The sequence below is a fragment of the Phoenix dactylifera genome, chromosome 2, assembly GCF_009389715.1.
Source record: "Phoenix dactylifera cultivar Barhee BC4 chromosome 2, palm_55x_up_171113_PBpolish2nd_filt_p, whole genome shotgun sequence".
Lineage (NCBI taxonomy): Eukaryota > Viridiplantae > Streptophyta > Magnoliopsida > Arecales > Arecaceae > Phoenix > Phoenix dactylifera.
The window spans coordinates 907,197-1,050,736 of record NC_052393.1 but is presented as its reverse complement, the minus strand read 5'-3'; the positions used below and the strand labels follow the sequence as shown (position 1 = coordinate 1,050,736).

Genomic DNA, 143,540 nt, shown 5'->3' with positions numbered 1-143,540 from the left:
ACGATCATGCTAGTAGATAATAGTACTTGGCATATGATCCTGCCAGCGGGTAATAGTACTTAGCATATAACCCTACCAACAGATAATTGTAGTTGGTGTTTGTCGATTACAGCGCCATCATGAGTATAATAATGAACTTAGCATTTAGTATGAGAGCAGTAATTTGATCAATGATAAATGATTTATGATTTTAGTTATGCTATACACCAGAAACCATGTTTTATGAATGATTTATGTATGCATGATTGGCTTTATGAATTATTTTAATATATTATATTATGAAATGCTTTATTTTGTAATATTTGTTATTTTCTTTAAATGATGCATTGACATGTAAAAACTTATGCTTGATTCGGTAAGATAGTGAAAGGTTTACTTATTGAGTTGCGTCGCTCAATACCTCTATGTTTTTTCTCTCTCTCCAGATAAATAGGATCAATAGGAATGAAGGATGGTCTAGGCTTAGAGTTTGCGTTAGCGAGCTTGGCGATTTATATAAATAAGCAAAACTTTAGTTCTTCAGTTGATTATGAATTTATAGTTAGTGATTTTTTGAATAATAAGGATTATGGGTTTGATATTTATGTTTGGATTCAGATGCTCTGAACCAGTATTGATTTTATTTAATGAATAAAAAAAATAAATTTTTATTTTTTTTTATTATATGTGTGATGGATTTGAAAGTTAAATGTAATATAGGCCGGGCAAGTGCTGTTGTTGGGGGTTGCCTTCTGGTCATCGACTATGAGGATGGGTGGGTGAAGGCATACGAAGCTAAGAGTGTCGCATAGTGGGGGGGGGGGGGGATAGGGAGCGGGGCAGAGGAGGGATCAACATGGTAGGGAGAGAGAGAGAGCTGGAAGTCGAGGTTGGGATGGTGGTGGAGGAGGAGGAGGATGGGGGGGGGGGGGGGGGGGGGGGGCAGAGGAGGGATCAACATGGTAGGGAGAGAGAGAGCTGGAAGTCGAGGTTGGGATGGTGGTGGAGGAGGAGGAGGATGAGGAGGGGGGAAGGATGATCGACACTAAAGGATGGGGAGCGGGCTGCTGGCCCTCTAGCAGTTGGCCACCGGGCATAACCTATCCACCGTGACTAAGATTATGTGCGAGGAGATCGTCACCTCCTTGCCATTGCTGTCTGCAAGAAGCTCATCTTTGACCTCCTGTGCTCTACTTGCCTCACACCTGACCTCTGTGACATCATCCTGTCTGGCACCTGCTCCAACCTTGACTTCCTTGACCTTAACATCGTTGCCACCCTCTCCATCTTCTCCGCCATGCCCCCCCCACTCCCTCACTTCCCTTGCCCACAGACCACAATGCCTACTGCGGGACCGCCGCCTGCTTCAACTCCCCCGTTGACTCTTTTCACTTCGCCGCCATGGACGCCCTCGGCTGCATTCTAGCTCGCGACAACCACGTTCTCCTCTGCTAAGCCTCTCCCTCTTACCTCGACTATGTCTCTGTTTGGTGGCATTGCATCACTGCCATGTCCTGGACCGCTTTGATGCCACCACCTTCGACTTCCTCACCTGCCTATTTGAGGAGTTCGAGTCCTAGCATTTATCTCATCTTACCGGTGACAAGCTCATCGGCAGGGCATCAGGGTTGAGGGCGGAGATGGGGCTGCCGAACTTCAAAATATTTGCTAGCTACTGGTTAGGATTGTAATCGAATTGCATACGGATCGGATATATCCATATTTATATTTATTTTATTTGACGAATACAGATACGGATATGGATGTTACTCGGCTGCAAAAATTTATATATGTATTTATTTTAAATGGATACGGATATAAATTGAAAACCGAGAGTATGATATAAATACATATATAAATTAGATAACTCAACTTTATGACTGCAGAATCAGAGATATTATTAAGTGGATAATAAATCAAGTTAATAGCATATTAATATGGTCATTTATTTTACTTAAAAGTTCATGAGTGTTATATAAAAGTAAATAGGGTTACAAATGAATCAGATATTCGGATACGAATCAAATAGTTGTCTCTCCATATCTATATTCATTTTTTTTGATGGATATAGATAAAGATACAGATAATAATCAAATACTCAAATTTCTGTTTATGTTCGGATATATTCCAAAAATAGATTCGGGTAGATATTATCTAATCTATTTTCGCCCCTACCATCGGTCATTATTTTTTATTCCAAAATATATTTGAAGTTCAAAGTTTTTACCGTACCAACCATGCATATAACCAGCTACAACTGATTGCCGGTTTGGTAAATAAATGCTCTTCAAGATGGCTTGAAAAAAGGCATCGATAAAATAACTTGAATCCCGTTGGACTACCGTAGCACAAGCTTTTATTTTTTTTGGAAGAAGTTCGTTGGCCGACCAGGTTTGGAGTTCACATCTTACAAAGGATCAAATGAAAAATTCATGTTTCATCTAATACTAGTTAATTCTGTCCTGATACAGAAAATCATGGATTATTTTCAATGAAGAATCCTTCAAATTACAAATCCATGAATCATTTTATCCAATAATTGAGAGAATCAGCTCTGTAGACTACGCACGACACGGCACAACTTCTTTAATGATTACATAAGTATTATTATGGGTATCTTAGTTAATCGAAACACATCTTGATTCAATCCGTTTTTCGACTTATAAAGTCATCTAGATCAGAGATCACTAGCTAACACAATATCAACCACAGTAAATGATCCGGTTAAGAGCTAGATATAAGATAAATCTTCTCAGCTTCCAGCAGAACATTCTTCTCAACTTCACGCTCGCTACTATCGTTTTCAGATATGTTAGCAGATTAACAACAAGAGAGTCCATTCCAGAGGAAGAGATGCATGAGAAGTTAAGAACACAATATATGTGAGTAAATCCAGTCCAAAAGCTCCAACTTGCTACTATATATAGACATCATTGGACGTTCCCCACATAATAGGAGAAAGATTTCACCCACAAAAATTTCTTATCTATTTTCGGATCTTTCTAAGTAAAAGCTAATTTTTTATCAAACTCATCCCACCACGAGATCAACAGCTCTTTTCACAGTGACAAAGATTAAAAAAAATATTATGTAAACTAATATCTCGATCGAGCTGTTGGCCGATGTACACATCACCATTCCCTGCACGCGCGTGTTGTTTTTACTATTTTAGTCATATATTTTTTCATTTCTAAAGTTGGTTTTGTGCTACAGGCATTTCTCCTGCTCCTCCTGCTCATTCTCTTGGACGTATTCTCTCTCTTTCCTCCCGACAAGACACTCTAAAACTATTTGTGGCAGCCAGTGGCCTCATGAGGTTGGTAAAGTTATTTCATAAAATAGAAAGAACAAAGCTCCATAGCATCAGACCAGGATAAGATTGCTTTGGAGCTGGCCATGGAAACATTCAACGACCGGTCGTACGAGATTCCCGCGCCATCGGTCCACCCCCGGACGATGGACTCCCACTTATTCTTTTTCTTTCTATTATAGAATAATAAAATAATAATTTATGGGGTGCATTTTCAGAAAAGGGGGAGTGCATGTATCTAGGCGGAGTGATTGATTTGATTTGATTGGACCCTGAGCTGGGCCCAGCCGGTCGTGCGGTCTCACGTGGCTCCCTGTCCTCCTTGTCGGCGTGGCTCCCGGAGCCAGTGGAATGGATCCACGTGGCGGATCCGACAGCACCGTACGACGTTAAGGGGGAGGCGGTGGTGGGCCCAGGTGGCGAACCTAACCTGACATGTCCGGCGTCTGCACGCATGGCGCGTGCGCGCGCGCGTTTGGTGCCGGGAGACGGGGCCCACGGAAAATGACACTTTTCGATGGACCTAATTTGTCTTAAAAATAATCCGAATGCGCGGGAATTTTCAGGGTATTTTCCTTTTTAGTTTCCCCAATTAATATTTATCCGCATGAAGCGATATTTTTATATTCAAATATTTCTCTGATCTGTAAAATAATTTTATATGTGATGCAAGGATTCAAAGTCACTGGTTTCCACAATTGGACATATAACCACTCCTTGATTTCATTGTAATAAAAACTACAATTTTGATGATGAGTTCATTCTAGGCAGCCGCCACTGGTGATATTAAACTTTTGTTTCATGAAAAAACTCTTCAACAACTAAAATAAATTATTTAGGATATGATAATTTGTCAAGCTAATAGAGTTCATGATAATTGATAAATTTCATCTTGAGCTTGGTTCAAAGGTTAGAGATATTCGGAGGAAGGCTATCATTATTATATGGCTTGTTACTTATGGTTTTTTTAATCAAATAAACAAACAAATAAATAAACTATTTATATGAGTTGAATATTTTTTTTATAAAATCAAGAAAAATTACATGGTATGAAGCTCTATATTATGGCATCTTATATTGATATATAACCTTGTGGCATGAGCTCGGTTTCATCACTCCACTTTGCAAGTAGTTGAAGGAGACCTAGCTCCGATCACAAAAACGATGTCCTATTTACTATCCATGTGTATATCTATTATGTCATAAACATTTAAGAGTATAATTTTCAAACAGATTGTAGCTTGGAATACGAATCTTACTATGGCTACTTCTATTTTAGTAATTTGGACCTCGGCATAGAGTTCTTCTATACTAAGCTGCCTCGACTAGCTCAGGATGATGCTTAATTTAGAGGCATTTTTTTTTGTTCCAGCTGATTTTTTGTTTACTATTGATAAAAAAGGAAAAGGAAAAAAAAAAAAAAAAAAAAGGAGGAGAAGAAGAAGGAGAAGAAGTGATATTAGGGTTTAAAGATAGACCGTGCCTCAGTCGCTCCTATTTTATTGTAATTGTTTCATCCTAATCCTGCACTATGTTTAGATTAGGAGACAAAAGCCTCCCCTATAACCAGTCAACCTTTCACACTACCTACGTCAATCGGGAACCCGTATGCACTGCACGAATATCAAGCAAGAGAAAAAGTTTATAAATATTGTAAACGGAAGGATGGAATCTCTTCCACAGTGTCTTTTCCTCTATAAAGCCATCAATTGGTTCACAAAGAAGCAAAGGTCATCTCTAGGTTGCAGTACCTTTTTTTTGTGGGGGGTAAGTATCGCAGTGCAAGTTTCCAGTCACATAAATAGCGAATTTATTTTGTGACAGAGACAAGTTTGCAGACATTTCATCTCTTGCCCTCTCCCATTAACAAAAATATCCCCGTATTCAATAGACTACCATTCTAGCTCAAAATAAAGGTCTATAACACGTACTTATTCCAGGGACACGTACGTTTATCGTATTGATATATAGCTTGGTAGAAGATTTGGATTCAAGTTTCTTGATTTTGGAGGGTGTCGAGTATTTAGAGAGCGCTTTCTATTGTTGTGTAGACCATTAACTATTGTTTTTTTTTTAAAAAAAGGATTTGAATACAACTCTGACTATAGGAATAAGTACAGAAAATATTGCCACTAATATTCTTACAAAAATAAAATTTACCAAATATCCAAACCTTCAAGCAACCTTGCCACCTTGATGTCTCCAATCCTTTTTCATATCCACATTCTAGCCTGCTTGCTACTATATTTTTTGTCTGAGACAGTGCAGTTTAAGGAGAAGTCCTTCGAAATATTCAAAAACATTTGGTAAGTGATGCACTGATTCATATTATATCAGGTTAGGAGTTGGCAACTCTTTTGCTCAAAAAAAATTGATAAAAAATGTACATGGGTCGACGAACAGCATTGGTGAGTTATTTCACAGCTGAATGTTGAAGAAAATGTTGGCAAACAGGCTCGGTTTCTTTTATTCTCCTTTGCTTCTATTTACTTCGGGTTCTCTCCACTTCTGGGACCCATTCCAACTTTAGGAACCAATCCCTGGCTTTGACCTTTCCGTACGATGAGCCTTCTTAATTATACTATTTATGCCAATGCCCCCACTTTAAAATGGAAAATAATGAATTGGTACCCTTCGTGGTGGACTCCACCACTTCGGGATGCATTGTGTGGCCACTAGTACAAGAAGTCTTATCAGCTCAGTTGAGCTTGGTCATGCTGATGAGACATATGACCGCATTAAATTTGATGGTAGTTTGAGACAAGCATTAAAACTTCAAACAACGGCACCGATTTTTTTTTCCTTTTTCCAGAATTCTGCACCACATATTATAAATCCATTTTCTTGTCTGCTTGTAACACTAACCATTAGGAATGGGTAGGGAGGAAAAGATTTATAAAACTGACCGAGATAGTTGATAGAACACTTGATAATTATGCTTATGGTGATTAAATTAACAGCCCTTATTTTGTCTTGGAGGTTATTATAGGATGGAAATAAAAGGCCATCATTTGACAATATTACTCAAACATGCACTTTGTTATCATTACTGTTTTCTTATTTATAATTGATAATACCAATTTTTTTTAGAACATATTTGCCTCGAAGAAGTTAGACACTAAAAGTGGAAATACATTTATTTGGAGAAAGTTTTATTTTCATTCCCTGATTGTCCATAATCTAATCCATATTCTCTCCTGATATTCAAATTCTATTTCAATTCTGTGCCAAATAAGATAGACAATATAGTCATTCTATTTTCTATTTCAATCCATTCTGATTTTCATTTCAATCCTGATTCTGATCGCAAACAAAATATACACTTAATGTTAAAAATTATTTTACAAATAAATTGAGGGAACAAAAGCCATTATGTCCGTAATGGTGATAAACAACAATTTATTGGGGATTTTATTTGGGCATGCCAACATTATTGTAATATTAATATGAACAAATGTTGCCCATATTAACTCCACATGAGGGGAACATGGCCTCTTATAATCCTATCTAACTATAGATTTTCAAGACTGCTGGCTTTTGCTGGTGCACCTCTTTGCTCTGTCTTGATCCTAAATGAGTTTTAATAAAACTGAGTATCTGTTTATGACGGAGGCATGATGAGTGAATTTATATAATAGAAAAAAAAACTTCTTTTGATCATTACCGACACTGATTACACCCAGTTTTTTGTTTATAACTAAAAACATGATGAGACGAAATTAATATCAAAATGATAAATCCATATCTCCCAACATTAAAAACTATCATAAATTAATTTCAAAACACAACCCATTAACGTAAAATAGCTCTCAGCCCCAATGATAGTAAAAAGATCACTAAAAGAATAGCTATAAATTGAATTAAAATTTAAATAACTAATCTAAATTATATGGTATTTTATGCAAGGGCTTCTTTCGAGGTGTGCCAGGATTCAATAGCCAAGGTACAATAAGCTCCACCTAGCTTCGCTTGGGCTCGTAACATGTGGCATTGAGTGAGGATTGATTCAAGCTCTTCATGGAAATAGCAATTATATTGATAACACAAAGATGTTCTAACATATTTTCACCCTCCAATCCTTCAAATATATTGTCAGTTTTAGCAGAAATAAGTAAGGCATGAATAAATAAATAAATAAATTCTTCGCATTGCAAATAGTATCACATAAGTGAATAAATATTATGAGATGGGACCATCTTGGCTATTAAGTATTACGAGTTGGGTGGGTAGATATCTCGTCCTATCTTAGTCTATTTTCCGACTCATTCCATCCTGATGATGCCAGAGATAGTAAGTCATACTATTATCCTATTGGTATTTAAAACATTGTTACATACATATTGTCCGCATATGATTACGATAAGCGAGACAATTGTCAATTTTTGTTCTCTTGGTACAACCGTTTTTTATTTCTTCAATTTATTTAAGAGTTATAAATAAAAAATCCAAATGTATAAAACTTCTTATACATAACCTTGAGAATGAGATTTATAACTATAACTAGGTTGATAGGGTAAATAAATATATGATTCAAGCCTCACAATGGCCACATCATCAAGCTGCTAAACTATACATGGGGGGAAAAAACCAAATTTCAGCAGGAAATTTATAATTTATAAGTATGGCATGTCACTAAGTTACAAAGATCCGTGTTATCTAAATATGTTCATGGTAGATATTTTAGCTTGACCAATGGATGGTCGGGAACCATCTTAGTCATTTATAGTTGGACCCATAGGTGAATTTAGTCAGACGATATGCCATGTACCCCACAAAATCATCAATAAAACATGAACACCAATAAGAACAGGCATTAATTTGGAGAAATTTAAGTTAAGGGCCTCTGAAATAGACAAGAAGGCTCAATAATTATTTATACTGAATTATAGTTACATCAAATGTTTGAGAAAGAAGAATGACAAATTCTTGCACCTTTTCATTGACTGCATCTATGAGATCAGAAAAAATAACAATAAGTTGATGACTGAGTCTCATTTTGTGATACCATCAGTTGATAATTCTTGAACAGCTTGCTGAAAGGGGGACGACAATTTAAGAATCAAAGTCGTGTAGGAAATCAACTTGAAGTGTGAAAGTATAATAGAATAGATTGGTTGTGGGATTACCTTCATACATGCCAGTACATAGCGGATGTCACTCTCTAAAATTTGGTGATGGACGACAAGCCTGACACTGAAAGAAATGAAAATCAATGTGTTAAGAATATCTCAAAATTTAAATGTGTTGCTAAATATTCTTATCTATCAATACTAGTCATTTGGGCGTAAGACTGTAAAGGTAGACTGTCATCTCTTAAGAGAATGCAAGAAGAAATAACGATTATAATATCAACCAAGCAATACATCACTCTACAGACAACATGCCTAACCCTGAAAGAAATGAAAATCCAAGTCATAAGTAATAATATTTCAGAATTTAATTGCATCACTGCATGTTTTTACTTATCAATCAGTCATTTGGGCTTTAGACTGGAAGAGTAGACTGTCATATATTAAGAGACTGCTATGAGAAATGATGATTATAATATCGACCAAGCAACACATAAGCAAACCTACAGAAATGGTAATCAAATTTTTCATAACCAATCTATTCCAATTTCAGGAGGTCAATAGATTTGTTACCCTGAGTGATACCATCAGAAAAAAAGAAAAATTAGCTATATTAGGTCCATTATAGCATGTGGTGGTGGAAAATGTATTTGCTGCAAAGCTTACTAAAAACCATGATAAAAATTTTGACCAAAAAGATCTATAGGGAGAATGGCCGTGCATTTTGAGGTATCATACTAAAACAATAGCTAGTCCTCACATTTTTTTGAGAAAAATACGAGTTCCCACATAACTAATCATTCTCCAAGTTTCATTGCAAAGCTAGAAAATCAAATGCAGACACCTAGTGACATAAAAAACGAACCTAAAATACATGTTTTCTAATGCCAAATATCATGTTCAGGGTTCTGAACACAGAAATTGCACCATGGCCCTTCATCACAAAGGCATCATACTGAGGTAACTATAAGCTCTAAAATGTTCAAAAATCATGATTCCTAGGTAAATAATCAAACAAATGACTAAAATTATTTATATTGCAAAAAATAGATGCCGTCTGTATGAAATTAATATATATTTTTTTCTATATGTAAAAGATCTTTGATTTCTCCGATATATCTACAGTTGCCACAAATTTGACTTGCAAAATAGGAACTATTGATACAAAGAAAGTCAATGCTCGAGCTTACAAGAGGAATTAACCTTTGATAAGAGCTTAATATAGATACAGCCATGACTTTTGCATGAGAGGAAACTTGATGTTCACGTTTTGCATGAGGCCTTATTTGGTAGAAACTGGCTTACCTGTCCTTAAAGGGTTGGGTGTGTGCCCTAGAAGAAATTAAACTACAATTAAATAATGAGGAATATAATCTATCGTTCTGGTTATGTGAATTCACTTCTATTGATATGCTGTATTTCACGTAGTTGGCATATGAAGTTCATTGGCTGTCTTTAGGAATTGACAATTCAGCTTTGATCTGTCTACTAGTGACACGATCTTCCAGACACATTGTCACTTGCTTCATTGTGATTTCTTACTTGAAACATTTCCAAGAGACCCACATCCCCACCCATACACCTGCTCTGTGTACAGGTAAATAAGGGGCCAAACAAATTAACATACAGCAGATCAAGCCTCCCAGTTAGTGAATTAACTATTGGTGCAGAAAATTATATAACGACAGCAGAAAGAATGGAAATATCCTGTATAAGTAACACCCTAATCTTAAGCCCTGTCTTACAAACCCGAGTATATTATCATGCCAAAGACAACTTGGTTATGAAATTACTCTCTTTCATCTCTTTGGGAGCAACACTGAGCTTTTTCCTTTTATTTTGATCAATTATTTTGTTCATCGCTTTAGATCTGCTTGTTAGTTTCTACATGAACTCAAAAACAGTTATTTAATCATAGAACCTAGTTTCTTCATTTATTAATGTTAATTTTCCAAATTTCTCCATTACTTTAGTTGTCAAGCAACCAGAAACCCAAAGAATTTAATAACCAAATCATAAATTCATTATTTCTTCCTCAAACTAAGCCCTAAACTTTCAATCCATCATGTATCTTTCTAAATTCCAACCTAAATATTTTAGTGAATAAACTCAATTAAATCAGTCCAAATCCTACTCCTGTGTCAACCATTGTCAGCATAGGATGCTTCAGCAGGAAGTTGGGAACAGTTGCCCTGATCCAACTAGGTTACAGAACCATAAATATACCAAGGAATGAATTCATTAAAGACAACTGCTACATTGAATATGAATGCAGAAAGTTAAGAATCAAAGAAATTCTAATGCTGTTTAACCAAACTGACTATGCAAATCTTTCAGCTCTGTGAAGGAGCAGAAAGCAACAAAACAGAACAACTTGGAGGCAACAGCTCGGGATTGCACCTTGTGGAGCTTGCTGGCATTGCAAGTACACCATGCTCTTCCAGGACTTGACAGAGCCTTTCAGGTGATATATGCGAACTCTCTACAATATCCAAAAATACCTATCCACAAAGAAGACAAAATGGAAGAATTAACTTTTCCCAAGTCCTAAATGTCTTCCACAGAAAATTTGCTAGTATCTTGTATATTGATTTCATAAAATAAAGCTAATTATGACCAATGTACTAACCATATTTGTCTCCACTGAAGATGTATCAACAGTTAGTTCTTTGATTTGTTTCAATCCATCTGAAAAAAAAAAATCAGAATGACATTGACAAAAGAGTAAATGCTTCTGAACAATTGAACAGTATGTAAAATGTAAACATGGTCTGTCGTACCGGTCGGTACGGGTCGGTACCGGCCGGTACATACTGGTACCGGATCCTACCGGTACGGTATAGCTACATATTTCGGTACCGAACCGTACCGACCGGTACCGGCATGCCCCGACCGGTACCGGCGCGTACCGACCCCGTACCGACCCCGTACCGACCCGGTACCGAACAGTCCGTACCGGCTCTAAATTTTTTTTGGCTTTTAGCCCCATCGGTACAGTACCGGTTCGGCTCGATTTGGTTTGGTACTGTACCGGTACCGATGCCCACCGGTACGTCGGTACATTGTTCCTTATTGTGAAGATAAGCCACTAAAAACAGCAAAACAATTACTTTGAATATATGTGTGGAAGGAGAAAAAACCTTTCACTAAACAGACTAGACATGAGAACAAAGCCAGCTGAAAGTCAAACGATGAAAATATATTTATAACCTGCAAACAGTTTGGCCTTTTTGTGATCATCCTCAAGCTTTCCCACATTATCTCGCAAAGCAACATAAGCCGCTGCACAAAGGACTCCAACCTGTCTCATCCCACCACCTAAGGTTTTCCTAAGCCTTCTAGCCTGAAATAAGTTAATTTCTGGATTCATAAGAATTCTGTGGAGAGATATATTAGTAACTATATATATGCCAATACCTTAGTAATAAACTCGCTTGAGCCTACAATAACAGATCCAATTGGAGCACCCAATCCTTTTGACATGCACACCTGAATTGTCCATTGCACAATAAATAAAGAATCAGCCTGTTTCACAGCCTAAATTCTGAAAAGCAACACATAACAGAAGAGTTCGTTCTTCTGTTGATAAATAGAAAGAAAATATACCCACAATGAACAATTAAACAAAGGTTAATGAAGAAAAATAGGAGAAACACAACTCATCATACCGAAACCGAGTCAGCAGCTTGCACCAGCCTATGAACAGGAACCCCCAGTGCCTAGCATATTAAATGGGTATAGTTAGATACCCAAATTCTATGAAGGCAAACAAGCATAGGTATTGAAAAAAAAATGTTGTGTACAAGTTCATGTTCTTGTTTCTCAAACATACCAAAATTATGGATATATACAGATCAAACTGATTCTGATAGCACATACATTACATAAGTAAAATAGAAAGTCATAGACTATAATAACAAATGTGAATCCTTCATATACTGAAGATTAAAGTTCTGCTATCATACCTATGACATTAAAAAAGAAAAAACCTAACATGTTCATAATCAATGAAACTTATCTAGTTTCCTTTTTTTTTTGTTTTGTTTTTGGTGAATATCTAGTTTCTGTTAAATGATGCTCTTTCAACTACAAAACATCAAAATGCTAAGCCTTTTAGATACCATCAATTTTTTTTTTCTAGGAAACTGCATGACAAACTTTTGGGATATAAGGAATAGATGAAAGAAATAAAGGCGTTGGACAGCTAACTTAAACTGCACCCACAGTGAACAGAAACCTGCAGTTCAGATTTTAAAAAAAAATAAAATTGATTAACTTTATATTTAAAGGTGTTAAATACTTACAACTGAAGCATTAAAGATGCGTGCTCCATCAATATGAAGCTTTAAACCATGCTTTTTAGCTATCTCTCCTACCCTGTCTGTATATTCTGAAGAAATGCATCTTCCCCCACAACTGCAGCGGCAATTAGGAAGCTATTAAATAACATCAATTTGCAGAAACCGTGCTACCAGTAATTTTAATATAACATGCGAACTGGGCAGTAGACAATCACACCCCTCCTATGTTTGGAGGAGGTTCCAGCTTCAAAACTTGGGAGGTGTTTCAAATATTTGTACACAACTTATCTCTATAAAAGATGAGTTTGGCTATCCTAGACCCAAACTCTAACAGTGCATAAGTTAAAGGGAATGGCTGACGTTTCCCCCCAAAAAAAAGCACACTATTGCATGTGCACTAAAGGGGTAACAGGTTCCATTTCATCAAAATTATTTTTATTTGCTTTTACATTACTCATCAGTCATAAGTTAAAACTAAAAAGAAGCAAATAACTGACAACAACCTAACATATTATATTGGTAAGAGAACAAACAGATGCATGAAGTATTATTCTGATCTTATATCCTACAAAAGCTACTTTCAAGTCCTCAGGATAACTGATAGCTAACAGATATGTAAAAGGAAATATCATTTACTAAATATGTTTTTCTTTATCTACAAATTGAATGAGATTGTTGAAAGAAAGATGACATGCACCTGTATATGAGCTGGTACAAAAATGAGAATTTTATATAGAAAATTAATTAAAATACGTGAAATAATTGTGGGCGAAATTAGGATACTCCAATAAATATTTGGTATGATAGGAAAATATATCGTCAAAAGTAAGAAGAAAGTTCAATGAGATGGCATTGGCTTGCACACCAAAGATCTAAGAAAGCCCTGGTAAGAAGTGTGAGTTGAGTTTGTATCAAATTTTGCAGAATAAATGTCCATAATTTGTTGGCAAGGAATAAGAAAATCCAAGCTCAGGGCGCGCACACGCACACACACACACACACATACATACATATACATGTACACACACACACACACTCACACACATTATAGATACATATATATATTACATTTATCTATTATATGTGGATACACATATCTATATATCTATACATACATACACATATCTATATATCTATACATACATGCACATATCTATGTATCTATACACGCATACATATATCTATGTATCTATACACACATACCTATATCTATGTATCTATACACACATACCTATATCTATACATACATACATACATAAATCTATATATTGCATATATATCAATATATATTAATGAAGTAACATGGTTCAATTTGATAAGATTAATTGATCTGATTCACGGGAATTGCTATGAACAAATTCATTCATATCAAACCATTCTAAGTTTCTAACAGTTGTTTCTGCAACTACAGGGGCCAATCATGTATTAATTTGGACAAAAAAATTTGAAAATGGACTTGAAAAAGCTGAGAGGAATAAAAGATATAGCTTCCAATAACAAGGAACAAGAATAAGTGGTTGGTTGAACATATATGAGTAGACTCAAGCTTGATTGTCATGATTGTGGTTAATAAAACACAAAAGATAAATCATGATATCAAAAGATGCCATCCAACTAGCGGATCAATCATCAAAAAGTCCGATAAAAGAAGTGCAGATTCCAGCTTGAGTACCACCTCAGACGAGGTTATATAAATATTTATTTCGTTAACAACTCATCTAAAGACCCATACCTATCCACCAAATAGATTGCTACAAAAATTTCTTTATCAAAAGCAAATGTAAACCTCTTCCAGAATTTGTTTCACAAAAAGTAAACTATGCTTTATGGAAAAAAATGCTTGGAAAGTCACTAAGGAATAAAACAAATGAGAAAAGAATTTAATATAAAATAGTTAAAGGAATATCTCACCCTCCAAATAAACAACCCTCTCGAAACTCAATTAGCGTCTAAAAATATGAAGTTTGTACACATATAGTTTTGTTCAGAAAGTAGGGTTTCAACAGAACTGCAGGATACACCAGATTATTGAAAGCTTAGAAATAACGAAGGGGGTGTATCTCAAGTACATATAGCGTAACAGGAATGAAACAGAATGATCAGAAGAAAGGTCAGTGTTTTTTTATTTTTTCTTAGAGTATTCAATGTCATCCTTTAAATATGCTTATGAATTTCTAGGATCGTTCTATTTGTTAGTATTCACCATATGAAATATATTTGAAAAATTTCAACCAAAGTTCAATCAAAGACCAGCTGATATCAAATGCCACAATGTTACATGTGAAACAGTGGCATTTGTCACAAACGAACATAAGAAAAGTTTCAGGTGAGCAGGTAGTTGGTCCTATCAATCTAGGAGCATCCAAGTAAAAGAGCTTATAATAGTGGCAACAAAATTCCATGCCATGCAATTAAGAAAGCTGTAGGAAGATAATTTAATTTCATTCTCTGTAAAGGAGGCCTATAAAACTAAAAGAAACTGCTGTCAGCAGGTAAACCACTGATAGATAGATTTCCAGTCATTTCCTGATGGTTTCATCAATATCCTTCTGTAAGTTGGTCTTAAACTGAAGACGTTTTTTACTACGTCATGTCCCATAACTGCATCAATGGTTCATACGAGCAATAACCTTCGCCATAAGGACTGCATCACAACCCTGTCTCCTTAAGGTATTAAGACACATAGATCTCATCATTGAAAAAAAAATGAAAGCCCTCTTCTTGGAACTAGGTCCACACAAAGTTAGGCAAGTATAAAAAATAGGCATCAGGTGGTAAGTCACTAAACATTGGAAAGGGACAGAAGAAATAATAGAAAAGTAAGAGAGGAATACTCACACTTTTCACAAGCAACAGAACCCCACAACCCCACCATTCCTAGAAAAGTTTGAAACTTGTGTCCTACTAAATGTTGGGCAAGTAGACAGCTGAATGGACCCTAGTTATGCTGACACAGTGAGGATTCAGCAGAATTAAGAGAAGAGTTTACCAAGGTCGTATATGGTCCAAAGGCAGGGCATGAAAAATAATCAGGAATGAACATGAGTTAACCTCGGCTACTGCAAGATGGATTCTCAAACAGCAAAAGGTTGGTCTTAAATATTAGCCACTGGTGAATTCTTAAAAAGAACATTTTTAATGGCACAGACTCTAAAAGATTCCCACAAGTCAATAGCCAAATATATTAAGGAGCTTTCTCGGGGAAAAAAAAAAAACTAAGGAGAGTGGACAGAGAATGACACTCACTTAGCATGCGTATTCTCCAAGCAAATTAACCTAGTAGTTGGGTAGTAGAGTGCTCCCTCGGGATGCCTAATAGCTGCTTCGATCTGATCGAGATCCATGGTGCCGTCGGGATTGTTCTTCACGGTCCTCGGGTGCACGCCTCCAATGGTCGATATGCCTCCATTTTCGTAGACATGTATGTGGGAATTGTCCCCAAGGATGACCTCGCTGCCCCTGACCTCACAATGGACAAGCACCGATATGAGATTTCCCATGGTGCCCGAGGGCACGAAGAGAGCGGCTTCCTTCCCCATGACCCTCGCCATCTCGGATTCGAAGCGGTGGGCGGTGGGGTCGGAGCCCAAAACGTCGTCGTCCACATCGGCGCTCGCCATGGCAGCTCGCATCGCCTCCGTGGGTTTCGTGACCGTGTCAGATCGGAGGTCTACAATTCTCATCACCATTGTCTGGCGTTGTTCCTACACTTCAGAATTTTATCTAGCAAAAACAACGAACAGCAGAGCATTTCATCAAAATACACTCAGAAATTCAAACAAAATTCCTAAATTATCTAGCAAATTTACCAAATAAACTCTATTGTACGAGGCAGAGAGCCCGATTCAGCATCAGCAGCCGATCTCAGGCGTGCAACCAATGGGCTCTAGACCTAACATTGATAAAATCTTCACCAATGGTCTGGAGAGGAAAGCCCGACAATCCAATGGTTCCAAAACCACAGATTGGCAAGATTTTCCCGTCAAATTCGATACGAATTTCCGCGATTAATAAGTAGATAAAAAACTAGAAGTCTCCTTCTAAAACTCCGATAAAGATAAAATTGATAAAAATCTTCTTTATTTCTTCAATGAAAAATCTTACCTTTGGTCTTAAACCCAGCTTCAATGAAAACTTTGTACACTTGCCTCCTCCTTCCGAGAGAAGGCCAATTCGTTCGCGAAAAGAATCCCAAAATCCCAGAATTCCACCGAATGCTCCTCCAAATATCCCACCTTTCGTCGAGGCAAGGTGGGGGAGCCTCTCCGCCACTCCTTGCCTTTAAACCCTAACCCTAAGAGACTTCATGGAGTCCTCGTTGCATGTTCTTCTAAATTCTGGAATCCTGTTCATTACTTTCCATTTAGCTTCCTCCATCGCTATCCGTTGGCGTGAATTGAACACGTCGCGTCGAAATAAGAAGGCCCGATATTTTTTGGTCCGGACGTCCAAAGTAGCGGGCGGCCATGGTATCAATGGCTTGCGCCGACGTCTTCAATTAACGGACCCCGTTTTACCGGAAAAAATAATGATATTGCTCCTCAATACGTCGTTCTTCATCAAGTATTTTACTTCTTTATCGTTTCCATAAGCATTAAGAACTTACATTATATTATTTCATGGGGGAATGTAACGGGAGGTACTCAAAATTTTGCTGGAGGAGCCATAGCAATGTTACGTTCATTGTTATTAATACTTATTAATACTTTCCCACACTATCCTATTTTCCACTCCAGTTTCCATTGTGCCGTGATTGATAGGATATATACACCCAACTCCCTGTGACTCTCGTGTACTTGTCACCTGCATGACTCGTGTACTTCACCAATTTCAATTGTGATGCTCTCGGTGATGCATAGAGTGATTTTGGAGAAGGATTTAGTTAGAAACGCCTAGATTCTTGCCTTTCTGAGTAGCAACAAAGCATCGAATTGACCGATAAAATAATCAACAATTATAGTGGGGACCCAAAGGTAACATCTTGTGGGGAATGTGCTTTAGGCTCCTACATCTGACATTGACATTTGAATGTCATGTTTCCTTCTCATTGCTCGGCACATCTTCTAAAAATTGTGGTCATATTCGAATGAATGGCGACAATTAGGCGGCTTCTAAGAAAGTAAAATACAAATTTGCTACTATCATCACCATACTGAAGTCTTACATGTTGAGTCACATATCTCTAACTACTATAAATTGCCAAGGAAATTAGACAACAAGAACAGAGGGCGGCAACTAAGGGACTCTTTGAAAAAACAAAAGGATATATCTTTGTCATCACTGCACCCAAGTCTTCCATGTTGAGTCATATATCTTTGAATACCAGCCAAGTATATGCATGCACTGAATACCAGCCATCTTTAGATCAATCAATTGGCATCCTTCATACTAGTAGAGTCCTTACTGTATTTTTCTCCAATAAAAGGGAAAGAAAAAAGAAACACGTAAACTTAATGGTGGTCATTTTGATAACCATCTTCACCATGTCTGCTGATGAACGAACACCTTTGAATTGCCATTTCCTTTTTCAGGTAATAAAATAAGAGTTCATCGATCTGATGCTTTGCACCTGTTCGAAACACAAATAGCACCGTTCTTTTGGATGGGCCCGATCATTTCCTCTCTTTGGTAGAAAGGCACACAAGTAATGCCTACACAAGCAGCTCAAGTAACTAACAATGTAAATTCAAACATTCCACTCTGACCGGCGGATGACGGAGAATTTCTTGATGGAACCCTACCATTGAAATCATTTGATGCTTCTTTGAACTCTTATCTGTCAAAAAAAAATCTGATGAGGAAAAATGATTGAAACCGTATGCCGGGCCTGCATGTCATGATGGGCAGAAGGGATTTCGTCAGCACAGTCAAATATGATATCATTACCAAGGTACAGTATTTAGAAGACCCTATCAGTTATCTTCGGATTCTGCAGTGGGGAGAACTGTGATTTGAACCGATCTTTCAGCGAATCAGAATATTGTTGTCTCCACTAGATTCAACAAATTATTTCACCTTCCACAACATTGCAACAACAATTGACTGCAGAGTTGGACCTCAAACAAGTGTCATCTCTCTTTGAAGTATGATCTTCCACTACTACTTAATAACTCCCTGTCCTTAATATCTCTCTGCAGCATGATCTTCCATTGGTAAACTAGGGATGACCACAGTCGCCATACATATTCCCAACAGGCCACAAAGTGTGATTCCAGTTCTCTTTATTTGTGAACTTCTCTGATGAACCACAGAATCTGCATTCCCAACAGAAAAAAGGCCAGAGTCTGTATGAAGCTGCCAATTATTCCTGCTTCTGTAAAAAGCATAAAATCATCCAAGTTCTGTTGCAACACTAGTTATTTTCCTGAGGGCAGCCTGTATATCTGAACATATTATTCCAGTCCTTGAATGACAAATAAGGATCAAAGCACCATGTAAGCTTCTTAAGATGATAATAGCAACAATAATAATGATGAGAATCAATAGATAATATGCCAAAGCGACAACCACAAAAGACATTATAAGTATGTATGCATGTATCAATAGATAATATGCCAAAGAGAACCACAAAAGACACGTATGTAGTTACTTTTGATGTATTGTATATATGCACAAGTAATTGGTCAAAATGATTTTGGTAAAACAACTACATAGAATAACAGAATATTTGCCCTTGGGAAAAGTATTCTCCTAATATCTAATCAAACCTTTAGATCATGATATGCTGTACCGGTCCGAACCGGGCGGTATGGGACAACCGTACCGTACCGATTCAGTACCAGCTCTCGGTATAGGTAGCATACCGACACTCGGTATATTAAAAAAATTCCATACCATACCGTACTGATACTGTGCTAGCATAGCATCAGTATGGGGTTCGATACCAAAATGGCAAACCTTGCTTCAGACAAAATGATGATGGCAAATTTTGGCTATGGCTGGATAGTGTGCATATCATATCCTTGAAAACCAATGTAAGAGATTCATTACTGAAAGGATCAAAATGCAAAAGTGAAATATCCACATAAGTAGATATATCTCACAAGGTGCAACTTCAATAAGTACATTCTGATATTGTTTTCTTAGATGAACTGGAACTCAGATGAATTTCATTATAATAAAATTCTCATGCAAGAAAACCTTCCTAGTTCCTACTTTCTGTTCAGGTCAATATATGCATATATTTGCATACTATCCTCAAAAGACTATGGCTTCTGCAATGATGCCCCAATGCAATTATCCTAACCTCGGCTTTGGCTGAATTCTCAGCAGCACTCATGGTACATATAGTCATCAGTCCTTTCCATTCACGCAGCAAGGACACAACAGGTCTGGCATTGACCATAATTTCGTAGTGATGCTTAGGTTTTTCACCCAACCCAATTGCAGCTTTTAAAAATAAGACCCTCACTGCCACAGCAAATATTCCTTCATACCACATCTCGCTCTCCTCCATCAAGTATTCCTCACCCTTTAAGTCAACAACAATTTATTTAACAAGTTCACCAAAAATGCTCCCTGTTGCTTTCAACGTCCAAATATAATCACTACTTTCAAGGTTCTTCAAGGTGCTCTTGATCCACTCCATTATGTCCTTCAAAGCAAGTTGCTCAAACTATTGACAGCCACCTCCCATCACAAATAAGTTTACCGACCACCATCAACTTCCTAGGATCCTCGGGATCAAGAATATAAAGCAAGGTAGGATTAAAAGCACGTTTTTAAGTTTCACTTAGAAATCTAAAATCAAAACCAAAATGTTTCCCTTTCAGCCAAAACCAATCCAAAATCAGGGCTGGCTCTGGATTGTTCTGCTTTAAGTGACAAATGAAGCCATATAAAGTGCTTGCACAAGCTATAATGCTCATCTTTTTATCAGTTTCTATAGTTTTTAGATGCTAAGAAGCATGTTTGATAGACTAAAAATTAGATTTTGCAACTTTTAAAAATATTCAAAAGTATAAAGATTTTATGGGAAAGCAATTTTTTAAGCATGAGTTTGTCTCTCCTAAACTCAAATCTCATAAGGAGGGTGCCAACTGACTTGGTAAAGTCATTGGGCATTGGATACCTAACCTGGGTTCAACTCTTGCCCTCACCCCAATTTCAAATGGCTTCCTCCTACCTTCATTCTCAAAAAAAAAAATAATAATAATAAAAAAATCTCATAAGGCATTGGAATCCCATATGTTGAATTGACTAATACACTGAATGATATAATACATTGTAAACCAGATTTTGTAATTGTATTTTTAGAAATAATTTTTATTATTTCAATCTGGAACCCAAATTCCTGGGACAATAATAAATTTAAAAACAATGTCTATTTTATTTTCTTGACTTACTTTATATTTCTTTCTTTATTAATCTTTCCTATTTTAGCTGATATTTTATAATTTTTGACCACAAATGCCGAAACCAAAACTTATTTTTTCCAGCTGAAACTGAATTTTCAGAATCTTGGTTCAGAATATTATCTAAATATCAATCATCTAGTAAATGATCATGCATATCTCCAATGGTCCACAAAATTCCACTTCTGAACAACTGCAGTCTGAAGCAGCTGCCACATGGGAGCATTCTTTGTTCTTTCTTATGTCCTCAACATGTGAACCCACAGAGTAGTTCTATCGAGATTCAAATGTCCCAACAAATATCTGTGCATTCCCCTGGATTAGTTCCTTTGTCATTACGAGGATCAGCAAATAGCCTTTACTTCTACAAATTTGGCTATTATTCTCTTCAAGTTCAATTATATCGTATGAAACAAACACATAATGTATCCTAGTAATATTTTATTAGATCTATGAATATGCTCATGACCACATCCAAACATGCTGGGCACCAAACATCATCCAGATTTCAATATTTTATCACCACTCATTGGATCCAATTTTACAATGCATCTGTTGAAGCGTGCTGAAGCATACCAAATAATAAGTTAGAACTAGGCTTGGTGGTCACTCACTTCAAACCATATCCACTATATAACCTATTTCTAATTCCCAAAACCTGAGATCCATGACTAAGTTAGCCTTATTGATACCAGAGCATACAAGATGAGCTTTGTGGAGCTTTTCTTGGGCTCATAGCCTCTAGAGTGAGCAGGGCATGGTTTGGGTTTATCATGGGATTGGGATTAGATATGATAAAGCCAGGTGTAACAAATATAACCATCAACATAAATGGCATATACTGGCGTTCACCTTCAGCAGAAACTTCAGAAATCTAGTCATCATAATGCTCTAACTCAGACGGAGTGGATAAAACAATGTGACTAGCATTATAAAGGGATGGTTGTTTGCTTAGTTTATAGCTGTTTCCTTTAGTTTCACTTTCTGCACTTGAAGCTACAGTTTTGCTGCAAGTCCGACTACCGACAGCCTTGGCTAGGAACTCTGCTCCAAGGCCCATAACAGCATGTGCAACAAGCAGTGACACTTGAATAGTGGTGCCCATCAACTTTCTAAAGCAGGGACCCTATCATTGAGTTGAGTGCTTGCAATCCCAACCAAGGCAATAAGCCTAGCTTATTTGATCATACACCATAATTTGATCATGCTCTCTCTTTCTTTGACATCCTGGAGTATCTTGCATCAGTTTTCTTGCATTGAATGTTTGATATTGGCTCTCGATGTGTTTTACCACCAATAATGTTGGGGGAGATGATTTGGAGTTAGAGGGATCCTTTGATTATCAAGTATGATAATCACAACTAGTATAAAACTTTTTGCAAATATTGTAGGCCTTAGGTCACATTTTGTGGACTTCCATACCAGGAAGAAAATGATTATTCCACCATTGCAGTCACTACAGTTACAAGATCCTATGTATGAATATGTTATTGCAACATATTTTGGACAATCTTGATCAGCCTAAGAAGCTCATTTTTGCTACCAAGGTCTACTGCACTATGCCATATCAACTTCTTCAACCTCTAGTACATCTGCTCTTGCTAAAATGATACTTCTAAATCTAATTAAATAGTTGATTATGGAGCCTCTTCAAATGATTGTCGTACTGGCTATATAACTGTCGATGCCTCCATTCTGTCTCATTCATCACCACTTCAAAGCCCTTTTCAAATATCATCTGATGATGACTCTCCTTTACTGGTTACACCCTAGGGTATTCTTGCTCGCGGTATGACATCACTGGCTAACTTTCAGTATTTCATGTTTTACATGTTCCCAAACTTGCCAAGGATATTTTCACTGTTAACTTTCCAATCACCATTGAACTAACATTTAACTCTTCAACTTGTTCAGTGCTAGATTGTCACTCCATGCCATATTAGGTATCAAACAACAATCTAACATGCTTTATTCATTTACATTTCATTTAAATTCCAAATACTCATTAAGTGATAGCACAAACAAACTTCAGCATCACCCATCCTTACAACATACACATCCACTAACAGCAACTAGCATTAATATGGATATAACAACATAAGCAGGTCCATAAAGAAGATGAACATGTAGATTTAAACATAACCACGACCATCAAGCCATGTATAAATTATTCTAGGTCAGATGGGTATGTTGAATAATAAGCAAATCAAATGTTTGAGGAAGGGATCAATACAAATTTTTGCAACTTTCATCAAAGGCACTGGTGAAATCAGAAAGAAGAAAATTATTAAATTGATGGCTCCCGCCTCATTCTGCAGTACCATTAGTCACTATCTGTTGAACAACTTGCTGGGGAAAAAAAGTTTCAAATATCAATGTCATATAAGAAATCATCTGCTTGAAGTGTAAGAGAAGAATAGATCAGTCGTTGGTTTACCTTAATACATGTTAATGCATAGTATACATCATTCTCAGAAATTTGGTAATGGAGGACAAGCCTGACACTGAAACATGTGAAAAACAATGCAGTCACAATACCTCCAGTTCAAATGTAGTGCAGCATTTTTATCCTTATTAATAAAAAATATTAGTATTTAGAAACAAGTTTTGAGACTTAGGCAAGTAGACTGTCATCTAAAGAGAGATTGTTAAATTTTCATAATGACTATAATATCAATAAAGCAACAAGCAAAAGCGATGCTAATCAAATTTCCCACAACCAATGTACTTTGATGTTAGGAGGTAATCTCCTAACCTGATCTTCATCAACAGATCAAATATACACTAGCTATTTTGTTTTCATTAAACATACAGTTGTAGGAAAGAATGTGCAGCCAGGCTAACTAAAATTTGTGTAGGAGTCTAAATAAATAGAGCTCTGGGCATTATTGCTGCTCCCTATGAAGTAATACACCAAAGCTATAGCTATTAGTTCCTAGGTAACTGATCATTTTCAAAACTCCTATCCCCAGGGTAGAAAATCAAATACAGATACACAATGACATGGAAAATAAACCTACAACAATGTATCTCTAATCTCATGTTCAGAGTTCTTCACACAAAAAACTGCAAGGACTTGGTCATGCATCATAAAGATGTATTACCAAAGTAAAGGTCAGGTCTAGGAAAAAAAATCTCAAATGTGCCTAGTCCTATGAAAATAATCAAACACAGAACTAAAACTAGATTACTATTGTGACAATTATTTTTGAAGGATTTTCTAATCCAACAAAGTTTTTCATTTTTATTTTTCATTTTATAAATGCCACAAATTTGACATTGCAAATAGAAATTTCTGTCTAAACATTTATTTCTTCGCCAAGTTTTTGAAATAGTGGGGACAAACTATTTCAAGTTTTCAACTAAAAAACTCAAGAATTGTTAGAAAATTGTTTTAACATTTAAAAAGACACACAAGATAAAGTTCTTTTTGTTAGGTGTGGAATCCAATCATGAAGGTGATAAGCCTCTAAGTGATAACTGATGCTGGTAGTCACACTCTAGAATGGACAAATCCAAGTTAGATCAGATATGCATCAATTAAGCAATCACTCGCATGCATCGGCATGCAAAACCATGAATTCTTGAATCGAGACATAGATTTATTAAAGCATAAGAATATAACTCATCATGCAAAAGACAAAAAGATAAGTTACATGCAAAAGTTCATTCATAATCTATATATACGAAACAAAGTTCACAAAATTTAACTCATTTTATAATAGTATGGATGGCCGAGCTTTCCTTTATCTGATCTTTTTTTTCCTTTATAAAATTGTCCCATTATGTGATATGAGGCTTAGGAATATAAGTTCTAACAATCTTCTATACGAAGTTGGACCAGGCATATGTAATGCTAGGCAATTCCACTACCTGTTTCTTTGCTAAAACACTCCCTGTCTAATTTCGTTCCTCTCTTCTCCATTCTTTCCCCTTTTCTTCACCATTTTTTTTGCCATCACCTATTTCCCCCCTAGCTCGTGTCCCTCTTCCTCTGTTACCTTCCCTGGTTCGCTTGTCTCTTCTCTATTGACCCTATGTTGTTTCCCAACTAGTAATAGTAGTAGAGCACAGATTTTGCTCTCCTAAAATTTGGCTGGAGGACTTTTTTCTCCTTCATTTTACGTCTTTGTGTAGAAGGGGCCAACATAAATCAATGAATCCAAAAACAACCCTCCTAGTGCAAATAATCATGTCTTCTGCAGAAGATTAAATAAAAAAACAGAAATATTCTGTATAACTAACATCCTAATCCTAAGTTCCGTCATAAAAATCTAGATATATCATGATACATAGGACCAAGGTGTTAAATTCCATGGGACGGGGGTGTCCCGGTTTCTCCATAGAATGGGATGTCCTATTATCCTGCCCCACCCCAGTGGCAGTCCTAATCGAGAGTCCCATAGGTACCCTCCATTTCTTTCGTCTTCTTCTTTCCTTTCCTTTCATTTTATCTTTTCTTTTTTCTTTCTTTCTTTCTTTTGCTTCTTTCCTTTCTTCCTTCTTTTCTTCCTTCTTCCTTACTTTTCTTTCTTTCCTTTGTCTTCTTTCTTTTTCTTACCTCATCCTTTGCGTCTTTCTTTCCTTTTTCTTCTTTTTTCTCTTTCCTTCCTTCTTTTCTTCCCTTCATTCTTTTTCTTCTTAATTTCTTTGTTTCTTTCTTTTCACTTTTTCCTTTTTTTCATATTTCCTTCCTTTCTTTCTTTTCTTTTTTTCTTCTTTCTTTGCATGGATAGGTTCCAGAGTCCCGACCTAGACCCAGTCCCGTTTTCTCACAAGAATTGGACGCGATGGCCGGGATGCCCCCCATCCCTCGGGGACTTAAAGCCTTGCCTAGGACATATTGGTAGTGAGATCTCCACTGATACATTCCTAGGAGGAGAAAAGACACCAAGCATTTTGATTTTCTTTATTTCAAGTAATTTTTTCTTCACTTGCTCCATGCATTAGTTTCTTCATAATAACATAATTCACTAATTGTAAACCCAATATCCTTTAGTATTTGTGCTAATTCTTCTAATTTGTTACTCAACTACTTTATTTGTCCAGTAACCAGAAACACCAAGAATTTCGTATTGAGATCAGGATTTCCATATTATACCTTAGACTAAGCCTTAAACATTCAATCCATTGTGAACATTTTTCCCCTGTGATCCAAGACATAATTTTTAACAAATAAGCAGCAATTAAGGCAAGTCACAAGCTTAATTCTGTATAAACTATCCCTATACCTGATTTTTAGAAGATTCCCACGTCAGATACTTCTAGACACTTGGACACTTGACACTTGTGTCATGCATCAATGTTGGAGAATATCCTAAACTATACAAAATGAATATAATACAGACAACTTCCATTCTAATATAGGTGAATATCCACCCAAAAACAAAGAAATCATTAATATCCTAACTCTATTTTGACTAGAAGGAATATGCAAAACTTCCTTTTCGAAAAAGAAAATGCAGAAGTTCCAATTCTATGGCAGACAAGTAAGCAATAAAACAGAATAGCCTAGTGGACAGCTGCCTGGGTCAAACCTGGTTGAGCTTGCCGGCATTGCAAGTACGCCACGTTCTTCCAAGACTTGGCAGAGCCTTTTAGGTGACATGAGTGAACTATCTACAATGCTAAAAAAAATCTGTCCACAATAAAGAGGAAATGAAAGAGTTAAATACCCATGATTATTACGTAGGTCTCCCACAGGTAAAAACTGATGAGCATAGACTTCAAAAGCATATGTTATGACTGGTAGGTTATACTAACCATATTAGTCTCCACTGAGGTTGCATCAATACTCAATTCTTTGATTTGTTTCAGCCCATCTGAAAAAAATAAATATTGAGAACAGAGTAAATGCTTCTGAACAATTTAACAATATGGAACTCAATGCTAACTCGATTCTTGTGGAGATAGCTACTAAGCCCAGCCAAAGGAAGTACTTAGAATATATCATCAGAAGTCAGAAGGTAGGAATGCTTTCCAATAAATGACTAGACATAAAGTAAATTTAGTTGTAAGTTAAAAAGAGAAATATATAGGACCTGCAAAAATTTTGGCTTTTCTATGATCATCCTCAAGCTTCCGGATGTTTTCTTGCAGAGCAACATAAGCTGCTGCACAAAGGACTCCAACCTGTCTCATGCCACCACCTAAGGTTTTCCTAAGCCTTTTAGCCTGAGAGAAGTTAAATATCATAATTACAAGTAATGTGGATAAATATACTAGTAACTTCATATGTAGACCACTACCTTAGCAATAAAGGCTTTTGAGCCTACAATGACAGATCCAACTGGAGCACCCAACCCTTTTGACAAGCAGAGCTGAATAATCATTGGATAACAAATAAAAAACAATCAATCTTTATTTATTTATTTTTCCTTTTTTTAGAGACAGAGCCAGTATATTTCACGGCCAAATGCATAATAAGCAATGAAGAAGAAAAGAGAGTTCATTCTTGGGTTGATAAACAATAAAAACAAACATTCAGAATGGACAATTGAACAAACATGAATGAAAGATAAAAGGATGCGAACAAGCTAAATCATACCAAAGCTGAGTCAGCAGCTTGTAGAAGCCTATGAACAGGAACCTTCAGTGCCTGGCATATTGATTGGATACATTCAGATACACATTGCATGAGAGCATATAAACTTAAATATGCAAATTCATGCTATAAATAAGTTCATATTCTTGTTTCTCGAATGCAGTAATGCCAAATAATATGTACAGATGAACACAAATCAAAGTGATTATTTTTTTTTGTGCGTGTGTGGGGTTGGGGGGTCGTAAATTAAAGTGATGTTGACCATGTACATACATGTATGGTTAAGATAGAAGCAATATAGATAACACTAACCTATAAGACATTAACTAGTCAAGTTAAAATCATATTACCATTATCACCAGTTGGTTCATTTCTACAACGAACAAAAATTTACTATTTTCGAACCAAGGACTTTTTTCTTTGGGAAGTTCTACCCAGAGAAATTTATACAGAATTTATTGAAAACTGTTCAATCAACATAAGCTCCAAAAGACAGTTTCTTTAAGCCTTTAACTATAACTATTCATTAAATTAAAAAATGACAAGTCAAAATTCAACACATACACAAATATATGAATTACATTAAAGGTAAATAAACCAGCAACGAGATCTTACTGATACTTACTACAGAAGCATTGAAGATGCGTGCTCCATCAATATGAAGCTTCAGGCCATGCTTTTTAGCTATCTTTCCTACCATGTCTGTATATTCTGCAGAAAGGCATCTCCCCCCAGAACTGCCACAACAGCCAAGAAAGCTATCAAACAAGGCAATGTGAACTTGTGAAGAAATTATGCATTCCATGACTTTAGTATTACAATGACCACAAGAAATCCTGCTATGCATTTTTCACAAAGCCTAGAATTTAGAACTATAACATGAAGTTAGAGGAAATGGTTGGCATTTCAAGAATACAGCCCATAAAAATTTCTGAAAAGAAAAGAATCATCTTCCATATTCCCATGCATAATTGTTATTCTTCTTACGTTAATCATCGGCCATAGGTTAAAACTGAAAGAAAGAGTCTAATTGGATGATGACAAAATAGTGATGATGTCAGTATGAGACCAAACAGATGCATGATTGTTTTTTCAAACTTTTCCTATAACAAAAAGCTACCTGCAAAACCTTGGAATAACAATGTTACAAAAACTAACAAATTTGTAATATCAGATGTCCTATATTAAATATTTTCCAGAATATCCATGAACATAATCTTTCCTTTGTCTACAGAATGTGAAAGATAGCCTAATGGAAGATCGCTTGAAATCATATAAAACCTAAAAAATTAGGAACATGATTTTTATGTAGGTGAATCATAAAACGCAGTTACTAAGATGGTTGTATTAATTTTAAAAAAGACCAGAGAAAGAGAGAGACTCACTTAGCATGTGTGTTCTCCAAGCAAATTAACCTTGTAGTTGGGAAAAAGAGCTCTCCATCAGGAGATCTAATAGCTGCTTCGATCTTATCAATGTCCATGGTGCCATCAGGATTGTTCTTCACGGTCTTTGGGTGCACGCCTCCAATGGTCGAGATGCCTCCATTTTCTAAAACATGTATGTGAGAAGTGTCCCCAATGATGACCTCGCTGCCCCTTACATCGCAATGGACAAGCACAGATATGAGGTTTCCCATGGTGCCTGAAGGCACAAAGAGTGCAGCTTCCTTGCCTGTAATCTTTGCCATCTCGGATTCAAGGTGGTAGGCAGTGGGGTCTGACCCCAAGACGTCGTCATCAACCTCAGCTCTTGCCATGGCAGCCCGCATTGCCTCGGTGGGCTTCGTGACAGTGTCCGATCGGAGATCCACTGTTCTTCTCACCATTCTCAGATGTTGTTTAGATACTACCAGCCCTCACTCCTTTCCTCAAAAGGTATCAGAATTAAGTTGTAACTTCTTAACCTTGTAGTCCAAGACACATACATAACAACAAGAAGACAAATAAGAAGAATCTTGAGATGAAGACTGCATGCAATTTTGCATGCTGTTGTTCTTAGAAAATCAGATTATGGGTAATAATACATAAAGGGAAATTCAAAAATCCAAGAAATATTTTTTTCTTCTTTTTTGTATAAAATAGGGGTACGAGGTTGAGATATGCAAACATATAAAGAAACAATACAAGAAAAGTAGAAAATTAACAAACTTACGTTGTTCTTTTTTCAACAAATTATCGAAGATCTTCGTCAACTTGGTAAAGAAATTCAATAAGAAATTTGGCATCTATTAAGATGCTGGTAATTTGACATCTATTAAGAATGTAAAGAAACTACAAAATTTTGATTATCAAGAAACGTCGTAATTAAAAGAAAATGAGAAACTAGCAAAGTTCCTAAGGACTCCTAGCAGATAATTTAACAATAAAATATAAAGAAACGTAGCGAATAATAACAATAAAAAAGAAACCAGCAACTAGCATCAAGCCGCATCAACCGTCCCTGACGAGGACCAAATTAGAAAAGATGCAATCTTTTTTTTTGTTTGTTTCTTTGACCCAAACAACTACGTTTTTCTGTAACAACGATAGCTCTACTTCTTGTAAAGAAGATTAGATAATAAAAGAATAATCTTGTTTCTTTGAGGGGAAACAAAATATAACAACCTCACCTTCGTTCGTTCGCTCGCAAACCCAACCTCGTAATTGAAAAGATGAAATCTTTCCCCTTGTACTCGACGTCCAAGAAACCAAACACAGGCTAATGCCAAGAACCCTACTCCCAAAAGTCCCACCTTTGGCTCAAATTCGAGACCAAACACGAGAATGGGAAACAGAGAGTAGGCCAGAGTCCTCACAGAATCCACTCAACGCATCGACAATGTTCTATTTATAGCCCTAAAGAAACCCAGGTTCCACCCCAGGAATCCCAGCACCGTACCTTAGCCCTATTTTCCCCGCCTCTGCTATCCTCTCTCGTTGTCTCTTCACCTCTTGATTAATACCATGGAAACGTCTCTCTGAGACCGAGACTGGGACTGGGTTTCTCAGCCCATCGGATGTTTCTCTCGGTCTCAGACACGCGGAGAAGACAAGGAACGACAGGCGTCGGTATCTGCGGGAAGAACATCGTCACGTAGAGAAGGAACGGAGGCAAAACCATACATTCGGCTCCGCGCATGCTGAATGCACGCAGCGGGGAACGGCACGTCGGGCAGTCGGGTTTTGACCTGGTTCCGACCGGTTAGGCCGGGTTTGAATTCAACCTTTCATCACCGTTACCTGATTTTGATCCCACTTAACTTGTGGTCGTTCTAAATATTCCACTTTTCTCTATGATTAGTAAATAAATATGTATATAAGTAAATATATATAACTCAAAATTTCATTCAAAAAAACTAGCCATGATTAGCTCAGGGGCTTGTATTGCAGTGTTCACTAATCTGTATAGATGACGGACCGGATACACTCTGATATCATTTATCACGATCCAAAATTTCACTAAAAAAGATTAGCCAGAAGGTATTATTCAAGTTTTTTAATCCTATATAAGTATCCAAAATTTTTTTAATGTGATGTAGAACTAAACATACGCTCATGCAGATTCTCACAAATTATTTTTATAATACCTAAGGGTTAAAACCAGAACTTACCTTTCACATACACAATGAGCATGATTGAAAGGACCTTCTATTTGTAGCAAAAAAAAAAAAAAGGGCCTCGTACAGTGGCAACGCATATATGTCATAATTGAGAATTTAGATCTCTAGTTTGATGGTGAAGTGATGAGGATCCTGTCTCTTTATTGGCTTGTTGGGTAATTGGATCAATTGAGGTTGGCCCTTTAAAAGTTAAAGCCAATTTTGGATATTGATTTATTGTAGATTGTAGAACATGGTGGCCTGTAGATCAAATCTAATAGTCCATCAAAAATCATGTCCATGTCTTCTTATTCAAGCTTATCGATTTATTATAAATTGCGGAACATAATGGCCCATGGATTCTTATTCAAGATTATATATTAATCAAGCTAGGAGCAATTCACAAAAAGTTGTTGGATTCCCATCATAGAGGTCGTTGGTCTACTCCATGTTTTGCATGAACCTTGGGCTAGTGATACCAAAGAGTATAAGCTTTTGGTGCCTCATATTCCTTATAGAATCTTTTGATTTCTTATGTTTGATTGAGTCTCTTTTATTTTTCTAAATATTAATATCAATGCAAAAAATTATTTTTTTTCATAAATCTGTCTGTATATATGTGATGCATAGATTTTTTTTTTTATAGGATCTGAGATGCATAATTTTTTTTTACAGCTCTGCCTAGTAAATTTATCTATTTCCTAAGATATTTGATTAGAATTCTTTGAGTTCAAATTCCTTGGAGTTGTGCCCGTGCTTTGGATGTTGGATTCATCCTTGTTTTCTTTTAAAATGGGGAGCCGTATATATGCAAGCTAGCTATATAATCCTCGAGAGTAATAAGCCACCAGACTAGTGCCTTAATTCAATCTACGCATATGTCATGTCTCTGTAAGATATATAAAGCAATCAAAATATTATTTCCTTACCCAATATGAAATGGTTTTTCTTCCATTTCTTTTTTTGTTGAGATTTTTTTTTCCTTCTTCTTTAACAATAGAATAGCAAGAAACCTACATATCTAAGGGGGGAATATTAAATGGAAGAAATATTTAGAAAAAATTATAGCTTCCATTTGCAGTAACAGAATAGATGGTGGAATCTACAATACAAGTCCATCGAGAAGTTAAGGAACTAAAAAAGATTAAAAACATTTTTTTTCTCTTTTCTAGGTCAACAATAAAACCTTTATCTTTGACGAGCTGATGATGATTTTGCATCACGAAATGGTGATTTGTTTAGCTGCTTTATTTATTTGAATACAACTACTATATGAATCACTATATTTGCTTATATTCTTAATTTATGAGAGCCAAGAATATATAAAAAATCCTCTTGGTATATATCAAGGATGTTTTTGGTATAATATAACTAGTGATCTTAGATTTCTATGGTATACCAAATAGGTTATTTGTGAATGCTTAGGAATTTTTAATTACTGGCCTATCATAAAAATCATCAGTGATCTTATATCACCACAATGATCCCATTTGGATTGCCAAATGCCCCCTAAGGATATTAGACAAATTGAACAAGCTTGACCCGGGCTGAACTCAGCTTGAGAAAAGCTTTAATCAAGCTCAATTTGGAGCTAAAAAAAATAATCTTGACCTAGAAAACAAGCTCATTATTAATTTCAAGTTGAGCCAAAAAGCTTGACCATGCTTAGATATTCCCAAGTTAGGCAAGAGTCATGGGGATTCAATTCTGGTTGGAGTGGCCCCTTGAGGGATGGGTTAGATTAAGATAGAAAGGTAGAGATTGGCCTATCCTAATCCCCAAAATCTTTTTATTCTTTGGATCAATTAAAAGTTAATTTATGCCTATATCAGACTTCCAACTAAGCTTTATGAAATCAGGAGTTGGTTTAATTTGAAGGTGATTTCAGCTCGACTTAAATATGGGTGAAAATGTTAAGCTAATTCTCTAATTGAAAAAGAGAAGGCCATTAACTGTCACAACTATACCATCAATTATCAGAACCATCTGACTATTTAAATTTCTGGATGATGCCATTTTTATACATAAAATATTAAGTAAAAGAACAAAAGGCTTGTTTCTTTCAAAATAGCACAATGCAGGCCATGAGTCGACCCGTTTGCTTCTTCTGAATGTGAGCTCTAGCCAGTTCGAACTCCACCGGGCTAAACCGACTTCGGATCGGCCTTTAGGCTTGGCCCAAAAGAGTTTAAACTGAGCTTGGGCAAAAATATAGAGCCCATTTAGTTTTTGGGTCGAGCATTTTTTTTTATTATTCAAGTTATAGTGATAGATACTCTCTTAAATTGACTGCTTGTGATTCTATTATTCTTTGTTGTAAAGAGAGATGGATGGTAATGTTCACATTTAGTAGAGAAATTGCAAATTGTTGTTTATCTAAGACGAGGGGCAGACCCCTAAATCACAAAGATTTGAACACACCCAAGAATAATTTAGTAATAAGTAACGAGTGAACAATTGCAAATGCTTAGAGGTCAATGCATTTTAACTCTGCATTTACCACAAAAAGAATATATAAAATAAAATAAAACAAAACGGAACAAAGTGCGTGCGATGTAAATTATGTAGGTAATTATTTGATTGACAGCATGTTACATGGGGCAGAATCGAGCATCAAAGAAGCTATTATCTACTTTTGCAGTTGGCTACCCGGCTAAACAAGATTGCTTTGCAACTAAACTGGGATAATACAAGCATGTCTTACATAAAAAAAAAAAGGAAATTCTTATTCACTGATAGAAATTCTTGGATCAGACAACTAGAATAAAAAATATTTGCTGAACAGGAAGTAATAATAAAACTATAGAGATGACCTACAAAATTAAAGATGCATTCTAGGTCTAATATTGCACAAAACTTCTCACCTTTTGGCTCCAGAATGTAGCACACCGATTTCCAATACATCTCATCTATCACTTTAGAGCAAAGGTGGGGCAGACATGCAATACAAATTGATTTTTTGGAACAATAAGACAGAATGTTTTCCACAATAACAGCATTACAGATTCTACATACAACATTGCCCTACTTTGGATACCTGAATGTGGGAAATAAACACAATCCTCTTGCCGATAGCATCCATAGTATATACAAATTATATTACTGTATTTTGACCTTCACTGGAATTCCAGAGCAACCCGTAGGCGTCATTGACTTAATTGTAGGGTCAAAATATTTTGTACATCATGATAAAATATCCAAGATCTGTCATCCTCATGATGTAGCTAACTATATACAGACTGTTCGGATCCAGATTGACCACTCAAACAGCATAGAGCTTTATGACCTGATCTACATTGGCACGGCAAACAGGGCAACCCCAATTCTTCGCTTTGATCTCCTTCAAGCAAGGCATACATCCAATCATGTGACCACATGGAATGCATGCCCCGTCCACTGGGGCATCCAAACAGATAACACAAGACCCAGAAGTACTACTACTGCCTTCTTTAACTTCATCATTCCCAGGTTTGGAAAATCTTGGAGTACTAGCAGTATCTTCTTTAACTTCATTAGTCACAGGTTTTATCTCGATAGCAGGCATGCTTATATCAACAGGACTGGAATCTATTGATGGATAGTGAATTGGTCCATCATAAAATGTCTCATCAGTGACTGGTGGAGCAGAAGGAACCAAAACTGTGGGATGTGCATCCTGAGATGGAATATCGAATGGCGTGTCAGATTGACTCGTGGCTGGCTGCGATGCACTATTATTTGGCCCAACTTCAGGAGCAGCCCATCCATTGTATACACTGGTATTTGACTCGTTCAGATGTGCTTGGGCATTCAATGTTGATGGTGGAGCAGTATCTGGTGGTCCCCAGCCATTATTAGTAGAATTACTAGATGAGCTGCCCCAGCCATTAGTATTGCTGGTGCGGGTGACTGGTTGGACATTAGGCACTCCCTCTACTATAGCTGACTGAATGGAGGCGTTAATGGCCATGGCTAATTCTGTGTCTTCCTGGTTGGATGTATGTGTGACAGTTGATGTTGCTGATGCATATGAGTTGATTTGTGAAGGGGGAGGCACGGGTCCACCTGCTGGTGTTACTGGAATGTTATTAATCACCTGCAAGAGGGAGAAATTTTGTTGAACACCAAAGTTAGTTGTGGATAGCAATGCTACTAAAATGTAACAGAATAAGAATAAACCTCTTTAAGACCTTATCATGGAAGCAATAGATCAGCATTGAGTAAAGAAACTTCAAAACAACCCCTACTAACCCTATTTGCAGCATATTTTCTGGATCTAAGGATGAAATTTCAAGATTAAATTCTTAGTCCCCATCTATTCTCTCTATTCTTGCAAGCTTAGTTCCTTGCATGATGGATTTACACTATGTGCCACACTTTAAATGGAGATAAAGCATACAGTAATATTAGTTCTTGGTTTATACAGGAATTACTCTCCTGAAATTCCTATGAGATTCTTACACTAACATTCACTTGCATGCTCTGCAGTACAGCAATCATTAAATGTACTCACTAATTACCTGGGGAATTCCTCGGCATGCATTATAGAACCACTGCAGTTGTTGCTTGTCACCTTCATTTGCTGATAAAAACTTGTATCTCGTTCCTGCGAAGATGGACCAAATTAAGGTTGAGTACTAGCAGAAGAGATGAAAGGTCACTAAAATGCAGAAAACTTTAACCAGAATAATATACATTTCAGAATTAAAGTTAAATACCAGTAAAATAAAGGTCCTCTTGGCTATTTATCGTCTTATTCAGATGTTAAAATGGTATTATCAAAGAAATCACAACTAATGACTGTTAGTAAATACGCTTATATTTGCAAAGGAAGGGTTTAGCCAACCTCAAGTTTAATAGTCCGGTGTTTCTGCAAAGATGGAAGTTTATGAAATAAAAAAAAAAACTCTAAAATAAGTTGCATATGCAATGAGAGCAAGATAAGTGCTGACTCTTTAAAAGTGACATTTTGAATTTGACATAATTGAAACCAGCAGGTAAGCACTAAATAGGACATGCCGTCATAAGGACAATTGGGATACCTAGTGTTACACTACATCCGAGTCAAGAAGACTAAAAATATATACCATGCTAGTTAGGGACGGAACGTTTTGAACAATTACAATTTGTTGCAACAGAATGCTTGCTAACTAACAGGCTCACTGTCCGGAAGGGTACAATAAGCAGGACTAGACTCTTTATTCAACTTCACAAATACGTCCAACTACCTTCTCTAAGATTTATTAATAAATTCATTTTACAGCTTACCATCAAGAACTTGATGAAAACCCTATTACAACTACCTGCACAATAAGTGCTTCTATATCAAAAGATTTCCATCATTGGTGACATAAATGAATGCAAAAACCACTTTAGTACAAAATGTGCTGCACAAAACAGAGAGGGATAAGTTGTGGCCCTGAATAAGTAGAAAGATCGCCAAGATAGGAAGAAGGGAATGGACAGAGGTGTTCTTTCCCCCCATTTTTCCGGGGTGTAAGTGTCTGAGTGCAGGAATGTGTGCGTATGCATGTACGCACATGCACACATGTTCATCTCGCATGCAACTAAAGAGGCAGCATAATTTGCAAGCGCCACTTTAAGTACTTGAGAGACCAGTATCAGCAGCCAGGAGAGTAGAAGGATCAATGAAAACAAGAAAGGGGAAGAGTGTGTCTCATGCAAATAGTGTTTATTTTTTTAAAAAAAAAGTGGTTTCACAAACATGAAATCATGAATTGACGCATACTAGACAAACTTTTCAACATTGATGATAAGATCTCTGAAATCAAACTAGAATGCACTTGATAATTAATGCAGCAGCAAGATATCAGAGTAATTAAGTGGCCCTCTCAAAAAATTACGCAGTATCTACATAAAAGATACTAAAAAAAAAAACTTGAACTCCACTTAATGGGCAGTCACAATTTCTACTTTATGCAATGAGACAAAAAAGTATAATGCATAAAGACTTCAAGAGTGATGAAACCATAACTAGGAACATTGTGGCATTCGAATCAAAACCGCCCTTGTAGTGAGTGTTAGAGCCTTAGAGGTATTTGATATCAGTCAAAGAAGATGTAGAAGTGTCAGCACACAGGTGTGGGAGAATGATGAAGGTACAAGTGTGTGAGAAACCTCAACTAGCAGGTTTTGGCGATAAAGATCGATAAACCTAACGTTGTTCTCTTGAAGTGACATAAGAGGACCTAACATTTTAAATGTGTTGTACCCAACCTTCCATTACTCTAAGCAATCCTATAATCATATAGATTTTTCATCAGAAACTATATAACAGATGGTCTGATATCATTTCTCTGCTTACACATAAATATATGATCAGCACAAAGAAACAAAATATGATCTTATGCAGCCTTCAGGTTCAAAAAATATAAAACATATTATGGGAATAAAAAAGGAAAGCAAGTTTATGATCTTCTCTTACTACATTTTTCGTATTCATACAATGCAAAAAGGTGACCAAACATAATATCCACACCAGATTAATCATAATACCAAAACAAAAAAGGAATACGATATATAATACCATTTGAAGACCATGGATAGAGGTGCTAGCCATGTCGACCAGGACAAGCTGGCATATGCCATGGCAACACTGGCCCACGCTGACTGCCTCATGCATGCCAGGTGTGTGATGGCCTGTGCCACTGCACATACCACGCCGATTTGTGTCTGACAAAGGCCTATGCTGCAGCTTTAAAGTTTTTGTTAAAGACCAATTATTGTTACAGGCATTACATTCTAGTTGAGCAACCTAGAGTTAAGCATCGAGTATGTAAAGCATGTAATTCTATTAATTCAAGCTTTTGTTGAGCCTAGAAAAGAGCCAAAGTCAAAAAATAATAACCAAAATGAAGCAAGCATAGAAAAAAAAAGGGTTTGTTCTAGTTTATCTACTAGAAGCAATATATCACATGATACCTATAACTTACAGGATGACAGCTAAATTAGATATATCTGTCTCAAAAGCCACCCGGGGAAAACCTCTAATCAAGTGTTCAACAATGGATAATGTTTTCAAGTTATCATACATCACCAGGCTGACAAAATGCTTAAATGGTCCTCAGCTCTGGCCCCTGTTAATGCCTAGGTAGCCAGGCAAGCATCGCCAGTTTAAAAATCATTAAAAAAAATATTAGAAGTAATACCATACCCTGTATAACCAAATTATCTCAAGATAACTAGTTCATAGAAAACACATGAAAAAAACTTCATATTCATAAATGATAGGTTGTTTACTACTAAAGCGATTCATAATATGATCTAGCATCGATTGATATCTTCGAGAACATGTTATAAACACCAAAATAGTTAAAAAGGGGCAGATTGATGGAAGGCTGTCCTGGGATGGATGAGGGAACGCCAAATATGAATGGCAAGGATCTAGAAAAGTAGCTTTTAAAGTACTGGAAAATACACAACTCAACTTACTAGATAGTAAATAAAATTTATAACATATATGATGAAAGATAGCTGGAATTTAAAGTGATTAGTATTATATCATAAATAGGTACCCCTTGTAAAGAAGCAGCCTGTAGGAGGTGAAGTGGCTGTCCAGATGCCAACCTAGGTGCCCAGACTGCCACATCACCTAGCAGCCTAGAAAGCACCAGGCATCTAGGCAATGGGGTTGCCCAAGTGACTAGGCTGCAGCCTATGACAACCTTGGTACATCATTTAACAAACTTTAAGGAAAAAAAAAAAGCTTTAATGCAGAAACATACTTGTGGCCTTGTCCATAATAACCAAAGCTGGATCTGGCTGGTTGAACTTTGGTTCCTCAATATGAGCTTTCCAAAGTGAAATAATGATGCGAGGCTTCGCAACCTGTTTGTCAGTAAAAACTGCTTAGCAAATTGAACAATAAAAATTTAAGTCATCGCATATCCTGTCCTAGATGTAGAAAAACAATTAGTATGAACAAACAAAAGAAAATAGTCATTTGTGGAAAAAGAGATGCACATGAACTCATGCAAAGTAAACTACAAGTGAAAGTTTTTGTGATCTATAATTGGACTCGTATCACGCAAAATTGAGTTATATAACAATTTATGAACAGTTGCTCTGGAGGCATCCACTCTGTTCTTAGTCATCCTATGTCAGCATCTTCTCATGATTGAACCACAAACAGTTAGTAATACTAAAGAATTACACATTTTTTTGGGAAAAAAATGCAGCCTAACCCACAAGCTTACTGAGAGACCAGTGCAGAAAAGGTTTTGAGAAAAATCCTGAACTCAGACAATTAGCTAATGCTAATAAACCAACGATGACAGGGCAACTCATAATGACATAGTTTAGTGCCAATTTCATTATACATATCTTAGTTCAGCAGACAAACAACACTTAAGATTTGGAAAAGACAATTTTGTTACATAGTGCTTAGACATTTTGCCTTATGGCAACCCTGCTCTCCAACAGATTGCAGATAAGTGGCAAATAACATACACTATGTATTCTTTAAAGGAAAAGTTAATATTAGCACCATGTGATGGCCTATTTTCAAGATTCCTTCTAGGAATACCTAAAGCTTTACCTGATGATAGAAAGTAGAATGAACTCTTAATTCTCTTCTGTCATTTTCTGCAACCCTAGGTAGCTGTAGTCTTTTGTCTAAGGTCCTGCACTTGCTTTGAAATCTCCCTGGGATCTTGTTATTGCAGTTGCTCCCTAGGTGCTTTCTTACTCGAACTCTTTTTGGAAGCCTTGCTCCCCTCCAGTCCGACAGCTGAATCCGCTCCTGCACATGTACTCAATTTAGGTAACTAAGCTACAAACAGGTGAAAGGGTGTCAAATTTAGGTCCCAAACTGTCAGAAAATTGGCTGCCAGTGGTAACATAATGTTCAATAAGAGGGAACTAGCTAGTGAACAATTTGTGACAGGCCCCAACCAGCACAAGATGGAGATCCAAACCCATGCTATCCTTAAGCATTCTCATATCTTTCTTGCCAAATGCATAAAAATCAACAGAATGCCTCACATAGTAGCAGAATTAAATATCATGAATCTCAATTTTATGCTGACATTAATAATGATGGCTAAAGCAAGATCTTCTTGCATTGCATAAAGGCTGAGAAGAACTGTTGCCTTGCAGACTGATAAAGACGAATGTATCGGAGGAAGGCCTTCCATTTTTACAAAGTTGAAGAATTTCATTTTGGCCAGACACTGGATGACCAATGAAGGTCTCAAGATGCATTCGCATGCCAATCAGCTGTTCTATTTCAAGCCCCATTCAGCAAATATTTTTAAGTACATCATCAGTAGAAGCCTTTTCCTTTGTTAAAGTAATCTCAGAAGATAGGGCAAATGGATGATGCTAAGGAAAAGCTTACAAAAGCACTCAAAAGGTTTAGATTTGCAATAATGAGGCTGCATTTCTGGTCCACTAAACCTCTAAATTCTGTTTGCATGCCCAAACAGATACTCTTGGGCTTGCCATCCTCTAAAAGAGACCATTAGGCTTATACGAGGATATGTAATTAAGTAATTCATTGAAGACTAATGCACTGGTTAAACCACCGCAAGGGCATAGTACGTTTAAAATAAAGGAGCAAAACAGACATATTTAAAGAAGAGAAATTCATTATGCATGCAATCATCCTAGTATTTCTGCAGTTTGCATCAATGAAAATTCTCATTAATATTTGATGTTATTGCACTGCAGAAATGGTGCTCGCTACTCAAAAAGACATTTTTCGGCAACATCTGACATAGAGGGATACTGCCATTGACAATAATGCAAAGTATATCGCAGCTCACATTACAGGTGATTATGTAAAATGCATGGCAACTGATTTGGTTGGCCATTTGAAAAGTAGGAAAAATTTTGAGATGTAGTTACTCAACTAATTAAGAGTGGTCTGGTAGATAATTCAAAAGCTAAATCACCATGCCAACCCCACCCCTGCAGGCATGCCCGAAAAAAGCAACTTTAGGAAGTGCTCAACAAACCACACACAACAGCAATCCACCTTGAAGAGACACGTGATGCATGAGAGGTTGAAAAGGCCTAACCATTGTATGGGAACTTCTAGTGTGCCTGTCTGAAGCATGCTAACCAAGAACTCCAACCATGATGAGGAAGCTACAGCAGCATGGCGATATAAAAATAAATCTCTCTCTACTATTTAAATGGGAAAAGCCTTTTTTGGCTGGACTCTCCCTGTGCAGCAGGACTCTAGCTTTGTAGCTGGACATTTTTTGGTTGAGAGAGCATGCTCATGCCTTTATTAGATTCCCAATGCCATGAGAAGAGAGAGGAAAAGGAGAGAGGGAAAAACCTCCACAATTTGGAGACCTGATACTTCCATTCCTGTAAAGCAAAACATTGGAGACCTAGTGTTTCTCTCAGCTTGAAACAAAGTGGGGCCCTTATGTCTACAAGATCAGAGCAAACCTTTGATTCCTTTCTTACTGTTGCATATCATAGCCATGGCTGTCAATGCCCTGCATGTGCATTGCAGGGAGTACTAGTAAATAATATAAAGCAAAAAGGGGGAGAAGCAACCTAGCTCACAAGATCTTCATAGCAGCATGCTGAAGTGCCTATTGAAAACTTTCTCAGGAAAGATATTCATCTAGTTTGTTATCCAGGTTCCTATTATTTTACAATCTTGATACATGACAAGCTACTGCCAATGGGACCCATAAAGAGGATCCTAAAACCTTTGGATATGTCTCATTTGTACATCCGAAATGCTTGCATCCGCAAAGGTTAATTTACCTATCAGTATAAGTGTAAATTTGATGTATGCGAAGCATATGTTGATCTCTGCTTCCAGATTCAATATAGAAGATAGGAATTCAATTAAGCAAAAAATAGAATGGCAATCCAAGTTACCTTCAAGATGTTGATATTAAAAAAAAGAAAAGAATATCCAAATGAGATTCCAACAATCGCATCTCCCCAAGAGATGAGTTTGCACATATCCTTTGTCAGCAAGTCCAACAAACTATTTGCATTTCAAGCACACTGCTGAAACTTTTCCCCTATTCAAGAAGCAATATCCTAGATCTCCTTCCTCCTCATCGCACTTCCAATCCACATTTTCATTTCCTGATAAAGTTTGATCCCCGTTCCCCCATTAGCATGCACTAAGGAATTAAGTAGTCTTATGACATTCTTCGACATAGAATGTCCAGCTTATAGCAAACCTCATTGTGTTTTCATATTCCTGTATCAGATTCAAAATTCCCATCTAATCCTTTTTTTTTCATTTTAACATCATAGGGACTCCTCTCTCTCTCTCTCTCTCTGGTTTACAACTCCAATGTTTTGACAATTCCAATATTTAATTTCAACTAAGTTTTCAGATTAAGTTCTAAGTATTGATTAACACAGTCATGATTCATCTTAGTCAGTGACCAAGAACAAATGACACCTTGAAAAATGCTGCAATAAGTCATCATGAACCAACTTTCAGGTCCTATAAGAGGATGGTTACATGATTTGAAAAACGCTAAAAAAAGAGACAAAACAAGACAATGCTTTCCTACCCTTGTAAGAGACAAAGCAAGAAGCATAAGCAGAGGATCTATATCCTAAGCTTCATGGAAAGAATTTGTGTGAATAAAGCAGCATAATTTAGAGACTTCGCACACTCCAACTGTGCAAAATGCCTAAATTTAATGATAGAATTTTCTGCATTATCTAAACTTTGGGACTAATTTTGCAAAAACACCAAAAAAAATAACAAAAGAACAGCTGCTTCTTCTCTAACAAAGATTATCTTATCCTGCTTTTCTTTAATTCCTCTCTCTTTCCCTCTGTTTGTGGAAGAAATAGAAAATACATTAAAAATGTCGGGCAGAAAGGAACCACTTTTTCCATGACCAGAAAAATTTAAAATGATGTCCTCTTTTATGTCAATAAAGGTGTAAAATTTCCAGTTCTCCACATGTTTAACCAAAACCACAAAGAAAGAAATTTCTAGGGACTGATGCTGTTAAGCTATTGTCTCCTCATCATAGCGGCATCCATGCCAATGACATCTGTATTTAGCATTGACCTTTTTCATCTTCTCATGTACTTATAGTTGCTGGGTGTAAAAATGAGAAGATACCATTACTAGAATATCAGGTTGAAGAAATTGTGAATACATTAACTTTGATACGGCATCACGTACTAGAAATGCTTCAGCTATGATTTCACAATATTTTAGGTAAAGCATGGGTATAGCCGTATAGCTTTAGTTAAACATTAGAACTGATGGTGAGGAATCATTCTGATCATTTATTGGATCATACTGATAGATCATGCATGAACTATAAGTTAAAATTTGTTTAGGCATAAACCCCGTTATATGCATGTTCTTTTGCACATATTGCAGTAGGAAGATCCTTCTCTAATAATAAAACAAAACCAAAACAAGTTCTAGTTCAATCAAACATGTTTTAGGGACAATATTTTAAATCCCGGTGGGACGGCGGGGCATCCATCCCACCGTCTTTTGTGTCGAGATGGGATGATTGAAGAAATGGACCTGGATGGAACAGAATATCCACAGCCCTAAATGTTGGTACGTGGGGCATCTAGATCCACAGAAAAAACGGAATGGCTCCATTCCATAGTATTTAAAATCCTACTTAAAAAAGCAAACAACTACCACCAAATTTTGGTAGGGGTACCCACTAAAACTTACAAACAAGGCTAGCAAGGTTCACCACAAAAATGAGTGAGAAACTACCCTTCTCTCTGACATTAAGTAATCCAAGGAACAAAATAATATACTTTTTATTCCATATTGAACAATAATATCAGGTACATACATTATAATTACAAAATGTAGGTTCTCATGGAGATATGCAGTTCAATAAGATAGATGGAAAGTTCTCATTTCGAAATTTATGTTCACAAAATAAGTTTCGACTAAGGATACATTTGCTTTCTTTTTTTTTCATGCACATCTTGGATCAAACCTAAAATTGTGAGGTATTATTTGCTAATTTTCAAGCAATGAGAAGCTACCCCTAGATAGTAAAATCATGTGTACTTTTAAATAGAAGGAAATTCATTGGACAAAGAAAGAAGAAAATTATTTATAGGATTAAATGATTGAAGAATAAATCATTAGCTGATGCTTCTTTACTATACCTGCCGCTCAGGATATATAGCTAACTCAAACTTCAGAGGCTTTGTTGGATTATGGGAATCACAAGGTAAAACCACAGCCCAACTGTAAAAAAATAGTACGATGATGATCAGAATGTATGTTGAACCTTTCAACAGGTACAAAAAATTCAAATACAATGTAATCTGTAACTTAAAATAGTCCAAAATCTACATAGCTGTCTACATAGGAAAAAAGATCACATTCAGAAAAGGAAACTTAAACTATGTAACTGAAACCTGTACAGACATTTTTCTTGACATCAATTTTGGAGCAAATGCTTCCAAAAAGCTCGGTCCGTAATGCTCTCGCAGCCAGCCAGAAAAAAGGCATATTTGACTCTGAACAATAGTTAATTAAAACACATTCTTACCATGTGCAATGTATAAACAACAAACAACAATGAATCATCTAATACACCTGGATTAAAATTCAAAAAGCTTCTGGTAGCATCAAGCATACCTCAATGGCACGGACAACATTGTAGTGCCCCTTTTCTCTAGCCAAATCAAGTGCACTGTGACAATCATCATTCATGATGAACGGATTTGCTGGAAAAAGTTCAGCAAGGATTCAGTATTCACGAAAGCCCAGCAGATAAGGCAAATTTGTAATAGAAAAAAAAAAAATCAAACATAATTTTTGACAAGATGTACCTCCATGAGAGAGAAGTAGATGAACGGTTTGCTCAAGGCCTTTTTTCGCAGCATGATGCAGTGGAGTTCCTGCATGACCACCTGCAGTGCAAAAAAGAAGCACAGAACTTTTACAGCCAAGCCCAATAATGATCAACTGTGAAATAACTAAATAATCATTCATAAATAAAAAGCTGTGCTGATATAGCACCACTATATACACTCTCAAAAAGTAAATGTATCAATCTCAGAACCTATCTGTTAGCAGGCAGGCGTAATGCCCTAACATCCAAAGTTCCTATAAAATATTCCACGAAGTAGATCTCTTAGCTTTCCTATAGAGTCAATAGACTGCATCTGTGGCATCAATGCTTTCATATAGTTAAAGCATAGACCCCATATAGAGTAAGCACCTAAGTATCTAAATAAACCTTACGCAAAGTTATATTGAACCCCCAGGTTCGGCATGGAACAAATAGGACAAAAGGAGAGAGATAAAGCATAGACAAAAAGAATCTAAAATAATTCCTTTCCAGCTATGTTTATTTCCATCACGGCCAACCAAGGCCTTTCCACTCAAACAACAACCAGCTGTGCATTTTTTCTGAATTCATCTAAAGCACTTTGCATATTTCATCCCCTATATTTCTTAACTTTCCTGATATTAAACACAGTCCCAAAATTCATAAGATATTAAGCTTTAACTAGACAACTAAACTCCAACCAAAACACCTTAGGTATTCCACACTACACTCCAACATCCTCCTTTAAGTCAGATGACCAATTCCACCATGCACTAATACTGAGAGTGCTATTTTTGTCGCATAATACTGCACCAGCGATTGTTTCATGAACGAATCTGTGCCATCCATGCTTCCAAAATTTCAGAACTTCTTTGATGAGCTGTACACCATCACAATAAATGAACATTGTGTAATCAAAATTTTGACTTGATCTAGTGTCTTGTTCCCCAGCTCATCATGATCATGTACACTAAATCTTCGTGTTTTTCATGTTGAAACCACTTTGGATGCATGCATCTTGATTTGAAGAGCTTTTCAATCAAAACGCACCCACCTTCTGCAATAGGCTCCTTGATCTTATTGATCTAGCTGTTCTTCATTGTCTATATCACCCATTCCCAGTCTTAGTGCATGCATTATATATAGAATCAAATTAATCATCAACAAGAAAAGTGTGAGAATAAGATGCATTTTCTCATAATCATGAGATGGTTCACAGGAATAACTGCAGTGGTCACCATTCTCATGAGCCAATCTGGTTTCTCATTTTCCTCCCTAGATTTTGTCATTCATCTTCTCCAGATATTTGCAGTCTTTTTTGCTGTTTTCCCACTTGAGATCTTGTAGATGACCTCATCCAGCACTTGGTAGATTTAAAAGTAGGCTACTTTGTTCTTCTTCCAGTTTTATTACAGTGCCTACTATGCTCGAGAGAGCATTTAGCACTCCATCTCATTGACCATCTGGGCATGGACATTCTTCGAATGTCCATTAACTCCTTAGAGCCAAACAGGCATAACATCTTGATGCTTCAATGTGCAATCTTTTTTTCAGTTGAACCCAAGCAGTTGCCCCCAAGTCATCCAATCCATCATGTTGATCTGCCTTTTGATCTCCAGTTTGCACATTTGATGTCACTCAATTTATCAGGTGCTGCTCACTCAATCTATCATCATAGTTATGCTGGCTGGCCCCTAGAGTATGATATCAGTTGTTGAACCTGCAATTTAATTATGCATGGACAAAATAGGTGCCGAAGAGATAAAGTGCACACTTAAAAAAATCATTTGTTTTCCCTCTAGCAATGTTTGGTTCTATCAGTAAATATGTATATATAACAGTCACTCCTTAACACAGCAGGACAAGGCATTCCCACTCGAACTTGAACACTATCCAGCAAGCACCTTGTACTCATCTAGAACCCTTCACATATTAAATCCATATCTTTCTTTAACTTTCGTTAGTATTAACAAAATCCTAGGACTCATAAAACATTAAACTTTATCCCAACAACCAAACGACAACCCAAACACCATACGTAGATCTTGTTTCCAACTCATCTACTTGCATGTGCTACATTAGTTGAGCAATTCAAATGTTTTTCATTTTCCTCAAGCATTGAAAGTCATGCGGACATACTAGACACCAAGCACACTTACTAGAAAAATAGTTCCATTTCTCATTTTACAATCACTAGGTATGATGATAGAATACGAATCGCTTTCAATGTTGTAGTTGCAGAGCTAAACTAATGCAGCATGGCTTCCATCTCTAATTAACCATCAATGAGTTTACCAAAAGTTGTAAGAATCAAACAACATGTTAAACACCTCATATCGACGCCAGACCCCGACAAATGGGTCCAAGGTTAATCCATTCACAGACATTCAACAATTTTTCTATATAACAATAACCTACAGATCATGGTTCACAATCTTGGACCGTACCATCAGGTTGGGCACCAGTACGGGGTCCAGCACTTAAATTGCAATACCTTGCCACGGATCTTTCAGTAACCCAACTTGTTCAAGTAGTCAATTCATATACATGGCAATATAATCATAAACTGGGCAGGAGAAAAAGCTTCTTACCATGTCGGTAGGCATTCACATTCGCACCCATCTCAATCAGAGCTTTTGCAACATGCAAGAGATCAAGCCTCATGCATGCAAGGATCAACGGGGTCTTCCCTTTCTTGTCCATCCACTGCCAAAAAATGCCATCCATCCAATCCAGCATTATATCCACCCATAATTCCAAAAAATACTAAAGAATCCAACAATAGAAGACACGCAGAGGCTTACCTCCAATCCGGCACCTTGGTGGCGAAGAGCCCTGATCCCTTCAATGTTGCCGTGATTAACCTGCTGGTAGAGCAACTCATCCTTGGATTGCTGTGCCCCCATCAGTAGTCTACCTCCGAAACGCTAATTACGCCCCAAAACAAAAGAGAATCCCAGGAGTGGTCACTCCCAAGATTTCAAGCAGCAAAAGAACAGCACCAAAATCCCTAATTTGGATTGCGCCCAAAATTCTGCAGCTTGGACCGTCCGCTAGGGTTTATGTAAGGATTCAGAAGCCAAAAATTCCTCCAAAGTTCAAAAGATTCGAACTTTCCTCTCCGCTTCCAAGCGAGCGACATAGTCACAAAATTGGGACATCTTTCCGCCCTCCGCCAGCGATTCGGAAAGAACCCGAATCCGAAGATTCCGAAAAGCTTCGAAAGTTTTGAACTTTGTTGGAAACCAAACGGACTTTATATTTGAGCAGCGGAGGAAACTGGGGAGGAAAGAGCGGAGATTTTAACCCTTCAAGATAAAGAGCTGGGTCTCCTACCCGGAAGCGAGTTCAACGGTGCAATTAATCTACTCTACTTTTATGATTTTCTTTTGTTTTTCTCGCTGAGATTATTCAAAAAAATATTATTTATTTATTGTTGGTGGTACAGGTAACTGCCAACTACTTTACTATTCAGCGTAAACGGAACGCGTTTCTTGTGGTGTGTTATAGAGACTCGCCGCGTTGATTTAATGAGGCAGTTGGACTCGGGATTTAGGTAGGCCCGATCCATTAAAATTAAATTAGATTTTATTCTAAAGGTCAATATAAGAGTTTTTGGTTTCGGAGGGTCAGTGATTACGAAACTCCAAGCAAGCGAGTTTAGCCTCTCTCACAATTCATATTTAACCCCCCAAGAAGGGAAAGAGAGAACTACTGTGGAATTTGCAAAGAGATGATCACTGATTTACTAAATTTTATAACATCCAATCTAGTAGTGACATGTGGCATATTAAGACGGAATTTTTTATTCCCTTTTTTGTTGGGGGGCAGAATTTGTGTTAATTGTATTCCAAATCACAAGATGCATGCAAATAGACAAGCGCGCATGTAGACAATATATTATTTTTCGTTGCTTGGATTTGTGCAACATTTTCAATATAAATGCACTATTTGCAGAAAAGAAACCAAAAAAAAAAATATAAATATAATGCATAAGATTCAAGCCAACAGGGGATCTTGGGCCTGGAAGTGCCGTCAGGAGGATGTGACAGCTTCATGATATCCGTCGACTGTTCGGCGAATGTATCGTCTTTTGGACTACCCATGTCTTCAGAGAGGCTAGTAGCACTGCAGATTAGGCGGCATCCTATGCGGCTCATCATTCCAGAGATTTTATCTGGAAGACCCACGACTCTATTTTGCTTCCCTTACATTCTCTTCAATTGTCTGACTCTTTGGATTGTGCTCACACCGGGTATGGGTGAGCTGCCGATATACCAAAAAAAAAAAAAGGCGAGAGGTAGAGAATCACAGACCCTAGTCAGTTGTAGGGAAGCAATTACAAAGAATTGCACCTTGAGTCACGAGGTAATTGAATTCAAGGCAATCTTCAGTTGACAAGCATAAGTGATCAGTATTTCCTGTACATGGCGACAAGAACAGCAGAATTTTTTTAAAAAAAAGAGGAAGAAGAAGAAAATACAATGGAATAAAGAACAGAAGTTTGACAATTACACTGCTAGCTTTTTTATGGATCATCACCTATTCCACAAATTATTATAGCCTGTGAAAAAAATGCCTTCAACTTCAACCTTTTGAAAAGAAAGTCTTTCTTCCATCAATATTTCTATACGATAATATATGGACATGGTATCCTTCCCTTCTAGAAATTGGACTTGGTGAGTCTCCTCATCAATGGTATTGTAGTTTAAGATCTCAGCAAAGCTAGGCCTCAGATGATGCGACCTGTTCCTCCGCAGCAGGTGGCGCACTCATAGATTGTGAGGAAGCAGTATGAGCTGGATGATTATATTTTTTTAACACCCTTTCTTGATTTTCCTTCCACCACTCCTCAGCCTGTTGCTCAGCAAATCTTCGTTTGCTGCTCCAACAGTAACAAATGAACTTTTTTAGAAAAAAAACCACAAAGAGCAGAACCTTTTACGCATACTTATCTAATGCACATAAATTGCTATCTTAATATATATTGCAACTATATTCTGAGTATGGATAAATAAGTTTTAAATTTTCATATGCTGAATAAAGGCAGCTGCATGTGAAAATAGAGAATATTTGAATAGATGATTGCAAAAGAGAATACATGTTCCCTAAAAGACAAGTGAGAGGGCATCTGTCTCCATGACCTTTGAATGTGAGTGAATTGTGTTTAAGCAGGAGTATACCTGAACCGGACCTGCTTGAAAACTTTAGTACCATCTTGGAGCTGAACAAGAGTCACATATACACCAGGCTCGAATTGCTCAATCAGTTGTGCTTCTCCATGGCTACTGTGCCTCGGTGTAGAATTACCAGATGATCTTGAGCTAGTCTCAACACCCTGGGAAGGTGTAGCCTCCCTGGTGACAGCTAATATATGTGGAGCATTCGTATCAGTAGAATTTTGCAATAATTCTAATTCATCACCATGATTTTCCATCCTTGGGTCATGGACATCAACAACTCCTTCAATGGCAAGGTTTGATCGATCATGTTCCGGAGAATCCATTGCCAAGGATGCAGAAAATTGTGATCCACAGCTTCTGTTACTTCTTAACAATGCTTCTGCTTCAATTTGCAAGGCTTGTAAGCTGTCTTCAACCTCAGGAGGCAGTTTTCCTTCCATATCCTTCAGCTTCATAGTAAAAGAAGCAGATGAGCGACATAATAGTAGAAACCAATTCTTCTAAAGCATAAAGAATATAAGGAACCCTCAGGTCATTTGGTGTTGCTTCATTTGTTCAAAATAAAGAAAGAATCAGCCCACAAATAACATTTCCAAGTGAAATTTGAAAGTGACAAGAGTGAAAGTATTGTAGATGAAGGTTATATTCTCAAGACTAAAAAGAAGGATCTGAATAAATCCTTACGTGAACCCTGTACCTGTCTTGAGAGCCGTTTTCTTACTGGGTATCAGAATCTGGATGTAGAACCAGGTTTGAATTCTGATTCCTTGACATTTCTCAGAGGTGGCTTTGAACCATAATGAGTCCAGAGTTGACTAATACAAAGGCTAGTTTGATTCAAATCTGTCACATAAACTGACTCATTTTACATTTCTAGCACCAAGTGCCTATTAGAAAGAGCAATAAGAGTTTAACATTACCAAATTTACTATGATCAAGACATCCTACTCCATACCTTTCTAAATTTATTCTAGTTAAAATGCTTCATTTTCTATTTGGCGTACACCAAGCTTACCAGAAGTAGTTGGAGAAGAGGTCAGAAATTAGATTAGAGTCAAACATTATCCCCTTTGTTCGATGTTCCCGAGATGAGAAATGAAAGAACTCAAATTACTTAATTCACACAAACATGAATGCTAATCAGGTTATGTTTGCAATTGCTAACCACAATTGAGTTCTAAAATTAAGCTTAAGGGCATATCGGTAGGCTGAAGGGTGGGTTTATGGGGCATGGGGAGATCAGCAGTCAGTAACTGTAGGGAGAGATTGATATGACAGAAATTGGTTGCACCAGGAAGTGAACCAGCTGCACTAGCCAGTCTAGAGCAGTTTAGACTGCTACCAGTGGTATGAGTGCTTTTAAGTCAAAAGACATAATAAAAGCATGTATTCTCATTTCTATACAATATTCAGGCTCTCAAAAAAATCACTCTACTGGGAATGTTTGAATTTCTGAGTTTCAAAAAGCATGCACAAAATTGGTTATAATTAACATGTAAAATTCCTTTTGCATTTTGCTTCAATCATGTGGTAAATCATGAGCAGTTCTAATGGAGTTTAGTTTGTCATTCTGTGCTTTAGTTTAAAGTAGCCAGCCTATTCTTCAGTTTTGCTAAAAGAAATATATAATCATATGAAAGGTATTAATTCTAAAAGTTAAAAATTTAAACTATTCTTTTACTTTATTTATAAATCAACGCATGCATGTCAGATGTATGTATGCTTCAATTCGCAACCTATTTTTATTTTCTTTAACCTTCTTTGTTAAGGGTGCTAGAGTTGTAATATGGAAAAAAATTCTAGACTTGCTACTTGCTAGATATGTCATCAAAAAACTGGAATAAGCTTTATATTTTATAGTACCGTATTTTTCATATTTTTCACTTCTAATATTATTTCCTGAACACTCAGATCCAAGTTTATGGCTTATCACCAGGTACTGACCTGGACTAAATTTTCAATCACATTCAGTATGCCACCAAGTGCAGGTATTTATACCCTTGAGTTGTTTGTTTCCATGTGGCTTACACTTGTACTGAATTTCCCAGATGGAACTTTGTTAAACACTCCAATAAATCTCTTCAATTTGGTCAAACAGTAGGAATAAACATGACAATGGTTCTGGAATAAAAATTAAGGAAGATATTGGACAATGATAATGATAAGATCTGTATCAATTATGCGACAATAGAATCGATATCAATGATGCTTCTGAATTTTCAGACTATGGTAGTCACATTTTTGAAATATATAATCTAAAAATTATTAAAGATAAAAGCATGGTTTCAAATCCTCGTGGGACATCCTGTAGGATGCCAGGATGGGGTACCATCTCAAGTGTGACACATCCCGCCACAGTCCCAAAGTCCTGGTCGGTGCATCCTAACATCCTCTGTCCCAAGTGTCACGACAGGGCAGGATGGCAGCACATCCCATCCTACAGAAAACATAGAGATGGCCCCATCCTATGGGATTTAAGAGCTTGGATAAAATTGTATAAATATTAGTACATAAAAAAATCTTAATATTCTAGAACATGAGTTTTAAGTAAGAAAGATAATTAGTTTTTGGTATCCAAAAAAAAATCATCAGAAACCAGAACAAAGCAGATAGTTTGAGAAAATAAAGTGCAGGATACCTGCAATTGAAGAGACTTAATAAACACCATTGCAGCATTACACTTGGCAGACTCTTCTGCAGCCAGAGAATTAGCTCCTTTAGCCTTTTTTTCTGATTTCTGCAGTGCTGCATCTTGAATTTCACATTTATGTTTCAAATTATTGACCTACAGAAGGGGCATGTGTCGATCAAAGTCTCTTATCATTTAACAAGGGAAAGAATGGCAAAACAGCACAGAATCAAAAATTAATAATGAAATAATTCTAATGCATACCTGTGCTTGCAACTTTAAGACTTCCTGGTCCAATAGTTCATTAGTCTTCTTTAGGCTATCAATGATACTTCTAGAGAACAGTGGAGTTGCAGAACGTGGAGGACTTGGCTTTCGTGAGCATGGAGATGCAGGTATGACATTGACAGCAGGTGTAGGTGTTGATGTAGCAATTGGTCTTAAAGCACTCTGAAGTGCACTCAGGGAGCTAGGAAAAGAAATATCCTTCAGCTGTAACAATGATGGAACTGGGGAAGCTCGTATTAGAGATGGAGTATCTGACTTCATTTCATTCTTGACTGATTTAACGTCAACACATCTAACAGGTTCTGTAGTTGGTGACAAGAGAAGCCTTGAAGCTCTGACCTCTCCCCTGTCTAGCCTCTCCCTACTATCAATGGAGCCACGAGAAATTATGTTCCTCTTCTTAACTGTAGATGCATTACTAGCTTCTGATGCTTTGAGCTTCGTATAGCATGAATCACATACACGATGAGGTTTGCCTGGTGTTGGTGCCAGTGCAGCTTTCAGCACTTTTTTAGAACTACAAGCATGGCAATGTACCAGACCACAATTATAACAATTGTGCCTCTTTCTAGTAAACCCAAATGCTTGTCGGCACCCTGAGCAGACAGACTGATCTGCACCAGATACCCACTTGTGAATGCAAATGCATGCTGTGAAATTTGAACCACAAGAAATATTTTTCACATGCCTATCTTTCAGTGCTTCAACAAGGGTAGGAGTTTCCCTGTCTTCAACATCTCCATGTCCCAATCTTCCATTAGCACCTCTTCCCCATGTATACACTTCACTTCGTGAAGTCAGCACAGCAACATGATAAGCTCCACATGAAATCTCTTCAACTAACTCACCAACCAATCTACCCTGCACCAAGCAAGGCAGTTTTCCATCAGATTGCAGATTCCCCAGCTGGCCATAATTAGTACTACCCATTGTAAAAACGTGTCCAGATGTAGCAAGGCCAACAGTAATAGTATGTCCACAGGCCAGCTGATGGAAGTTGTAGTCAAAAAGTGATGAGACACAGGTGGGGATCAACCGTGCCTCTTTGTCGCCATGACCCAAACGATTTTTATCTCCATCACCCCAGGTAAATAGCTTTCTAGAAATAACATTTACACCTGTCTGTCCCATTACCTCAACAATGGCTGCGGTATGCCATATTCCACATGCAACCTTGATAGTTCTCAGTCCACCCAAAGATTCAACTGACTTAGGGTATGCAATGCTCTTTCGATCACCATGGCCCAAAACACCGAATGTTCCATCACCAAATGTAAATAATTTTCCATCTGAAGTAGCCAGTGCTGAATGCCATGAGCCACATGCAACCGACAAGACTTGAAATCCTTCTAGAGGGCCAGAAACTCTTTTAGGGATCCAGTGGCTGACATCAGTGCCTTGGCCAAGAAGTCCCGCATTAAAGGCACCATCCCCCCATGTAAACAAGTCACCAGAAGTAGATATAGAACAAGTATGAAACTCACCGCATGCAACATAGTCCACATTTGACACTGCCAAAGTTTCAACTAAACGAGGTTGACACACATCGGTGTCAGTTCCATGTCCTAGCCGTCCACCAAATTCCTCACCCCAAGTAAATACCTCCCCTTGCCTTGTAACAAGAGCAGCATGTCTGAAACCACAAGCAATCTGATGAACGTCTAAAACAACATTCGACTCTAAAGGTTTTGGAAGTAAGACATCTGTTCTTTGACAGAAGGAACTTGCACGGCCATCTGATAAGGTCCCATCACTCCATATTTCTCCCCAGACATAAACATCACCTAAGGATTCAATATCATCTGGTCCAGAACCTTGACTAGAGCAACTTGGTGCACTGGAAATACTAAGTCGACTGCCATCTACCGTATTTGTTCTTATATGCATTTTTGCACCGTCTGATCCCACATCTGATCTTGCCGAATTAAAATAAGGCGCAAAACTACAGGAGGCAACCTCTATTGTTGCACCAAAAGAATGAGCATTTCGAACAGAATCTCCTCCATCCTAAAAATAAAAGATATATGAAGTTATTTATGAACAATAAGATGAGTACAATTTCAAACCGTAATAAGTTAATAGCCAACACACACAAGGTTATAAACACACAGATACAAATATATGCGCATATAAAATACATGTACTTCTTTTCTTGCTTGCTCAAAATAAATTGATAAGAAAAATGTCCAAGGCACGGCAAGTTAAGCATAAAAGTAAGACAATATAATCAATGGGAAGTGAGATCTGGAGTTCTTAAGTATTTGGTTTAAAATTTGATAGTTATGGGCATGTTGAGAAGAAAACAGAGTATTGATATGTGTCTGACCCAATTTAAAAAGCCGATAAGAAAATCCACAAAATATAGCTGTTTTGCATTGGGAATTCCAAATTAATCGCCTAGAATATACATGAAGCATGTTCGCAGCATGTGGTAGAAAAAGACATGCTTCAAAGGTAACCGTGAGACAAATCCAAGAATACACCATGCTTCATATTCATGTTGGTCCGTCTTAAACAGACTGCATCATACAATGCCAACTATGGAAATAAACAGACGACTGCATTTGTAATTAGTAAAGTTACCGTTTAAAAAGTTTTATTTATTGAATTATTTGGTTTGGATGACGATGACAAAAGATATTCTTTGAAAGCACTTTAAAACCAATCTTTCAGAATTCAGCCAAAAAATATAATAGCTTGACAATGAATAACCCTATAAATATAAATGACATAACTTCATTGGAATACATAGAATTGAAAAACCACCAAAAAGTTTAAATTGAAGATAAGAAGGCAAAATGGAAAACTATTAAAGTTTACAAACCAGTATTACATATTAAAAGGATATCAAGTTATCAACACCCCTTATTTTGGAGGACTATAATGTATCGATGATTAAGCTAGAACTCATTTTCCTTCACATCATAAATCAAGTTTAATATGTCCAAGATGACAAATTATATTTGCAAAGCATTAAAAAGAGAAAAAATAGCAAAGACTTGATTATAAATCCTAGAATGTACTAAGTGCCTAGGTTTCTATGGATTGAACACCATGAAAACTTGGTATGCGGTGCATGGTTTTAACTTGGTTGTGGGGTGATCAAAGCACAATGCATAATATTTTGAACCTTGCTGCTAATAAGAGGGGTGCTTGAAGGTTATTACAACCCTTTATAACCACAAGGCCACAATATCTATTTGTTGCTACGAATTCAAAATAGCAACGCACCATCTGCATTTGAAGAACCATGTTGTGTAGCTAGAAAAAAGAATGACATAGGAAGATTATGAATTTTTCTAGCTGATAGAAACAGTGATCTCATCAGATATTTTTGATGTCTAATATTATTCTAATAATTTTTTCCAAAATATCAAATTACTCTCCACATATAAACAAAAGATCGAGGGTCTAATTAGTACAACCAGTCATTATTTGAAATGAAAATTACCATCCAAAACAAAACATACGAATTATGTAACTGTAAAATGGATTAGATATAACTAAGACTTTAGGAAAGCATACATCAGAAAATGAAAATCCATCACTAGGTACATCAGTCCTAGTACGTCTGTGTTGGCCCCCCTTAGAGATCAAAGCTTTGAGGCCTGTAAACCAGAGCTCGACTTCAGCTTGGTCTTTGCAAATCTGTAGACAAGGAAAATCTAAAAGTAAACATAATTCAAACATGGATTTTAATTTCATGAGAAATAATTAGCATATATAACCTATAAGGATTGAAGACTTTTTTTACTAACCAAATCTAGGGACCGTTCACCATTCTTGTAAATAAGAGAAAACGACAAATAATCTTTCTCGGGCCGTGCAAATCTCTTGAAAACAGCCTATAGAAAAGAAAACCAAGGAATAAACTTCCATCTATAACTGTAACTTGAATTTAGAATTATTAGATTATGCAGATTTGACTGCATTTTTTCAGAAATAGATTCAAATTAAAAATATTATTCAGTTCTTGACATGCTGGAACTTACAGTTCTCTGTCCAGGAATGAGTTTCAAGATGGAAGCTAACTTAACACTCTTTTCCTTTTTATGTGAAAACCAAATTAGTGTTGTTCCATCCTGTGATAGTATCAAGAAAACCAATGAATATAAACTACTTAATGGAATCTAAATATGTATCCACTAATAATACTTGTAATTTACATATTAGAGAAATAATTCTGAAGTGGTATGTCTTCTAATAGCTTGTTAATCACAATACGAGGACCAAAATTTTGAACATCGTGCGAGATGGAAAATAATTTTGGAAAGTTCAAAACAAATTCCTAGCAATTGTATCTTTAAAACACAATGCTGCCTTACAGCTTAAAAAGAAATATAGCATTGGGAGGATGCAAATAAAGCATATAGTACAGCAAACTTACCTTCATGGCTCTTCATGTCAATTTCTCATAAGTACTCATGAAAAGAATAAACAGAGCTCACCCAGAGAAACCATTTTAACATGCAGAGAAACTGTTGGCTCTAAGTTCCCAGAAATTGTAAAAATGGTGTCATACTTTTCTTCCTGTTTCTTTAAATATTAACAAGCCATCCTAGAATAAACATCAGTGAAGACTAACAACAATTAAAAAAAATTAAAGTTGCTGAAGACTAGCCAATCCTCAATGCTTGAACTCATTAATCTAAAAGGGACAGAAAAACTTCTTCCTACATGAGGACGTAATAACAGACTATGATGCTCATCCAGTTGACAAACTTCACAATCTAAATGTGTCACTGGCTCTAGCAAAGGAATCAAAAGTTTAAGATTCCCAAAGAAGATGTCTGAATCTTGTATGCCGTTAATATGGAGAGAGACTTGACCACCATGCTACACCTACATAAACATTACAATCTATAACTGGGATAATATAATCCATTCACCTCACAGCAACCACCAAGCTTCTTTATGTCTTTAGATCCCAGAATACAAAAAAGGATGGGTGCAAGGTTGAACATACTGGTTGATATCAAAGTCATGGAAATTTCAGGATATCAGGAACAGAAGGCAGTGTAAAAGGAAAGATTAGGGGGGAAACAGGATCCCTCCTCAGGGATGCTTAATTCATGAGGTCACATTAGCAAATTAACAGAGAAAGTAGAAATTAATTTGTCAACAGCCAAGAAACTGATGATCACAGCTTGCATCTGATTTGTTGTTCGAGAGTATCATAGCTTGCATCCCATCTATTACTCGCAATATATCTTATTGCTTTCACAATCCTAACCTTTTTTTATCACTAGGGACTCTATTGGTACATTAAATTTAATGGAGGTTTTTGTCCATTGAATCCACTTGTCATGGGGAACTATTTGCTGAAGCACAAGAATGAGAAGCTCCATCCACATACTTATAGATCCACAAGCCTTTCCAACATCTGAGTCAAACAAACTAGTACTATCAACAGTATGCTCTATTTAGCTGGAACTCATGGAGCAGTTCACAAGATTCACAAATATAAAATCTACTGCAACAATCTGTATGCCAAAAGCTTCGTACTAAATTTGTGAATAAAGTTGCAGAATGCTATAACCTTGTCTTTTCGCCATGCCTCCTAAGGTTCAACTGAATCATTATTGACCCAAAGCAGTTTTTCAAACAAAATCATAGATACTCTCTTTGATATATGTCCAGCAACAGATGTTCCGCTGCAAAATGTTGGCCTTGGGGATCTATATTTTGAGTTAGTCATTCATGCGATTTAGTAATGTCCATTTATGAACCAACTACTCAAAATGATCAGTGTAAGGAATACTAAGGTGTACTGAAATGATATCTGAAACATTCAGCAATATATTTCCAATCAACAAGTTCTGTGTTTCGGATCCTAGATTCTCTTAATTGCGCTCTTTGATATTTTGTAAAGTCAATTTCTTATTAGGGGTTGTAATGCTTAACCATTTAAACCATTTAACTTATTTCAACCTGTTGTAGATTGGGCTAGATTGCCAGTTTAATAAAATGGTCAGGTTCAGATCTGGATTTTTGACCCATTTAATAAACAGGTTAGATTCAGGTTGACAGATTTTTGATGTATCTTGTATCCAACCTGACCTGATTGCCACCCCTGTTCTTAATCTAGTATACATGCAGACCTAATTTGATTGTAACCTAGTTGGCATGCTGATCTAGTTTCATTGTAAAGTTGAACCTCATTATCCTGTCTTGCACTAAGAGATACATATGTAGGATCATCAATAAGATGCAAGGCAGATGTAACTTGAGACTTGGCCGAGCTCTAAAAGTTTCTCTTCACTCCAAAATAATAAGAAATGTGAGAAACACCTTGAATCCTAATTTTTCTGCTTTATAAAGAGTTTCCATTTTTTTCTCTACAGCTACTTTTCTTCTTTAAACTAAAAGATGGGGGAGGCTGTCAAAGTTCATAGGAAGAGTGAAGCTCTAGGTATGATTTTTCAATTCAATGATTTCTGAAATGCTTCGCCAACCTCCTGCAGCAACAACCAGAAGCTCTCATGCAGAGGTCCCAAATACATTTGAGCTTTGATACCATCATAACTAGGGAAATGTGGAAATTACATATCTCATTAGTGAGACACGTGCGCATCAGGTATGGTCATTTTCATGGTGAGTGTAAGTGGCAGCAAAGACAAAGAGAAAACTAAATATAATGTTGAAGACCAGATATATAGAATAACAGAAAAGATATATGCATGGCGCACCCAAAAAATTAAAGAAAACTTGATTTCAAGATATGAATTTATCAAGGGCATTTAAGGTAATGGATCTAGTTCCAGTAAATCAACTGTAGATGTTTCATTAAACTACACCATCTAATGAAGTGGTTATCTAGTGGCTTGATTAAAACCAAGAAAGTCAGAAAAAAATAAAATAATATAGAGGTGATCTTCTTTGTCCCAATTTTTTAAAGAAAGAAATACTGGAATATATACCATATGTTTGAAAAGGCATGACCACTTAAATCATATTACTCTGAAACCCTGAAGAAAATTATAACTCACACTGGAGAGTCTGAATTGACGAACTTTGGGTTTTCCTTTCCGGCTATACTTGATTAATTGGCTACCTTTCTTTAAAGCAATAAAGGCCTTCAAAATAAATAAAAAAATAGAGTAAGAATTGAGGATCCAAATCATCCATAAACCGTGACAATTGACTTCTAACAATTACAAAAAGATGAGCAAACCACTTGATTCCAAGAAGATAAACAAGTACAAGTTTGCAGAAAAGCAGATGCAAATCTTTCTCAAGAAAAATAGAAAATGTAAAATATGCTAATGATCATGCATTAGTGCAATATAAAACATCAACACAACTTTTCACAAGAACATGGCTAAACACAAAGCAGGGCTGTGAGGGGAAGTCATAGTGTGTTTGAACTTGAAAAACCAATGAAACTTCTCCATTATATATCATAATACTCCACTTATTCCACATACTATTTTTGAAAGGGATAAAGAAAGAGAGACAATCTAGCAAAAGTTGGTGAGTTCAGCAATTTATGAAGCACCACACCTAACAGATAACCTACATCATTTCATAGCTAGAGATTTTGCCATAACCCTTCCTTTAAAGCCATCTGATGAAACCACAAACCAATCTGTACATAGTTATATTGGAAAAAATAACTTGACTGTAAGCATCTAAAAGACGCCATAGCTATTAATATTTCAACTATGGATCAGTTTGCCAACTTTGCCTCCATCTCATCATCTTATTATTAGTACGGTAACATAAACGACCAACTTGAATCTGCACTACTTTTGGTTATAGTCTACATACAGTAGAGATTCTTTTAACATTCAAGCATGACAATTTCATTTCAAAAATAATTTAGTTTCTAAGGCATACAAAAGGTGAGTGCCGGTTGAAAGTAAAAAAGCCTTAAGAACGTATGCAACTCATACAAAATGTATGCATGAAAAGAATAACATAAATTAGATAAGATGCTTTTTACAGTAAATTCTATGACTTCAAATATATGATATGTTAAGAAGTAATCTACAAGCTTGGATGGTACAATGGGCGAGGACACAAATCAAAAGAGCATGCATTCATGTCACAAGTATCAGCCTGAACCATAGTTTATTGAACCAATGTACTGCAACACAAGCCACTAATACTACTGATACATGTTTAGTACCTTCTATGTTGTGCATGCATAAGTAAGAACGCATAATTTTTATTGATTACCAGTTTCTTGGTCCATACTTGCTTTTATGTTAAGTTTGAAGGTAAGTACTCAGTACATAACGTTCATCACTCTCTTGGTCTATAACATTCTCGTTTTTGTTTGGGTCCATAACAGACCCCCTGCCTTGGCTCTTGCACCCACAGGCGGCATGGAGTTACTACAAGGACATCATCATTGTCAGCCAACTTGCAATGATCACTGTCAATAACTTCATGCATTCGACTGCCAAATGGATCAAGAACAGCGAACCACAAACCTAAAAGGATGCAAATATACACCAAAGAAAACAAACAATTCAAAGTGTGCACGGAGACGGAGCGACCTGCTCGAGATCACGATCAGGATTCCCATAATTAGGTAGATCGGCCATTCCATCTGAGAGAGCTCTTGGGTGGGGCCCACCGGAAAAGCATCAGGCAAGCGGCCAAAGAGTCCGGCAGCCCCGTCTCCATTGATGATGACGATGATCACAACAACAATGATGATGATGACGACGCGCCTCCTCTATGCCAAGGCCTATCATCAATTCTTCGATGACGATCAGATCCGAACCTAACGATTCCGAATTCCGAGCGAGACATCATCTCTTTGGCCCCAAATTTCCACATGAAGAAAACAAGAAGAAACAAGTAACGGATGCACTTACGAGAAGTTATGGATCCGGGAGGTCCCTCCTGTACGCATTCGAGTTCGGATGCTTCTCCTCATAAACGAAACGGAGCCGTTTCTGCGCCCTGACACAATCGCAGACAGAAGGGAGATGGAATATATATATATATATATACGAGACAAGGAAAAGAAATTACTATGATTGAAACAATGAAACAACAATAAATTCAGGGACATAAGAGGAGCCTGTTATCTGGATAAAAATGTTCTTCCTTTTTTCGCGGGAATGTTGGAGCAGCTGCGCTTGGTCGCCCGACACGTCTGATGCATCGAGGGTTGCGGGCAAATCCCATGCACGCGGGATGCAGGAGCTTCTGCAAGCGGGCTCTCAAATGGCATGACACGAGGCGAACGATCGACGTGCATGAAAGTGTGATCCATACACACGATACAGCAAAGTATGCATCGTCCATGCAATACCGCCCCAACGATACACGTCATGACGTCAATGGCATGCACCAATGTGGAAAGAGGCTGTTCCTGGCTCCATCACATACAGGAGTCGTGCAATTCCACGTAGGCCATTAGATTCCACTCCATGCCTCAATAGCCAGCGTTCCGTTCTCCATGTCAGATGCTGCTTCAGGACCGAATAAGCAAGCATTGCAAAAGAACCAGGTAACTCTTGCATTACCAAACCGGTTTAATTCACTTCTATCTTGGACAACCCCGCTGCTCCACCGCTGCCACAAGTTCTCTAAATCCTTCAACACGGCTTTCACCCATGTTATATTCAGATCAAATTTTAACTATTCTGTTTCACCTTCTACCTAGATTTAAAAATGATGCAGACAACCAACATTACAAAAACAATATTTCTGACGAGCCTAATCGTCCAACAGGACTGACATTACATTCCTCTGCATCAGGAATGGATTGATCTAACGCCTCTAATCATTCAAGGTAAAGACTCACCATAATTTCACAAGAAGTCAAGGGCTGACATGAAGCAAATGACAAGAAGCTTAAAATATTTCTGATGTTAGTTTATTGTGGGGTTTCAGAATGACAGATTCAATAAATAAATTTTGTTGCTTTCTAGCTGATGCTGGACTCTCTTTCAACTCTTCCTAAGAAGCATGAAGCTCGACAAAGGCAATTTCCATGATAGCTTCATGATAACAGCAGGTTGAAGCCTTGAACGATTACTGCAAGGGGTTTTATGATCATTAACGCATACAAGAATTACTGACCACCGTCATCAAAAGATTGGTGCTGCAGTGTTCGCCAGCTACAGAAATTGCCACTTCAACACTCAACCACAACATTTCCATGCAATGAAAGCCCAAACAATTGCACCTGAATGAGATCAAACCATGCTGCAGCATAAAAGAGTACGCCCTATACTCAAAAACAGGCAGCCACCTAGTGAAGGTGCCTTTTTCTATACATAAGAACAGACATGTGACTAAGAATAGCTCTAAATTTTGACAACATGCTGTCTAGGTTTTAAACGCCTGCAGAACACCTGAAAATAGTTATCATCGGTAATATGATGCCATGGTGTAGAGCAAGATGGATGTTGCCGTCGTAACAAGCAGCTCCTGTTGAACCAAACAAAACACCATGAGGGCAGTTTAGTTATATGAGCACTAAATGCACATGAATATAGCGGAATTAAGCATAATGTCCTGCATATTAATGATCATATAAGATGTATATGATTACACTTGATAATAATCATGATAACGATCATTAGGGCATAGGACTTCTATGATGACTTAGAGTCTCCGATCAGATTTCATGATAGATACCTTGGTCTCCTTTTAGTTGTATTCTGGACAACTGAATTTATATGCTTGCTTTCATGTTTTGACTTTAAGCTTGGAGAATTCACCTTTCATCTCTGAACACTAGCTTGTGGTTTAATATCTTTATGTAGTACGATAGTTCATACTTGGGTAGTGGTACCATAATAGTTATTTCATAGTAGCTTATTATCTTATTATATTTGACTTTTCGATATTTTACATGCCATGTCTTTGCTTCTTCTATTTGTATTTATGTTTATAAATTGATAATTCATTATTTAAGGTGTCTGGATTCATTTATTTGTTATTATATATGTATGTTAATATTTTTGTGCCTCACTTCATCCAGGCACCCACCTTGCATTGCGCCTTGTGCCTAGGCTCCAAGAGTCCATGGTGCCTTGAGCCTTCGACAATGCAGTTACTACCATCTAGTCCAACTATCAATTTTTACCTACTAAGAATTTGCAGGTTTCACATCCCTTTCACAAAAATTCACCTTTCAGAAGGTATAACTTCCCATGAGAATTTTGCCACCTTACTTTTGTCTCTTACATTAAATATTCTTCGCTTCCGGATGCTAGTGAACACATGCATTTCTGCAAGACAAGAAGTTCTGTGGTTAAGCCTCTCCTAGTATTACCTTGGGATCTCTACTTGCCATCCTTTCATCCATTTTTAGGACAAATAATCAATGGATACACATATTATCCAATATTGGAAGACACAAATAATTATCTTGCTTAGGCATAAACTTGTTATTGTTGTATCATAAGATATGGAAAACTTAAAATGATAAAACCTCCCATTATCTTCATATTCTCAAGTCCAATCCATCACTTTCCCTCTACCACTCCTTACTATCGAAATCATCAATTCTTTTACCCCTCTAGAATTCCATGCACTAATCCATTCATCCCTTTTCTAAAAATGTTCGCATCTGCATAAGTGGTGTGTGCATGCACATGTGCAATGTCTATCCGTCCAGTTATGATGATTAAGTAGTTAGCATCCTGCATATCATATCATATTCTTGTCTGAGTTTGGAGCTTGATCTGATCCAATCCATGGATAGTCCTAATCCTCGTAGCTTGTATATATCATGCATATTTGATCTGGTAAAACTATATGAGCATATATTATAAAGAAATATCTAGGCCCTGTTTGATATTGCTTTTTGTTTTCTGTTTCTGTTTTGTAAAAACCCAAGAAGAAAATCAACTAGACTGCACAACATGTAAGACAATACCACTTTGTTTATCTAAATTTGTTTGTAAAGTCTAGCTCTTTCGGTGGCAAAAATTTATTGCTTTCAAAGAGTGAATAAAAGCAAAGAAATAACAGAATAAAATTTATCAATCTTCATGTGGTATTTCGCAGATTCATAGAGAACCTAAATCACAGACAATAGTGATACCAAACAGGCCCTTAAGCAATTACCTGGTTATTGTAAAGAAAGACAGGAATGTAATGTCCTAGAAACTCGATCAGGTTGAGTAGTCCGGTATAACCCTGCAACACCATCAGTGGATCAAACCAAATAAAATGAATGAAAACCAAACTAAAAAAAAAAAAGGAAAACCAGTGAGAATGAAATTGTGAATTTAGTTTTCTTGGAACGTAATTAAGCATCAATATACAAAAAAAGCAAGCACCTAAAGTATTTGTCATTCACATACCAAAGATGAAACAGCAATACACCCAAAAACCAGTGAAAGAGAACGAAGTAGTCGCTTTCCCATACGTAATGCCCTACCTTCATCCTCACCATCCTCCTGCAGAACAGAGCCACTTATTCTGGTCAACTCAATTGCAACTAGCTTAATTGTATAACCATAAACTTTCTATATTATAGGTGGTACTCTTTAAGCAAAAAATGAAGCATAAAAAAGAAAATAAAAAGTTTTTAGTACTAACCAACAAATAACTGTTGTTTTATAAACTTATACTGCATACACTGGCAAATCAGGGGGTGCAAATTTGTTTAACCACTTGACAGTAATCCATATATGATAAATTCTTAAATCTTGTGACTGTCAGTCTAATGTGTGTCAATCAACAGCTCATAACAGAAAACCAAAAGTCCTTAACAGGGACATTCTCAACCTAATGTCTATTGATACATGACTCATCAGAAACAAATCAAAGCTCTAACAGGTCCTACATTATTAGTTTTGTATTACTCACAGTAAAAGTTGGAGATACTGCTGGCTCAAAAGATTTCAATTTCTCAAATATTCGGTAGAAAAAAATGAAAGCTAGAAATTGCAGAGGCTTCCATTCAGCACTGCGTTTGATAAAAATCCAAATTGTCTGCAGAATGCATAGAGATGAGTAAATTGTTAGTTAACAGATGTGTACCATATTTTGCTTATATCAAACTAAAACAATGATCTACAAACATACTCTACCAATTACAAAAAGATATATGAAACTTATAATCATTATCCTATAGATGAAAAATATTTTAAGCTCTACAGCTGCTTGGTCATTCCCATGAAGTTATATTTATAAATGTCCTCATCTGCAGACCATTAGATGAATTATTGATAAAGTGCCAGTTGAATTTCAAGGTAAAAGATGAAGTCCTAATCCCATAATGTGAAAGAAGTAAAACAATTTATACTGCAAATTCACTTTAATACACAAAAGTTAAAAACAAAGCAACATTAAACTGTATCACTGAAGATAAACATGATCACAATAGCAATTGACATGCAGTGAATGAAGAACTGGTAGCTGGTCCATGGTTGAAGCTAAAGAAAATGACACGATGCCCACCACTAAGCTTCCCAAGAACACGTTAAACTTATTATATTAGAACCAAAAAGAACCAGATTCAATGGAGTTGCAGGGTAAAATATAACCCAGTAAGTCAGATTTCTACAGGCAGCACTGGTAGATATAGGTTTCAAAAAGAGAAGAAAGTGTACCAAAAACAGAGATGTGCGAACAAGTAATTGCATGAAATTATTTGATTATCCACTGATAATGACAAAATTGAGAAAAGAGTGCTCTTTTCTCTGGCAGTTGTACAAAAGCAATGCCCAGTAAAATAAACTCAATGGTACTACAAAGCAGCCTATGCCCAATGATGCTGAATAATTGTAACTACATAGTTCCAAAAAGCTGTCTATGTACATCCATATCAGTGTTTTGAAGGCATGATGGAACAAATGGCAATAAAAGGATATGATGAAGATATGATATAAAATCATAAACATATTTTCCACTGCAAAACATAGTAGTTTTCTTCATCTGACTGCAGATTCCGGCATCATTTTTTTCAATTGCTAGCATGACTGATGCAACTGTTGAAATTTGATTATGATGCAAAATGGAAAATCGGCCATGGTGAGAAGGAAATTTAGATTGCCAAAAAGAAAGAAAAGGATTCACATTACTTGTACAAAATATATTAAAGTTATTATATAGAAGTGTGTTATAATTTATATTATGCTGTTATTTTGATATTTTAATTTCATATCAGATCTTCAAACAGGTCGACTATCTGCAAATCTTGCAAAATTGACCATTCAAAAATTCATATTTATGTATTTTCTGCTGGCACGAAATGTATCATGCAACCGGTGCTGGTATTGATCTGGCACAGGCCAATGATGAAATGAAATGGTAATAACGCTGACCCCTCATCTTTATGAGTAAAAACATCAGTGAAAAGCCCATGAACAATAACATTCAATTATTATACAACTATCAATCTTATCCAGAAAAAAACATTACACCAGTATATAACTAGAAAATATAACTAGAAAATCCTATTTTAACAAATTCAGAAAATCTTACAAATACTGCAGATATTGCCATATTTATGCGCATGTCTTTTACATTAGACCTGGAATACCTGCAAACCAATGATGCCGATCATATATATAATATATATGAAAATGTTCGGTCATAAAAAGGGGCAACTTCAATTTTCTTAGGAGAACTAATAAAACTAAAAGCATAAGTATGTAGGAGTACAACAGACCACTAATAACAACACAGAAAGTACCCAGAACATGAATTTTTCAGATTGCGAGAATGCCACTGCGTATAAGAATTAGTAATCATAATAGATTAAATTATTCCTTGCAATTTCTTTGGAAGAAGAGAATCACATTATATTAATCTATATTATATATAAATATGGCAGTTTTGGAATAAGAGAACATTCCTTCTTGATTCCATCTACTATTTATTGCAAGAAAATCCCTATTGTTTATATTACAAAAATACGTTACTTATCTCTCTAACTTTCTCACCCATGACAAGCGGTCTCTCTCCTTTTCCAATCAAATCGCTCAAAAACAGACTGGACCCCTAATATACTGGAGTCTATCGCTTTCTCTTCTCTCTGCCATCCAATGTGCATTGCATGTGCCCAGTTGCTAGTATATACACAGACATATGTGAACATATACATATTTGGTTAGTATTTGTGATTATAAGATACAACAACTCTTAGCCCTGTTGCTAGGTTTCATTGTTCTGTGGATGATCATAAGGAGAAAATAAACTATCCGATTCTTTAAGTTATCAAAGAAATAAAAAAGAGGGGAGACATAGAGCGAGAGAAAAATGAAAAAGTTTCTTTCTGCTGAGAGAGCATTAAAGAGAAAGATGTGATCACCAATATGAAGTGTAAAGTTGACTCGTTCATGAAACTTTTCCTATGCTTGAACATACTATATACATTTATACATATACATATATACATATATACATATATACATATATACATATATACATATATATATATATATATATAAATGACAGTTTTGAAATCAGGAAATATTCTTTCTTGATTCCGACTGTCAATTTTATAGCAAAAATACCCCTCCTACCTATCCTAAAAATTACATTAATGATCCACTAACCTTCTTGCTCGCATATGCTTTTTCCCCTTGTTTTCCAACCAAATCGTCCCCTTCCATAAAACTCTGAAACAGATTGGACTCCATCTCTTCCTATAATTCAACTCCCATATAGATTGGAACATATTGAACTTTATCACATTCTCTTCTCTTTTCCCTCCAATGAGCATTGCACGTGCCCGCTTGATAGTAGTTTATGATATAGAAAGATAGGATGTAGAAGAACCTACAGTAAGACTGTAACTACGATAATTGTAAACTCATCGGTTTCATCCAAACCATTTTACCTAGCTTTAAGAATAGTTTGTACTTTGTAGTCAACTATTTCTATCGAAAACATAGTTGCAACATGAAGAGGATCCTTAAATCTTTTTCTGCCATTTCTAGACATCCAGCTTTCTCCTCCCAGACCGCTCAAACCGAATAGACAGGTCCCAAGTACCATCTTTATCTTCAGTAGTAACAAAACTAGAATATCTTCTTTGGTTCTCCACTACTTCATTTCCACGGAGGGCTCTCTGAATGTAACTTGATTCTATGTTCATACTTTATTTCACACATCAAGCTCAACGTCTTCATGGATATTATGTTTATCATGTGACTGCCTTAATGCCCAGAATGCTGATTTGTAAGGGAAGGATGTACACAAGTAGCCAAATAACAAATCCATTAGCAAACCGTCGATTGAAATAATATCAATAATGATGACAATGACAATAGAACTCTTGTGATCCAATGAAATAAGAGAAAGGTAATTTTCTAAACCTAACAAGCAATTCAGCTTTTTAGCATACTCAAACAACTTTATTAAGTGTTCCATTTCACATATGTATAGATTTTTTTTCTTTTTTTTTGTTATGAAGATTTCTTTGTTTTGGCAATCATCAAAAACATTAGTTTTAGCTTTTAGAGAGAGAAAAAATAGTAACTTTATTTCAAGATATATTACATGTGAATAACTTTAAACTGCTAGGATTCAAGAAATATTATGTGTGCATCGCAAATCTAGACAAAGACATCACAGTTTTAAAACTTGAAATCTTTAATCAATTTAACCCATTATAAATTGAATAAAATGATCACCATGCAATAGCCAGATTTATAGCGAAGAACATTGACTAAAAGAAAATGCCCGTTACTCAGTTTTTAAATCAGCTTATCTTTGTGCCAAAACTTCAATTATTTGGTTGCACAAAGGAATGACAGAGCAATTTTCAGATCCTCCAGATATAAAGCTAGCATTTGAGATTGTCATTCCATAGGCTGAAAAAGATGCACTACCTAAAACATATTATTTGCAACTTCTTATTGAATAAGGTAATAACTTCCTTAACTCTTAATTCTAATCATGATTGTCATGATTGTATCTCGCATCAACAAAATGCCTCTCATGTTTAACTCTTTATGTGGATTGTTATTATCAATCACTCTTCTAGTCATTACATTTCGAAACAACATCAATTTTTTTGTAAACGAAATAATTTCTTAATTAGATCATTTTTTTGGTGAGATTAAATAGTTGAATAAAAAAAGAAGCGTAATAATGTCATTTTGAAATTATTACAAATATCAATTGACTCAGCGTTTGGATTATTAGAGTTATCGTATGATTAGTTCCCTGTTCACCTTTTTAACCATAGGCATTCTTTGTGGAGCAGTATGAGCTGCAGCATGTGAATTGGTTTATTAACCCAGCGCGCAAGATACAAGCTGAAATCAAGAGATTTAGGATTCTGAAAGAATAATAGCCAGGATTCCAAAGAAATGTTTGCTTATATGGAATTAATTATGGGGAATGTTTGAGCAAGTTCTCTGGAAGGAAAAGAAAGGCCAAATCTATCTGCTCCATATCTCTCTCTGTAGAATAATCTACATTACAAACAAAAAAATTATGAGCAGAACTTCTACAAAAGAACGAATCGTCAAGATCTGCAGTAACCAATCATATTTACAACTTAGCAGCTCAACCAATGAATTGCAACTGATTATAATGTATAGATTAGTTCATTTTGCAGCAAATATCATCAGTGTAGAGTGGACATAGATGAATAAATCAGAATGAGACCATAGCGTTTAAGTAACTTATCTACCTCTTTAACACTCAGAATGAGTAAATAAGAAATTTTCCTAATGTTATACATAAAGAAGAGAATACCTAGGTCCCCATGGGACGATAGGTTGCTTATCAGCATACTTAATATCCTTGGACACCTGCATGATAGATTGCTTTAAAATATATATATATATATGCAGGGGAAATTGTAAACATAAGCAATTAATGCAATTGCCGTAACCCTGTCAATTTATTAACAATCGCAAAAGAAAAAAAATCAAAAGTTGAAAAGGGAATTTCTGAATACAGGGTATCATACATCTCTTAACAATAACTTATATAAATTTACATCCACCAAGAAAGAGTTTAAAAGAAAAAATCGATTTGGTTAATGAAAATCTAAAAGAAACACCAAGACAATGGTGTGATATATGCATACACACACACACACACACATATAGATGATTTCAAGAACAGAACAGCATGGTCAACTAAGATTACCATAATGCATAACAAGATTCCCAATATATGCTACGAACCAAGCATTCATTTTACATCAAAATGACCTACAAAGAAGTACAAACTGCAAAGAATTATTTTCCTTCAAACACGATATTTTAACGGCATCCCGTGGCTAATGAAAACATCAAAGATCAAACCCATGAGGCCATGAGGAAATTATGAATGGTCAAAAAGACATCAATAGAAAGTCTACATGAACCAACATGTTTCTAAATGAGCTACTGGAACAACAGCAAAAAGGTCTATTTTTGTCTGTCTTAATACAGACACCAGTCTGCGTAGCAGCGGACATAGTAGGGTGTTTTGCACTAACATTCTCCGGGCATGATAGTTAGAGAGAAGATCTCCAAAGTGATGCCAGTCCTAGTGGTATCAACGCTATAGATAGTAGTATAACTGACTAGAACTACATGCCACACAAAATTCAATCATATTTGAATGTTCTAAATTGTGAGGTTTAATAGGAGTTAATGTTTATGATTAAACGGCTTTAAAGCAACCTACATTTAATAGCTAAAGTAGTCTGTATTTAGGTTGGGCATATGTTGCACAAATGCATGTAGTTGCACATTGTAAACATTTTAAATTAAATTGTGCAAAAGAATTTATACATGAGAATTCCTTATTGTGACTCCAAAATTTCTCAGTGGTGCATTTCTATTTGGAGCCATAAAGAATTTAAGTTTGGCACCTCATTCTTATCCACAAAAATAGGAGCAACTCCTTTATCCCTTTGGCCATTAATCTAGCTATTCCTCCTGTTCTTAATTAGTTTGAAATTTTACACTTACACTATCACTTTCTTTGGAATTTTGTGTTAAATTGTTAGAACTTAGTGTTGATATCTAACTGCTCTTACAGTATGGCTTATATTAATCTGCCGAATTTGCTTTTCAGTTGCTTAGCTATTCAATTTGAGCATTGGTTTAAACTACCTTCCTGCTCCATCTTTTTTCTTTCGATATAGATGAAGGATTACAAGAGATAGGAGTACATACAATCACTAGCATCAGAAAACAAGAAATCATGAAAGAGGGCAAGAAAAGTGGAACTTAGTGTTGGACTTTGCAATGCTACATCATCCAGACATGAAATGTGGTATGATAGTACGCCTACTGCAGAATTTGTTACTCTTCTTTATTGAATTATTGCATGCACTTTAGAAGCAGGAAAACATACAGGGCCACTAAACCACCATGAGAGATCAAGATGACGTCATATGTCATAACGGAAAATATATATGCCAATACGATGGATCAACAGCTCAAAGAGTTAAGAGCCATGCTTTAATCCTTGGATATTCCAACTAAACATGAGACTCGAAAAGATCTAGCTATAAAATATCTTTCAAAATTACTTACACATCCATAACCATCAAAGGGCTCATGATTTTGCCATGAGAGACACAATACAGATAATTGTACTGGTTATTACTGTGTTTTATGAAAACTCAATGTTACTGCATTATTGGATGAGATGATGATGGATGTTGCTTTCCTATGAAGTGGTCGATATGGTGAAATTTACTTAGTTCCATTAGCTAATCGCAAGCCTATCCTCTAACTGCCAAACAAATGTTCAAAAAGCTTTAATGCTATGGAAGAAGGATCAAGGACCAAATGTAGAGAAGGTGATGACAATAGAAAATTCTTCCATGGCATTAATATCAAACTGCTGTAAAAGAAATAGCAGAGTTGCAAACCCCTTGAATTATTTCCCACTGCTTAGCTCCAGACAAATCAGAAAATCATGCATGTAGCCATCATTGCCAGCCAATCATAGGCTCAAATAACATATAGTTGTCTTTATCTGCCACCGCAAGAGAAAGATCAGAAGATGAGAAGGAAAAGCATGGAGCTTGACCTTAAATGATCCAAATGCAAGGCCCTTCTTCCGATTTTGCAACTGCGACATCATGATCTTATCATATGCCCTCTCTAGCTGGAAAAACACAATATTCAATTAAGTATTCAAAGTAAATGTCCCATATATGTAAACTTATTCATTACCATGGGGAAATGGGTGATAGATATAAAGAAAATTCAAAGAAATAAGATGGAAATCAATGTCCTTAAAACTAATTGTGACTACAATGCAAGTCAAGGAATCCCTTCTTAACCTACTTTTGCCACATATGCTTCATCCCCCCTCCTCTCTGCATCCTTACGCCTTCTTGTGTAGGCTGCCTTCATCGTATCAAATCCTTCTATCGGACTCACACCAATAACCTAGTAACCAAAACAATGATACTATAGATAATTAAAACAATCTTCCAGTAATATCAGATGCTGATATGATAAACTCAAAGTACATATTTATTACCTCATACGGGTTTTCATCACTATTTGCATGCGGGCTCCCCGCAGCAGACGTAGCTGTGCAGACCATCCGATAGTGCCTCATGGGTATCCTAGAGAACCTATCAGAATAAAAACCAAGTAAAAGCTATCCAATAAAAATAAAAAGCTATCCAATAAAACCACAACCCAAGCACCAAAACAACAAAATCTAGCACTGGAAACCAGAAGAGAGGGTGAAATTGAGAATACTGAAAAGGAGTATGTGGTAAGTCAAATTCCTCTTCCAACGTAATCAAAACCTTTCACTTCTAGCAATAATGTGCGAGCGGAGAGGCATGGACCTTGTCCAATAGATGACTGAAGACATCAGACAAATTCCACACATCTTTTTTTTTATACGAAATTTAGAAGGTGATTACAGGCAAACAAAATACCAAAAATTCAAAAAATATAATTGAACATGTCAATAAAAATCAAGAAAAAGATTTTTGGCTTAGCTAAACAGAAAAACCAAACATAAAAAAAAAAAAAGCAAAGGGCGTTTTAATTTATATCTTCAATCACAACCATCTAATTTTTATTCAAGAACTTACATTGATTGCAATGATAGCATTTGGAGTCGCAATAAAATAAAATCTTATGTTTGTTTTCTTGTAAATGAAAATTGTAACTGTGTCTGGTTGTACTACTGAAGTAATATTAATTATGTCTCCACCAACCACTACCCTTGTTAGGACATGAACCTATCATGAAGATAGAGACCTCTAAAGCCTTTTTGTTTGTCTCACGGCCTATTTGATAAGATAAACTACTGCACAAGAGCCCCAAAATGCAGTTTGATTTGCAGGATTTTGGCCAAGTTACAGCAATCCAAACAACGGAAAAAGGCCACCTCCCGCAACTGGGGTTCACTCGCACACATTTGCCGGTATCCAGACGCATATGAGAATGGATATGTGGAAACACAGGAATATATCAATCCAGAAATCCACAAACATCAAGCACATCATCTGTATTGAAATTATAAGATTTTTCAGTTTCTTGACTATAGTTTGGGATATGAATCATAATCATTGGGTTAGTAGAGAACCGCGAATTCCATTGGGTGCGTCAAAAAAAAGGGACGAATATGGCGGCGAGGATGTCAGAGAGAAATTTCGAAGGATTTACCTCACCGAGGAGGCGAGCGGAGCGACCGGAACCGAGCCATCGGAGAAGAAGCTCCACCGCCGGGCGGGGTTAGAACTGGGGCACCGGAAGGCGTTTGGGATCATCGTCGCCATTTCTTGGAGATTATATCTTCTTGATTTCAGATTTCTTTGGGGTTTTAGGGTTTTAGTTCTTTTAGGGAGGGGAAGAGAAGGGAGCGGTGCGCAAGAGGCGGACAGTGGCCGTCCAAGCCCGATATCTGTTTCTCTTGGTCTGATCAGCGCTAGGAATCGTGAAAATTAAACGGGTTCTTGGGCATCCAACGCCGACTTCAACAGGATCTTGGCTGCCTTGCGACGGCTACAGACTCCGTCAGATAGTCTGATCTCGAGATATACATTGAATACCATATTCCTGGAACCTTAATTCGCCTGCATCACGAGGTGATTGGTCTCGAGATATACACTGAATAACATAGTCCCCTCGCGAGCCCAAATAGACCGAAAGAATGCAAATACTTGTTTCCGTTGCCGCATAGACGTACCGACAGACGAAGTATTATTAACGATTACTTTTAGTATTACTTTGCATATACTATGCACATAGGTACATTAAAAATTAAAAAAAAATGAACATAAAATGGGGAGCGATTATTCATCAAGACTCTCTTATTCTAGCTACTAACTTGGCACTGTAGTAGTAATTAAATAAAAAATTAATTTATAAAGTTGAGGTAAATAAAAAATTTGATTAAAATCTGTTCATTAAAATATTAGAAAATTTGCCCCATTTCATATAATTTAGAGTTAACTGATACTAAAATCATAATTATTTTGATGATGATGGCGGCATTGTTATAATATGATAGTATTATTCTCAAAATCATTGATAAAAAATTTCTTGCAAATTGTAGGAATAAAAATTTAAAATTTTTAAATAATTTCTCAAAATGCCGAACAAATAAAATATTGACTATTCTTTCTCTCTTTAGAATTTCCTAAAGAGGGACCCAGATAGAGCCTGTAAAAAGAAAAAATGCTCTCCTCCAATCTCTCTCCCTCCCTCCTCTCCCTTCTATCATTTTTTATGCGGGGTCTAGACTCCGGACAGATAATTTATCTTTTTTTTTTATTTCTCCCAAACAAAGTGGTTGTAAATGGTTTGAAAAGAGCTACAAAGGCAATTAATGCTAAAATAAGATGCTTGCAAGTAAGTTGAAATATGTTACTAAATCAAATAGGTGGCTCCATGCATCCAAAGTTACATTAATGAGACAAGCATGTTATTTGAATTCAATCCCCTAATGTGCAACAATTAGGCATCCCAAACCCAACCCGAGTCAACCTATGTGATTAGATTCTCTCTATATTGGAATAAGCCTGGACTTCATTATACTTGAAACCTGAAAATAATGTCGACCCTTTTTCAAGTCAATGGTTACCTCTTGCTTCAACAATTCATCAGTTTTGGCAACAAGATTAGTAGTGACCAGAATTGAGGAAGGTTAAAAAAAACCTTTGCCTATATCTTTATCCAGGTGAAGATTTAGATTAGATTCACTTACCGAGTGTTTGATATTTGTGGAAAGAGGATTGATTTACATGTCTATAGTCCCTAGTCTGTTGGGTTACCCACTCATAGATCTCATAGCGTTCCAAACTCTATCATGCATCCATCTGTGATCTCAAAACAACTAGTGGTCGATTGCCGGTGGATTCGAACGAAGAAAGGTGAATCCTTCCCTCTCCCTCCGAGAAAAGATGGTGCACAAACATGGAAAAAAATATTAAAATACGGGAGTCCAAGCATGCGTGGAGTTCAAATAGAAGAGTTTTCTTACAACAGTAAGGAGATAAGAAGGGTGGGATATTTTTCTATTCAACTCTTGATAAGAGACGTGGGATATATATTTTTTTTTTGCCATTAGCTCTTGATGGTACAGCATGGTGGTTTTGCATTCAATGTGTTCGCATTTCTATAGAAGTTTATGTTTGCTGGACATTGGATGGAATCAGGTCGGGTCAGGTCAGTCCCAAGTAGAGTCACCTAGTAAGATTGAGGCACTAATAGCTCCAATTCTGTTTTGTAATATGATGGGAAAAAAGCACCACTGATCACTCCAAAGAAATTTATGAGAGACTGACTTGCTTGAAAGCATCAAAACTTGAGAGGGCATTTAATGAGTTATGTCAAATAATTGAACTTCAAGAATCACATCGAACATAGATTATGATGCTCATGTTTTTTTTTTTTTTGGTACATTGGCGATTCACACACAACGAGTGTGAGTATAACCCAAAAAGTCAGAAAGAAGCAGAAATTGCAAAGTGGATGGGACCGAGTTGCGTCTGTCCCAGATGACATCTCCGACATAATAGGCCGCATAGGAGGCTACCTAGTTCGTAGCACAGTTGGCCTCCCTATACACATGAGTAGTCCGAAATGCAATACATTCATCCAGAAGACAGCGAGTATCATGAATCAACTGCATGCTCCCATTAGACCGCCCAGAGCTCAGGATCCCTTCGATCACTGTGGCATCATCCCCTCAAGGATGATGTGATCCGCACCCAGCACCCATCTCGCATAGAAAACATCCTCCCAAGCGGCTCTGACCTTGGCCCCGGCAGCAGTCTGGTCGAAAATGTGCCATCCTCCGGCCGTCACTAGTCTGGCCTGCTGATCTCTAATGACAAACTCAGTGCCACTGCACCCATCCACCGTGACACTGCCGTCAAACTTCACCTTAAGAAAACTAGGAGGTGGGGGCTCCCAAGAGACAAGCATGATCCCGGAAGCTACAAGAGTGGAGTAAGAGCCCCAGATTTCTCCGTCTAGCCCAAGGGATGATGACGCAGTGATGTCAAAGACCTCTACCGCATGAAGTAGGGCCCTTTCCCCCACCACTCTTGGGTGCACACCTCTATCCTCAAAAACTCGGGTGTTCATGTCCAGCCAGCAGTAAACAAAGTCCAAAGAATGATGTCAATCAAGGTGTGAAAGCACGGAGCCCCTTGCACAAGCTTCTAGCCGGCTGTAACTAAAAGGCTCACATGGCTGGCCATATCAAATTTAAACTATAGAAATCCCATTATTTTTTTCGAAAAAATTATTCATCTACGGGTCTTTTACATGTTTGAGTGTATGTATGTTGTATATTTCAAGTTTGTATTTGGGGGATATCATTATTTTTTAAGTAAATGGAATAATCGAATTTGAAGCTACCCTCTGTTAAAAAAAAGGCCCAAAATTTGTAATTGTGGTTCAGATGATTAGCAAAACAACAGCAACACCAACAACAATCACGATGAAACCATAAATATATAATTTAAACTAACCATATTTCATAAACTAGAAATACGACATCTCACAGACGTATGCACAAGTACATATAAATCAGCTTCATAGTTCTAATACGTACATAAGGGTAGAAATTTGTATTATTCTATGCAATATGATCATCCTCCAACTCTTCTTCGAAAAATAAAGAGAAAAAATAAAGATCATCTTCCATATTCTATATCCATCGCTGCTTTCTTTTCTATACTGTAGCACCCAGAGATTTCATTTTCAGTGTAGCTTGACGGCTCACCAAGCAAGTTCTCAATCTCTTCTGTATTATGCTGCAAAAATGGATGCTGCTTGAATTTTCTTAACCGATCTAGGTCATCGGCAACCTCCTTCATTGTAGGCCTATCTTCACCCATAACATTGAGGCATCGCCTTGCTAGCTCAGCAATTTCTTGCACCAACTCCATATCCTCTTCATTTTTGATATGATTGTCTAAAAGTTGTAGAAGTCGTTCCTCCTTCATGGCGGATAAAAAACTTGATGAGAGGCTTCTTTCTTCATCAGATCCTTCAAAATAAAAAGCCTTCTTTCCGGTGAGGAGCTCCAAAAGAACAACACCAAAACTATAGACATCACTTTTATCGGTTAATTGGCATGTTTGCAGGTATTCAGGATCCAAGTAACCGCAAGTCCCCTGAACTAGTGTAGCAAACTGAGTTTCATCCTTTGGCACCAACATCGAAGCTCCAAAATCCGACACCTTTGCGTTGTGGTTGTCATCTAAAAGTATGTTAGAAGACTTGACATCTCCGTGAATAATTGGAGGGGATGCTGATGAATGTAGATATGCAAGAGCTTCTGCAGACTGTGAAGCAATCTCCAAACGGGTATCCAATGAAATGTGGGATGTCCTATTCCTGTCATGGATATATTGGAATAAGGTTCCATTGGAGACAAATTCATAAACCAACATAGGGACTTCCACCTCCAGACAGCATCCCAAGAGCTTCACCACATTCTTATGGTTGATTTGAGAAAGAATAACCATCTCCTTCCCAAATTCCTTCTTTTGGTAATCATCAATTATTTTTGATTTTTTTATGGCAACTGCATGGTTGTCATTCAGTATTCCCTTATAGACAGTTCCATGGCCTCCACCTCCAAGAATTCGGTTCTTATCAAAGTTGTTTGTTGCCTGCTCTAGCTCTCCTTTTGTATATACCTTAAATGCAAGACCTTGCTTCGACTTTATCTCTTCTAGTAGCAACCGCCCTCCATGTCGCCGAAAGTATTCCTCTTTTATCCTCATAAGTTTTCTTTTTTCACGTACCAGAGAAAGGACAATGCATAGTAATAGTAGAAGGGCAAAGCTGGTGCTAGTGACAATGCCTGGAGATTGTAAATAGACATGTAGAGTAATAATCCATGAGTTCGAATAACAAGGAGGTTTGCCCTCGTGTTTATTCCTTTCCCATACTAAACGAAAGATTGAAACTTTTAATTAAGCATCCTAATAGTTCCATGCTTTGCACAGTTCCTTTCCCATACATAATAGTTCCATGCTTTGCACAGTTGAAGTTTGTGCTTGATGCATGTCTAATGAAACTTGATAGACGCGGTAGAAACCGAAATTTATTGCTAAGGGAGGGATTACCTATAACCAATTTCACTGATGAGAAAGGATTGCTGCGGCTTCCCTGGCAGGTTCCTTTTTTCGCGTCGCCATTCGTGCCAGGCGGACATGTACAATTGTAATCCCCAGGTATGTTGGTACAGGTCCCATGGCATGGATACTCGTCTTTGAGAGTGCACTCGTCAATATCTAGCAACCCAGTTCAACAAATAGAAAGGTCAGCTCCGGAAACAGAGAGAGAAAGACACATACACTCACAGAGAGAGAAGGTAACCATGGACCTTGACATCCATTGGGAAGATAGGCGTTGCCTTGGTAGCCCCTGGAGCAGTTGCAAATATATCCTGGGCCATTGGAGGAGTTAAAGCAGTCACTGTGCTCGCTGAGGCACGCATAGGAGGTTGTGTTGCGCTTTGCGACCTCGCACGTCTCGTTGCCGATGGCCCAGTCCAGCACAATGGGCGCCCGCCCTCCGTTCGTCTCATTGAGCTGGCGGGTCTTAATGTAAGTCGTGCTGAACTTGAACCAGTCGGCTTCGGCCAGAACGGCGTAGCTGCAGGGATTGAATTTCCACACCCGGGAGTTGTTGAAGTTGCGATTGAAGGAGACTTTATAATAGTTGATTCCCTTGGGGATGGATGTCTGGCAGCAGCCGATGCCGGAGCATGACCCGTTTGTCAGGCTCTCACTGCTGCCGCAGACCGTTACGCATCCGCCCGCGTAGCTATCTTTCTGGTTCTGCCCAGTGATGTACGCGAGGGTGTGGCAGCCGACAACTGTGAACTTGTTATCGGCATCGGAGAACCGGTATGGGTAGGCGGTGAAGTTTAGTCTCCATGTACTGTACGACATGTCGTTGGACGTGTGGTTGTAGCATTGCCAGGATATGTAATTGTAGACGCGAGCCTGGGCCGGCAGCAAGGATATGTTGATGAGCTCCACGTTGTAGATGAAAGGTTTTTTAACGCCACTGGCATTGTCATTGCAGCTGAGGTTGAAGCCAGGAAGGGAGCAATCCGGGCCGATGCCGAATGGGTAGGGGATGCTAACGTCGCCGCAAGTCGCCGGGCAGCCAGGCCGCGTGTTGTTGAATGGCGATGCCGTCACGGCAATGAGCAGTACCGTCAAGAGGGAGTGGCACAGCAGCATCCTTGCGCCCATGAATGGCTTTGCTCCTCCGGCGACTCCTCTCCCGGACTCTCCCATAAATGTAACTCTCATTCTTTATTCAATCTCTCTTTTGATGAAATAAAATCAATATGCTTCCTCGATTTCCCAATAGTTAGAGTTGGTACATTTGCCTTGGTGCGCCACTAAATATATGGAGGAGATCGGTTGGGACGTGGAACGAGGAGGGCCACAGCAACAACCCAAGGCACGTGCTGGGTTTTTTCTCAGGCTGACCTATTCAGCTGGAAGTGATTTAGGTCATTGCATGTATATTCATCGTGGTATAACTATATAGTATAGTGGATAGTTAGACCAAGACATATTTGCTATCCCATATTTGCTACCGATCCTTTTTTGAGTTAAGGTCCAACTAGAACTTTATTTTATTTGGATTTTAGATTTTTTTTTTCTTATACATGTGTTTGATAGATAGTAGGGAAGATTGCGGTCGCAATACATTGCGTTATAAACCGGCTCATTCAACGGAGATCTAGTCTCTCTCTATATATTTGATTATTATCCCTCCTAAGGGAAGTGGTTATCAAAGGTTGATTTAAAGAGCTATAAAACTCAACTGGTGCTGAAATAAGTTGCTTGCAAGCAAGTTGGGATATGTTACTTGAACAAATAGGTAGCCGCCTTCTTACTTTTGTAGTTTGGTCTCCCCAGCAACTAGATACTCTCAAGGTCAACTTTGATAGAGGTTTCAAGGGAGAAGAGAGGCTGGTACAGGTTTATAATTCTTGATCAAGATCGTCGCTTGCTTTGCGTTGGTGCAATAAATCTCGCTATTGATTCAGTTCCTTCCGTTGAATAATTAGTTGCTGCTTAGGATGGCATCATATCAGCCTTCGAGCCACTAAATGTGCAAAGGCTGAGGATTGGAGGGGATTCCTCTATTATTATTAGTTGGTTTAGTTCAAGAAGTGCGTGACCACCCTTGCCTTCGAGATATTGACCGAATACGTCATAAACTCAAGCCCTTCGTGCCTTACATATATTCAGGAAAATTAAGAAATCAGGTCGCAGACTATTTAGAAGCATGGGTGGCCGGCTTTCCATCGCTTCCCTACAACCAAAACGGTTATTAACAGTATTTTTAAGTGTTACCCTAAGCAAAATAAATAATGCTGCAAATATTTTTTGATTTTTTTATATATAGATAGTGTCTAGTATTTTTTAAAAAATATCAATAAAAATATTTATTTTAGCTGCATATGTAAGTGTTCTCAAAGTTTCAACCCTATCATTTTATATATGCAAACTTTTTTTTTTGGATAGAAAATGACATTCAAATTGCTCTTACATGAGTACAACCTGCTAAATCAGAAGCAACCAAATGATACAAGGAAGAAGGAACCTCAGTGATACTAGTCCAAAAGAACTCTCCAGAGTGCCGAGCAACGTAGAAAGCGACCCAGTCTGCGATTCTGTTCGCCTTCCGATACATATGTGCTGCCCGAAAAGATGCCAAACTCTTAACCAGTCTGTGGGTTTAATATTCAAACTATTTAACAGCATGGCATGGCATCGTTCTCGAGAAACCCATGTGCTGGCTGGCTGGCTAGTTTTCCAGCACAGCTTCAACGCTCTTATGCTTAGGTGGATCCTGCATGCTGTTTTTGTCTTGTTCAGACCTTACGTAGTTGGAGAGAACGACCTCCCGGCCGGGTTCGTGAACCAAAAGAACTCCCACGGCAACCAAAAGAATAAGTATTAAATTATGGCGAGTTCCACATGGTTGGAAGATGAAGGTTTAAGATAAGTATTAATTTATGGCGGCTATTGGCAACGCCAACAAACCGTCAGTTGAAGAGTGGCCGGATATAATTAAGAACACGAGATTAGATGTGCTTATCGCATATTTATATTACATAAGCTTTTTCATGAGATTCGGATCTACGTGCAAGTATGTCATCCATATGGAATGGATGCAAGAGTCTCATCCACGACCTTGCTTTATAAGTATTTCCACTTATTCCATGTGCTGGTATTGTGGGAGCTAGAAACTTTATATACATTACACAATCATTGGAAGATTTGTAAAGGCTCAAGTGATGCATGGGTCGTGGATCTGGCCACACGGGTTGCGATTCTCATACACATGGGTCAATTAGTTTATTACGATTCGTTATTTTTCTATATCTTTTGAGAAAATTTGGTGTTAGTTAATTCCAAAATGTTTGATTTTTGTAAACTTTCTATTTGAGAACTTTTAATGTTATTAGGAAAGTTAATAGCTAGAGTTTTTCCACTTAGAATAAAACTTAGAATCTCATATTGGATAGCTAGAAAAAAGAATCCTTTTGTACCACTTATAAATACTTCCACTGGAGCTCCTCTTGTAATTATACTTGAGATCTTTAAATAGTGAAAAATTTTTTGTGGGAATTATTCTTCCATTGCCTTCTCTATATATATATGCTCTCTTTTCTTAGTTTTGGTGGGTTCTTAGGGTTTACGAGTGAGCGCGTGAGAACTGTATCTTTGGAATAGCTAGCCAATATGGTATTTTCAGCCTTAGAAGAGAGTAATCCGCACATGCACCTCTTCCGGCTACCTTCATCGTTCATGCCGTAGTGGGGTTTCTATCTTGCCAGAATCGGTTGCAACAATATACATTTTTCTTCTTCGAATTTTTAGTCTAAATTCAACACCTCCTTGGTGTCAATTGGTATCAGAAAATTCAAAGAAGAAGAAGGATATGATGGTCTTTATCATTTTATTAAAATATTAAAAAATAAATTTTGAAAAAATTCTTTATTCACGATAATAGCCATTTTTATGTCATAATAAGCTCTTAATAAAGCAAATAATTTATTATGACGATCACCTTCTTTTTTATCCATTATTATAAATGTAAAAGGATTGAGGGGGGGCTGAAACAATTATAAAATGGCTGTTATTTTAAACCATATGGGATGAGACTTGTGGTGTGTGGAAGAGTATATTTAACTAATAGCATAATCCTATCAACCGAAGGTATTTGAATTGGATTGCAGATATATATTACAAAATTGCTCTTATGTTAGTCTTTCCCCTTTTTTTCGTGGATCATTCCAAAGTAATATAAATTAAGTGTTTATTATAAAATAAAATGTGCCCATAACTATTTATTATAAAAATAAGTATCCATATCTATGTATTTGTCCATATCTATTTACCAGGCGACGAAGGAGGTTAGAAATGCCATTGAGATCAGACACTTAGGTTCATGGCAGCAATTTCTTTTTCTTTACCAAGACCAAGTTATTCATTGTCATCAACCTCACCACATCCACGTTAATTAAGATATGTGCGTGGACTAAGATTGAGTTGACCTAGTTAAAAGATAAATTAATTCAAGTCAAGGCATATTTCCACAATGAAGATGTCAATGGATGCAGTCATTGAGCTTATAATAATGAAAAATTATCAGCAGGTTAATGTGCGAGAAAAAACAGAGTTAGGATTTAAAAAATTACCACCTTTATTTTCTACTTTTCTGTTGAACCTAATTTTATTCTTATCTATCTTTTTTCTCTTGTTTGTCTGCTAGCTCTTCCACCATATCATGCATGAAGAGACAGGACGGTGCCGACATAGTGGACTGAAAGCAACAAAATAGGATGTGATCTATCATTTCTAAATTGCTTACATACTAAAATATTATGTAATTTAAAGACTCCTAGCTTATACAACAAATGGTCAAAAATATAAGTATTATTTTATTTTTTTAAAACTATCCAATTTTTGACTACTATGCATAGATAAGAGATTTCCAATTCCCATGATTTTTGGTATATAAGCAATTTGGAGATGGTAGATCACATTCAATGACTCCAATCATTGATGTAGGACTCCCATCATCCATTCTATATCGGATTGAATATGAGAGAAAATCTATTTAAGTATAGCCAAGTCTATATATATACATACATATATGTATACCATATTTCAAGAATGCAAGTAATGCTCGATGCGAGAACCACTCAAGCATCTTTTCTCCTTGAACATTCTTTCTCTTTCTCTATTTTCCCACAATAAAAACTGGGTGGCAACCCCCTCCAAAAAAAAGGTTTTTTGCATGAATACCCTTCTCAAAATTTAAATTTACGTGAATGCCTTCTTAAAATTTATATTTATTTCTATACCCTCATAAAACATTGTTTTTGCACAAATTTTTCTAACATAACAGTTCTTCTAACACCGTTAATAAAAACCATATTTATTTTAATTAAAAATAAACTAAATTTTGAAATTACTTTTTTGCCCCTCCATCCCAATCCGCTCGCGATCGCCTTCTTCTCCCGGCTATCGCGGTCGTGATCCTTCTTCCCGCTTATAAATTTTTTTTAATACATCTACCCATTAAGGGTATTTTAGTCATTTTAATTTGAAACCGTTAATTTTTTAACGGCGTTAGATGGCATGGATTTAAAGATAAAAAATTGTAAAATAGAAAAACAAGTGTTTTACGAGGGTATACATGTAAATATTAATTTTGGAAGGATTTATGCAAAATTTGATATTTAGGAGGATTTTCATGCAAAAAAAAAAAAACCCATAAAAAAAGCAATTGAGATCAAATACGTGATGGTGGGGGTAGGAGATGCAGGATGCAGATACGAGGCTTCCATCTTCAGTGGTTTGCATTATCCTTGAGCTTGTTCCCGGTGCCCACAGACTTCTGATGCGGGCGCTAGCCCCAAAACCAGAGAGCTTATCATTTTTTTCCTTTCTCCCAAGCAAAGTGGTTATCAATAGTTCGGAGAAAGAGCTATCAATGGCAATTGGTGCTAAAATAACGTTCTTGCCAGCAAGTTGAAATATGTTAATGAAGCAAATAGGTGGATCAATGCATCTAGTGGTACATGCATCAATTAGGCATCCCAATCCCAAGCAGAGTCAACCGAAATGCTTAGATTCTCTCTAGTCTGCATGTTGCATTGGAGGATCTGACAAAATACCTACTTTTGTTTGTGCATGTATCGACTATGGATGTTTGAGCAAAATTGGCACAAACAATTGGACATGATCATGTCATATGTATTAAGTTGTTTAATTGTGCCCTGCCGATTAATGCAGGAACTATGGGTGATCGAAGCGACCCTTGAGTTTGGTGTACGAAGTGGAACCGTTTTCAATTTCGCGATCTATTACAATCAAATGCTATTATTGAGCTACATTCTTTATGTTTTTTCACCAGTTTGGCCAGTATTTCATTATACTTAAACCTGAAAATAATGCCAACCCTTTTGAAGTCAATATATCTTGCTTCAACGTTTCATCAGTTTTATTGGCAGCGACCAGAATTGACGGAAGCTAATTAAAAAGACCTTTGCCTATATCTATTGTCCAGATGAAGATTTAGATTAGAATCACTAACCGAATGTCAGATGTTTGTGGCAAATATGACTCGTTTCCATGTCCATAGTCCTTCAATTCCATTGTAGAGAAAGCTAGAGCAACCAGAGTCCCCCCTCGAAGCCAGTGTGACATAATATCATGCCAAACTCAGTATAAAATATAGCAGGCAAAGACTGTTCCCTCAAAATACGTACAGGTCTGGAAGTGATGGTCTAGAGGTGTTCCTAAATTTCTGTCACCGTATCTCCGATGCATTCAATGTGTTCCCATATGAATAGAAGTTCACATTTCCAAGACGTTGGTTAAAATTGGACCGGGTCATCTTATTCCCATGTAGAGTCAACGAGGCGTGAAAGCGCGGAGCCCCTTTCGCGGGCTTCTAGCCGGCCGGCAACCAAATGGGTAGCATGGTTGCCCCATCAATTCTAAAATATAGAAGTCCAAGCAATTTTCTTTTGGAAATCATTCATCTGCGGATCTGTCACATGGTTGAGAGTTTTTACACTATGTATTTCAAGTTTGTATTTGAGGTATACCATTATTTTTTAAGTAAATAGAATAATCGAATTTGGAACTATCTTTTGTTCAAATAAAAGTCCAAAAATTTTAATTGTGTTTAAGATAATTAGCAAAACAACAGCAGCACCAACAACAATCATGATGAAACCATAAATATATAATTTAAACTAACCATATTTCATAAACTAGAAATACGGCATCTCGCAGACGCATGCACAAGTACATATAAATCAACATCATAATTCTAATACATACATAGGGGTAGAAAGTTGTATTATTCTATGCAATACGATCATCCTCCAACTCTTCTTCGAAAAATAAAGATCATCTTCCACATTCTATATCCATCGTTCCTTTTTTTTCTAAACTGTAGCAACCAGAGATTCCATTTTTAGTGTAACTTGATGGCTCACCAAGCAAGCTCTCAATCTCTTCCGTATTATGCTGTAAAAATGGATGCTGCTTGAATTTTCTTAACCGATCTAGGTCATCGGCAACCTCCTTCATTATAGGCCTATCTTCACCCCTAACATTGAGGCATCGCCTTGCTAGCTCAGCCACTTCTTGTACCAACTCCATTTCCTCATAAACTGCCTTCTTTCCAGTGAGGAGCTCCAAAAGAACAACACCAAAACTATAAACATCACTTTTATTGGTTAATTGGCATGTTTGTAGGTATTCAGGATCCAAATAACCGCAAGTCCCCTGAACTAGTGTAGCAAACTGAGTTTCATCCTTTGGCACCAACATCGAAGCTCCAAAATCCGACACCTTTGCATTGTGATTGTCATCTAAAAGTATGTTGGAAGACTTGACATCTCCATGAATAATTGGAGGGGATGCTGATGAATGTAGATATGCAAGGGCTTCTGCGGACTGTGAAGCAATCTCCAAACGGGTATCCAATGAAATATGGGATGTCCTATTCCTGTTATGAATTAATTGGAATAAGGTTCCATTGGAGACAAATTCATAAACCAGCATAGGGACTTCCACCTCTAGACAGCATCCCAAGAGCTTCACCACATTCTTATGGTTGATCTGAGAAAGAATAACCATCTCCTTCCCAAATTCGTTCTTTTGGTGATCATCAATTATTTTTGATTTTTTTACGGCAACTGTATGATTGTCATTCAGTATTCCCTTATAGACAGTTCCATGGCCTCCACCTCCAAGAATTCGGTTCTTGTCAAAGTTGTTTGTTGCTTGCTCTAGCTCTTCTTTCGTAAATACTTTAAATGCAAGACCTTGCTTCGACTTTATCTCTTCTAGCAGCAACCGCCCTCCATGTTGCCGGAAGTATTCCTCGTTTATCCTCAAAAGTTTTCTTCTATCATATACCATGGAAACGACAATGCATAGTAAGAGTAGAAGGGCCAAGCTGGTGCTTGTGACAATGCCTGGAGATTGTAAATAGACAGATGGAGAAATAATTCATGAGTTCGAATAACGAGGAGGTTTTCCCTCATTTTTATTCCTTTCCCATGCTAAAGAAAGATTGAGACTTTTAAGCAGCCTAGTTCTGTGCTCTGCGCCGTTTAAGTTTGTGCGTGATGCATGTCTAAAGAAACTTGATGGAAGTAGGAGAAACCGAAATTTATTGCTAAGGGAGGGATTACCTATAACCAATTTCACTGATGAGATGCGGCTTCCGTGGTCGGGAGTGCAGGTTCCTTTTTTCGCGTCGCCTTTCGTGCCTGGTGGACATGTACAAATGTAATCCCCAGGTATGTTGGTGCAAGTCCCATTGCATGGATACTTGAGAGCGCACTCGTCAATATCTAACATCGCAGTCCAACAAATCGAAAGGTCAGCTCCAGAAACAGAGAGAGAGACGCATATACTCACAGAGAGAGAAGATAATTATAGACCTTGGCATCCATCGGGAAGATAGGGGTTGCCTTCGTAGCCCCTGGAGCAGTTGCAAAGATATCCTGGGCCATTGGAGGAGTTAAAGCAGTCACTGTGCTCGCTGCGGCACCCATAGGAGGTTGTGTTGCGCTGCGCGACCTCACATGTCTCGTTGCCGATGGCCCAGTCCAGCACCGCAGGCGCCCGCCCTCCGTTCGTCTCATTGAGCTCGCTGGTAGTGACGTAAGCCGTGGTGAAATTGAACCAGTTCACTTCGGCCAGAACGGCGTAGCTGCAGGGATTGAATTTCCCCACCCGGGAGTTGTTGAAGTTGCCATCGAAGGTCACTTCATAATAGTTGATTCCCTTGGGGATGGTGGTCTGGCAGCAGCCGATGCCGGAGCATGACCCGTTTGTCAGGCTCTCAGCGCTGTTACAGCGCAACACGCATCCACCCGAGTAGCTGTCTTTCTGGTTCTTCCCATTGAAGTACGCGAGGGTGTCGCAGCCAACAACGAAGAACTTGTTTTTGTCGTCGGAGAACCGGTATGGGTCTCCGATGAAATCTAGACTCCACATGTAATACGACACATTGTGGGATGTGGCATTGTAGCATTGCCAGGACATTGGATAGTAGATCCGAGCCTGGGCTTCCAGCAAGTCTATGTTGATGAGCTCGACGTTGTAGATGTAAGGTTTTTTGACGCCAGTGGCATTGTCCTTATTGCAGCTGAGGTTGAAGCCAGGAAGGGAGCAGTCCGGGCCGATGCCGAATGGGTAGGGAATGCGAACGTCGCCGCATCTCGCTGGGCAGCCAGGCAGCGTGTTGGGCAATGCCGACGCCGTCACAGCAATGAGCAGTACCGTCAAGAGGGAGCAGCAGAGCAGCATCCATGCGCCCATGAATGGCTTTGCTCCTCCGACGACTCCTCTCCCGGACTCTCCCATAAATGTTACTCTCATTCTTTATTCAATCTCTCTTTTGATCATGAAATAAAATCAATATGCTTCCTCGATTTCCCAATAGTTAGTGTGTTAGTACATACGTCTTGGTGCGCCACTGAATATATGGAGGAGATCGGGTGGGACGTGGAACGAGGAGGGCCGCAACAACAAGCCAAGGCACGTGCTGGGTATTTTCTCAGGCTGACCTATTCAACTGGAAGTGATTTAGTTCATGGCATATATACCGAGGATTTACTCCATTCGCCACTCTTGGTTCATTGAAATGCGTTAGCTAATAGTTATTGATCGATTTAATGGTTGACGCAACATGGATCGCAACCACACATGTATTTCTCTCTCAAACATGAAGTTTTCTTCTTCAAATCATCAACTTTTCAAATTCTACATGTGAAAGTCTACATTTCTTGTTGTCGACATTTCAAATCTCTCTAGATGATTGAAAAATAATAGATGACCTGATGAGGACCCTAGAAGCATAAAGTTTGCATTCCATGAAAATATGCCATATAGCTTTTATAAAAAGATATAAAATATATAAATAAGTCTATTTCATTCTACCAATTTAAGCTTTTAAGGATAATAATGATTTCAACATCGCTTGTCTTGTCCAGACTGCGCCCGCGCTTGGTCCTGTTCGACCGCTTGCTCCCTTACAATGTCTAGTTCTAGTCTTTCAGGACATTTCATTTACAATTGAACCCACGACTACTTATCTGACATCCCAGTTGTTAGCACTTCTTCGGGCTTGAAACCTCGAAGCAATCTTGACCCGTTCTTAAGGCATTAATTGGTTGCTCTTTGTAATATTACTTCTTGCTTCAACAGACTCCGAAGGATTTGATAACCTTTGCCCTCATCAGCTTTGGCAACCAATTAGTGCAAACCTGTTTGAATTAGGCGAGAGAAACTTTGCCTACATCTACTAGTCAGATGAAGATTAAGATTTAGATTAACTACAAAGTGCTTGATATCTGTGGCTCAGAGGACTTGTTTACTTGTTCAGGTCCTTCGACCACCTTGTAAACAAAGCTAGGCGAGTAGAGTTTGATACCTGTGTTAATGCGTCGATGTAAGAGTTATGCAGTCGCTTCAACTCCACCAAATTTATCAATATGAACCTTACGTAACGGACAATGCCTTCTTGGGAAGCCATGCGGTTCGTTAGTAAGTTTCGGGATAGGAATGGTTGCAGAAATTTGGTCATACAGTAACTGGGTCGGGGATGGTTCAAAGTTTTGGGCTAAGCCCACGAGCGGGACTAGCTTGGACCGGTAATGGATTAATCAACAAAATGAGCTCTACTACAAGCGATATGGAAATTCATTGAAAAGAGCAAACTTGCATGTTCTTTGTTTCGGTCAAAAGCGACCTTGAAGGCTGTTCTTCGGGAGGTAAATATCATGAAAAAATGGTTGACTTTTTTTAAAAAATTTCAGAGCTATTTTTCGATGCATAAAAAAATATGGGCAAATTATTTTCAATGTATAAAAGAATATGGATAAATTATATTCTTATCTAAATATTATCTGAAAAATATTTACTTAGGAAAATAAGGATTTTCAGATAATTTTTTTACCCTCCAATTAGAGTTAAGAGTGAAATAGTCTCTTCCTTTTAAATGGTGGAAGAAGCAGGTTTCGGCTTGAAATGTTTGAAATCCTGTAATGGATTTGTTTCGTTTATGCGTAGCAGAATTTAATATCCATTTTTATAATAATTGTATCAGGGCAAGATGGGCCTAATGATAGTATCAAGAAGGAGGAAGCTTTTAAGAAATTGAACGTCTAGTAATTTGATTCCTTCGATCTTATAGGACTAACTATTAGGGATTTCTTATTCCTCAGGGAAACAAAGTAATTTTTGATTTCTAGTAGTGGGTTCCATGGTTGGAATATGAAAGCTTAAGATATCAGTTTGGACGGTACAAGACTGAATCCAAAGTGTAGAGCTGGCTATTCTTTCTTGCCAGGCCTTACTGGGGGGTTACGACACCACAAACTGCAAGGGGAAAAAGGCAAAGCAGAGTCAAAATTGAGGTGAAATAGGCTTAATTGCCATCTTTCGAGGCCTAGCATGACGGAAATATATGTTTTACATATTTAAAAATTATCAGGCACTGGACTGCCGAACCATGAAAAGAGTTTCTTTGATATAAACATTATACAAACCAATAATATTTTAGCACACTAATAAAAATTAGTAATATTTTAGTAAAAATAGTAAAATTAATGATATTAATAACACTAATAATAAGAATAATATATTTTGGTAATAATAATAATATTTTTAATAATGATATTCTAAAAATATTAATATTATTGAATAAGATATTAATATATTAACAAATTATATTTTATTCAAAATAAATTAAAGTATTTATTGATAAACTAAATATTTTATATATTAAAAATATATTTTTCTACATAACAATGCAATTAATAAAAATAATATTTTAGGAGGGGTATATTTTCTAAATTAAAGAGTGACAATCTACCCATCGAGTGAGTTATATGCTAGTGCGAATATCAATAAGGCATGCATGGTGTTTTTCGATCCTCCGATGTGCATCAATTAGGTATCCTCCGGTCCCAATCTATGTCAATCTTGTGCTCGGTTGCTCTCCAATTTGCATGTTGCACTAGAATATCCCCCGAGTTAATACCTACTTTTGGTTGCGCATTGATCAACTACGGATGTTGAGTAAGATTGGTACAGATAGTCAGATGTGCTAATATTGTATGCACCATGAGGGTTAATTATCTAATGGTCTTTAATGCAGGAACTAGGGGCGGTCAAAGTGGGCCCTTGAGTTAGTACTCAAGATTGAGACAAATCCAACATCGTGACGTATTGGATATATTTAGATCGAAAGAGTTACTTTGGATAAATTAGCGACTCCTACTCTAGCCATTTAGTTGGGTGGAGCTTCTTTTCCATTTCCATTTTGGATGCTTCGATAGACTCTTTTCCTAATATTCAAATCTTATTCCATCATGTTTATTTTTAAAAATTAATTTTTAAAAATATCTCTCTAATTATTTATTTTTTAAAAAATATTTTATTATTTAATTAATTTTTATTATTTAATTAATTTCTAATCATTTTGCCGTCCCGCATGGTGTGAGATCGTTTTTATTCCTTTGGACCCAAAGTTAAAAAACAAGACACTAAGATCCTTTAACACAAAGTCGAATTGAAGATACTTGGTTTCCCAGTTGTCTGCAACATACAACAATTTTTATTTCCCTAGATACCTACCTCTAGCCTACAATTAGTACACTGTAAGGTTAGAAATCAGTAATTTTTATTAGATCACCCATTGCACAGATTTCAAAGCACTCTACATACATTATACATCCACTTGTACATATCTTAAAGTGACTAGTTGACGGTCCAATAGTAAATTTGGGTGGTGAAACCTTCGCTCGTGCGAAAGATAAAATCCCTATCCCATCAGTAAAGATACTGCACGGGGGATTCCCCACACTAAAAGAATATTAAAATAGTGGAGTCCAAACATGCATGGAGTCCAAATGGAAGAGTTTTCTTACATTACTAAGAAGATAAGAGAGGTGGGACATTTTTTTATAATTAACTCTCAAAGGTACTAATGGATGTTTTGCATTCAATTTGTTCACATTTGAATAGAGTCGAATTGGACTGGATCATCCGATTACCACGTAGAGTCACCTAATAAGACGGATGCACTGATAGCTCCAATTCTGTTTTGTAAAATAATAAGAAAAATGTACCAGTAATCATTGCAAAGAAATTTATAAGAAGCTTGCTGGATTGAAAGTGCCCAAACCAGAGAAGTGCCTTAATGCGATGGGCATGCAAGGAGGAGTTGTGCCAAATAATTGAACTTCAAAAATTATGCTGACTATAGATTATGATAATTATGATGTTTGTTTACTGGTTTGTACTTGACAATTATAATTTTCTTGAGGGAATTATTCATTTGCAGACCTGTTACATGGTGGAGCATTTCTGCACTATATATTTCAAGTTTGTGTTTGGGGATATCATTATTTTTTAAGTAAATAGAACAATCTAACATGGAGCTACCCTCTATTGAATTAAAAGCTCAAAATTTATAACTGTGGTACAGATGATTAGCAAAACAACGCCAACACCAACAACAATCAGGATGAAACCATAAATATATAACTTAAACTACTCTTATTTCATAAACTAGAAATACTGCATCTCGCAGACGCACGCACAAGTACATATAAATCAGCATCATAGTTCTAATACATAGGGGTGGATATTTGTATTTTTCTATGCAATATGATTATCCTCCAACTCTTCTTCGAAAAGCAAAGAGAAAACATAAAGATCATCTTCCACATTCTATATCCATCATTGTTTTCTTTTCCATATTGAAGTACGCAGAGATTTCATTTTCAGTGTAGTTGATAGCTGACCAAGCAAGCTCCCAATCTCTTTCGTATTATGCTGTAAAAATGGATGTTGCTTGAATTTTCTTAACCGATCTAGGTTATCGGCCACCTCCTTCATCGTAGGCCTATCTTCACCTTTAACATTGAGGCATTGCCTTGCTAGCTCAGCAACTTCTTGTACCAACTCCATGTCCTCTTTATTTTTAATATGATTGTCCAAAATCTGTAGAAGTCGATCCTCCTTCATAGCGGATAAAAAACTTGATGAGAGGCTCCTTTCTTCATCAGATCCTTCAAAATAAACTGCCTTCTTTCGGGTGAGGAGCTCCAAAAGAACAACACCAAAACTATAAACATCACTTTTATCAGTTAATTGGCATGTTTGTAGGTATTCAGGATCCAAGTAACCACAAGTCCCTTGAACTAGTGTAGCAAACTGAGTTTCATCCTTTGGCACCAACATTGAAGCTCCAAAATCGGACACCTTTGCGTTGTAGTTGTCATCCAAAAGTATGTTAGAAGACTTGACATCCCCATGAAGGATTGGAGGGGAAGCTGATGAATGTAGATATGCAAGGGCTTCTGCGGACTGTAAAGCAATCTCCAAACGTGTATCCAATGAAATGTGTGATGTCCTATTCCTGTCATGGATTAATTGGAATAAGGTTCCATTGGAGACAAATTCATAAACCAACATAGGGACTTCCACCTCCAGACAACATCCCAAGAGCTTCACCACATTCTTATGGTTGATCTGAGAAAGAATAACCATCTCCTTTCCAAATTCCTTCTTTTGGTGATCATCAATTATTTTTGATTTTTTTACGGCAACTACATGACTGTCATTCATTATTCCCTTATAGACAGTTCCTTGGCCGCCACCTCCAAGAATTCGGTTCTTGTCAAAGTTGTTTGTTGCCTGCTCTAGCTCTTCTTTTGTAAATACCTTAAATGCAAGACCTTGCTTCGACTTTATCTCTTCTAGGAGCAACCACCCTCCATGTCGCTGGAAGTATTCCTCTTTTATCCTCATAAGTTTTCTTCTATCATATACCATGGAAACGATAATGCATAGTAAGAGTAGAAGGGCCAAGCTGGTGCTTGTGACAATGCCTGGAGATTGTAAATAGACAGATGGGGAAATAATTCATGAGTTCGAATAACGAGGAGGTTTTCCCTCATTTTTATTCCTTTCCCATGCTAAAGGAAGATTGAGACTTTTAAGCAGCCTAGTTCTGTGCTCTGCGCCGTTTAAGTTTGTGCGTGATGCATGTCTAAAGAAACTTGATGGAAGTAGGAGAAACCGAAATTTATTGCTAAGGGAGGGATTACCTATAACCAATTTCACTGATGAGATGCGGCTTCCGTGGTCGGGATTGCAGGTTCCTTTTTTCGCGTCGCCTTTCGTGCCTGGTGGACATGTACAAATGTAGTCCCCAGGTATGTTGGTGCAAGTCCCATTGCATGGATACTTGAGAGCGCACTCGTCAATATCTAACATCGCAGTCCAACAAATCAAAAGGTCAGCTCCAGAAACAGAGAGAGAGACGCATATACTCACAGAGAGAGAAGATAATTATAGACCTTGGCATCCATCGGGAAGATAGGGGTTGCCTTCGTAGCCCCTGGAGCAGTTGCAGAGATATCCTGGGCCATTGAAGGAGTTAAAGCAGTCACTGTGCTCGCTGCGGCACCCATAGGAGGTTGTGTTGCGCCGCGCGACCTCGCACTTCTCGTTGCCGATGGCCCAGTCCAGCACTATGGGCGCCCGCCCTCCGTTCGTCTCATTGAGCTCGTGGGTAGTAATGTAAGTCGTGCTGAAATTGAACCAGTTCACTTCGGCCAGAACAGCGTAGCTGCAGGGATTGTATTCCCACACCCGGGAGTTGTTGAAGTTGCCATCGAAGATCACATCGTAATAGTTGATTCCCTTGGGGATGGCGGTCTGGCAGCAGCCGATGCCGGAGCATGACCCGTTTGTCAGGCTCTCACTTCTGTCACATCGCAACACGCATCCACCCAAGTAGCTGTCTTTCTGGTTCTGCCCACTGATGTACGCGAGGGTGTCGCAGCCGACAACTGTGAACTTGTTGTCGGCATCGGACAACCGGTATGGCTCATCGATGAAGTTTAGATTCCATGTTCTGCGCGACACGTCTTCGGACGTGGCGTTGTAGCATTGCCAGGATATGTAATTGTAGATGCGAGTCTGGGCTGTCTGCAAGTCTATGTTGATGAACTCGACGTTGGTGTAGAAAGGTTTGTGGACGCCATTCCCAGTGTCGTTGCAGCTAAGTGCGAAACCACGAGCTGGAAAGGAGCAGTCCGGGCCGATGCCGAATGGGTAGGGGATGCTAACGTTGCCGCATGTCGGTCGGCAGCCAGGCCGCGTGTTGTTGAATGGCGATGCCGTCACAGCAATGAGCAGTACCGTCAAGAGAGAGAGGCACAGCGGCATCCATGCGCCCATGATTGGCTTTGCTCCTCTCACCCCTGTTGCAAGCTATTTAAGAGCATGGCGTGGGATCGTTCTCGAGAAACCCATGCGCTGGCTGGCTGTTTTTCCATCGCAGCTTCAACGCCCTAGCTTTGGTTGATCCAGCTCGTTTTGTCTTCTTCAGACCTTGCGTAGTTGGAGAGAACGATCTCCCGGGTTCGTGAACCCAAAGAACTCCGTTGGCAACCCAGAGTTTTCTTATTCCTCAATGAAACGGAATAAGCATTCATTACTAGCGGGTTCCACGAGGTTGGAAGATGAAAGCCAAAGATATATATATATGTTTGGACGGTACAAGACTAGGTCAGAAGCGTGCAGCCGGCCATTCGCAACTTCTTTGGAGTTTACGGCACCAACCAACACTTCGTCAGTTGAAGAGTGGCCGGATATAATTAAGAACACGAGATTACATGAGCTTACCGCATATTTATTAATGAGGGAATTACAACAGACAATATGTGAATAACGTATGCTTTTTGATGAGATTTGTCGTCCGTTTGGAATGCACACAAAAGTCTCATCCACGACCTTCCTACTATTTGCGGCAGCCAGAAACTTCATATGCATAACCCAATCATTGGAAGATTTGTGCAGGTTCAAGTGATGCCAGAGCGCCTAGGGATGCACTTAACGGCCACATAGGTCGCAATTTCCGGCTGCATGGGCCGCGAATTCTACCTGCATGGGTCGCAAGTTCCAGTCGCATGGGTTGAGGATTCTAACTGCATGGGTTGTGAATTTTGGGTTGCAATCCCATACACATGGGTCAACTAGCTTGTTCGTCAATTCTAGAAAGTTTGTATTTTGTGAACTTTCTTTTTGAGAACTTTTGATGTTATTAGAAAAATTAATAGTTGGAGTTTTTCAAGTTAGAATAGAACTTAGAATTCCATATTGGATAGCTGGAGAAAAAAATCCTCTTGTACCACTTATAAATACCCCCACTGGGGCTCCTCTTGTAATTATTCTTGAGATACTTGAGATCTTTAAGTAGTAAAAAATTTATTGCCGGAATTATTCTTCCCTTGCCTTCTCCCCATGCTCTCTTTCCTCACTTTTGGTGGGTTCCTAGGGTTTACCAACTATATCTTTGGAATGCCTGATCCTAAGGACACCCACCATCAAACTAGTGCTAGGATTGTTAAATACTGTCAGCATAACTCACCCTCAAGAACATCAATAAGATTGAGTTGTAACTATCCCAAATTTGAAATTCAAACAGGATGGTATCCATAACGATAAGATGTATGAACATTATCAAATCCACTGTCGACCACTGGTTGTTTTGAGATCTTCACAAGTGGATGCATAATAGAGTTTGGAGCACTCGAAGATCTGTCAATGGGTAATCAACGGACTATGAACATGTAAACTATCCTTTGTTACAATGTAATTGAATGGACTACGGACATGTAAATCAGTTCTCTTTGCCACAAATATCAAACACTCAATAAGTGCATCTAATCTAAATCTTCACCCAGATAATAGATATTGGCAAAGGTTTATTTTAGCCTTCCTCAATTCTGGTCATTGATAATCATGCCGCCAAAATTGATAAATTGTTGAAGCAAGATATAACCATTGACTTGAAAAAGGTTCAACATTATTTTCAGGTTTCAAGTATTGTGAAATACAATTTAGTTCAATACTAGCATTTGATTTTAATAAGTCGTGGAGTAGAAACGGTCTTCACTTCGATCATATACCAAACTCAAAGGTCCACTTCGATCACTCATAGTTCCTGCATTAATCAGCAATGGACAATTAAACAAGATAATATTTATGAGGTGATCATGTTCAACATTTTGTGCCAATCTTGCTCAAACATCCATAGGCCATCTATGCACGAACAAAAGTATGTATTTGAATTTGAATTCTATTGGTCTATCTGGATTCGCGCGGGGAGGGCCTCCAGCTCCAGCCACCACCCTAAGTAAGTAGCACGACATATCACATACTTCGACTGCAAGTTCTCCACAGGACTTCCAACCAAACTATATCATCAACCATGTCAAAAAGTTTGAATACTTAGTCTTGAGCCAAATATTTTAGATCCAATCCACGTAATTGTTCGTGATTGATATCAATGCAATCAATTTCCTAATATCATTTAATAATTTAGGAAATCTTGAAGATTAACTAAACTATCCAGCATAGACTATGAAGGGATTGAAACATAGTTAGATGGACATATATATTGATTAAGCGAGAGAGTTGGAATCATAATCCCACCAAGAACATGTTTTCTTTTCTTTTTTTCGTTTCCTTTTTTTGTTTTGTTTTGGTGATAACCTTGTTTGACCTCTAAATGACATTCATGGTGCCATCGGCAATGAAAAGAAAACATTTGAAAAAAAATAAATTTGTGAAGCATGATTTGTGGAGGTCCAACTTATCATCCCTAAAACCACACATTTAATATTTTAGTTTACCTTCCTGGCAATATCCAACCTTGGTGTGAGATGCTTACGCACTTTGAAGCCCAAATTTTCAAGTTATCTTCGGAACTTTTGCATAGGGCAAACCGTCCACCATTGTGCTGTGATTACTCTGAATCTTAGTTGTGAAAGATTGAGCCTAGCTAGATTCCTATAATTAAATGCTATTAAATAGTTAATGGACTATCAAAAAAATATTTAAGATGCTAAACAATAAAAGGTTGAAATTTCTTTTGTCTATAAAATAGGACAATCAAGGAAAAAAAAATCAAGAACTAGAATGCTCTCTACTTCCAGCAATAATTCAAGCATCCAATCATTCATCCAATACCATCCATGTAAGTAAGCATCATCTTGACTATCAAGTCTACGCTGATTTGGCAAACAAATCACCTTTCTAATTTTCTTAGATAGGAGTTATATTTAAAAAAATGAGGATAAATTATTATAATATAATATTTTTTAGTGATATAACAATATGTTATTCATTATTTAATTTAAGAATATCAGGTCGGTCCGGACTGGGCTCAGGGATTCCCTCCGGCCTGGGCCGGGCCGGACGTTTAGATATGACTTGCTTGCTAAGCTTGGTCCGATCCGAGTTTTGCCGAGGTATAGGTCCGGGCCTGATTTGCTGAGCTTCACCCACCTCACTGTGGCCTCGGTTCCCTCTCTTGACACCGCTTCAATTTCGGATTCATGGGAGCTTCTCTACTCGTCCATCCAGGAGACCAACACTATCCGTGGGAATATTATATATAGACCTTGTTTGAATATTTCAAACTAGTGAACAAGGCATGCTTAAAACAAATAAAAATAGTTTCTGATAAATCATTTGCGTTGATTGCTGTTTGACATGGAGATTATATATATAGCTTCAAGTAATATCATGCATAATATTGTTATGAAATTCTTTTTGCACATCAACAATATAATTAATTTCAATATTCATGATCAATTCTATAGTTGGAGATGTAACTTCGCATAGACATTCCCACAACATTGTTAATACTGGCGATGCTTGTACATTCTAGTGCTATATGAAGCTTCTATGCTATGGCTAGGTTAATCTCGATCCGATGGAAATGGCTATTGGTCATTGCTCTAAACAATCAATAATTTAGGCCTCTGGAGATGTGATTGCTCTAATGAAGGAGCGTCAGCGTTTTGATTACTCTGAGTTACTGCAGATAAATATGATCGTAAAGGTCAGCTTTGTGAGTTTGATTCAGAGCATCATGTTGCCGGCTATGTGATGCTTGTTTATCGAGACAGCCAGAAGGAATAAATGGTGCTTCGGCGCATAGCAGAAGGTGCAATAAGTTTCAGCAGCCGTCATAAAATTTTGCACATCACTCTAGTAAAAATTAGGTGGTCTTAACCTTTACAGCTAAATGGTGGAAGAAGCTGGTTTGGGCTTGAAATGTATGAAAGCCTGTAATGGATTTGTTTCGTTGATGCGTAGCGGAATTGAATATCCATTTTTATAATAATTGTATCAGGGCAAGATGGGCCTAATGGTAGTATCAAGAAGGAGGAAGCTTTTAAGAAATTGAACGTCTGGTAATTTGATTCCTTCGATCTTATGGGACTAACTATTAGGGATTTCTTATTCCTCAGGGAAACAGAGTAATTTTTGATTTCTAGTAGTGGGTTCCATGGTTGGAATATGAAAGCCTAAGATATCCGTTTGGACGGTACAAGACTGAATCCGAAGTGTAGAGCTGGCTATTCTTTCTTGCCAGGCCTGAAATTGGGGGGTTACGGCACCACAAACTGCAAAGGGAAAAAGGCAAAGCAGAGTCAAAATTGAGGTGAAATGGGCTTCATTGCCATCTTTCTAGGCCTAGCATGAGGGCAATATATGTTTTGCATATTTAAAAATTATCATGCACTGGACTGCCGAACCATGAAAAGAGTTTCTTTGATATAAACATTATACAAACCAATAATATTTTAGCACATTAATAAAAATTAGTAATATTTTAGTAAAAAAGTAAAATTAATGATATTAATAACACTAATAAAAAGAATAATATATTTTACTAATAATAATAATATTTTTTTTACTAATGATATTCTAAAAAGATTAATAATATTGAATAATATATTAACAAATTATATTTTATTCAAAATAAATAAAAATATTTATCGATAAAATAAATATTTTATATATTAACAAAAATATATTTTTCTAGATAACTATGCAATTAATAAAAATAATATTTTGGGAGGGTATATTTTCTAAATTAAAGAATAACACCCCACCCATCGAGCGAGTTATATGCTAGTGCGGCTATCAATGAGGCATGCATGTTGTTTAAATTCGTTCCTTTGATGTGCATCAATTAGGTATCCCCCGTCCCAATCTAAGTCAACCTTGTTCTCAGTTCCTCTCTAATTTGCGCACGGCTCCCTTCCCTCCCCCTCCCCTCCCCTCCCTAAAAGAACTGAAACCCCAAAGAAATCTGAAATCAAGAAGATATAATCTCCAAGAAATGGCGACGGAGATCCCAAACCCAGTTCTCACCCCGCCCGGCGGTGGAGCTTCTTCTCCGGTGGCTCGGTTCCGGTCACTCCGCTCGCCTCCTCAGTGAGGTAAATCCTTCGAAATTTCTTCGCTTTTTTTTTTTTTTTTGACGCACCCAATGGAATTCGCGGTTCTTTACTAACCCAATGATTATGAATCATATCCCAAACTATAGCCAAGAAACTGAAGAATCTTATAGTTTCAATACAAATGATGTGCTTGATGATTGTGGATTTCTGGATTGATATATATGCGTCTGGATACCTGCAGAAGTGTGCGAGCCAACCCCAGTTGCGGGAGGTGGCCCTTTCCGTTGTTTGGATTGCTGTAACTCGACCAAAATCCGGCAAAGCAAACTGCATTTTGGGGCTCCTTTGCAATATTTTGTCTTATCAAATAGGCTGTGAGACAAACGAAAAGGAGTTCGAGATATCCATCTTCACGAGAGGTTTATGTCCTAACAGGGGCAGTGGTTGGCCGAGACATAATTAATATTATTTTAATAGTATAATTTTTATTTACAAGCAAACAAACATAAGATTTTCTCTCATTGCGGCTCCAAACCCGCTAAATGAGGAACTGGAAATGTAGTTGCAATTGTAGCAACTTTAGCCACCTAGAACGCTAACTACTTGTATTTTTCAACTACAATTATCCAGATGCTATCATTGCAATCAACGTAGATTCTCGAATAAAAATTACATGGTTGTGATTGAAGATACAACTTAAAACGCCCTTTGCTTTTTTTTTTTTTTTAATGTTTAGTTTTTCCGTTTAGCTTATCCAAAAATCTTTTTCTTGATTTCTATTGACATGTTCCTTTATATTTTTTGAATGTTTGGTTTTTTGTTTGCCTGTAATCCAAATAACCTTCTAAATTTGGCATCAAAAAAAAAAGATGTGCCTTACATCTCCTACATAAATTAAGTAATTAAGAGGGAATCTTAGCCTTATATAAGTACCACTAGGCTAAGGGTCTAAATTCCTTCATAAGTACCATAAATCTAATAAAAAACATCATCGTCCATATGGGTCATGGGTCAAATTCGCTCTACTAGTATTTGTAATAATTCATGATCTCTCCCAAAGAGACTAACTAGAAGATATCATCTAAATTTTTCTAGTTCTATGTAAATATCAAAGATCTATTCAATACATAATCGATATAGAATGAACCACATCTTATTTAAAAGAAAATCATATCATTATTACAAACCCAATCATAATTTTATTACATGCAAAACCAACCCTATAACAAAGAGAACCGTAGTTTATATTCACAACTATACCAAGTGGTATTTGATCTTATAGAACAAGCACAACCGATGCACACGATAAGCATAGGATGTCGACAAATATACCCATTTGTTACATGCCTGTTACGACAGCTATACATTGGTCACCTCCACCGCACCCATTTGACCACTGATTGAAGTTTGACGGGCCTCTAAGTCTTCGACCAACGAAACGTGACTACCTGCAATTATGTCTTTGATTCTCCTATGCATCCATTCCAGAAAAGATTGGCAATTAGGTTCTCCGAAGAGTAGACATACCATTATGAGGCCAAACATGAGGCATGAGACCCATTGGAGCTCAGCAGGGAGACACAAAGATACATACAGGCACAAGGCCACAGCAGCTGAGAAAATGCTGATGGTGGCTGTGATGGCTCTTGTGGCTTTCCCAGGTGCGTAGATGGATGCCATGAAAGCCATGAAGCCTGCTGCTAATATGAAGATGAAAGCAATTCGATGTTTGGATTCGGGCATGGCAGAAGCCCGAAGGAGGAGGCCAGTGATGATGGTAATGGCGAATGTGCGAATGCCATTGACAGTTACATTGTGGCGAGCTTGTTCACGATCACGGTGAGGGAGGCAGCAACGGCGCCGGCAGCAGGCGCCGGCATGTAATTTCCTTTGAACTGGCAGCATTTATCTTGCGTCTAATGTGCACTAAATATGACAGCAGCACAACGCAATTTAGGACTTCCAGCCGCATGCACTTAACAACTAGCTTAGACTAAGTTGATGTACATGAGGAGAGCAGGAACTGTTTTGCGTATGGAAACAAGAAAGCATCAGATTGAGACAGAGTGGGTGCTAGAAGAAAAACTCAGAAACATCTAAGAAGATTGTGTAAATAGAAATGGGTGGAAAGATACGGATAAAGAGAGGATAAGTTGTGGGGGACAATACGTCGAGTTTAGGGGTGCTATCCCTCGGAAGCCGTCGCCTTCTTTCTCACCATCTTTCCTTCCCCTGTTGGAAGAAAAAGCAGGGGTAATAGTATGCTCGCAACAAAATTTCGTGAGATCAAAAACATGGATGCTTCTTCTATAAAACAAGAAAAATAGTAAGGGATAATTCCTATTGTTAATAAACAAGAAGGCGGCAGGTTCACCATTACATTTCACCATACTGAAAAAAATACCAAGAAGATTATATTTGTTATAGAAATTCAAGAAATAGCAACTCGTAGCTGCAAGATATTGTAATTAAGATCTGGCAGCAAAAGATGATCAAAGAGCTTGCCGAAAGTCTGCATCAGAGAGAGATTGTGAGGTTGAAACAAGGCAGCAGTGAGAGACCCTTGTCGACTAGCCATGCAAGACTTGGAGGGAACAGATATAATTGCTTGGAGCCAGCTCTCTAAGATGGAAGGGAAAACTAGGAGCAGAGAAGGGGAATGAATTGATAAGCTTTAAACGTCTGGACTGATATAAAGGGGCTCCAAGCGGGTCGGGTTAGGATGGGATTTCAGCATCCATGCCACCATTTGTCCGAGATTACTTCACGTCTCACGTCAGGCAGAGTACAAAGTCCAAATCGTGCAGATAAATCTTTATATTTTAACGAAACACACTTGATTTGGAAAACCAAACCCAGTATTTCAGAGTGGAAGCCTTCAATGTATGCATCTCAAGAACCTAAAATAATTGATGATTTCTACTTCCACGCAAATGTATTTGTTATTGCATCCGGATAAAATTTCAGAATCTACACAGCATCTTACTCGGCTCCACGGTAGCATGATTAGGACATTCTCTTCGACGTTATTAAGTGATACTACGATGCCACCCAAAGTAGGTAGCATGACATATCACATACTTCGATTGCAAGTTCTCCACAGGACTTCCAACAAAACTATATCATCAACAATGTCAAAAAGTTTGAATACTTAGTCTTGAGCCAAATATTTTAGATCCAATCCACGTAATTGATATCAATGCAATCAATTTTGTAATACCATTTAATAATTTAGGAAATCTCAAAGATAAACTAAACTTTCCGGCATTGACTACAAAGGGATTGAAACATAGTTAGATGGACATATACATTGATTAAGCGAGAGAGTTGGAATCATAATCCAGCTAAGAACACGGTTTCTTTCCTTTTTTTAACCTTTTTTTTGGTGATAACCTTGTTTGACCTATAAATGACATTCATGATGCCATCGGTTATGAAAAAAAAACATTTGAAAGAGCAGATCTATGAAGCTTGATCTACAGAGGTTGTCATCCCTAAAGCCACACATTTAATATTTTAGTTTACCATCTTACGCACTTTGAAGCCCAAATCTCCCCAGTTATCTTCTGAACTTTTGCATAGGACAAACTGTCCACCATTGTGCTGTGATTATCCTGAATCTTAGTTGTGAAAGACTGAGCCTAGATTCCTATAAATAAGTGATATTAAATAGTTAATGGACTATCAAAAAAATATTTAAGATTCTAAAAAATAAAAGGTTGAAATTTTTTTGTTTATAAAATAATACAATCAAGGAAAAAGAAATCAAGAGCTAGGATGTTCTCTAGTTCTAGCAAAAATTTAAGCATCCAATCATTCATCCAATATCATCAATGTAACTAAGCATCACCTCGACTATCAAGTGTATGCTGATTTGGCAAACGAATCACCTTTCTAATTTCCTTAGATAGGAGTTATATTTAAAAAAAATGATGATAAATTATCATAATATAATATTCTTTTAGTGATATAACAATATGTTATTCATTATTTAATTTAAGAATATCAGGTCGGTCCGAACTGGGCTAAGGGATTCCCGCTGGCCCGGGCCAGACGTTTAGATACGACTTGATTCCTAAGTTTGGCCCAATCCGAGTCCGGGCCTGATTTGCTGCGCTTTACCCACCTCACCGTCGTCTCGGTTCCCTCCCTTGACACCGCTTCAATTTCGGATTCATGGGAGCTTCTCTACTCGTCCATCCAGGAGACCAACACCATCGGTGGGAATATTATAAATAGACCTTGTTTGAATGTTTCAAACTAGTGAACAAGGCATGCTTAAAACAAATAGAAATAGTTTCTGATAAATCATTTGCGTTGATTGCTGTTCGACATGGAGATTACATATATAGCTTCAAGTAATATCATGCATAATATTGTTGTAAAATTCTTTTTGCACATCAACACTATAAATAATTTCAATATTCATGATCAAGTCTATGGTTGGAGATGTAACTTCGCATAGTCATTCCCACATTCTAGTGCTGTATGAAGCTTTTATGCTATGGCTAGGTTAATCTCGTAAAGGTCAGCTTTTTGAGTTTGACTCAGAAGATCGTGTTGCTTGTTTATCAAGACGACCAGAAGAAATAAATGGTGCTTCGGCGCATAGCAGAAGGTGCAGCAAGTTGCAGCAACAGTCATAAATTTTTCCCTCTAACCAGCAGCCAGAATATATATGTTTTCTAGCAAGCACTGTTAGAAATGCACATCACTCTAGTAAAAATTAGGTGGTCTTAACCTTCACAGCTAAATGGTGGAAGTAGCTGGTTTGGGCTTGAAATGTTTGAAAGCCTGTGATGGATTTGTTTCATTTATGCGTAGCGGAATTTAATATCCATTTTTATTATAATTGTCTCAGGGCAAGATGGGCCTCATGATAAGTATCAAGAAGGAGGAAGCTTGTAAGAAAAAGGAGGATTTCTTATTCCTCAGGGAAACAAAATAATTTTTGATTTCTAGTAGTGGGTTCCACGGTTGGAATATGGAAGCCTTAGATATCAGTTTGGACGGTATAAGACTGAATCGGAAGTGCAGAGCTGGCTATTCTCAACTTGCCAGGCCTTATGGGAGTTACGGCACCATAAACTACAAGGGGAAAAAGGCAAAGCAGAGTCAAAATTGACGTGAAATGGGCTTAATTGCTATCTTTCGAGGCCTAGCATGAGGGAAATATATGTTCTACACATATATAAATTATCATGCACAGGACTGCCGAACCACGAAAAGAGTTTCTTTGATATAAACATTATACAAAACAATAATACTTTAGCACATTAATTAAAATTAGTAATATTTTAGTAAAAACAGCAAAATTAATGATATTAATAACACAAATGATAAGAATAATATATTTTTGCAATAATAATAATATTTTTTTACTAATGATATTCTAAAAAGAACAATAATATTGAATAATATATTAAGATATTAACAAACTTTTATTTTATTCAAAATAAAATAAAAGTATTTATTGATAAAATAAATATTTTAGATATTAACAAAATATATTTTTCTAGATAACTATGCAATTAACAAAAATAATATTTTAGGAGGGGTATATTTTCTAAATTAAAGAATGGGACTCTAGCCATCATGCTAGTGCATATATCAATAAAGCATGCATGTTATTTAAATTTGATCCTCCGATGTGCATCAAGTATCCCTTAGTCATATTCTAAGTCAACTTTGTGCTCAATTTCTCTCTAATTTGCATGTTGCACTAGAATATCTTCAAGTAAATATCTACTTTTGGTTGTGCGTGGAAAGGGAAAAAGGAAGAGCTCCTTAGAAAGGGCGGAAAGATGAACCACTAAAAAAGGAAAAAAAAAAAAAGTTCCCTTGACAAGGAAATCATGTATATAGTCATGATGGTCCCCAGAAAGGATTGGGGTTGTGTCTTGCACGCGATGATTCGCTTTTTTTCACATGAACCTTTTATTGGATCACCTACTGCACGGATTTTAAAGAACTCATCATGCATCCACCTGCACATATTCGAAAGCGACTTGTTGACGATCCAATAGTGGATTTGGGTGGTAAAACTTTTATTCGTGCGAAAGATGAAATCGCTGTCCCATCGGAAAAAGACAGTGCACAGTAGATTCCCTACGCCAAAAAAGTCATCAAAATAGTGGAATCCAAACATGTGTGGAGCTCAAATGAAAGGGTTTTTTTATAACCAACTCCTAAATACCGAGGTTTTGCATTCAATGCGTTCACACTGCAATAGAAATTCACGTTTCCATGGGGTTGGCTCGGATTGGACCGGATCATCCGATTCTCACGTAGAATCAGACGGATGCACTGATGGCTCCAATTTTATTTTATAAATTAGTGAGAAATATGTATCAATAACATATATTTATAAAAAAAATGTATCAGTAATTATTTCAAAAAAAATTATAAGAAGCTCACTTTCTTAGAAGTGTCCAAACTTGAGAAGTGCCTCAATACGGTGGGCATGTAAGGAACTGTGCCAAATATTTGAACTTCAAGAATCAAGCTGCCTATAGATTATAATGATTATGATTTTTGTTTACGAGTTCGTACTTGACAATTATAATTTTTTTGAGAAAATTATGCGTCTACGTGCCTGTTACATGGCCGAGCATTTCTGCACTATATATTTTAGGTTTGTCTTTGGGAATACCATTATTTTGAAGTAAATAGAATAATTTAACTTGGAACTGCTCTCTGTTCAAATAAAAGCTCAAAATTTGGAATGCTTCGATCGTCCGAAATCTAATCCGGGCTCTTTTCGTAATATTCAAATCTAATTCCCCCATGTTTACTATAAAAAAAGTAATTTTTTAAAAATATCTCTCTAATTATTTATTTTTTAAAAAAATATTATTTAATTAATTTTATTATTTCGATTTTGATTCTACTTACGGATCAAATACGTCAAAAAATAGCTATTTTAATTTTTTTTTTATTTTGATCGAGAGTGAAATTGCAAATGAGTTAGATGAGCCGGATACAACATTAATTTTTCGTGACAACTAAGTGCACTAGCTACTAGTCGGTTCCGCATCCACCAACTCAACGTTTTCTTGTTGGTGTTTTGAAGACGCATTAACTCGATCCCTCGTTTCTTGGACGCACTGCATCCGAAAACGACACACTCGGTCCCGTTCGACGGCTTGCTCCGTCGCTGGGTCTTCTCGAGCAGTCAATCGGGTTGCGGGTTGGCCGTCCCGCGTGGTGTGAGAGTCGTAAGTGGAATTTTTATTTCGCTAGATAAGATAGGATTGAAGGTTTTGCATTCAACGCGTTCACATTTCAATAGATGAGCTTGGAATTTTGTAGCAAGTGGAAGAGAATTTTTTTTTCGTTTTTGGAAGGGAGAGCTCCTTAGAAAAGACGGAAAGAAGAACCCTCGACAAGGAAATCACATATACAGTCATGACTCATGATGGTCTCCAGGAAGAATTGGGGTTGTGTCCTGCACGCCAAAGGACGATTCGCTTTCTTTCACATGACCTTTTTATTGGATCACCCACTGTATTTATATTCTTGATTCATTTGAATAAATCGAGCCTTAGTTGAAATATTTCTTTCACTAAAATTTATTTCATATGACAAAAATACTATTTAAAAGTGCTTCAAATTAAAAAAATATCATGCATCTATGTGCACATATTTCGAAGCGACTAGTTGACGATCCAATTGTAGATTTGGGTGGTGAAACATCCGTTCGTGCGAAAGATGAAATCCCTATTCCATTGGAAAAAGACAGTGCACGGTAGATTCCCCGCACCAAAAAAGATATTAAAATAGTGGAGTCCAAACATGTGTGGAGCTCAAATGAAATAGTTTTAGATAAGAGAGGTGGGACATTTTTTTATAATTAACTCTCAAGGATACTTATAGAGGTTTTGCATTCAATGTGTTCACATTTCAATAGAAATTTACGATTGCACGATGATGGGTCAAATTGGACTGGATCATCCGAATCCCACTTAGAGTCACCTAATAAGATAGATGCACTGATAGCTCCAATTTTATTTTGTAAAATAGTGAAAAAATGTACCAGTAATAATTTCAAAAAAATTATAAGAAGCTCACTTGCTTGATAATGCCCAAACCGGGAAAATGCCTTAACACGATGGACATGTATGGAGGAGTTGTGCCAAATAATTGACTTCAAAAATCACGCTGACTATAGATTATGATGATTATGATGTTTGTTTACCGGTTCATACCCGATAATTTTTCTTGAGCAAATTGTTTGCATTGTTGAGCGTTTATATACTATATATATTTCAAGTTTGTCTTTGGGGATACCATTATTTTTTAAGTAAATGGAATAATCTAAATTGGAGCTACCCTTTGTTCAAATAAAAGCCCAAAATTTGTAACTATGGTTTAGATGATTAGCAAGACAGCAGCAGCACCAACAACAATCAGAAAAAAAACCATAAATCTATAATTCAAACTAACTACAATTCATAAACTAGAAATACTGCATCTTGCAAATGCATGCACAAGTACATATAAATCAACATCATAGTTTTAATACATGGGGATAGAAACTTGTATTATTCTATGCAATATGATCATCCTCCAACTCTTCTTCAAAAAATAAAGGAAAAAAAATAAAGATCATCTACCACATTCTATTTCTATCCCTGCTTTCTTTTCTATACTATAGCACTCAGAGATTTCATTTTCAGTGTAGCTTGATGACTGCTTGAATTTTCTTAACTGATCTAGATCATCGGCCACCTCCTTCATCGTAGGCCTATCTTCACCCCTAACATTGAGGCATCGCCTTGCTAGCTCAGCAACTTCTTGTACCAACTCCATATCCTCTTCATTTTTAATATGATCGTCCAAAATCTGTAGAAGTCGATCCTCCTTCATGGCAGATAAAAAACTTGATGAGAGGCTCCTTTCTTCACGAGATCCTTCAAAATAAACAGCCTTCTTTCTGATAAGGAGCTCCAAAAGAACAACCCCAAAACTATAAACATCACTTTTATCAGTTAATTGGCATGTTTGTAGGTATTCAGGATCCAAGTAACCACAAGTCCCCTGAACTAGTGTAGCAAACTGAGTTTCATCCTTTGGCACCAACATTGAAGCTCCAAAATCCGACACCTTTGCATTGTAGTTGTCATCTAAAAGTATGTTGGAAGACTTGACATCTCCATGAAGGATTGGAGGGGATGCTGATGAATGTAGATATGCAAGGGCTTCCGCGGATTGTGAAGCAATCTCCAAACGGGTATCCAATGAAATGTGGGATGTCCTATTCCTGGCATGGATTAACTGGAATAAGGTTCCATTGGAAACAAATTCATAAACCAACATAGGGACTTCCACCTCCAGACAGCATCCCAAGAGCTTCACCACATTCTTATGGTTGATCTGAGAAAGAATAACCATCTCCTTCCCAAATTCCTTCTTTTGGTGATCATCAATTACTTTTGATTTTTTTACGGCAACTGCATGGTTGTCATTCAGTATTCCCTTATAGACAGTTCCATGGCCTCCACCTCCAAGAATTCGGTTCTTGTCAAAGTTGTTTGTCGCCTGTTCTAGCTCTTCTTTCGTAAATACCTTAAATGCAAGACCTTGCTTCGACTTTATCTCTTCTAGTAACAACTGCCCTCCATGTCGCCGAAAGTATTCCTCTTTTATCCTCATAAGTTTTCTTCTATTATATACCATGGAAACGACAATGCATAGTAAGAGTAGAAGGGCCAAGCTGGTGCTAGCGACAATGCCTGGAGATTGTAAATAGACAGATAAAGAAATCATTCATGAGTTCGAATAACAAGGAGGTTTTCCCTCATGTTTATTCCTTTCCCATACTAAACGAGAGATTGAAAGTTTTAAGCAGCCTAGTTCTATGCTCTGCACCGTTTAAGTTTGTGCTTGATGCATGTCTAATGAAACTTGATAGAAGCGGTAGAAACCGCAATTTATTGCTAAGGGAAGGATTACCTATAACCAATTTCACCGATGAGAAAGGATTGCTGCGGCTTCCCTGGTCGGGATTGCAGGTTCCTTTTTTCGCGTCCCCATTCGTGCCTGGGGGACATGTACAATTGTAATCCCCAGGTATGTTGGTGCAAGTCCCATAGCATGGGTACTTGAGAGCGCACTCGTCAATATCTAATATCCCAGTTCAGCAAATCAGAAGGTCAGCTCCAGAAACACAGAGAAGGACACATATACTCACAGAGAGAGAAGGTAATTATAGACCTTGGCATCCATCGGGAAGATAGGGGTTGCCTTCGTAGCCCCTGGAACAGTTGCAATTATATCCTGGGCCATTGGCGGAGTTAAAGCAGTCACTGTGCTCGCTGTGGCACGCATAGGAGGTTCCGTTGCGCTTCGCGACCTCGCACGTCTCGCTGCTGATGGCCCAGTCCAGCACTGCAGGCGCCCGCCCTCCGTTCGTGTCATTGAGCTCGCTGGTAGTGACGTAAGCCGTGCTGAAGTGGAACCAGTCGGCTTCGGCCAGAAGGGCGTAGCTGCAGGGATTGAAATCCAATGCCCGAGAGTTGTTGAAGTTGCCATCGAAGATCACATCATAGTAGTTGATTCCCTTGGGGATGGAGGTCTGGCAGCAGCCGATGCCGGAGCATGACCCGTTTGTCAGGCTCTCACTGCTGTTGCAGACCGTTACGCATCCGCTCTCATAGCGATCTCTCTCGTTCTGCCCACTGAGGTACGCGAGGGTCTCGCACCCGACAACGAAGAACTTGTTTTTGTAGTGGGAGAACCGGTATGGGTCGCCGATGAAGTCTAGTCTCCATTGTCTGCGCGACACATTGTGGTATGTGGCGTTGTAGCATTGCCAGGATATCGGATAATAGAATCTAGCCTCGGCTGCCAGCAAGTCTATGTTGATGAACTCGACGTCGGCGAGGAAGGGTTTGTAGACGCCATTGCCAGTGTCGTTGCAGCTAAGAGCGAAGCCAGGAGCTGGAAAGGAGCAGTCCGGGCCGATGCCGAATGGGTAGGGGATGCTAACGTCGCCGCAAGTCGCTGGGCAGCCAGGCCGCGTGTTGTTGAATGGCGATGCCGTCGCTGCAATGAGCAGTACCGTCAAGAGGGAGTGGCACAGCAGCATCCTTGCGCCCATGAATGGCTTTGCTCCTCCGACGACTCCTCTCCCGGACTCTCCCATAAATGTAACTCTCATTCTTTATTCAATCTCTCTTTTAATGAAATAAAATCAAGATGCTTCTCGATTTCCCAATAGTTAGAGTTGGTACATATGTCTTGGTGCGCCACTAAATATATAGTGGAGATGGAGTGGGACGTGTAACGAGGAGGACCACAACAACACCCGAAGGCTGACCTATTAATTCAACTGGAAGTGATAGGTCATTGCACATATTTTCATCGTGGTATATAGTATAGTGGATAGTTAGACCAAGACATAATTAAAATTTTAGAACTCTCTTTCAATCGCAACTATCCCATATTTGCTGCTGATCTTTTCTCGAGTTAATGCCCAAATAGAATTTTATTTCATTTGGATTTTGGATTTTCTTTTTGTACATTTGTTTGATGGTAGACAAGATTGTAGTCGTAATACATTGCCATATAAACCGGTTCATTCGATCGATACTACAGAAAAAAATGTTCTTTTCCGGCATTTTTTACATTCTTTATCGAAGCTTATAAGCATCGGTAAAGATCCGTCTGACGCTACCCAAAGCGTCGCCGATACCTACGTAGAAAAAGTTTTTTCCGACATTTTTGAAAAGCATTGTAAAAGGTCGGTTTCTGCGATGCCTAAAAGCATCGCTAAAAGCTTCAAAGCTGACGCTTATAAGCGTCGCTTTAGCCTTAATTTTTTTTTAAAAAAATTATTTTCTTCAGTAGACGAGCCGTCAGCGAGGATGAAGACGAGCCGGAGCTCGATCCCTCAGCGGCCGTCCTAACCTTGGCTTCGAAGCTAAGAAAGTGGAGATCCTGAGGCCACCATCTAGCATCTAGCATCTGAGAAGGAAAAAAAAAGTGGGGAACGGAAGTAAAAGAAGAGGAAAAGAAGGGAAGAACCTACTAAGAAATATTTAGACCGAGACCCGCCGTCCACGAGCACCTCCGGATCTCCGCCCACCATGTCAGGTCCGTCCTGCGATTGGATCCAAGAAAAAACTTAGACATAGATTTAGGGCAAGAGGAAAGAGGTCAGCGAGATAGGGATGATCGAAAGAAATTTTACCTGCTCTAAGAAGAGAAACCGGATACCCATCTCCGCTGGCTGCAGAGCTCTACCTCTCCTGAGAGCGGTGGAAGCCGGGGTCCTCATGGCGTCGGCGCCAGACTCACTGCATACGAAGGAGAAGCGTTCCTCCTTCCCATTACCATCGGAAGATTTGTCGTCGGAACTCCCCCAAAACCTAGATATAACTCCGACGACGCTTTAAAAAGAGGAGGAGGAGATTTACCTTAGACGAGGGCGAGGTCGATGACGGCGGGGAAGAGGAACGGAGCACGCCAATCGGGGCTCCAGATGGAGGTGAGAGAGCAGGGGGAGGCGGTGGATTGATGTCGGCGCCGGAGGGAGGAGGAGAGGAGAGGAGACGAGGGGTGGTGAATGAGAGATTGATGAAGGAGAGTAGAGGAGAGATTGATGTCGGCGCATGGGCAGCTAGGGCATTGATCGAGGGAGTAAGGATGACTAAGGAGAGGGGGGCGAGCAGTTGTAAAGGGATTTGGCCAAGCTTTTGATGACGTTTTTAAGCGTTGTCGATTCTCAAGATTTACCGATGCATTTTAGAAGCGTCGGCAAAGTTTGGCATTGAACCAAAATTTTCCGATGCTTTTTTCTAGCGTCGGAAAAGCTAAGATTTCCTGTAGTGCGATATCTAGTCTCCATGTATATGATTATTATTCCTCCCAAGCGAACTGGTTATCAAAGGTTGATTTGAAGAGCTATAAAATGCAACTGGTGTTAAAATAAGATGCTTGCAGGCAAGCTGGAATATGTTAAACAAAAAGGTGGCCGCCTTCTCAGCAATGATCTCAAATTGAAACCTTGATGGGAATATTAAGGGCCCGTTTGGGGGAGCTTTTGGAGGGCCAAAAAGCACTTTCTGACCCTCCAAAAGCACTTTTAGATGAAATAAGGGTGTTTGGTAAAAATTTCGGAGAACTGTTTTAGATTTTACAAAAAGCTAAAACATCTTTTTGAGAGAAGCTCTGTACCATTACAAATAATAACATTATGGTGTGAATTCTTCACAATCAAGGAGCTTTCTACAGTAAAATACAGCAATTTCTATTTGGGTACATACCACTAGCCTATAATTGATTCACATGAGAGCCTGTTTTTTTCCTGACCTCATTGTTATCATGAAGCTTGGATGAGATTACCATTCTTATAGAAGGGAGGTAAATCTCAACTGGGTTACTTTCTTGGTGCACCAAAATATGTCATATGTGCAATTTGTAGGATCTAGATGGACTGAAGGTTTACTCAATTTGCCACTCTTGGTTCACTGTTTTCCTCTGTCAAACATGGAGTTTTCTTTCTCAAATTATCATCATTAATTCAAGTTCCTCATGTGAAAGTCAGAATTTCTTTTTATCAACATTTCATATCTCTTTAGATGATTGAATGACAATTGATGCCTCGAGGACCTGGACTTATTTGTAAAAAAATATATAAAAAAATAAATTTACCTTATTTTATCAGTTTAATTTTTTAGGAGAAGTGGTGATTTTTATATGGTATTATAGCACACTTTCTAATTCCATTATTATAAAATTTCACATGTGGGCCGGATTTTTTTTAAGTCCGGCCCAGGAAAGTATAAGAAAATATAAAATGGGATATACGAGGTGTAAATGCCAAACAACGGCCGGATGGGATACACGAGGTTTCGCCGTCATGCATGGTGTGAGGATCCTTTATTCCTTTGGTACCAAAAAGTTACAAAAAAAAGGACTTCAAGGATTAATCCTTAAAAACTTTCTCTAAAATCAACATGCAGTTGATCCAAGTATTCCTATATTTTGCCCGTATTTTGGTATCTCTTCTTCTATGTATTAATTCATATTTAAGGATATTACAAAATTTCTTTTTGGATTTTATTAGCCTGCCATCTTGACTGAGATAATTCTGAGATCCTAATTTAACTAGCTATGGATCATCCACCATGATAGCTAAGATGATCAGAATACTAAAATCATGGCAACAAAATCTTCTCTAAAGCTTGAACGTCATTTTACGGACCATCTGTTGGTGGTCAGGCAGTCCATTGACATGTCAGGAGGCGGTTAGAGCGACCTGCACAGCATACCAGATATGGCTGGCAAGAAATACTCAAACTTTCAGCAAGCAGAGCATGTCGTCAAGGCTCGTGGCGGAGAGCGCCCGGGCGCAGGCAGCAGAGATTAGTCATGTTTCCTCCTTAGAAGGACTTTTGATAGTTCAGGATATCTGGAGTTTCCATTCTGCCTCGGCAGCTTTTCGTACAGTGTTTTTCACCTGGGAACCCCCACCCCCAAGCTTCCTCAAGGTTAATTTTGATGGGTCGGTGATGGATGGAGGCACAAAGGATGGAGCGGGTTTCGTCATTACGGATCCGAATTCCAGGGTCGTGGCAGCGGAAGGCTGTCAGTTATTTGACTGCACGGTTCCTGGTCCAGAGCTGAGAGCTACCTGGGCGGATCTTCGCCACGCTCAACGTGTGCTCTCAGCTAGTTCAATCATCTTGGAGGATGATTCGGCTACGGTCATCAGCTGGATCCAGGGGAGTCCGAGGATCGTTGCTGCTGACCGTCCCTTGATTCGCGATATCTGGATGATGATGAGGGATGGAGGGGTTGTCCAGGCGAAGCATGTGTTTAAAAAAGCCAACGGGGCTGTGGATTGGATGGCCACGTACGTGGCTAACTATGCTAGTAGCAACCTGTGGGCGAAAAATGTGGAGCTGCCTCGAGAGCTGCGTGATATTTTGTTTTCCTATTTTATTGGGTGCATCCGTACACGTGTTGTATGAATCACCCGGTCTAGCAAAAGAAAAAATAAAAAGAAGCCTAAACGACATGTAGGTTGAGTCTAGCTACTCAAATGTAAAATACAACTTGATTTAAATTGCTTTTAGGTCCGACATTATATCCAAGTCTAACTCATTCAGCAAACCAAAGTTGGAGATGTGTAGTATTTTTTTTTTTCAAGTAAAAGATGTGTTGTATATACTAGCAAGGAAAACGTACAGTGCACGTTAAAAAAATCTGGTAATAAAAAATTACAGAATCTGAGATAAGATATATAAAATCCACAGATTAGATAAAGAGCATCGTTTTTTTTCAATTTTCAAAAGAACCCAATTATTTAAGGATATGGATCGGATTTTTTTGAAAAAAAAAAAGTCAGATTACTCTGGCATGTCTGAGGAAAATAAAAACCCACGTAGATCTTCTTGATCTTACCTTTTCGTTGAAGAGGAGGACTAAGAATATTTTAATCACAAAATTTGATAAACAAAATCTAAAATAATATATATATATCTCTGAGATGGTAAGTAGGTATCTATACTGATCACAGGCTAGGTGACCCATCCAGCTCAAAATTTAGCAGCTTGGGCACTAAAAACAGACTTGTGGGATGGGCTTGTGCAAAAAAAAGCAGACCGATCAAAAAATCAAACTTGGCCTGAAAAATTTGAAAAATAGCCTGACTCAGTCCGGCCCAGCCTAAGATATTATATATATACACCCACACGCATAAATGTTATAGAAAGTAATAGGTCAACGAGTGATGCAAATGAGCTGGCTAGTTTTGAGGCCTAATATATATATATATATATATATTGATAGTGAATGGACCTGATAGTACGAACAAAGAACTTTGCAAAATTCTTCATCCAAACATGAAAAAGATGATCACTAGTACACAAATACCAAAGACTGCAAAGATTAATCTAATTTTTTTTTTTCTAAAGTCGCATGCAGTTGATCCAAATTTTGCTATATTTGCTAGTATTTTGCTATCTCTATTCCTATGCATCAATTGACATTTGAGCATATTGCAAAATTTGTTCCTGGATTTTATTAGCTTGCTGCCTTGATTGAGATAATACTACGATCCAAGTTTAACTAGCTATAGATCATCCCCCATGATAGCTAAGATAATTAGACTTTAAAAATCTTGACACCAAAACCTTCTCCAAGGCTTGAAAATGGCATGTAGGTTGAGTCAGGGTACTCAAATGTAGACTACAAATTGATTTAAATTGCTTTTCAATCTAATATTAGATCCAAATTGGACTCATTCACTCAGCAAACTAAATTCAAAGATGTGTTGCATATGCTAGCAGGGAAAATGTGCACAACACATTAAAACAACATTTAATAAGAAATTATAGAATTTGAGATAAGATAAATAAAATCCGGATTGGATAAAGAGTATTGTTTTTTTTTTTTTTGATTTTCTAAAGAACCCTATTTTTTAGGGACATGGATAGGAGATGGATTGGATTTTTCTTTGGAAAAAAAAATGGAGTCAAATTACTTTGGGATGTATGAGAAAAATAACAATCCATGAAGATCTAAGAATATTTTACTTGCAAAATTTGATAGACGAAACCTAAAACAACATATACCTCTCTGATATATTATAAGTACGGATCTATGTATAATTTTTGTCAAGTCCAATCTAGACCATCTTGGTCCAATCGGGTTGAGCGACTTGGGTCCTTCTTCGCTGCTCTGCAGCTACCCGTTCTGTTGCCGAGAAGGGGCTCTACTTGAAACGGGCCGAAGCTTAAAGGCCGAGCTACGAAATAACTGGCCGAAACATGGTATCTTTAGCTGGCCAGGCCCAACACTAAAATCCTTGTAATTGGAATCACTAACGCGGCCACATCTCCTATCGGGCTCGTTTGGTTCACGGAACAAGAAAGAAAAAAAGTCTGGTCGACAAAAAAAGTAATAAGATGCCTCTTGTTTGGTTGGAGTTTTCAAAGAAGAGAGACGAAAAAGTTGTATTCCTATGGAATATGATTCCCACATTTAATGAAAAAATCTTTCCTATGAGAAATGTGGGAAAGTTACTTTCCCATGAGCCAAGAGTAACTTCATTTTTTTTTCCTCCAAAAAGACCCTTCAGTATTAAAGAAGCATTAAAGATCTAATTTTTATTAAGGACATAATAGGAATTATATATAACTTTCTCAGGAAAGTGGATGGTCAACCCAACATAAGTACTTTGGAAATTTGTTACTTTTCCGTGATCAACCAAACATGCCAAAAGTCGTTTCCCTGGCATTCTCTTTCTATGAATTTGCTTTCCAGAAATTATATTTTTAGGAGAGAGAATGTTTCCCGCGAACCAAACGAGCCCATAGAGTATCTTCATATGCCCCTCGTCAGCTTTGGCAACCAATTAGCGCAAACCTGTTTGAAATAGGCGATAAAACCTTTGCCTACATCTACTAGCGAGAGGAAGATTAAGATTTAGATTAACTACAGAGTGCTTGATATCTGTGGCTCAGAGGACCTGTTTACTTGTTCAGGTCTTTCGACCACCTTGTAAACAAAGCTAGGCCACTAGAGTTTGAGGCCTGTGTTAATGCGTCAATGTTACTTGTCCAGACCCAAAGTTTTCGGATAAGTTCTTCGAAACCCACCAGTGAGACTGGGCTGGACCTGTAATGGATTAGCCATAAAAATGAGCTCAAATACGAGAGTGACAGAAGTGACCTTCTACGGCAAGAGTTAGGAGGGAAACAATCTCTTCCATTTTATTATTTGTTCCATTTCAAAGAACTTGTATTAGTAGATATCTCTTGAATATCATTCGGACGGATCGCTCTTGTGCTCTTGCTAATGTACTAGCTAGTACAGTAGTCCGATAAAAGATCAACATCTGTTACACATAGACTAGGATATATTATATTTATTATATTTTTTAAGTTAAAAATGGGAACACTTTTGTTGAAATAAGCATAAGACTTTTTTGAGCAAAAAAGTTCTAGATCAAGAATTTTCACATTGCGTATCAATTTTCAAGTTGCTATTCGTGCCTAGTTAACGTGAACAACTATATGCCCCTGCTACGATAAAGATTTTAGTGACCTCTTTTAATGGCGGCCATAAAATTTTACCTACTACATAGTATTTCTAGAGACAACTAGAGATAGCCACCATACAAGAAGCCTTTTAGTGGCGGCTAGAAAATATTGGTCACTAAATGAAGCCATTTAGTGACGGCCATAAATAACTGCCACATAAAGTTCCATATTTAGTGGCAACCAATTCTAAATGGCCACTAAATATCATATTTTTGTGGCAGTCATCTATGGTCCGCAAAAAGTTTACAGTTTTAATGGCGGTCGTAGTATATAGGTACTAAATAGATCACTTTTATGACAATCATAAAGAACGTTATCACTGGCTTCTAATATTTAGTGGCGGCACAACTCTTACAAAAACTTGAACATTTAGAAGTGGTTGATTCTCTTCAGTGGCTGCCATTACCGACTCCCACAAAAGGTGAGGTTTTGAGTGCCGACTACAAAGTGATGGACACTAAATGATCACTATTAGTGGCGGCTAAAGAATGGCGGCCACAAAATGGCCCTTTGCAGTGGTGTCTGAAGTAGGCCCTCAAAAAAAAGTTGGACATTTAGTGGCTTCAATAAGAAGGTAGCCACTAAAGGAGAAAATAGTGGCACTCTTAGTGGCGGCAATGAAAGTGTGATTGCTAAATGTTAGTTTTGGAGTGACGACGATTACACAGTGGTCACTAAATAATGATAAACTTTAAATTTAGAAGATTTTAAGTCTCCTAAATTGCGAAAGTATGATTTAAGTCTTATTTTTTTTCATTGATGATTCTTAAACCAAAATACACAACCTTTATTTATAATGGTGAGGTTCACCCTTATACAATTCGAGTCAATTTTTTCTTTCTAATTCTAACAAGACCTGCCTTCCTAAAATAGATATGACTAGTAGAAATAAACTTGAAAAAGCTAAAATTCTTCAAGAGGTAGATCTCGACTTCTACATCAATTTTTTCTTTTATCGCTCTGCCTGATTCTTTTCGGATGAGAGATACATCCGGTCAAAATTTTTTCCAGAAAATTTTCAGTTTGACCAGCCCGTTTCAGAGCCCAAACGATGGAATTTCGGTCTAATCGCTAAGGGCGCCACCTCCTATAGACAAGGCATCACACTGTAACTCTAAAAAAATTATCCGATTTTTTTTAAAAAAAAATTCATCTCAATTAGACGTTATATGACCAAGTTATGACTTTCGGAAGTTTCGCTTACAGCTTGGCCTCCCGATATGACAAATCTTGTTCATGGACGCTACTCAACCCTACCTATAGTGGCTAAAATGGTACAAAGTAGTCCATATCAAGTATGGTGATCCTTCTCGATCATAGAGCCCGACTTGACCAGGCCTGAAATGAGACTTGCTTGAATCCAATCTGGTCTAGAACATTGCCTCGACAAACTTAAGTAGTTTGGTTAATTTCAGGTTGAGCACTCTTGTTTGGCCCTTATTCAACTTAGCCATGAGATTGTTAATCTCATTGCAGATTCGATCCTTGGCCTGATCAGCCCATGGACACCCTTGCGGATTAAACATGACTCATGAGAGTAAAAAGGTCGGCCTAGGCTTCATCGGCCTATGTGAACTTAGGTCATAGAACCATTAACATTATTTGACTTAAGATCACTAGTCAAAGTTGTAATTAACTTGAGCTTACTTGATTTTGCCAATACGTAAGAAGAGAGCGGACTGATCCATATGACCACCAGTCCACGGAAAAAATTGACTTGGTTGTGAACCCCACTTAAAGAGCTTACTTGAGCCCCAAGGCTCCACATATAGTTCCACACATGTTAAGTTCCAATGTGCCCAAAACAGATCAGCTTGCTTGAGCTCGTGTTTTGGTTTTTTGCCCTTTTCGATCAAAGAACCCTTAGGATTAAGGAGTTCCCTCCAATGTTGGGACCCTTATGAAAGAAAGAACAAAAAAATAGATGGGCATCTCCTATTTCCATCGGTAGCATCCATGAGTTTGATCTCCATTAGTATGAGTGCTCCAATCTCCTCTTCCTCTCCCTCTCTATCTCTTCCTCGTGGTTAAACCCTAATTAATGTTTAAACCTGGCTACAAATTTATGGAAGGTTCAATATCAAACAATTTGATTAATTCCATTTCATTATGTCTGTAGTAATTGACATGCTTTATTACTTCTCTGGAACAATTATATGGATTTTATAATTTGTATACGATTTTATGAATGTTCAGTTTATTAAACATAGAGCAAGCAAATCAACATTCCCCAACCTTATACAATCAGATTTATAGTGAGAACTTCATCTATGAGAGAGAATTACATGCACTAACCTAATTATAGCCCTCTATGTTTGAAATATGCTATCAAAAACCAAATGGGTAGCCAAATTCACTTGACTAACCAATCTAGACTCTTATTTTACAAAATATATTTGACCAAAAGTTAATTATAAGTAACAAAACCCACACAATTGTATCATTTGAGTAGAGGAGAACATATGAAATTGTCACAGCAAAAGAACAGATTCAAATTTATGTTTATTACCAATTAAAAATCAGGCGGATAAAGATGCATTATTATTGCAACTTATTATTCACTAAGGTAATAACTTCCTTAACTCTTAATTCTAATCATAATTATCATGATTGTAGCTTGCATCTACAAAATGCTTCACATGTTTCAGGCTTTTTTATGTGGATCGTTATTATCAATCGCTCTTCTAATCTTTGCATTTCGAAACAACATCAATTTTTTTTTTGTAAAAGCAATAATTACTTAATTAGATCATTTTTTGGGGGGGAGATTAACTAGTTGAATGAAAAAAAAGAGTGTTTTTAAAAGCACTTCTTTTCTTTCATTTCGAAATTATTACAAATATCAATTGTCTTGGTGTTTGGGTTATTGGAGTCATCATATGATTTGTTCGGCATTAACTATAGGCATTCTTCGTAGAGCAGTATTGGCTAATGAAGCATGTGAATTGGTTTATTAACCCAGTGTGCAAGATACAAGCTGAAATCAAGAAATTTAGGATTCTGAAAGAGTGATATCTAGGATTCAAAAGAAATGTTTTACTAAAATGGAATTAATTATGAGGAATGTTTGAGCAAGTTCTCTGGAAGGAAAAGAAAGGCCAAAGCCATCTGCTCCATATATCTCTCTGTAGCATAATCTACATTACAAAGAAAAAGATTATGAGCAGAACTTCTACAATAGAACAAATCGTCAAGATCTGTAGTAATCAATCATTTTACAACTTAGCAGCTCAACTAATGAATTGGAACTGATTAATAATTGATAGATTAGTTCATTTTGCAGCAAATATCAACAGTGTATAATGGATATAGATGAAATAATCAGAATGAGATCATAGCATTTATATAATTTATCTACCTCTTTAACACTCGGAATGAGTAAATAAGAAATTTTTCTAATGTTATACAAAGAGAAGAGAATACCTAGGTCCCCATGGGACGATAGGTTGCTTATCAGCATACTTAATATCCTTTGACACCTGCACGATAGAATAATTTAAAACATATATGCAGGGGAAATTGTAAGCATGAGCAATTAATGCAATTGCCGTATCCCTGTCAATTGATTAACAATCGCGAAAGAAAAACATCAAAAGTTGAAAAAGGAATTTCTATGGACAGGGTATCATACATCTCTTCACAATAACTTATATAAATTGACATACACCAAGAAAGAGTTAAAAAAAAAACGAATTGGCTAATGAAAATCTAAAAGAAATAACAAGACATTGGCCCGATATATGTACCAAATAAAATAGCAGATATTATATATAGGAGTTATATTTAAAAAAAATGATGATAAATTATTGTAATATAATATTTTTTTAGTGATATAACAATATGTTATTTATTATTTAATTTAAGAATATCAGTTCGGTCCGAACTGGGCTAAGGGATTCCCTCCGGCCTAGGCCAGGCCGGACGTTTACATATGACTTGATTCCTATTTCCTAAGCTTGGCCCGATCCGAGTCTCGCCGAGGAATTGGTCACCTGATTTTCTCAGCTTTACCACCTCACTGTCGACTCGGTTCCCTCCCTTGAGAATTTAATGAAACTTAAAGGTAGGTTTACTGGATTGAGCTTTAAGCCTAGAACGCTAGAATGGATGACGCCACTTCAATTTCGGATTCATGGGAGCTTCTCGACTCGTCCATCCCAGAGACCAACACCATCCATGGGAATATTATATATAGACCTTGTTTGAATGTTTCAAACTAGTGTACAAGGCATGCTTAAAACAAACAAAAATAGTTTCTAATAAATCATTTGCGTTGCTTGTCGTTTAATATGGAGATGACATAGCGTCAAGTAATATGATGCATAATAATGTTATAAAATTCTTTTTGCACATCAACAATATAAAAATTTCAATATTCATGATCAAATCTATACTTGGAGATGTAACTACGCGCAGACATTCCCACCACATTGTTAATATTGGTGATGCTTATATGAAGCTTATATGCTATGGTTAGGTTAATCTCGACCGTTGGCCAGCGTGAAAATGGCTATTGGTCATTGCTCTAGCCAATCAATAATTTAGGCCTCTGGTGATTTGATTGCTCTAATGAAAAAGCCCAGAGGACACACTTAAGTGAAGCGTCCTCACAGCCGAGTATCATGATCAATGTTTCCATGTCTGCTATTCTAATCAACGTTTTGATTACTCTGAGTTGGTGCAGATAAATATGATCGTAAAGGTCAGCTTTTTGAGTTTGATTCAGAACATCGTGTTGCCGGCTATGTGATGCCTGTTTATCAAGACAACCAGAAGAAATAAATGGTTCTTCGGCGCATAGCAGAAGGTGCAACAAGTTTCAGCAACAGTCATAAATTTTTCCCTCTAACCAGCAGCCAGGATATATGTCTTCCAGCAAGAACAGTTAGAAATGCACATCACTCTAGTGAAAGTTGGTGGTCTTAACCTTCACAGCTAAATGGTGGAAGAAGCTGGTTTGGGCTTGAAATGTTTGAAAGCCTGTAATGGATTTGTGTCGTTTATGCGTAGCGGAATTTAATATCCATTTTTATAATAATTGTCTCAGGGCAAGAAGATGGGCCTAATGATAAGTATCAAAAAGGAGGAAGCTTTTAAGAAATTGAACGTCTAGTAATTTGATTCCTCCTTGTAGGACTAACTATTAGGGATTTCTTATTCCTCAGGGAAACAAAGTAATTTTTGATTTCTAGTAGTGGGTTCCATGGTTGGAATATGGAAGCCTCAGATATCAGTTTGGACGGTATAAGACTGAATCGGAAGTGCAGAGCTGGCTATTCTCAACTTGCCAGGCCTTATGGGCGTAACGGCACCACAAACTGCAAGGGGAAAAAGCCAAAGCAGAGTCAAAATTGAGGTGAAATGGGCTTAATTGCCATCTTTGGAGGCCTATCACATAAAAAAATTATCATGCATGGGACTGCCGAACCATGAAAAGAGTTTCTTTGATATAAACATTATACAAAACAATAATATTGTAGCACATTAATTAAAATTAGTAATATTTTAGTAAAAATAGCAAAATTAATGATATTAATAACACAAATGATAAGAATAGTATATTTTAGTAAAAATAACAATATTTTTTGCTAATGATATTCTGAAAAGATTAATAATATTGAATAATATATTAATGTATTAACAAAAATTATATTTTATTCAAAATAAATGAAAGTATTTATTAATAAAATAAAATATTTCATATATTAATAAAAATATATTTTTTAGATGACTATGCAATTAATAAATAATATTTTAGGAGAGGTATATTTTCTAAATTAAAGAATGGTACCCTAGCCATATATGCTAGTGCGTATATCAACAAGGCATGCATGTTGTTTAAATTTGATCCTCTGATGTGCATCAATTAGGTATCCCCCAATCCCAATCTAAGTCAATCTTGTGCTCAATTCCTCTCTAATTTGCATGTTGCACTAGAACATCCGAGTAAGTAACTACTTTTGGTTCTGCATCAATCAACAATGGATGTTGAGCATGATTGGCACAAATAGTCAGACGTGCTCATGTTATATGCATTACCTGGGTTAATTATCTAGTGGTGATTAATGCAGAAACTATGGGTGGACAAAGTGAGCCCTTGAGTCAAGTATGCAAGTTGGAGACAAATCCAACTCGGTGACGTATTGTAGACTTATTGCACATATTTAGATAGAGAGTTAAACTTTGGATAAATTAGTGACTCCCATTTCATACATTTGGTTGGGTGGAGTCACTTTCCCATTATCTAATTCGAGCTGTCTTCTTAATATTCAAATCTTATTCTATCATATTTATTTTAGAAAAATTAATTTTCCAAAAATATCTCTTTAATTATTTAATTTTTAAAATATTTTAATATTCAATTTTGATTTCAGTTATGGATCAAACACATAAAAAAATAGCTATTTTGATTTTACTTCGCTCCATCCCTATTCTGATCGCGAGACGAATGCGACATTAATTTGTCGTGACAACCAAGTGCACTAGCTATTAGTCGGACGGACTCAACGTTCTCACTTGATGGTGTTCAAGATGCGTTTAACGCGATCCCTCGTTTCTTGGGGCCTTGGACGGCCATTCTTATCCGCACAACGTTCGTTTTTCGAAAAACGATACACTCGATCCCGTTCGACGACCATCTATTTGGTTGGGTGGAGTCACTTTCCCATTACCTAACCCGAGCTATCTTCTTAATATTTAAATCTTATTCTATCATATTTATTTTAAAAAAATTAATTTCCAAATATATCTCTTTAATTATTTAATTTTTTAAAATACTTTAATATTTAATTAATTTTTTAATTTAATTTTGATTTCAGTTAGGGATTAAACACGTCAAAAAAATTAGCTATTTTGATTTTTACTTCACTCCATCCCTATTCAGATCACGAGATGAATGCGACATTAATTTGTGGTGACAACCAAGTGCTTTAGCTGCTAGTCGGACCGGCTCAACGTTCTCACTTGATGGTGTTTTCAGGACGCGTTCAACGCGATCCCTCGTTTCTTGGGGCCTTGACGGCCATTCTTATCCGCACAACGTTCGTGTCTTCCGGAAAACGACACACTCGTTCCCGTCCGAGGACTTGCTCCATTGCTGGGTCTTCTCCAGCGGTCAATCGTTAGCAGGAGTAAATGCCAAGCAATTGCCGGATGGGGTTGCGGTTTGGCCGACCCGCATGGTGTAAGGTTCGTTTTTATTCCTTCGGTACCCCAAGGTTAAAAAACAAAGAAATTAAGATCCTTTAACCCAAAGTCGAATTGAAGATCCCTCTAGCCTACGATCAGTCCACATGAGAGCTTTTTCTTTCCTCTCCTCATTACTATCATAAAGCTGGATGAGATAACCATGCTTATCGAAAGGAGGTAATGTTAGATGTATGCCCTAGAAGCCAATCTGGCGGACACATTATTAATTCTGGAACATAAATTTGTACTTGACTTTATTATTGAATAATAAAAGGGCATCTTTTCATTCATATTGTTTATGTGTCTATGAATCGTCCAAAGGAATTAATAAGATAATGATACATATTCTCAAGAGTTGAGAATTTGAGCCATGTATCATTGGTGATTAATTTCTAAATGCTCCTGATCAATGGATCATCATGAGGACGGTGATCGATCCGATCAGTGCACAGATCGCTTTCCTTATGGATGGACGAGACTCGAGTCCATAGTGTAGGGACACTGAAGTGATAGTGCAGGTGCTTGTTAGAGAACAAAGGTACTGAGCATGACCAAGACAAGAAGTCACTTGAATGTCTATCCACTCGTCAGTGACTTGCTTGATGTTGCAGTAGTGTGACTGGTCCTTTGACCTGCGGCGCTTCGGCTACTCACAGTGAGGTTATTGTAGTTTGACTATACATATACATGGTCTCTAGTCATATGGGTCCTTGTAGTGTAGATTGGCTGCAGTAGGTTCACTGTAGGAGTAGGGTATGCACTTACATGGAATCTATCGACCTTGATAGAAGAGGAGTGATCCTATGTGATTTATTAGACTGAGTTCTAAGACCTTGGCCAGAGCAGTAATATACAGTGGAGAAAGAGTTTTCTCCACTATCGAACTCAAGTCGAATAAATCTAGACATATGACGGACGACGGGGTTTGACGAGTTATCCATGACCTCCGGTCTGTAGGGATCCACGATAGAAGGACTGTATCATATGATAACTGCACCTAGAGGTTCATCATTCTATTCTGCTGGGTAGCCACTACATACTGCTAGGTGTCACTGGTGGATGGTGAGACTCACAGGGATCATCTTGATGGTCGATAATCTCTCGTGAGTTGAGTTGGAATTGTTTCAACCCATTGAAAGGAGTTTTCAATGATATTGTGATAGAGATCGCAATATATCTCACTACCAGTCAGAATAGATCCTATGGGGTCACACACATTAGAGGTATTGACCGGTCTGATGGTTGAATTGTGATTAGAAATCACAAATAATCAATTTGATTGATAATTGGTTAACCCGCTAAGAGTTAGTGAGTTGAAGAAGGAATAATTGTAATCGGATTGCAATTTAATTTAATTAATTTGATTTAATTAATTGGACTTGATCATGAGTCCTACTTGGAGTAGGATCCTTGGAGTCCTAATTGGATTATGATTTCAATTAAATTAGAGTCCTACTTGAAATAGGATTTCTAAAGTCCTAATTGCCTTAGGGCTGAAATTTAATAAGTCCTAATTAGATTAGGATTTTCTTAACTCCTAATTAATTTTAATTTTAATCTAATTAATTAAAAGACTCCTAATTGGATTAGGATTGAAGAGTTCAATAGAGTCATGGTTCAATTAAATTCTAATTGGATTAGAATTTGGAGAAATTAAAATGGGTGTACATAATCCTATTTTGAATAGGATTGGACCCATCCTTGGACCCAACCCTCCCTACTTGATTTGATCAACTAGGGGCTGACCATATGGAAGAAGAGGGAGGGGCCCATACCTCTCCCTTGGCTGGTGGCGTGAAGGAAAAAGGAGGGGCCATGCCCCTCCTATTTGAATTCAAAATAGGGATAAAGATGAGCTCCTAAAATTTAGGAGCTCATCCTTATCCACACACCAACAAAGAAGGGGGTCAAGGGGCTGCGAATTTTTGAGTGAATTCCCTTCATTTTCAGCCGTGAAGATCTCTCCTCTCTTCCTCCTTTCATCCGCCATCAGCAAGAAGAAAAGAAGAGGAGGCTTTCATCTCCTCTTGGTCTTTCTTCCTTGGTTCTAGCGTATGGAAAAGAAAAGGCTGCGAAGGGCCTTTTATTCTTCTTCCTAGATTCCTTCTTCATCTTCCTCTTCTCAAGGCAATCAAGAGTTGATTCAAAGGAGAGGATCTCAGCCATCTATAGCCATCTCTGCAAGGGAGCTAGCACCCCGGGAAGATCCAAAGGCTTCGATCGAATCATTACTTCGTGTGGATATATGTAGAAGCCGGATGCGTGTGCGGCATCCACTGAACCTTCATCAAATACCACGTGAATCAGATTTGCGGAGACCATCTACCCGCACAAGGTGAAGATCTGATCTTCTTAATCATGATTTTAAAATGATTTAATAAGAATTTAATCCTGATCTATCTACAAAAGGTTTTAAAATACGTTCATGCGATGAACGGGATATGCACCTGTCTTTCCGCTGCATATCTGAAAATTTTTGAATTTTCAGCGGCATGTCACAGATCCTAACAGGTAAATCTCAACTGTGTTACTTTATCGGCACATCAAAATACATCAAGTTGAAGGAATCTAGATAGATTGAGGATCCACTCCATTCGCCACTCTTGGTTCATTGTTTTCTAGAAAGAAAAACAAGAGAGCTGCTCATGTAATGCCAAAGATGAAGAGCAGATGCAGCTTGGCATTTTGTAGCAACTGGAACGAGAATTTTTTTAAGGGAGAGCTCCTTAGAAAAGACGGAACGAGGAACTATGCAAGGAATCAACCAATTAAGAGCATCACTAAAAAAAAACAAGGGATGATCCACTTTCTTTCACATGAAGGATCACCCACTGCATAGATCTCAGAGCGCTCCGAATTCATCATGCATCCACTTGCACATATCCTAAAGCGACTAGTTGACGATCTAATAGTGGATTTGGGTGGTGAAACCATCTTTCATGCGAAAGATGAAATCCCTATCCCATCAGGAAAAGACAGTGCAAACATGTGTCGAGTTCAAATGGAAAAGTTTTCTTATATTACTAAGAAGATAAGAGAGGTGGGACATTGTTTTATAATTAACTCTCAAAGGTGCTTGTTGTAGTTCAAATCTGGCCCGAGGGTGACCATACCAATGGAGCCGAGGGAGCCGCCATTATTGGAAATGGAAAGACGGGGACCACCTCCTGCGCGACGGCCGCGGACCTGCACAAAGCCTCACCGATTTTTCCGGTGAGGGCCCTCCGACGATCAAGTTAGAGTGGATAAATTTGGTCCAGCCAAAGGTCCCTTAGGAGTTACCTGACCGAGCTATTTATAGCTTCGGTGGAGTGGCCCAGATGACGAAGGTACTATCAGCCCCCATTATGAGGGGGTATGGTTCTGAGCCGGATGGCGTGCAGCTCAGGTAGGTTAGTGATGTGCGGTACAGCCCCTTCTTGAGAATGGTAGGGCATTGACAGTCACAGCAGGGTATTGCCGGAGTAGTCAGGGTGCCGTCTGACTGCCGTGGGCCGATTATGGAGATATGATACAGCAGTGTGGTGGAGTACGGCCACGTAGGTGAGCGTAGAACCGCACATGGGTGCGGTCGTTGACGAGGCCGAGCTCGTTAAGTAGTCGCGTCATGCATTTGTCGAGGTCGGCTTGGCTAATACTGTGAGTAACTCGGTTTTTCGGGTTCTAAAGTATGCTCGGGAGAGCGCTCCGAGCTCGAGGGTCGGAGCGTATGTTGCGGGTAGGTCGGCGATTGTCCGGAGGTACCCCGAACTTGGTGGGGGGGGGGGGGTCGGCGAACATCTGGAGTTGGTGGAGCTTTCGGCGGATTTCCGAGGGCGAGCTGACCCTGGGCCGAGGTGAAGATTCAACCGATCGTTGTTAATGTTTACTGGGCCGAAACTGGATGGCCTTTTAGTTGTGGGCTGGACGATCCATTTTTTCCTCTATAAATGCTTATGAAGGTTTTAAATTATATGTGTTCACATTGAGTTTACTAAGAAGATAAGGGAGGTGGGACATCTTTTATTATTAACTCTCAAGGGTATACTTATGGAGGTTTTTGCATTCAATGTGGTCCTATTCCAATAGAAATTCACGTTTGCAAGACATTGGGTCGAATTAGATCAGGTCATCTTATTCCCACGTAGAGTCACTGAATAAAACAGATGCATTAATAGGTCCAATTATGTTCTGTAAAATATGAAAAAAAGTACCGGTAATCATTTCAAAGAAATTTATAAGAAGCTCACTCACTTGAAAGTGCCCAAACCTAAGAAGTACCTTAATGCAATGGGCATATAAGCTGGAGTTGTGCCAAATAATTGAACTTCAAAAATCATGCTGACTATAGATTATGATGTTTGTTTACCGGTTCATACTTGACAATTATAATTTTCTTAAAGAATTTATTCATCTGCGGGCCTGTTACATGGCCGAGCATTTTTGCACTATATATTTCAAGTTTGTCTTTGGGGATACCATTATTTTTTAAGTAAATGGATAATCGAACTTCGAGCTGCCCTCTATTCAAATAAAAGCCTAAAATTTGTAACTGTGGTTCAGATGATTAGCAAAACAACAGCAGCATCAACAACAATTAGGATGAAACCATAAATATATAATTTAAACAAGCCATATTTCATAAACTAAAAATACTGCATCTTGCAGATGCGCACACAAGTACATATAAATCAGCATCATAGTTCCTTTACATAGGGGTAGACACTTATATTATTCTATGCAAATGATCATCCTCCAACTCTTCTTCGAAAAACAAAAGAAAAAAATAAAGATCATCTTCCACATTCTATATCCAACGCTACTTTCTTTTCTATACTGTAGTACCTAGAGATTTCATTTTCAGTGTAGCTTGATGGCATGTTAAGCAAGCTCTCAATCTCTTCAGGATTATGCTGTAAAAATTGATGCTGCTTGAATTTTCTTAACCGATCTAGGTCATCAGCCACCTCCTTCATCGTAGGCCTATCTTCACCCCTAACATTGAGGCATCGCCTTGCTAGCTCAGCAACTTCTTGTACCAACTCCATATCTTCTTCATTTTTAATATGATTGTCCAAAAGTTGTAGAAGTCGATCCTCCTTCATGGCGGATAAAAAACTTGATGAGAGGCTCCTTTCTTCATGAGATCCTTCAAAATAAACTGCCTTCTTTCCAGTGAGGAGCTCCAAAAGAACAACACCAAAACTATAAACATCACTTTTATCGGTTAATTGACATGTTTGTAGGTATTCAGGATCCAGGTAACCACAAGTCCCTTGAACTAGTGTAGCAAATTGAGTTTCATCCTTTGGCACCAACATTGAAGCTCCAAAATCGGACACCTTTGCATTGTAGTTGTCATCCAAAAGTATGTTGGAAGACTTGACATCTCCATGAAGGATTGGAGGGGAAGCTGATGAATGTAGATATGCAAGGGCTTCTGCAGATTGTAAAGCAATCTCCAAACGGGTATCCAATGAAATATGGGATGCCCTTTTTCTGTCATAGATTAATTGGAATAACGTTCCATTTGAGACAAATTCATAAACCAGTATAGGGACTTCCACCTCCAGACAGCATCCCAAGAGCTTCACCACATTCTTATGGTTGAGCTGAGAAAGAATAACCATCTCCTTCCCAAATTCCTTCTTTTGGCAATCATCAATTATTTTTGATTTTTTTATGGCAACTGCATGACTGTCATTCAGTATTCCCTTGTAGACGGTTCCATGGCCTCCACCTCCAAGAATTCGGTTCTTGTCAAAGTTGTTTGTTGCCTGCTCTAGCTCTTCTTTGGTAAATACCCTAAATGCAAGACCTTGCTTCGACTTTATCTCTTCTAGCAACAACCGCCCTCCATGTCGCCGAAAGTATTCCTCTTTTATCCTCATAAGTTTTCTTCTTTCACGTAACATAGAAACGGCAATGCATAGTAATAGCACAAAGGCAAAGCTGGTGCTAGTGACAATGCCTAGAGATTGTAAATAGACAGATAGAGAAATCATTGATGAGTTCGAAAACAAGGAGGTTTCCCTCGTGTTTATTCCTTTCCCATACTAAACGAAAGATTGAAACTTTTAAGCAGCCTAGTTCTATGCTTTGCATAGTTGAAGTTTGTGCCTGATGCGTGTCTAATGAAACTTGATAGAAGCGGTAGAAACCGAAATTCTTGCCAAGGGAGGGATTACCTATAACCAATTTCACTGATGAGAAAGGATGGCTGTGGCTTCCCTGGTCGGGATTGCAGGGTCCTTTTTTCGCGTCGCCATTTGTGCCTGGCAGACAAGTACAATTGTAATCCCCAGCTATGTTGGTACAAGTCCCATAGCATGGATACTTATCTTTGTGAGCGCACTCGTCAATATCTAACATCCCAGTCCAACAAATCAAAAGGTCAGCTCCAGAAACAGAGAGAGAAGGACACATATACTCACAGAGAGAGAAGGTAATTATCGACCTTGGCATCCATCGGCAAGATAGGGGTTGCCTTGGTAGCCTCTGGAGCACTTGCAAATATATCCTGGGCCATTGGAGGGGTTAAAGCAGTCACTGTGATCGCTCTGGCACGCATAGGAGGTTGTGTTTCGCCGCGCGAGCTCGCAGGGCTCGTCGCCGATGGCCCAGTCCAACACAATGGGCGCCCGCCCTCCATGCGTATAATAGAAATCGGTGCTAGTAATGTAAGTCGTGTTGAACTTGAACCAGTCGGTTTTTGCCAGAACGGCGAAGCTGCAGGGATTGAAATCCCACACCAGGGAGTTGTTGAAGTTGCGATCGAAGGTCACTTCATAATAGTTGATTCCCTTGGGGATGGATGTCTGGCAGCAGCCGATGCCGGAGCATGACCCGTTTGTCAGGCTCTTACTGCTGTCGCAGACCGTTACGCATCCGCCGTCGTAGCTGTCTTGCTGATTCTGCCCGTTGATGTACGCGAGGGTGTCGCAGCCGACAACTGTGAACTTGTTATCGGCATCGGAGAACCGGTATGGATCGTTGATGAAGTCTAGATACCATGTGGTATTCGACGTACCGTTGGACGTGTGGTTGTAGCATTGCCAGGATATTTGATTGTAGATGCTAGCCTGGGCTGCCAGCAAGTCTATGTTGATGAACTCGACGTTGGTGGAGAAAGGTTTGTGGACGCCATTCCCAGTGTCGTTGCAGCTAAGTGCGAAGCCAGGAAGGTAGCAGTCCGGGTCGATGCCGAATGGGTAGGGGATGCTAACGTTGCCGCATGTTGGTCGGCAGCCAGGCAGCGTGTTGTTCAATGCCGATGCCATCCCGGCAATGAGCAGTACCGTCAAGAGGGAGTAGCACAGCAGCATCCATGCGCCCATGAATGGCTTTACTCCTCCGACGACCCCTCTCCCGGACTCTCCCATAAATGTAACTCTCATTCTTTATTCGATGTTTTTTTTTGTTTGATGAACAAAAAAATCAATATGCTTCCTCGTCTTCCCAATATGTAGTTAGAGTTGGTACATATGCCTTAGCGCGCCGCTGAATATATAGAGGTGATCGATCGAGTGGGACGTGGAACGAGGAGGATCACATCTACAACCCAAGGCACGCGCTGGGTATTTTCTCAGGCTGACCTATTCAACCGAAGTCATTTAGGTCACGCATGGGGCAAAGATATCCACGCTGCGTCCGAGGGCATTCCATACCCTTGCACTCGATCCCGTTCGGCGACTTTCTCAGTCCGATGACTTGGTCCAGTCAACTATTAAGTCAATAATTTTTTTTTTTCCATGTGTAATGCCGTAATAAGAAAAAGACAAGCGCTAACACGCAAATATTAGAGATTGTGAGGATTAATTTTAAAAAAAATCCTAAAATCAACATGCGGTTCAACTAAGTTTTGCTATATTTGTAGTATTTCGGTTGCTCTATTTCTATGCATTAATTGACATTTCAGAATAGTACAGGATTTCTTTTTGAATATTATTTATTTGCCACCTTGACTGAGATGATACTAAGATCCAAGTTTAACTACCTATGGGTCATCCACCATGATAGCTAAGACAATTAGGCTTTAAAATTCTTGATGCCAAAACCTTCTCCAAAGCTTGAACGACATGTAGGTTGAGTCGGGCTACCCAAATGTAGACTACAACTTGATTTAAATTACCTTTCAATCTAATTTTAGATCCACATCTGATTCCTTCGCTTAATAAACCAAAATCAAAGATGTGTTGCATATACTAGCAAGAAAAAAAAAATCTCCACTGCACATTAATAGAATTTCAGATAAGATATATAAAATCCATAAATTAGCTAAAGAGTATTGTTTTTTTTTTCCTTTTGATTTTCAAAAGAACCCTATTATTTGGGGACATGGATAGAAGATGGATTAGATTTTTTTGAAAAAAAATAGAGTCAAATTACTTTGGGATGTCTGAGAAAAATAAAAACCCACGAAGATCTAATATTATTTTAGTTGCAAAATTTGATAGACGAAACCTAAAACAATATATACCTCTCTGATATTATATGTATGGATCTGTATATAATTTTTGTCAAGTCCATGTTGGTTCAATGGGGTTGGGTGAGTTGGGTCCTTCTTCGATGCGATCTGTGTTGATGCGTCAATGTTACTCGTCCAAATGCAAGGCTTCGGCTAAGTTCCTTGAAAGAAGAAAACAAGTTTTCTGTTGAGCCCACAAGTGGGACTAGGTTGGACCTATAATGGAATAACCATAAAAATGAGCTCTACTACGAATGACAGAGAAATATGTATGTAACTTATAAAGCTGTGCGGTGTCAAGAATCAGCAGCCAATCATCAAGAAACAGAGAAGTTTCACGTTCTTGATTTTGGTTTTGGTTAGAAGTTACGCGAGGTGATTCATATTTGAGTGTACAAAGATGCACTCTCGTTAGAAAAGGGCATGCCTGCATGTTCTTGGTTTCGGTCAAAAGTGACCTTCTACAGCAAGTGTCAAGGGGGAAATAATCTCTTCCCATTTCTTTTTTACTTTGTTCTTGCTTCTTCCATTTTCAAACTACTTTACCTTTTTATTATTTGTTCCATTCCAAAGAACTTGTATCAGTAGATATCTATTGCATATCATTAGGACGGGTCCCTCCTGCACTCTACCTAATGTACTAGTATAGTTGATCATTAACATGTAGGATATACTATTTTATTACTTTTTTTAATTTATTAAATATTAAACACTTTAAGTTATAATTGATAACACTTCTAGTGAAACATACATAAAACCTTTTTGTGCATAAAAATTTTAGATCAAGAATTTTTGCATTTACGTGAGGCAATCTTAGCCTTGTATAAATAAGTACATACCAACCTAAGAGTCCAAATTTATTTATAAGTATCGTAAATCTAATCAAAAATATCACGGTCCACATGGGCCATAGGCCGAATTCATTTTGATACTATTTATAACAACATAGGACCTCTCCCAAAAAGACTTGTGAGAAGATACTAAGTTCTTTGATCTTTTGTAAATATCATATTGGATGCATGTTGTACCCACGTCGTCAAGGCAAAGAGGATTTGGACTCCACCACTATCCCAACCTTTGACACCATGGTAGCTATACCTTTTCAAATAATCACATTCTGGTGTGAATTCTTTACAAACATGTTATAGAAGTTTTCTACAGTAATATACAGCAATTTTCTATTTGCCTACATGCCTCTAGCCTAGAATAAATTCACATGAGAGCTTTTTCTTTCCTCACCTCATTATTATCATGAAACTGGTTGAGAAAACTATTCTTGTAGAAGGGAGGCAAATCTCAACTGGGTTACTTTCGTGGTGCACCAAAATATGCCATATGTCAAGTTGTAGGAATCTACACTACAAGAAAATTGGGCATTAGCGACGCTTTTTTTTGCCATTAGCGACGCTTTTAAGCGTCGGTAAAAACCATCCCGACGCTATCCCAAGCGTCGCCTATGCTACAGTGGCAAGCGTCGGTCATTAGCGACGCTTTTTAGCGTCGGTAACGTACAATTTAGCGACGCTTAAAAGCGTCGCTAATTGCAATTTAGCGACGCTTTTTAGCGTCGGTAACTAGCGACGCTTTAAAGCGTAGTTAAAGTCAAACCTACCGACGCTTTAAAGCGTCGGTAATAGTTAAAACACCGGGATTTTAACGACGCTTTAAAGCGTCGTTAGAGTATAATTTTTTTAAAAAAAAATTAAATTTTTTTTAAAAAAAATTAAATTTTTTTTTTAAAACTCTGTTTACAAAATCAAAAGCATTCACACTAAACGAGATTATACTCATAGCACAATCAAACATATTTATCAAAACATTCATTTTGTCAAATTACATTCATATTGTCAAATTACATTCATACTGTCAATTTACATTTGCAATGTACTTCGAAAAGCATAAAAAAATGCATATAAAACTCCAAAATAAAAGCTTCAGGGATCAATGGAGTCACCATTTCTACGAGCAGATGAAGTATCAGGAACCTGTAATAAAAAAACCTTAAGAAGTTAAGAATACAAAATTTATTAAGCTCTTCCAAAAAATATGATACTTATTTATATGCATGTTGAAGGAAGGACTTAAGAAGGCTGGCCTTTGATGGATTTCATGCTGGGGCACTACATGGATGTTGATACAAATTGCATATTGTCTGTATATGCAGCCTACACATTGTATATGCACTATGGAGTCCTTGACTGCTTGCATGCCATAGCCATAGCCATAGCAAAAATAAGATTCCTGGTCTTCTAAGAAGAACTAGGAGGGAAATGTGAACGGCGATCTACTTGGAAAGAATATGCATATGATATACATAAATATGAATAATCCTAATATTGAAAGCAACAACAGCAGAATTATCATAAATTATCAGATACTCAACGTGACAAAATCAGTTAAATATCCAGCAATTGCTTATAAAACAAGATTACATGGTACTAAAGCCAACCTTTCCTCAGTAAAAGGTCGCTTGCTTCCCTTCTTCTCATGACCATTACCATTGGCAATCTCCTACAAGATATTATGAGAAACAAACATTAAAACTAATACCTGACTCAGAAAAATATCAATGATTACCGCATAAGATAATAACCTTACCATACCCTCCTTCCACTTGATAGTCGTACCGGTTATATTAGCCACTCCTTCCTCAGTGAAGGAATAAGTCTTCACAAGCTTTGTGTCTTCAAAATATGGGTTAGGAGAGAAGTTCTATACATGACAAACACCCAGTCAATTGATTAAAGGTAATAAATCACAAGAATATACTTATTCATAGCAACAGAATGGCTATTTCGTCAAAAACAAACAACATCTCACAAATATAATGGAGTAGCCTGACTTCAAATCTTGACAATCTTCAACGTCCAATGAAACCAAATACTTGAAAATCTGCATCAAAGGAACTTTATTAACACAAGCACCTGGAAATCTATAATGGGTTCCAAGTAATACCAGACATCAGATAAATCCAGAAGAACCTGACAAAGGTCCTAGAATGATATCTCTAATTGATATAGTTAATATATTTATTCTGGATGGAGTAACAATTTCCACCACACTTAGTTTGAACACAGCATGTTTCAAAAATAACAGCATGCATACCTTTTGGTCTTCCTCTGTCAGAAGATCGCTAAGAGCAGGATGACTCAGGAACTAAAGAGTTAAGCATTACACACAGAAATACAAAAAAGAAAAACTATTAGATGAGAATGTTCCAAAAAAGAGGTTGTAGCTTAAATATATAATTACTAAAAAAAGAGAGATTACGAACCGCAGTTAACCAAAAGTCTGGAATGGATTGGATGATCTCATTCCGTTTAATGTAGACAGGTCTTCGAATCTCATTATATTTCTGTTCCACCTCCAAAACTTTATCACTTGCTTCCTCATTAACCTACAGTCATGAATGAGATGAGCATATGGCAGACACAGGCAACAGGCCGACAACTCTACAAGTAAAAATACTATGAGAGTAAAAAAGAAATACTATGAGAGTAAAAAAGAAATTTCTACTTAAATCGTGGTAGAGATTATGTTGGACAGAAACTCTACTACAGACAATTTTGGTGAGCCTTAAAATTCTACAAGTAAAAATTCAGAACACTTTGTGCGGTAGCTGGTTTGGCCATTCTCTTCTCCAACATTGAGAAAGACAAAAAACCACATGACATGCCTAAAACTTGACTGCAAGGCCACATGTCAGTCAAAGGCCTAGCCATTGTTCACTCATGAAACTGATCTAGTTCTTAGATCACATGAAGAACATGTAAGCCACATTATTGGTGCAAACATAAGGATAAAAAGACACCATATGTGTAAAGCCCTGTCAACATACGAGTATGTGTTGGGCCAAAAATCTCCTACAAATCTCCATTCAATGTTCCATATCACCAGTGAGTTATCAAATCAGAGTTCAAAACATTCAGTAATGCTTTAAACAAGATAATAACGGGAGGCACAATTTCAGTGAAAAATAAGCAAAAAGAGCTCAGTCAGCTAAATAAAGAAGCAGAACAATAGATCGAGTAACACAAATGGTGGGAAGGAGGGAAATACAAGAGAACAATCTTGTTATCTATTAGTCATGAGCTTGTAACACAATTTTTCCCATCCAAAACAATTAAACCTCAAAAGCACACCAAAAGAGCAGAGGAAAGACCTTCAAGCAATAACAATGCAATGGACCAATTTCGGTCAATCAAAAGCAACAAAAGAAAAGGTTAACTCCAAGAAAAAGAGAATTACATAGAATTAGATGAGAGACATCCAAGGCCATACTTTATCCTCGGATTCTAGTGACAACAGCAAGAAGTAAATGAAGAAAATCCCAGGAATTAAAGAAGAATATAGCTATCCACCAAAAAGCATTAACACAAAATAGACAAGGTACAGCTATAAATCCAAATTTTATAGATTATGAAAAAAAAAATGTAATGATTTAGACGAAATATTCTGAAAGACTCTGGAGATGCAATGATAGAACAAAAACCTTGGTCCTCAGCTCCGCCTCGTCTCCGTCGGAGGAGGAGGGCAACGAAGCTGAGGACGGCGCCGACGACGGCGACGAGGTTTCCCTCTCGGAGGAGGATCTTGAGCGCGAAACCGGCGATGTCGGCGGTGATCCGACGGCCGTCGGCGACGAGCGCCCGTCGGGGCTTTCCGGCGAAGGCGAGCAGCACGAGGATCGTGATCCAGGTGACCAACGTGGCCGGCACCGCCACGGCCAACGCCGCCCCCATGGAGAGCAGGCCGAAGACCCCTCCGTAGAGCACGGAGGCGTAGAGGGCCTTCCAGCCGGCGGCGGCGCGGGAGGAGGTGGAGGCGGCCGCCGAGTTGTACCAGGAGCGGATGGAGAGGAGGAGGTTCCAGGAGGAGGAGAGGAGGAGGGAGTAGACGACGAGGAAGAGGAAGACCCACGTCCGCCGCTTGCTCAACGCCCGCATCAGCAGCGACTCCCCCCATCGCGACGACGGAGAGCGCTCGGCGGAGGAGAATGGATGAGATCGGTGAAAAGGGTTGAGAAGAGAGGGAGTCGGTCAGGGGATTTAGGGCTTTAGAGGGAGGGGGTATGCGGGAGGAATGAAGTCCGACGACGCTTATAAGCGTCGTCATGTTCTTCCGTTATGCCGACGCCTAACAGCGTCGGTGTTTAAATATTCCGACGCTTATAAGCATCGGTAATGCGCCCAGACGCCGACGCTTAAAAAAAGCGTCGCTGGAAGCTTTTTTACCGACGCTTCTCAGAAGCGTTGGTGGTTACTGTCCCAACAAAAAAAATCGCCGACGCTTTTAACTAGCGTCGGCAATACAAAGTCGGCAAAAATCTTTTTTGTTGTAGTGCTAGATGGACTGAAGATTTACTCAATTCGCCACTCTCGGTTCATTGTTTTCCTCTCTCAAACATGGAGTTTTCTATCTCGAAGCATCATCATTAATTCAAATTCTTCATATGAAAGTCTTAATTTCTTGTTATCAACATTTCATATCTCTTTAGATGATTGGAATAACGTGATTGATAACCCGAGGACGGAGGACCCTGGACTTATTGCCTTCCGTGCGATGACCGACTTCTAGTCTACACATCCAACTTTCCGAGATGGTTTCAATGAGAGTAAATGAAGCTTGGAATTTTGTAGCAAGTAAAACAAGAAATTTTTTCCGTTTTTGAAAGGGAGAGCTCCTTGGAAAAAACGAAAAGAGAAAAAATGCACTGAGTCGGCCAATTAAGAGCGTTAAAAAAATCCCCTGAAAAGGAAAACATATATATAGTCATGATGGCCTTCGGGAAGGTTTGGGGTTGCGACTTTTCGCACAAAAGAGGGATACATTTTCTTTCACGCCAATCTTTTATTGGATCGCCGACTGCACAGAACTTAAAGCACTTCAAACTTGTCATGCATCTATTTTGATTAGAAAAATAAGACAAATAAAAATAATATATTAGATATTTTTCATTATATAAATATAAAGTACAATAATATATTTTTACTATAACTGAAAATTATTATTGAATGATAATAAGATTAATAATATAATATATCATAAATATAATATGAATTACATCAATATAATGTAACATTATATATAATATTGACATAATATATTAATGATATATTGGATTTTCTACCTCAGAGACGGGTATTTTATCACTCGGTTGGACGGTGATTTGAGGAATGGGGGTGATTTAGGATTATGATAGGTAGGATCACTGTGGTGCAACCAAATACGGTGATCTTGTCACCTCCACCTACATCATCTTTGATTTTTGGATCTATGATTACTTAATACCAAAAGTGCCTTATTATAATATATTTTATATGATTAATAAATATATTTTTATGGAATATATTAGAGATAGCTTTAGTATTATATGGTTAGTGATGCTGGATTTTCAGAGAAAACCAAATGGATTACTTATGGATACGCATGAATCTTTAATCACTGGAATATAGTATACCAAACGCGATGATTTTGGATCACCAAAAATTAGATAACTCTGAGATAAGGATCATCGATAGTCTAACATCATCTTAGTGGTCCTATTTTGGTCACCAAACACTTCCTAAGGGTACTTATGGAGGATTTCCATTCAACGTGTTTATATTTGAATAGAAGTTCACGCAAGGCCTTGGGTGGAATTGGACAATCTTACTCCCTTGTTCCAGAGACACTGATAGCTCCAATTCTATTTTGTAAAATAGTAAGAAAAATATACTAGTAGTCAATTTAAAGAAATTTATAAGAACCCCACTTGCTTGAAAGTGCCTATCTTCATGCGATGGGCATGTAAGGAAGAGTCATGCCAAATAACTACAGATTGTGATATTTGTTTGCCGGTTCACACTCGACAAAGTCTAAAAATCGATATCAACCAAGTGTGAAAGCACGGAGCCCCTTGCACAAGCTTCTAGTCGGCCGATAACTAAAGGGTTAGAATGGTCGCCCTATCAACTCAAAACTACAAAAGTCTAAGCAATTTTCTTGAAGAAATTATTCACCTGTGGAACTGTTACATGGCTGAGCCTTTCTGCACCATATATTTCAAGTTTGTCTGAGTCTCCCAGTTGCCTATATGGTATATGATAACTGTGATTGGCTAAGTCATATATACGTGTAACCATCACGTAGTCTTTGGTCAATTATAGCCATTGTACGATCACTTTAATTCAATCACCACCTCTAGAGATTTTATAACCACTCCAGCTAAAAGCAATTGTATTTAAATAATAACAATAGATTTTGTTTTTTTTAAATTAATCCCCAACATCTTCTATATTACATATTACTCCAACGTCTCTTCAATATTTACATTGAGTTAACTAGATAATAATGTAATATTCTGCCTGTATTCTCCTAATGGTTATCTTCCGTATATTGTTGAGTCCTAAGCTAGAAGAGGCAAAATAGAGAAGAGAGAAAAATGAGTGAGAAGATGTAGAATCCTTAAAACCATTCTCTATTAAATGAAGAATATTTTCTCCTTCTATAAACCTATATAATCTTACCACGATTCGGTCAATGAAAGCTAGTGAAAAAACCTATTGTATAAACTAACAACCTACAGAATGCTTATATAAATATAAAAAAGATGAGTACTAATACACAAACATAAAATATTAATCTTCAAAAATAAACTCGTTCTAAAAAAAATGTAGTTGATTTAGGTTTTACTACATTTTCTAGTATTTTGGTATCTTTATTCATAGCTATTAATAGACATTTCAGAATATTCAAACTTTCTTCTTGGATTTTATTACCTTCCACCTTGGTTGAGATAAGATCCAAGTTTACGGATCATGGACCAAGCTTTAAAACTCTTGATACCAAAACCTTCTCCAAAGTTGAACACCGAGCTAGGTTGAGACATGACACTCATATGCAGACTACAACTTGATTGGAATTGCTTTTAGGTCCAATATTAGACCCAAATCTAACTCATTCAATCGGTAAACCAAAATTTCAGATGTATTTTATATATATATATATATATATATATATATATATATATATATATATATATATATATATATATATATATATATATATATATATATATATATATATATATATATATATATATATATATATATATATATATATATATTAGCAAGGAAAATGTGCACTGTGCATTAAAAAAGAATTATTAAATAAAAAATAAAGAATTGGAGATAATGTATGTAAAATATGCCGTTAGATAAAGAGTATTGCTTTTTTAAAAAAAATTCAAAAGAACCCAATTATTGAGGGACATGGATAGGAGACGGATATGACTTTTTTTTAAAGAAAAATTCCGTTACTTTGGGATGCATGTGAAAAATAAAAAACCCATGTAGATCTTCTTGATCTTATTTTTTTCCTGAAGAGAGGGACTCATAATATTTTAGTCACAAAATTTGGTAGAGGAAATCTAAAACAACTTATACGGTTATACCTTTCTGGTATTGTGTGTATGTAACTCTATGTAGTTGTTTCTCGAACCCAATCGAGTCCATATTGGTCCAATCGGGTGTAATGACTTGGGTCCTTTTTTCGACGCCATTCATAGCTAGGCCTGTTAACGAGCCGAGCCGAGCCTGGAAGGTTAGGGCTCGGTCCAGGCTCGGGCTCAGGCTCGTTTGGCAAAACAAAAGCTCGGGCTTAAACTCGTAAAGCCCG

At 37.6% G+C, this 143,540-nt stretch overlaps 11 protein-coding genes, 1 long non-coding RNA gene and 1 pseudogene across 17 annotated transcripts; all 13 read right to left on the bottom strand.

The window, feature by feature from the left end:
* Positions 1-8,098: 8,098 nt before the first annotated feature.
* LOC103716066 (probable low-specificity L-threonine aldolase 1) lies at positions 8,099-17,123 on the bottom strand. Its single transcript, XM_008803917.4, has 10 exons — positions 16,764-17,123; positions 15,906-16,382; positions 12,663-12,774; positions 12,027-12,077; positions 11,776-11,847; positions 11,569-11,701; positions 10,988-11,046; positions 10,759-10,859; positions 8,416-8,482; positions 8,099-8,322 (listed from the first exon to the last, which is right to left on the bottom strand). Exons 2-10 carry the CDS (start codon positions 16,346-16,348, stop codon positions 8,281-8,283), a joined length of 1,080 nt encoding a protein of 359 aa, XP_008802139.1. The 5' UTR covers positions 16,349-16,382; positions 16,764-17,123; the 3' UTR covers positions 8,099-8,280.
* A 5,948-nt stretch (positions 17,124-23,071) lies between these two features.
* On the bottom strand, positions 23,072-30,675 carry LOC103716065 (probable low-specificity L-threonine aldolase 1). The gene is made up of 10 exons (XM_039116588.1): positions 30,169-30,675; positions 28,943-29,463; positions 28,183-28,294; positions 27,561-27,611; positions 27,262-27,333; positions 27,055-27,187; positions 26,777-26,835; positions 26,551-26,651; positions 23,451-23,517; positions 23,072-23,362 (listed from the first exon to the last, which is right to left on the bottom strand). The coding sequence occupies exons 2-10, from the start codon at positions 29,383-29,385 to the stop codon at positions 23,321-23,323; spliced, it is 1,080 nt and encodes a 359-aa protein (XP_038972516.1). The 5' UTR covers positions 29,386-29,463; positions 30,169-30,675; the 3' UTR covers positions 23,072-23,320.
* A 3,393-nt stretch (positions 30,676-34,068) lies between these two features.
* On the bottom strand, positions 34,069-48,256 carry LOC103716062 (putative E3 ubiquitin-protein ligase XBAT34). Of its 2 annotated transcripts, none has more exons than XM_039116570.1 (10): positions 47,714-48,256; positions 47,501-47,615; positions 44,908-44,988; positions 44,714-44,802; positions 44,501-44,592; positions 44,236-44,317; positions 39,674-39,877; positions 38,862-38,964; positions 35,637-35,722; positions 34,069-35,233 (listed from the first exon to the last, which is right to left on the bottom strand). In XM_039116570.1, exons 1-10 carry the CDS (start codon positions 47,813-47,815, stop codon positions 34,400-34,402), a joined length of 1,788 nt encoding a protein of 595 aa, XP_038972498.1. In that variant the 5' UTR covers positions 47,816-48,256; the 3' UTR covers positions 34,069-34,399. The 2 variants fall into 2 exon arrangements, with proteins under 2 accessions (XP_038972498.1, XP_008802134.4); XM_008803912.4 differs by having other exon boundaries at positions 34,069-35,212.
* On the bottom strand, positions 40,286-42,495 carry LOC120104800. The gene is made up of 2 exons (XR_005507154.1): positions 41,539-42,495; positions 40,286-41,454 (listed from the first exon to the last, which is right to left on the bottom strand). It is a non-coding gene; the product is annotated as an uncharacterized LOC120104800 (long non-coding RNA).
* Positions 48,257-49,234: 978 nt separating the features above from the next.
* Positions 49,235-61,984, bottom strand: LOC103716063 (PH, RCC1 and FYVE domains-containing protein 1-like). 4 transcript variants are annotated; one of them, XR_005507149.1, is made up of 11 exons: positions 61,838-61,984; positions 61,514-61,743; positions 59,999-60,085; positions 57,002-57,091; positions 56,768-56,854; positions 56,535-56,657; positions 52,986-55,016; positions 52,731-52,877; positions 50,093-50,541; positions 49,452-49,791; positions 49,235-49,330 (listed from the first exon to the last, which is right to left on the bottom strand). XR_005507149.1 is itself a non-coding variant. In XM_008803913.4 (10 exons), exons 2-10 carry the CDS (start codon positions 61,559-61,561, stop codon positions 49,635-49,637), a joined length of 3,219 nt encoding a protein of 1,072 aa, XP_008802135.2. In that variant the 5' UTR covers positions 61,562-61,743; positions 61,838-61,984; the 3' UTR covers positions 49,235-49,634. The 4 variants fall into 4 exon arrangements, 2 of the variants coding, with proteins under 2 accessions (XP_008802135.2, XP_038972493.1); XM_008803913.4 differs by having other exon boundaries at positions 49,235-49,791; XM_039116565.1 differs by lacking the exon at positions 49,235-49,330 and having other exon boundaries at positions 49,629-49,791; positions 50,104-50,541.
* An 821-nt stretch (positions 61,985-62,805) lies between these two features.
* LOC103716061 lies at positions 62,806-74,861 on the bottom strand. 2 transcript variants are annotated; one of them, XM_008803909.3, is made up of 10 exons: positions 74,537-74,861; positions 73,389-73,485; positions 73,190-73,294; positions 72,930-73,007; positions 70,647-70,717; positions 67,419-67,476; positions 65,799-65,924; positions 65,291-65,386; positions 65,052-65,123; positions 62,806-63,404 (listed from the first exon to the last, which is right to left on the bottom strand). In XM_008803909.3, exons 1-10 carry the CDS (start codon positions 74,647-74,649, stop codon positions 63,342-63,344), a joined length of 879 nt encoding a protein of 292 aa, XP_008802131.2. In that variant the 5' UTR covers positions 74,650-74,861; the 3' UTR covers positions 62,806-63,341. The 2 variants fall into 2 exon arrangements, with proteins under 2 accessions (XP_008802131.2, XP_008802132.2); XM_008803910.3 differs by having other exon boundaries at positions 70,647-70,702; positions 74,537-74,855.
* A 2,976-nt stretch (positions 74,862-77,837) lies between these two features.
* Positions 77,838-80,726, bottom strand: LOC103716092 (putative wall-associated receptor kinase-like 16). The gene is made up of 3 exons (XM_008803960.4): positions 79,722-80,726; positions 79,462-79,629; positions 77,838-79,196 (listed from the first exon to the last, which is right to left on the bottom strand). Exons 1-3 carry the CDS (start codon positions 80,659-80,661, stop codon positions 78,019-78,021), a joined length of 2,286 nt encoding a protein of 761 aa, XP_008802182.2. The 5' UTR covers positions 80,662-80,726; the 3' UTR covers positions 77,838-78,018.
* A 5,962-nt stretch (positions 80,727-86,688) lies between these two features.
* LOC120104793 (wall-associated receptor kinase 2-like) lies at positions 86,689-89,221 on the bottom strand. Its single transcript, XM_039116558.1, has 3 exons — positions 88,350-89,221; positions 88,098-88,259; positions 86,689-87,878 (listed from the first exon to the last, which is right to left on the bottom strand). The coding sequence occupies exons 1-3, from the start codon at positions 89,218-89,220 to the stop codon at positions 86,803-86,805; spliced, it is 2,109 nt and encodes a 702-aa protein (XP_038972486.1). The 5' UTR covers position 89,221; the 3' UTR covers positions 86,689-86,802.
* Positions 89,222-93,520: 4,299 nt separating this feature from the next.
* Positions 93,521-96,276, bottom strand: LOC103708461 (annotated as a pseudogene).
* Positions 96,277-109,663: 13,387 nt separating this feature from the next.
* LOC103699473 (wall-associated receptor kinase 2-like) lies at positions 109,664-112,386 on the bottom strand. Its single transcript, XM_039116544.1, has 3 exons — positions 111,411-112,386; positions 111,150-111,320; positions 109,664-110,929 (listed from the first exon to the last, which is right to left on the bottom strand). The coding sequence occupies exons 1-3, from the start codon at positions 112,354-112,356 to the stop codon at positions 109,803-109,805; spliced, it is 2,244 nt and encodes a 747-aa protein (XP_038972472.1). The 5' UTR covers positions 112,357-112,386; the 3' UTR covers positions 109,664-109,802.
* An 18,822-nt stretch (positions 112,387-131,208) lies between these two features.
* On the bottom strand, positions 131,209-133,695 carry LOC103708448 (putative wall-associated receptor kinase-like 16). Its single transcript, XM_039115751.1, has 3 exons — positions 132,873-133,695; positions 132,604-132,780; positions 131,209-132,386 (listed from the first exon to the last, which is right to left on the bottom strand). The coding sequence occupies exons 1-3, from the start codon at positions 133,693-133,695 to the stop codon at positions 131,209-131,211; spliced, it is 2,178 nt and encodes a 725-aa protein (XP_038971679.1).
* Positions 133,696-136,689: 2,994 nt separating this feature from the next.
* LOC120104506 (NAP1-related protein 2-like) lies at positions 136,690-138,604 on the bottom strand. The gene is made up of 7 exons (XM_039115749.1): positions 138,566-138,604; positions 138,157-138,279; positions 137,988-138,038; positions 137,703-137,774; positions 137,481-137,594; positions 137,332-137,393; positions 136,690-136,867 (listed from the first exon to the last, which is right to left on the bottom strand). Exons 1-7 carry the CDS (start codon positions 138,602-138,604, stop codon positions 136,741-136,743), a joined length of 588 nt encoding a protein of 195 aa, XP_038971677.1. The 3' UTR covers positions 136,690-136,740.
* A 400-nt stretch (positions 138,605-139,004) lies between these two features.
* Positions 139,005-139,940, bottom strand: LOC120104787. The gene has a single exon (XM_039116548.1). It carries the CDS (start codon positions 139,826-139,828, stop codon positions 139,253-139,255), a length of 576 nt encoding a protein of 191 aa, XP_038972476.1. The 5' UTR covers positions 139,829-139,940; the 3' UTR covers positions 139,005-139,252.
* Positions 139,941-143,540: the final 3,600 nt, after the last annotated feature.

Coding starts and splice junctions, on each gene's coding strand:
- LOC103716066 (XM_008803917.4), bottom strand. CDS start 16,348: ATGGTGATGAGAATTGTAGACCTCCGATCTGACACGGTCACGAAACCC. Junction 11,047..11,568: donor AAAGGCCAAACTGTTTGCAG/GTTATAAATATA, acceptor TTTTTTTTTCAG/ATGGATTGAAACAAATCAAA. Junction 8,483..10,758: donor ATGCCAGCAAGCTCCACAAG/GTGCAATCCCGA, acceptor CATTTCTTTCAG/TGTCAGGCTTGTCGTCCATC.
- LOC103716065 (XM_039116588.1), bottom strand. CDS start 29,385: ATGGTGAGAAGAACAGTGGATCTCCGATCGGACACTGTCACGAAGCCC. Junction 27,334..27,560: donor AAGCTGCTGACTCAGCTTTG/GTATGATTTAGC, acceptor ATGATTATTCAG/CTCTGCTTGTCAAAAGGGTT. Junction 27,188..27,261: donor CAAAAGCCTTTATTGCTAAG/GTAGTGGTCTAC, acceptor AACTTCTCTCAG/GCTAAAAGGCTTAGGAAAAC.
- LOC103716062 (XM_039116570.1), bottom strand. CDS start 47,815: ATGGGGGCACAGCAATCCAAGGATGAGTTGCTCTACCAGCAGGTTAAT. Junction 47,616..47,713: donor ACCAAGGTGCCGGATTGGAG/GTAAGCCTCTGC, acceptor ATTTTTTGGCAG/TGGATGGACAAGAAAGGGAA. Junction 38,965..39,673: donor ATTCTACTTTCTATCATCAG/GTAAAGCTTTAG, acceptor ACTGACAAACAG/GTTGCGAAGCCTCGCATCAT.
- LOC103716063 (XM_008803913.4), bottom strand. CDS start 61,561: ATGGCCGATCTACCTAATTATGGGAATCCTGATCGTGATCTCGAGCAG. Junction 56,855..57,001: donor TCATTCCTGGACAGAGAACT/GTAAGTTCCAGC, acceptor TCTTTTCTATAG/GCTGTTTTCAAGAGATTTGC. Junction 55,017..56,534: donor ATGGATTTTCATTTTCTGAT/GTATGCTTTCCT, acceptor TTTTATTTTTAG/GATGGAGGAGATTCTGTTCG.
- LOC103716061 (XM_008803909.3), bottom strand. CDS start 74,649: ATGGCGACGATGATCCCAAACGCCTTCCGGTGCCCCAGTTCTAACCCC. Junction 73,486..74,536: donor CCGCTCGCCTCCTCGGTGAG/GTAAATCCTTCG, acceptor TTATTCTGATAG/GTTCTCTAGGATACCCATGA. Junction 67,477..70,646: donor ATCGTCCCATGGGGACCTAG/GTATTCTCTTCT, acceptor ATTGGTTTGCAG/GTATTCCAGGTCTAATGTAA.
- LOC103716092 (XM_008803960.4), bottom strand. CDS start 80,661: ATGAGAGTTACATTTATGGGAGAGTCCGGGAGAGGAGTCGCCGGAGGA. Junction 79,630..79,721: donor TCTTCCCAATGGATGTCAAG/GTCCATGGTTAC, acceptor CTGGGTTGCTAG/ATATTGACGAGTGCACTCTC. Junction 79,197..79,461: donor ATCAGTGAAATTGGTTATAG/GTAATCCCTCCC, acceptor TACAATCTCCAG/GCATTGTCACTAGCACCAGC.
- LOC120104793 (XM_039116558.1), bottom strand. CDS start 89,220: ATGCTGCTCTGCTGCTCCCTCTTGACGGTACTGCTCATTGCTGTGACG. Junction 88,260..88,349: donor TCTTCCCGATGGATGCCAAG/GTCTATAATTAT, acceptor CTGCGATGTTAG/ATATTGACGAGTGCGCTCTC. Junction 87,879..88,097: donor ATCAGTGAAATTGGTTATAG/GTAATCCCTCCC, acceptor TACAATCTCCAG/GCATTGTCACAAGCACCAGC.
- LOC103699473 (XM_039116544.1), bottom strand. CDS start 112,356: ATGAGAGTTACATTTATGGGAGAGTCCGGGAGAGGAGTCGTCGGAGGA. Junction 111,321..111,410: donor TCTTCCCGATGGATGCCAAG/GTCTATAATTAC, acceptor CTGGGATATTAG/ATATTGACGAGTGCGCTCTC. Junction 110,930..111,149: donor ATCGGTGAAATTGGTTATAG/GTAATCCTTCCC, acceptor TACAATCTCCAG/GCATTGTCGCTAGCACCAGC.
- LOC103708448 (XM_039115751.1), bottom strand. CDS start 133,695: ATGGCATCGGCATTGAACAACACGCTGCCTGGCTGCCGACCAACATGC. Junction 132,781..132,872: donor TCTTGCCGATGGATGCCAAG/GTCGATAATTAC, acceptor CTGGGATGTTAG/ATATTGACGAGTGCGCTCAC. Junction 132,387..132,603: donor ATCAGTGAAATTGGTTATAG/GTAATCCCTCCC, acceptor TACAATCTCTAG/GCATTGTCACTAGCACCAGC.
- LOC120104506 (XM_039115749.1), bottom strand. CDS start 138,604: ATGGCTAGGCCTTTGACTGACATGTGGCCTTGCAGTCAA. Junction 137,595..137,702: donor CAGGCTACTCCATTATATTT/GTGAGATGTTGT, acceptor TGTCATGTATAG/AACTTCTCTCCTAACCCATA. Junction 137,394..137,480: donor TCAAGTGGAAGGAGGGTATG/GTAAGGTTATTA, acceptor AATATCTTGTAG/GAGATTGCCAATGGTAATGG.
- LOC120104787 (XM_039116548.1), bottom strand. CDS start 139,828: ATGCGGGCGTTGAGCAAGCGGCGGACGTGGGTCTTCCTCTTCCTCGTC.